This window comes from Mixophyes fleayi, chromosome 11 (genome assembly GCF_038048845.1).
Source record: "Mixophyes fleayi isolate aMixFle1 chromosome 11, aMixFle1.hap1, whole genome shotgun sequence".
Taxonomy (NCBI): domain Eukaryota; kingdom Metazoa; phylum Chordata; class Amphibia; order Anura; family Limnodynastidae; genus Mixophyes; species Mixophyes fleayi.
The window spans coordinates 22,050,845-22,195,023 of NC_134412.1; the positions used below are offsets into that span (position 1 = coordinate 22,050,845).

The 144,179-nt window shown below is 42.8% G+C and overlaps 1 protein-coding gene across 3 annotated transcripts; it reads left to right on the plus strand.

The window, feature by feature from the left end:
* The first annotated feature begins 14,428 nt into the window (after positions 1-14,428).
* FUZ (fuzzy planar cell polarity protein) lies at positions 14,429-87,870 on the plus strand. Of its 3 annotated transcripts, none has more exons than XM_075189558.1 (11): positions 14,429-14,586; positions 48,268-48,389; positions 49,367-49,451; positions 56,189-56,257; positions 56,388-56,492; positions 57,873-58,070; positions 60,762-60,857; positions 65,055-65,161; positions 75,476-75,555; positions 77,707-77,808; positions 87,332-87,870. In XM_075189558.1, the coding sequence occupies exons 1-11, from the start codon at positions 14,500-14,502 to the stop codon at positions 87,532-87,534; spliced, it is 1,254 nt and encodes a 417-aa protein (XP_075045659.1). In that variant the 5' UTR covers positions 14,429-14,499; the 3' UTR covers positions 87,535-87,870. The 3 variants fall into 3 exon arrangements, with proteins under 3 accessions (XP_075045659.1, XP_075045660.1, XP_075045661.1); XM_075189559.1 differs by having other exon boundaries at positions 87,337-87,424; XM_075189560.1 differs by lacking the exons at positions 57,873-58,070; positions 60,762-60,857.
* Positions 87,871-144,179: the final 56,309 nt, after the last annotated feature.

The window sequence follows — 144,179 nt, forward strand, 5'->3', positions numbered from 1 at the left end:
AGCTTTTGACATAGTTGTTTACCTGTATGTGCTACACTCATAGGGCATTTGGATTGGAATTCAATTGCTCTGAGGTCCTGATTCAGAGTGAGACACACTTCCATTTGCGTAGAGTAGCTTTGCGTTTTTTCTGCCTTGCGCAAAAAGTGATCGTACCACAACTGTGGGTATACAGACTTTTTGGTACTTACAACTCATTACACCTGAAGAGACATGACGGGGGAGCGATGGGCTGTTCTAATGTACAGTAAGGGCATGTTCGAGAAATTGCACAAAGACTCAGACTTAGACATAGTCCCAGAGATGGCTGAAAATGCAGTTTTATTTGAGGGTGGTCATGGGGCAGGTGTAAGCAGAGGATGATGAAAATGGAAAACACCCGAAACAGCCAACTGCTTCAAATTAGAGGTTTGCGAATTCTTCGCAGACGCTTATTGAAACTTTAGTAGACGCTCGGCCATAGATTAGAATTTGTCGAGCGCATTTTAGCAAAGATAAAGAATTTTTTTTTTCATGTCTTGAAGTTGTTCCTGCTGTATTATCATCAGTTAAGTATATAGCGCCACTAATTCACGGCGCTGTACAGAGAACTCACTCACATCAGTCTCTGCCCCATTGGAGCTTACAGTCTAAATTCCCTAACATACACACAGACAGAGAGAGAGACTAAGGGCAATTTTGATAGCAGTCAATTAACCTATTAGCATCTGTTACTCATTCAGACCTGGACTTGCTTTCAACACTGAATATGGCGTACATATGCAAAAGGAAAATCTCTGTGACAAGGTCTAGTAACAAGTGTACTAAGGCATTTAGGTTTTCTGGGAGAGGTTATGTGTATGACCCACTGAGGAGGCAGGCTCTTATTCTCTCCAGCCAATCACAGATAAGACTGCTCCTGATTGGCTGTCCAGCTATTAAGTAAAGCAGTGTAGATTAACTCTTTGCTCATTGGGTGCTCCTTGGGAGTCTGTTCCGTCCATAGGGGTTTTTGTTATTTCCCATATGGATTATCCATCTTCTCTTTGAATTACTTTGGAATAAGAAATATAAGAAGATTTTAAGCGAGTATTTAACAGGGATGGAAAATGTAATAACAAATTATGGGGGTCATATTTATTTCTCCAGTACATTGGTACTAGTCATTTTAAAGGGAGCACTCTGAGTTATTATAATTCTACTGGGGACACTATGAATTATTTAATATCTACATAGGCACTATGCATTATTTATTCACCTCTGGGGGCAATATTCTATATTTATTTATGTTCAGGGACAACACTTGTAGTGCAATCTTGTGGCTCTTCAAGCACCAGAGTATAAGAACAGTGATGTTCTGTGAGTGCTCGCTGGCACTCACAGTGTCCCAAGTGCATGCACTTCATTTTTTTACAGTGCTGTTCAACATTGGGCCAGTCACCTTTAGGTGTGTGGGGGCCCACTCCTTAGATTTCCAATGTACTATGTAAGACCACCTCACATCTGCATTTCCATTATTAAATGTGTTTGACATTATGTATCTTAGTCATTAAGGAGAACAAAGCAAAAAATGGAGTAAGTTTGTTCCTGGACAAACCATGTTACAATGCAAAGGGGTGCAAGTTAGTTTATTATTTTGCACATAAGATAAATACTGGCTGTTTTTTCATGTACCACACAAATACTTGATAGCTTTATTTTTACACTGAAATTTAAAGTTGATCTAGGACATGCCCTACCCCAACTATAAATCTGTCCCCAATTTTTAAATTTACCTCCCCTCCAATGCAACATGGTTTTGCCCAGGTGCAAAGTTACTCCTTTTATATGCTTTGCTGTCCTTAATGAATCAGGTTGATTGAGAAGGTAAAGAGTGAAATTACATCCATAGATTGTCTCAATGAAAATTGGATCGATGGTGGCAAGCACAAAAGGGTGCCCGTCAAGGGGACCACGTTTTCTATAGTGGATAAAGATTGAGCAGCATAGTTCAACAGGATTAATTTATACCCACGATTGGTACCACGCTATTATTATTTTGTGTTTTTTTGTTTTGTTTCCTTTTGCACGAGGCGTGAAGGGAAACCCCAAAAAGTGCTTTTAAGGAATTTATGGAGAGAGAAACAATATGTGAGACAATTTTATTGTTTGAATGATATAATTGTTTAATTTGTATTTAAAGTAGCTGTGTAATTAGTTTTAATAGGTAGGAAGGAGCGCCAAGACGTGTTTTCGATTTAAGTAAATAAAACTGAATGTTTGATAAATCCTGCGGTTTGGATTTGAAAACTCCATCGATGTTCTGTGGTTTGCAAACTGCAGAATAACCCGCCGCTTAGTAAATTGCCCCCATGGTCTGTGGACAGGTGCAATACAGCAGAACATCGGATGATGATGTAATGCACATGTCCAGCTAGCTGTATGTTAGGTTTTGGTTCTATTTAGAAGTATTTAAATCAGTGTTTTTATTGTATCCAACTACAAAGCTCTTAACATTTTGTTTTTTTTACCCAAATCATTAAGGCTTTCTCCTCCGTTCATCCACAATATATGACTGCACACTTTGGTATATTGATCTCTATGTTATGACATGTATATATTTGTGTCCATTACGCTTTTATTGTTTGCCTGAATGTATTAGTAATAGGCGCAAATTATTTATGGTCATTGTAATTATTGCGTGAGCGATTTGCTGCAAGTGTGCGGTCGTGCTATAACTTTATAATTACTGTGCTAGGTTACAATGTACTTTACAATGAGCACCTCTGTTCTATAAAGTTATTGAAAGATGTGGTTTGGAGATCCTTCTTAACCTTTATTTTTGCAATTGTGACTCTTGATTTAATACTGAGGATTACAGGCCATAACTTTGAGAGAGGTTCTGCGAAACAGCTCAAATTTGATATTCGGATAGGCAGAGGAGACTTCAATCTTTCAAACAAGGGTATGTCCATGCTGAAAAATAGGGAAACTAAGTATTTCATCATCATCATCTATTTATTTATATAGCGCCACTAATTCCGCAGCGCTGTACAGAGAACTCACTCACCTCAGTCCCTGCCCCATTCGAGCTTACAGTCTAAATCCCCCTAACATACACACAGACCGAGAGAGACAAAGGGCAATTTAATAGCAGCCAAGTGACCTACCAGTATGTTTTTGAGTGTGTGGGAGGACACCGGAGCACCCGGAGGAAACCCACGCAAACACGGGCTATGGTCGGGAATCAAACTCATGACCCCAGTGCTGTGAGGCAGAAGTCCTAACCACTGAGCCACTGTGCTGAAATTTTTTAAGAGTATTTAAGAAGCTCCCCCATCCCTGGTCTCCTTCAAATTTTCCTTAGTGTAGTGATCAAGTAATCAATAGCTATAATATGGTAAGAGGATTCTCCTTATAAAGAGGGGTCTCCCTTGTTTTAAAACAGGGTGCCCTCATGCCTGTGGGAGCCAGAAAGGGGGATATCAAGTCTCTTTTAGAGCTTCACCCCAACTCTATGCACTTTTCCCTATCATTGGGGCCCACCAGAAACTCTGTCACATGCACGCAATGATATCACTGGCTTCTCTTTCTTCATCCCACAGTGCAGGCAGGAAATACTCCACGGAATCCTGTGTTCCTCCACGGAATCCCGTGCACTGCTGAGAAAGATTGGGGTCATGGGGGTATATCTGTAGGGCAAGTTCCACTTCTCCTTAGCAGAGAAAGGGCTATCGATAAGAGTCATACCACACACATACAGGTATGAAATCTATTAACTGAAATGCTTGCGACTTTGGGGTATATTTACTAAACTGCGGTTTGAAAAAGTGGAGATGTTGCCTATAGCAACCAATCAGATTCTAGCTGTCAATTTTTAGAATGTAGTAAATAGATGATAACTAGAATCTGATTGGTTGCTATAGGCAACATCTCCACTTTTTCAAACCTGCAGTTTAGTAAATATACCCCTTAGTGTTTTCCAGATAGGTGAATGTTGCCATAATTTGGAGCTCCATGCCTAAAATATACTAAATTACAAGAGAACCCCTGTCCCTGGCATCCATTTTTTTATTACATGGTTTCGCAGCGCTCCTCACAGTGACTGAAGAAGTCTACACGTATGTCATGGTTACCAAAATGCATCAAATATTTATTGATTTTTTTTCTGAATAAGTGTTTCCAGATAACAGATCACATACATCTATCCTCGAAATATACCGCTGATGATGAAACTATCAGCTCAGAAAATTACTTACGCAGAAGTAGGTCCAACCTGGATGCTTCTTAGTTTTCTATAAATCCTTATCTAGATAAAAACTCCAATGTCCAATTTCCCATCTCTGGATACAAACATCACTTGTATTGTGGATCCAGAACACAAATAAAAGATTCATGTGGGCAGCACAGTGGCCAAATGGTTAGCACTTCTGCCTCACAGCACTGGGGTCATGAGTTCGATTCCCGACCATGGCCTTATCTGTGTGGAGTTTGTATGTTCTCCCTGTGTTTGCGTGGGTTTCCTCCGGGTGCTCCGGTTTCCTCCCATTCTCCAAAAACATACTAGTAGGTTAATTGGCTGCTATCAAGATTGACCCTTGTCTCTCCCTCTCTGTCTGTATGAGTGTGTGTCTATATTAGGGAATTTAGACTGTAAGCTCCAATGGGGCAGGGACTGATGTGAATGAGTTCTCTGTACAGTCAGGGCCGGATTAAGGGAATGGAGGCCCCTGGGCTAAGGGGCCCTCCATTCCCCGCGAGGCCCCCAATGTGAGCCGTCCGCCGCCCCCCACCCCCCGCGAGGACCCCCCCAAGCACTTACCTGTCAGTGCAGTCCTCCGTCCCGGCGCGCTGTAAGCTCCTTACTGAGGAGATCTCGCGAGAGTTCATGAACTCTCGCGAGATATCCTCAGTAAGCAGACTACAGCGCGCCGGGACGGAGGACTGCACTGACAGTGCTCAGCAGCATCGATCGGGCCGGGGGCGCCCCCGCCCCCGACCGATCAATAATGCTGCTGAGGAGTTTGAAGGGCCCCCTGGATGCCCGAGGCCCCTGGGCTATAGCCCAGTTAGACCTTGGGTTAATCCGGCCCTGTGTACAGTGCTGCGGAATTAGTGGCGCTATATAAATAAATGATGATGATGATGATGATGATGTAGCACGCATTTTAATGTCATGAATACATGACTATAACGATTTCTGGCAACCAACATAGCAGCGGCTGTGCAGATTACGACACGCTAGAGGATGTATGAGAAGAGGTGAAGGCCACACGTGAATGATGAGCACATGTAAACATTATATTATTGTATTTATTGTCATTTAAGTATATAGCTTTGTAGTGTACAAAGTTTCCTATAGAACCAATGCAGACTTTCGGTGTGTCATCGTAAGAACATATAACACGCCACCAAATTCCCTTTTGCTCAGTATTTAATCATCATATCCAAATGACATTACTGTCATGGGGATTGAAACAATCTCCAACCATGCAATCTTTTGGAAGTCTCTTGAATGCTTAACTGCACAATACAACCCAATGTCCTAAATTTAGACGGAGATGTTGGAGCTGTCATTTTATTACAGATTATATCATGTAGCCAATCTATGATGTGTGTGTTTTCTCTTAAGATTCTTATATTGTATACCAGTACTAATACATAATTTAATGACAATGGTTGTAGATTTTGTGGAGTTACTCATTTTTTTGCTTTCCTTTCCTTAATGAATCAGGCCCAAGATTTTACAGGGGAATTTCCTTATATGTGCTTCCAAAGAAAACATAATATTAAACACTATGGGCCTGATTCATTAAGGAAAGAAGAAATGAATAAGTTTTATCCTTGATAAAACCATGTTACAATGAAAGGGGTGCAAATTAGTTTATTATTTTGCACATAAGATAAATACTGGCTGTTTTTTTCATGTAGCACACAAATACTTGATATTTTTATTTATACACTGAAATTTAAAGTTGATCTAGGACATACTCTACCCCAGCTACAAATCTGTCTCCACATTTTAAATTGACCTCCCCCTCCAATGCAACATGGTTTTGCCAAGGTGCAAAGTTACTCAATTTTTTTTTTTTTGCTTTACTTTCCTTAATGAATCAGGCCCTATATGTTCTTTCATATAGAATACCACCTCTCTAGCTAATATCAGCCTATGTGTCACTGTTATTGCTACAATCTCTACATATCCTATGGAACCGAGTTCTCCCTATTCCCTTATATTTTACAACCGTAAATTTCATGCATTTTCCTGTGGAATCAGTGTTCCTAAAATGAAATTAAAATGCATTCCCTTTAATATGGTCAGTATATGTGGGAATGTTCTCTCATGCCTGTCACTGCCCAACCCCAAATCCATTACCTAAAACTGTGCCGGTTACGCTGTGTGTCCTCCTATACTGCTAAGAAAGGAAGTCCACAAATGCTCTCTAGGCATTTTTGATTGACGCACCAGAATTTGCTCAAAACACCTTTCAACTCAGGTTTTCTTTATCCTGTCCTAACTTCTCGCCAGAATGGCCTACAAAGATGATTTTACCTCCACACAACAGTTCATAAGTTTCCCTTCATCTGCATAGCAAACATGGCTCCTGTAATTATGATATTTGAGAAAATATGGTAATGACATTTTCCTGTGTCTTTATTTCACTAGTTTGTCTTTAACACTTAACCCAGCTGCCTGGTTCAGCAGTCGAGGGACCTGAGATATCCCAGGTGTTTGTGTCCTTACAGGCATACAAAGCCTTCAACTTTTGTGACCCATTCCATAAACTGATACAGGACAATGAGTCTGGGCTCTCTTAGCTACAAATCGTACGCTGAGAACAGAGGGGTTTGACATAATCAAAGGGACACATTTTGATGTTTTAAGGTTTTAACCCCTTGCTGTACACAGAGCTCCTCTGAGCCATATCAAACTATTACTATAAATTAATTCACAAACCCATATTTGCTGTTTTATGACTAGTAATTAGCTTGCATATGACAGTCTCCTTGTGCCCAGTGAGTGGTGGACAATTACATTGGAAAATACTCTTTAAGGCCATGTCCAGAAGTTGTGTTTTGCCACTCCATAGACATTTTTCACACTTATACCATATGTCCATTAAACAGAAATAACTTATTTTTGCACACCCATGTGAATTTTATTGTAGTTTTGGGAAGATATAGCTACTTTTGGTAGCATGTTGAAATAAATAATCTGCCCCAATGTTGGGTCCAGGAAAGAAATTGCACTAAACCATAGTTCTACTCTTTCTTATTTTCATGTAGTATGTACAGTATAACAAGGAAACATGATGCCTGCTATGGTGGAATCCCTGCCTTCAGTACCAAAGTGTGCCAGTGGAGAGGGCGTGGCCAGTATGCAGAGGAGATTTGGAGTCTGTGTTGAACAGGAGGGTCTTGAATGACTGTCAAAGTGCTGGGGCAGTGGTGGGTTAAGATGTTCTGGGCCCTGGGCTGTATGTACGCCATTGCCCCCCACATGAGTCTCCCTACATGCCAAAGGTACATTATGCAGCCCACCAAAGACCATATTTGCCTACGTTTTAAATCTGTACTCCGGGAGATCCTGGAGTACAGGTCATGTGACAGAGGGTTGGAGGGGGCGTGACAACGTTGTTGTATCACTACAGCCCCCACTGACGTGATTAAGCCCCACCCCCACTATTCAATCCTGTGAATTCCGTCATTTTATAGGATCCGGAGGCTTGCCTACACTTCTGGGATTCCGGGAGGACTTCCCGAAGTTCAGGAGCCTCCTGGAAATGCCTGGAGAGTAGACAAGTATGCCAAAGACTGCAGGTGTGTGGTGATCCATATAATGTAAGGTTGACACAGTGGCGAAACTACCATTGGTGCGGCAGGTGCCGTGCACTGGGGTCCATGGCGATATTAGGGCCCGCTGCATGGCAGATGCAGAGGGTTGAGGGCTCCGGCTGGCTCCTCCCCACCTCCCTGCACCAGGGCCCACAGGTCGCTAGTTCCGCCTCTGCATTGACATGTAGTTTAGAGTAATGTGACCCTGCCGTACCTCTCTCCTGGATCAGATAATGCCCCTCCCACTTCCCCTTGTGAGTCATTAAGTCCCAAACCCACCATCCTGTTACATATTGCCCTCAATCCTCCTTTCCCTTATCACATATGCCCCAATCCTCCATACCCTAGCCACAACCCTCCATACCTTAATCACATATGCCCCTCACCCTCTTAACACATGATATTCAGCTTCCTTCTCAAATTGCCTAGTGGGTGAGTCAGCTTTGCCCAGGACCCAGGGTAATGGTGAAAGATTCAGTACCCAAGATACAAATAACTATACTATAATACTTGCACTGTTCCTTCTTTAAAGAAAAAGCTATTAGCGGCAATTACAAGAAACTTTCTGTGTGCTCTGACTTGCGGGTCAGTCTGTTTTAATTTTTTTTATTAACATTCCATTTTCAGTCTGTTTTGGAAATGAATTGTTTAGTTCAGTCTTTTGTTCTTTCTATTCGCTTGATCAGACAACCAATTAATATTTGAGCTGATAGTTTCAACGGAGAAGCTAAAGCAGCGATCTCATTGCACGAGCTGCAATTTCAAATAGCTAATCTGCCTTTTTAGTTTCATTACAATGTAAAGGACAAGGGAGATGGAGATCAGACACTGTTTAAGTTTCTGGAAGTGTACCCGTCGCCTGCAGATGATGGAAGCAGACATTTTTGTTCACTGAACCAATTTTTGCAAGAAGACAGCCTGTCAATTCACTGGGAACTAATGACATCACATCTCATGGCTCAGTGATGTCATTAGCTTTGTTTTACTGCTCATGTGGAGTAAAATAAATTTAAATTTTAAGTTAAACATAGACTGCACTTGCAGCCCCCGACGCCTGGAGAGCAGATTGGAGGTTGGCAAGTGTCAAAGTCGAATAATTGGATGAAAGAATATTGATTAATATTGTTTTACTGTGCGATTGCGATCAGTACGCCACGTGTCATGGCGCAATCGCACGATAAAACACGCACGCATACACTCGCACTTACACATTCACTTGTATATAGTTCATATTTATAGTAGCTCCAATCCACAGTCGTTTATGTACAGATGTTATTTGGTTTATAGTTAAATATTATAAGGTTATATGTGCACGTTAGTGAACTCTAAGGTCACGGGAAACATGTCATGTCTGGTATCATTCTAATCCCCTATTTATTCGCAGACGTCCGGTTCATTCGCTGAAAGGATCGCTCCTTGCGTATGCTAGATATGGATGATAGGGGATAAATGATTAGAATTATTTTGTCTGTGCAATGCTAATAGACCAGTTTAAATTAGTTCTTGGCTGGAACATTAGTATTCATCTTCTGGAGAGCTGACCCCCACCCTTGGAAAGTTGAACCCCACCCTCGGAGGGTGTTGTTTGAACTGACCTATGGACTGCATTACACTGGACCTTCCTGAAGCCTGGACCTATGGAAACTTGCCAAGTCACCTGTATTATATTTACTGTAACACCAAATGTATACATATATTGTTCCCTGGAATCAGCTGGCATAGACAATGGTTATTGGAAAATGATGAAATTACTTTAATACAAGTTATTTACAGTAGGGGCATGCAAACACAAGTGTAAGAAGTAGGCTCTAGATCAGTGATGGGCAACACAATACACTTCGGAGGCCACTGGGGAGCCCTCTAAACTTCAAAAGAGACGCACATTACCTTTAATCTCAGCGATGAGCAAAAACAAAACATTTAATCAAAGAAAGAGACACCTATCTGTAATCACATATCATCAGGCATTTTAGACAAGTGTTACAAGCTATAACAAAGACATTTGGTAATAAAGTGAAGACTCGGAGAGCCGCATGCAGACCTAGGGCCGCCTGTTGCCTATCACTGCTCTACATACATGTCTTAGGAGGTATATCTTTGCTGTCCTTGAAGCCCTGGTGTAAAGATACATGCCAGGGATGAACAAGTCCCTGCTAACCTGTCACTCAGCAAGTCCCTACAGTTTGGTGGGGCTTGCCTTGGTCACGCAATACTAGTAGATCAGTACTAGAGATGCTCACTGACCCCCGTGAACTGGTTTTGGTTTTGGATCTGGATTAGCTTCGTGTTTTGGTTTTGGCAAAACCGCCCTCGTGTGTTTTGGTTTTGGATCTGGATTAGCTTTGTGTTTTGGTTTTGGATCTGGATTAGCTTCGTGTTTTGGTTTTGGCAAAACCGCCCTCGTGTGTTTTGGTTCTGGTTTTGGATTTTTTTTTAAAAATCCTAAAATATGCTAAAATCACATCATTTTGATCTTTTTTTGTTCCTACATTATTATTAACCTCAATAACCTAATTTCATTTTGACCACCTCACAGGTCACAATATTATTATCATATGCTTTCGGACAAATACTGCAGCGACCTGACTGGAAGGTAAGTGACAGAGCAATGACACAAACACACGGCAGTTCCTAGCACATCTAGGACACATTGGCACACAGCAGTGGCAGAAAAGAAAAGTGGTGCAAGATGGAATTGTCCTTTGGCCCGCCCTCCCTCCCAAGATGGAATTGTCCTTTGGCCCGCCCTCCCTCCCAAGATGGAATTGTCCTTGGCACCACCCTCCCTCCCACCCACCGTTATGTTGGATCTTTAAAAGGAATCCAAAACTCGCAAGATCCGACGACGTAACGATGATGTTTTGCCTCGTTTTAAATTCCGAAAAGCGTAAAAGTACCAAGCCGGCTCGGCTCGGTACTCGGATCTGCTAAGTTCGGGTGTGTGTTCGGTTCTCGGGGAACCGATCCTGAGCATCTCTAGTTAGTACTGCTGCTAGATGCATTGCAGAAGCAAGTTCAGCGAGAAGCATTCCCCAACTATAATACCCATAGAAGGAAGTTACACAGTGCCATGTTTTGGCGATGTTACAAGCCCGCTTTCCATCGAGAGCCAATGAGAGAAGCATGGAAATTGGGAGGAAAAAAAAGAGACAGAGGGGGAAGGAGGATGAGTGGGAGACAAAGGGGAGAAAGAGGAGAGAGTGTTCAGGGGAGATCATCATCATCATCACCATTTATTTATATAGCGCCACTGATTCCGCAGCGCTGTACAGAGAACTCACTCACATCAGTCCCTGCCCCATTGGACCTTACAATTTAAATTGTAATGTTGGAGTATAAAAGAGAGCTTGGAGAGAAGCGAAATCTGGGGGTCGGTAACTGGGGAGAAAAGAGCTGAGGGAATAGAGATAACTGAGGGAGAGTAGAAAATGGGATGGGGAGGGATGCCGGCGCTTTTGGTGGCAGTGAGCTATCAAGCATGCTGGTAGAGAAGAATAGACAAGAGAAGTCTGAATTAAAGGAGGAAGGACTCAAACTGAGGAAGCTTTTTCCCCTTACTGATCAGCCTTACTGAATCGTACTGTGACAGATAGGCTGGTTAGTGCAGGGCATAATGTGTTGGTCACTGTATGGACAGACTTGCTGGGCATTGCGGGATAGAATATGTAGGCCATTATTAGTAGATGTATTGGCCATTGCTGGGTAGAATATGAGTATTCCAATGGGCTTATCATCAATGAGACAGGTTTTCGTGCACTAGAGTCTATTCACAGGAGAAAACTATGTCTCCTCATCTAGCCCAAGAGAGGGAGTCTAAGAAGGGAGCTCAGTATGTTTCCATTGGGCAGCGCTCAGTCCCTCAAATACTGACCTCCTGCTCCATGTCAGTGCGCCTCAATGGCCAAGAGTAGTGATGTAAAGGCTTATTGTGATTAGAATAGTACATGCTTAAGATGCTAATTGCCCAACCTACATGTGCTCGCGTTAGGACTAGAATGGCTGAATAAACAATCTTAGACCCATCTCAAAGGTGACAGGTCTTCTGTATGGTAGTAGAGTTGCTCAGTAGACTACACAATTTAGATCTAACTTAGGCCCAATATTTTGTCAAGCCAATTCTGGTCTTTTCCGAAGTCATTAGCAACCTAATATTGAATTAAAATAACTGACAAATAGGATATATGTACATTAACAACTGGAGTCGGAATTTCTTAATCTGTCTTTATACATGGTCGCCCACTGATCTAGGTTTTCATTTTTTACAATTTTGCCCCCTTAAATTTTTTTTTCTCATATTTTCTGGTTGTTAATTTTGATTAATTGTCCAGTACAACTTGTTTTTCTTTGTTTTTTGCTGTTGTGGAATGCAGTTCTGTCAAGGGGCAGCACGATGGCCTAGTGGTTAGCGCTTCTAGCTCACAGCACTGGGGTCATGAGTTCAATTCCCGACCATGGCCTTATCTGTGTGGAGTTTGTATGTTCTCCCTGTGTTTGCATGGGTTCCCTCTGGGTGCTTCGGTTTCCTCCCACACGCCAAAAATATACTGGTAGGTTATTTGGCTGCTAACAAATTGACCCTAGTCTAGTCTGTGTGTATGTTAGGGGATTTATACTGCAAGCCCCAATGGGGCAGGGACTGATGTTAGCGAGTTCTCTGTACAGCGCTGCGGAATTAGTGTTGCTATAATAATAATACCCAGCAACAGTCACAATTTTCCCAGGGCAGTCCTGATCCCTGGTACCCAAAGATGGCAAGGTGTATCCATTTCGGAGCATAGCCTTGAGAGATGAAGGGGTAGCTGAGAGGTTCAGGCTGTGGCCTGTGTTGATGGGGGAACAATTTTGTTTTGTTTTCAATGTTGGGAGATATGCTCTGTATCCGTGCTTATCCTGCATAAGCTAAAAATGTGCTAGAATGTTATATCCGCCAATTAGTAGAATGTTACATTAATGTGTATTAGGCAAGTGTAATTTTCAATGTCATTAAATAGCATTAAACAAACAGTGAGGACATTTGTGAAAACTGGCGTACACACAGCTGTGCACAAAAAGTGCTGTAATCCCCCTAACCAACCAGATGTTTGCTTTCATTTTTCTAAACTGTACTGGAGAAATCACAGAAATGGTTGATTGGTTGTTATAGGTAAAAGCATCTTTTGCAGTAACCTACATACATAGTAACATAGTAACATAGTTGATGAGGTTGAAAAAAGACACCAGTCCATCAAGTTCAACCTATTTTGGATCTCCTGCGATCCTACACTTATATTTGAAATTAATCCAGAGTAACGGCCGCCAATCTGTTTCAATTGTGAAAATCCCCCCAGACTCAATATTGCAGTCCTATTTTTACCCTATATCCACTACTATCCTTCATTTTAAATTAACGGTCGTATCCCTGGATACACCTTTCCGCTAAAAATTTGTCTAACCCTTTCTTAACCTGTACAGTCATTTTCATAAATGGCTATCAATGTATGCCAATTTATCTGTCCAACAACAAGATATCTCTGGAAACAGTTTTTAAATGATGACAAACACAATAAATTGTCCTATGCTGGTATAGCACCAAGAACCTTGCAGCATATCCAATGGGAAGTAAAAAAGATTCTGCCTGGTGATATAAATACATGGCTGAAAACACAAAAAATAGCTTATTTAGTGAGTGTTACAATAGGATATACATGTGAAAAATTAAAGTTGTCAATAAAGATGTAGTAATTGAAGGCTAAGTGTTTCACTTGCAAAATTCTTTTTCCATTTCAAAGCATCTGATAAGAGATAGATATAGACAGATAGATAGATCCAGAGCTGTAACTTAAAATTTTAGCGCTTGCAACGAGAAAGAAAAATGCTTTCGCCATAGCCCTCAATTTTAATCAAATGAACCTAAAATATTCATAAACTGCGCCCACCTTCTGCGCAGTTGCGGATCCAAGGGGGGGAGGAGGGGGGGGGGGGCGATCGTGGCATTCGCCCCCCTAGCAGCAGATAGCCTATCTATAAAATAGGTCCCAGCCTCCGATCAAAACGGGAGGGGGTTGGGCCAATCGCGAGCAGAGGGGTGGGCTAAACGCAGGCCAGGATAAAAAGCCCCCCCTAAACATAAAATCTAGGTCCGCCCCTGCTTCTGCGTTGCGTCCTGGGTGGTCGCCCCTATCACACAGCCATAGGGCTGTGCAAAAAGGACACACATAAGCCTACATGCACAGCCCCATGTTTCAAAGCTTTGACCTAGAAAATGTATTTTAGTATTAAGCAGCTGCACAGAAAAAAACTTCCTCTTTTTCATGTTAGCTGTGTCAATTCTTACTCTGTAAGCTTTATAAGTCAATATTTGTTGAGTAGGTCAAATACAAGAAGCAGACTAGTATCTAATTCTGTGAACATGACATAATGCGTCTATCTCCTAGTATAAATGACAACTGCTATTTATACAGAGCTGCGCTGGAACATACCACTATGGAACGTACCACTAACTGTACTAGAGCGGGTGGAGCTAGCTCCCTGGCGACCTCTAGTGGCCGTTTACCGCAAGCTCCGCCTGACACAGTCTTACGTCACTCGATGGCCACGCCACGTTCCGTAACCAAGCAACGGCTTCTTGTTGCAGGCTTCCTTTCCCGGCATGCTCTCGGCGGGCAAGATGGCTGCCGCCAGCTGTGCGGTTTTACACCAGAGAGGTGATGAGGATGCTTGAAAGAAATGGAGGAGACCTCTGCATTTCTCCTGTGCCTGACGGCTACTAGTGGAGTGCCCCTGTACTGCAGGAGCAAGGGCAGCAGTAGGCAGGTAATATACAGTGAGCTGCCTGTGTATATGACCTAACTGTCTGCCTGTAAATGTATACTATCCATAATAAAACACCAATCAATGTTATGACACCTGCAACTGGTTTGGGCAATCTATAGTTTGGTATCTGTTGTGCAACTACAAGTACCAGCATGCTGTGGTAGGGCCAATGCTTTGATGATGCAGAAGTGTAAAATGAACCATCATAGGGTTTGGCTAATTTTTAAATTAAGGTTTCAGTAACTTTCCTGTGTGCTGTGCAAGTCAGGAGCCATTTACTAAACTGCAGTAATTTGAATATGAAAAACAGTGCAAACACATGCTGTCATTGTGATGTTAAATGTTTTTTTGATGTATAAAGATGAACTCTGTTTTTTAAAAAGTTTTGCAATATATTTACTTTGTTCAGATTTTGGCTGTGGAATCTGGCATTAAGTATTCCCAATCTTACCCCAACACCACCAAATAACAGATTACATTGACTGTCATTGTCCCAGCTCTATTCAAAGACTAAGTTCTGTGAAATGTAAATGTTCAAATGCAGTGTGGAATGGCATGGCTGCAGAAATGGAAATTGAAGACTTAATTGCTGGAACTTAGCACTTCTGTAACAAAACATGATTTGGACTGTTGTTATGGGGTGGGAAGGGGTGTTCCTGCAGTATTTTTGTTATCAGACCCCTTTGTTATTGCATTCAAGATGTCTTGGCTTTGATGACCACCTCTAGATAAGAGCCTTGGTTGCTTGCTTGAAGGAGTTGTACAGTCCCTATGTTAAATGCTAATTGTTGCTTTTGACAGTGATTGTGTGTTTAGATGGAAGAGGGATGTTCTGTTCTGTAGAGATTGCTATTTGATTGGATATGAGCAGCTCCAGGCAGTGATGCATTACTATCCACAGCACATAATGCCTCCTCCCTATTTCAAAATTTTCCCAGTTGATTAATCTGAAAATTGGCTCTGCGGTGTATCTGTGCCTCCCTAGAATGGGTTCTGCGGTGTATCTGCGCCTCCCTAGAATGGGTTCTGCTGTGTATCTGTGCCTCCCTAGAATGGGTTCTGCTGTGTATCTGTGCCTCCCTAGAATGGGCCCTGCAGTGTATCTGTGCCTCCCTAGAATGGGTTCTGCGGTGTATCTGTGCCTCCCTAGAATGGGTTCTGCTGTGTATCTGTGCCTCCCTAGAATGGGTTCTGCTGTGTATCTGTGCCTCCCTAGAATGGGTTCTGCTGTGTATCTGTGCCTCCCTAGAATGGGCCCTGCAGTGTATCTGTGCCTCCCTAGAATGGGTTCTGCGGTGTATCTGTGCCTCCCTAGAATGGGTTCTGCTGTGTATCTGTGCCTCCCTAGAATGGGTTCTGCTGTGTATCTGTGCCTCCCTAGAATGGGTTCTGCTGTGTATCTGTGCCTCCCTAGAATGGGTTCTGCAGTGTATCTGTGCTTCCCTAGAATGGGTTCTGCTGTGTATCTGTGCCTCCCTAGAATGGGTTCTGCTGTGTATCTGTGCCTCCCTAGAATGGGTTCTGCGGTGTATCTGTGCCTCCCTAGAATGGGTTCTGCGGTGTATCTGTGCCTTCCTAGAATGGGTTCTGCTGTGTATCTGTGCTTCCCTAGAATGGGTTCTGCAGTGTATCTGTGCCTCCCTAGAATGGGTTCTGCTGTGTATCTGTGCCTCCCTAGAATGGGTTCTGCTGTGTATCTGTGCCTCCCTAGAATGGGTTCTGCTGTGTATCTGCGCCTCCCTAGAATGGGTTCTGCGGTGTATCTGTGCCTCCCTAGAATGGGTTCTGCTGTGTATCTGTGCCTCCCTAGAATGGGTTCTGCTGTGTATCTGCGCCTCCCTAGAATGGGTTCTGCTGTGTATCTGTGCCTCCCTAGAATGGGTTCTGCTGTGTATCTGTGCCTCCCTAGAATGGGTTCTGCTGTGTATCTGCGCCTCCCTAGAATGGGTTCTGCTGTGTATCTGCGCCTCCCTAGAATGGGTTCTGCAGTGTATCTGTGCTTCCCTAGAATGGGTTCTGCGGTGTATCTGTGCCTCCCTAGAATGGGTTCTGCGGTGTATCTGTGCCTTCCTAGAATGGGTTCTGCGGTGTATCTGTGCCTTCCTAGAATGGGTTCTGCGGTGTATCTGCGCCTCCCTAGAATGGGTTCTGCGGTGTATCTGCGCCTCCCTAGAATGGGTTCTGCTGTGTATCTGTGCCTCCCTAGAATGGGTTCTGCGGTGTATCTGTGCCTTCCTAGAATGGGTTCTGCGGTGTATCTGTGCCTCCCTAGAATGGGTTCTGCGGTGTATCTGTGCCTCCCTAGAATGGGTTCTGCTGTGTATCTGTGCCTCCCTAGAATGGGTTCTGCGGTGTATCTGTGCCTCCCTAGAATGGGTTCTGCGGTGTATCTGTGCCTCCCTAGAATGGGTTCTGCGGTGTATCTGCGCCTCCCTAGAATGGGTTCTGCTGTGTATCTGTGCCTCCCTAGAATGGGTTCTGCTGTGTATCTGTGCCTCCCTAGAATGGGCCCTGCAGTGTATCTGTGCCTCCCTAGAATGGGTTCTGCGGTGTATCTGTGCCTCCCTCGAATGGGCCCTGCGGTGTATCTGTGCCTCCCTAGAATGGGCCCTGCGGTGTATCTCTGCCTCCCTAGAATTGGCTCTGCTGTGCCTCCCTAGAATGGGTTCTGCTGTGTATCTGTGCCTCCCTAGAATGGGTTCTGCGGTGTATCTGTGCCTTCCTAGAATGGGTTCTGCGGTGTATCTGTGCCTCCCTAGAATGGGTTCTGCGGTGTATCTGTGCCTCCCTAGAATGGGCCCTGCGGTGTATCTGTGCCTCCCTAGAATTGGCTCTGCTGTGTATCTGTGCCTCCCTAGAATGGGTTCTGCGGTGTATCTGTGCCTCCCTCGAATGGGCCCTGCGGTGTATCTGTGCCTCCCTAGAATGGGCCCTGCGGTGTATCTCTGCCTCCCTCGAATTGGTTCTGCGGTGTATCTGTGCCTCTCTAGAATGGGTTCTGCGGTGTATCTGTGCCTTCCTAGAATGGGTTCTGCGGTGTATCTGTGCCTCCCTAGAATGGGTTCTGCGGTGTATCTGCGCCTCCCTAGAATGGGTTCTGCTGTGTATCTGTGCCTCCCTAGAATGGGTTCTGCGGTGTATCTGTGCCTCCCTAGAATGGGTTCTGCGGTGTATCTGTGCCTCCCTAGAATGGGTTCTGCGGTGTATCTGTGCCTCCCTCGAATGGGCCCTGCGGTGTATCTGTGCCTCCCTAGAATGGGCCCTGCGGTGTATCTCTGCCTCCCTAGAATTGGCTCTGCTGTGCCTCCCTAGAATGGGTTCTGCTGTGTATCTGTGCCTCCCTAGAATGGGTTCTGCGGTGTATCTGTGCCTTCCTAGAATGGGTTCTGCGGTGTATCTGTGCCTCCCTAGAATGGGTTCTGCGGTGTATCTGTGCCTCCCTAGAATGGGCCCTGCGGTGTATCTGTGCCTCCCTAGAATTGGCTCTGCTGTGTATCTGTGCCTCCCTAGAATGGGTTCTGCGGTGTATCTGTGCCTCCCTCGAATGGGCCCTGCGGTGTATCTGTGCCTCCCTAGAATGGGCCCTGCGGTGTATCTCTGCCTCCCTCGAATTGGTTCTGCGGTGTATCTGTGCCTCTCTAGAATGGGTTCTGCGTTGTATCTGTGCCTCCCTAGAATGGGTTCTGCGTTGTATCTGTGCCTCCCTAGAATGGGTTCTGCGTTGTATCTGTGCCTCCCTAGAATGGGCCCTGCGATGTATCTGTGCCTCCCTAGAATGCCCCTGCGGTGTATCTGTGCCTCCCTAGAATGCCCCTGCGGTGTATCTGTGCCTCCCTAGAATGGGTTCTGCGGTGTATCTGTGCCTCCCTAGAATGGGTTCTGCGTTGTATCTGTGCCTCCCTAGAATGGGCCCTGCGATGTATCTGTGCCTCCCTAGAATGCCCCTGCGGTGTATCTGTGCCTCCCTAGAATGCCCCTGCGGTGTATCTGTGCCTCCCTAGAATGCCCCTGCGGTGTATCTGTGCCTCCCTAGAATGGGTTCTGCTGTGTATCTGTGCCTCCCTAGAATTGGCTCTGCGGTGTATCTGTGCCTCCCTAGAATGGGTTCTGCGGTGTATCTGTGCCTCCCTAGAATGGGTTCTGCGGTGTATCTGTGCCTCCCTAGAATGGGTTCTGCGGTGTATCTGTGCCTCCCTAGAATGGGTTCTGCGGTGTATCTGTGCCTCTCTAGAATGGGTTCTGCGGTGTATCTGTGCCTCCCTAGAATGGGTTCTGCTGTGTATCTGTGCCTCTCTAGAATGGGTTCTGCGGTGTATCTGTGCCTCCCTAGAATGGGTTCTGCTGTGTATCTGTGCCTCTCTAGAATGGGTTCTGCGGTGTATCTGTGCCTCCCTATAATGGGTTCTGCTGTGTATCTGTGCCTCTCTAGAATGGGTTCTGCGATGTATCTGTGCCTCCCTAGAATGGGTTCTGCGGTGTATCTGTGCCTCCCTAGAATGGGTTCTGCGGTGTATCTGTGCCTCCCTAGAATGGGTTCTGCGATGTATCTGTGCCTCCCTAGAATGGGTTCTGCTGTGTATCTGTGCCTCTCTAGAATGGGTTCTGCGGTGTATCTGTGCCTCCCTAGAATGGGTTCTGCGATGTATCTGTGCCTCCCTAGAATGGGTTCTGCTGTGTATCTGTGCCTCCCTAGAATGGGTTCTGCGGTGTATCTGTGCCTCCCTAGAATGGGTTCTGCGGTGTATCTGTGCCTCTCTAGAATGGGTTCTGCGGTGTATCTGTGCCTCCCTAGAATGGGCCCTGCTGTGTATCTGTGCCTCCCTAGAATGGGTTCTGCGGTGTATCTGTGCCTCCCTAGAATGGGTTCTGCGGTGTATCTGCGCCTCCCTAGAATGGGTTCTGCGGTGTATCTGCGCCTCTCTAGAATGGGTTCTGCGGTGTATCTGTGCCTCCCTAGAATGGGTTCTGCTGTGTATCTGTGCCTCCCTAGAATGGGTTCTGCTGTGTATCTGTGCCTCCCTAGAATGGGTTCTGCGGTGTATCTGCGCCTCTCTAGAATGGGTTCTGCGGTGTATCTGTGCCTCCCTAGAATGGGTTCTGCGGTGTATCTGTGCCTCCCTAGAATGGGTTCTGCGTTGTATCTGTGCCTCCCTAGAATTGGCTCTGCGATGTATCTGTGCCTCCCTAGAATGCCCCTGCGGTGTATCTGTGCCTCCCTAGAATGGGTTCTGCGGTGTATCTGTGCCTCCCTAGAATGGGTTCTGCGGTGTATCTGTGCCTCCCTAGAATGGGTTCTGCGGTGTATCTGTGCCTCCCTAGAATGGGCCCTGCGGTGTATCTGTGCCTCCCTAGAATGGGTTCTGCTGTGTATCTGTGCCTCCCTAGAATGGGTTCTGCGGTGTATCTGTGCCTCCCTAGAATGGGTTCTGCGGTGTATCTGTGCCTCCCTAGAATGGGTTCTGCGGTGTATCTGTGCCTCCCTAGAATGGGCCCTGCGGTGTATCTGTGCCTCCCTAGAATGGGTTCTGCTGTGTATCTGTGCCTCCCTAGAATGGGTTCTGCGGTGTATCTGTGCTTCCCTAGAATGGGTTCTGCTGTGTATCTGTGCCTCCCTAGAATGGGTTCTGCGGTGTATCTGTGCCTCCCTAGAATGGGTTCTGCGGTGTATCTGTGCCTCTCTAGAATGGGTTCTGCGGTGTATCTGTGCCTCCCTAGAATGGGTTCTGCGGTGTATCTGTGCCTCCCTAGAATGGGTTCTGCGGTGTATCTGTGTCTCCCTAGAATGGGTTCTGCGGTGTATCTGTGCCTCCCTAGAATGGGTTCTGCTGTGTATCTGCGCCTCCCTAGAATGGGTTCTGCGGTGTATCTGTGCCTCCCTAGAATGGGCCCTGCGGTGTATCTGTGCCTCCCTAGAATGGGTTCTGCGGTGTATCTGTGCCTCCCTAGAATGGGCCCTGCGGTGTATCTGTGCTTCCCTAGAATGGGTTCTGCTGTGTATCTGTGCTTCCCTAGAATGGGTTCTGCTGTGTATCTGTGCCTCCCTAGAATGGGTTCTGCTGTGTATCTGTGCCTCCCTAGAATGGGCCCTGCGGTGTATCTGTGCCTCTCTAGAATGGGCCCTGCTGTGTATCTGTGCCTCCCTAGAATGGGTTCTGCGGTGTATCTGTGCCTCCCTAGAATGGGTTCTGCTGTGTATCTGTGCCTCCCTAGAATGGGCCCTGCGGTGTATCTGTGCCTCCCTAGAATGGGTTCTGCTGTGTATCTGTGCCTCCCTAGAATGGGTTCTGCGGTGTATCTGTGCCTCCCTAGAATGGGTTCTGCGGTGTATCTGTGCCTCCCTAGAATGGGTTCTGCGGTGTATCTGTGCCTCCCTAGAATGGGTTCTGCGGTGTATCTGTGCCTCCCTAGAATGGGTTCTGCTGTGTATCTGTGCCTCCCTAGAATGGGCCCTGCGGTGTATCTGTGCCTCCCTAGAATGGGTTCTGCTGTGTATCTGTGCTTCCCTAGAATGGGTTCTGCGGTGTATCTGTGCCTCCCTAGAATGGGTTCTGCGGTGTATCTGTGCCTCCCTAGAATGGGCCCTGCGGTGTATCTGTGCCTCCCTAGAATGGGTTCTGCTGTGTATCTGTGCCTCCCTAGAATGGGTTCTGCGGTGTATCTGTGCTTCCCTAGAATGGGTTCTGCTGTGTATCTGTGCCTCCCTAGAATGGGTTCTGCGGTGTATCTGTGCCTCCCTAGAATGGGTTCTGCGGTGTATCTGTGCCTCCCTAGAATGGGCCCTGCGGTGTATCTGTGCCTCTCTAGAATGGGTTCTGCGGTGTATCTGTGCCTCTCTAGAATGCGTTCTGCGGTGTATCTGTGCCTCCCTAGAATGGGTTCTGCTGTGTATCTGTGCCTCCCTAGAATGGGTTCTGCGGTGTATCTGTGCCTCCCTAGAATGGGTTCTGCGGTGTATCTGCGCCTCTCTAGAATGGGTTCTGCGGTGTATCTGTGCCTCCCTAGAATGGGTTCTGCTGTGTATCTGTGCCTCCCTAGAATGGGTTCTGCGGTGTATCTGTGCCTCCCTAGAATGGGTTCTGCGGTGTATCTGTGCCTCCCTAGAATGGGTTCTGCGATGTATCTGTGCCTCCCTAGAATGGGCCCTGCGGTGTATCTGTGCCTCCCTAGAATGGGTTCTGCGTTGTATCTGTGCCTCCCTAGAATGGGTTCTGCGGTGTATCTGTGCCTCCCTAGAATGGGTTCTGCGTTGTATCTGTGCCTCCCTAGAATTGGCTCTGCGATGTATCTGTGCCTCCCTAGAATGCCCCTGCGGTGTATCTGTGCCTCCCTAGAATGGGTTCTGCGGTGTATCTGTGCCTCCCTAGAATGGGTTCTGCGGTGTATCTGTGCCTCCCTAGAATGGGTTCTGCGGTGTATCTGTGCCTCCCTAGAATGGGCCCTGCGGTGTATCTGTGCCTCCCTAGAATGGGTTCTGCTGTGTATCTGTGCCTCCCTAGAATGGGTTCTGCTGTGTATCTGTGCCTCCCTAGAATGGGTTCTGCGGTGTATCTGTGCCTCCCTAGAATGGGTTCTGCGGTGTATCTGTGCCTCCCTAGAATGGGTTCTGCGGTGTATCTGTGCCTCCCTAGAATGGGCCCTGCGGTGTATCTGTGCCTCCCTAGAATGGGTTCTGCTGTGTATCTGTGCCTCCCTAGAATGGGTTCTGCGGTGTATCTGTGCTTCCCTAGAATGGGTTCTGCTGTGTATCTGTGCCTCCCTAGAATGGGTTCTGCGGTGTATCTGTGCCTCCCTAGAATGGGTTCTGCGGTGTATCTGTGCCTCTCTAGAATGGGTTCTGCGGTGTATCTGTGCCTCCCTAGAATGGGTTCTGCGGTGTATCTGTGCCTCCCTAGAATGGGTTCTGCGGTGTATCTGTGTCTCCCTAGAATGGGTTCTGCGGTGTATCTGTGCCTCCCTAGAATGGGTTCTGCTGTGTATCTGCGCCTCCCTAGAATGGGTTCTGCGGTGTATCTGTGCCTCCCTAGAATGGGCCCTGCGGTGTATCTGTGCCTCCCTAGAATGGGTTCTGCGGTGTATCTGTGCCTCCCTAGAATGGGCCCTGCGGTGTATCTGTGCTTCCCTAGAATGGGTTCTGCTGTGTATCTGTGCTTCCCTAGAATGGGTTCTGCTGTGTATCTGTGCCTCCCTAGAATGGGTTCTGCTGTGTATCTGTGCCTCCCTAGAATGGGCCCTGCGGTGTATCTGTGCCTCTCTAGAATGGGCCCTGCTGTGTATCTGTGCCTCCCTAGAATGGGTTCTGCGGTGTATCTGTGCCTCCCTAGAATGGGTTCTGCTGTGTATCTGTGCCTCCCTAGAATGGGCCCTGCGGTGTATCTGTGCCTCCCTAGAATGGGTTCTGCTGTGTATCTGTGCCTCCCTAGAATGGGTTCTGCGGTGTATCTGTGCCTCCCTAGAATGGGTTCTGCGGTGTATCTGTGCCTCCCTAGAATGGGTTCTGCGGTGTATCTGTGCCTCCCTAGAATGGGTTCTGCGGTGTATCTGTGCCTCCCTAGAATGGGTTCTGCTGTGTATCTGTGCTTCCCTAGAATGGGTTCTGCAGTGTATCTGTGCCTCCCTAGAATGGGTTCTGCGGTGTATCTGTGCCTCCCTAGAATGGGTTCTGCGGTGTATCTGTGCCTCCCTAGAATGGGTTCTGCTGTGTATCTGTGCCTCCATAGAATGGGTTCTGCGGTGTATCTGTGCTTCCCTAGAATGGGTTCTGCTGTGTATCTGTGCCTCCCTAGAATGGGTTCTGCGGTGTATCTGTGCCTCCCTAGAATGGGTTCTGCGGTGTATCTGTGCCTCTCTAGAATGGGTTCTGCGGTGTATCTGTGCCTCCCTAGAATGGGTTCTGCGGTGTATCTGTGCCTCCCTAGAATGGGTTCTGCGGTGTATCTGTGCCTCCCTAGAATGGGTTCTGCGGTGTATCTGTGCCTCCCTAGAATGGGTTCTGCTGTGTATCTGCGCCTCCCTAGAATGGGTTCTGCTGTGTATCTGTGCCTCCCTAGAATGGGTTCTGCGGTGTATCTGCGCCTCCCTAGAATGGGCCCTGCGGTGTATCTGTGCCTCCCTAGAATGGGTTCTGCGGTGTATCTGTGCCTCCCTAGAATGGGCCCTGCGGTGTATCTGTGCTTCCCTAGAATGGGTTCTGCTGTGTATCTGTGCCTCCCTAGAATGGGTTCTGCTGTGTATCTGTGCCTCCCTAGAATGGGCCCTGCGGTGTATCTGTGCCTCTCTAGAATGGGCCCTGCTGTGTATCTGTGCCTCCCTAGAATGGGTTCTGCGGTGTATCTGTGCCTCCCTAGAATTGGCTCTGCGGTGTATCTGTGCCTCCCTAGAATGGGTTCTGCGGTGTATCTGTGCCTCCCTAGAATGGGTTCTGCGGTGTATCTGTGCCTCCCTAGAATGGGTTCTGCTGTGTATCTGTGCCTCCCTAGAATGGGTTCTGCGGTGTATCTGTGCCTCCCTAGAATGGGTTCTGCGGTGTATCTGTGCCTCCCTAGAATGGGTTCTGCGGTGTATCTGTGCCTCCCTAGAATGTGTTCTGCGGTGTATCTGTGCCTCCCTAGAATGGGTTCTGCGGTGTATCTGTGCCTCCCTAGAATGGGTTCTGCGGTGTATCTGTGCCTCCCTAGAATGGGCCCTGCGGTGTATCTGTGCCTCCCTAGAATGGGCCCTGCGGTGTATCTGTGCCTCCCTAGAATGGGTTCTGCTGTGTATCTGTGCCTCCCTAGAATGGGTTCTGCTGTGTATCTGTGCCTCCCTAGAATGGGTTCTGCTGTGTATCTGTGCCTCCCTAGAATGGGTTCTGCGGTGTATCTGTGCCTCCCTAGAATGGGTTCTGCGGTGTATCTGTGCCTCCCTAGAATGGGTTCTGCGTTGTATCTGTGCCTCCCTAGAATGGGTTCTGCGGTGTATCTGTGCCTCCCTAGAATGGGTTCTGCGGTGTATCTGTGCCTCCCTAGAATGGGTTCTGCGATGTATCTGTGCCTCCCTAGAATGGGTTCTGCTGTGTATCTGTGCCTCTCTAGAATGGGTTCTGCGGTGTATCTGTGCCTCCCTAGAATGGGTTCTGCGATGTATCTGTGCCTCCCTAGAATGGGTTCTGCTTTGTATCTGTGCCTCCCTAGAATGGGTTCTGCGGTGTATCTGTGCCTCCCTAGAATGGGTTCTGCGGTGTATCTGTGCCTCCCTAGAATGGGTTCTGCGGTGTATCTGCGCCTCTCTAGAATGGGTTCTGCGGTGTATCTGTGCCTCCCTAGAATGGGTTCTGCTGTGTATCTGTGCCTCCCTAGAATGGGTTCTGCGGTGTATCTGTGCCTCCCTAGAATGGGTTCTGCGGTGTATCTGCGCCTCTCTAGAATGGGTTCTGCGGTGTATCTGCGCCTCCCTAGAATGGGTTCTGCTGTGTATCTGCGCCTCCCTAGAATGGGTTCTGCGGTGTATCTGTGCCTCCCTAGAATGGGTTCTGCGGTGTATCTGTGCCTCCCTAGAATGGGTTCTGCGATGTATCTGTGCCTCCCTAGAATGGGCCCTGCGGTGTATCTGTGCCTCCCTAGAATGGGTTCTGCGTTGTATCTGTGCCTCCCTAGAATGGGTTCTGCGGTGTATCTGTGCCTGCCTAGAATGGGTTCTGCGTTGTATCTGTGCCTCCCTAGAATTGGCTCTGCGATGTATCTGTGCCTCCCTAGAATGCCCCTGCGGTGTATCTGTGCCTCCCTAGAATGGGTTCTGCGGTGTATCTGTGCCTCCCTAGAATGGGTTCTGCGGTGTATCTGTGCCTCCCTAGAATGGGTTCTGCGGTGTATCTGTGCCTCCCTAGAATGGGCCCTGCGGTGTATCTGTGCCTCCCTAGAATGGGTTCTGCGGTGTATCTGTGCCTCCCTAGAATGGGTTCTGCGGTGTATCTGTGCCTCCCTAGAATGGGTTCTGCGGTGTATCTGTGCCTCCCTAGAATGGGTTCTGCGGTGTATCTGTGCCTCCCTAGAATGGGCCCTGCGGTGTATCTGTGCCTCCCTAGAATGGGTTCTGCTGTGTATCTGTGCCTCCCTAGAATGGGTTCTGCGGTGTATCTGTGCTTCCCTAGAATGGGTTCTGCTGTGTATCTGTGCCTCCCTAGAATGGGTTCTGCGGTGTATCTGTGCCTCCCTAGAATGGGTTCTGCGGTGTATCTGTGCCTCTCTAGAATGGGTTCTGCGGTGTATCTGTGCCTCCCTAGAATGGGTTCTGCGGTGTATCTGTGCCTCCCTAGAATGGGTTCTGCGGTGTATCTGTGCCTCCCTAGAATGGGTTCTGCGGTGTATCTGTGCCTCCCTAGAATGGGTTCTGCTGTGTATCTGCGCCTCCCTAGAATGGGTTCTGCGGTGTATCTGCGCCTCCCTAGAATGGGCCCTGCGGTGTATCTGTGCCTCCCTAGAATGGGTTCTGCGGTGTATCTGTGCCTCCCTAGAATGGGCCCTGCGATGTATCTGTGCCTCCCTAGAATGGGTTCTGCGGTGTATCTGTGCCTCCCTAGAATGGGTTCTGCGGTGTATCTGTGCCTTCCTAGAATGGGTTCTGCGGTGTATCTGTGCCTCCCTAGAATGGGTTCTGCGGTGTATCTGTGCCTCCCTAGAATGGGTTCTGCGGTGTATCTGTGCCTCCCTAGAATGGGTTCTGCTGTGTATCTGCGCCTCCCTAGAATGGGTTCTGCGGTGTATCTGCGCCTCCCTAGAATGGGCCCTGCGGTGTATCTGTGCCTCCCTAGAATGGGTTCTGCGGTGTATCTGTGCCTCCCTAGAATGGGTTCTGCTGTGTATCTGCGCCTCCCTAGAATGGGTTCTGCGGTGTATCTGTGCCTCCCTAGAATGGGCCCTGCGGTGTATCTGTGCCTCCCTAGAATGGGTTCTGCGGTGTATCTGTGCCTCCCTAGAATGGGTTCTGCGGTGTATCTGTGCCTCCCTAGAATGGGCCCTGCGGTGTATCTGTGCTTCCCTAGAATGGGTTCTGCTGTGTATCTGTGCCTCCCTAGAATTGGCCCTGCGGTGTATCTGTGCCTCCCTAGAATGGGCCCTGCGGTGTATCTGTGCCTCCCTAGAATGGGTTCTGCGGTGTATCTGTGCCTCCCTAGAATTGGCCCTGCGGTGTATCTGTGCCTCCCTAGAATTGGCCCTGCGGTGTATCTGTGCCTCCCTAGAATGGGCCCTGCGATGTATCTGGGCCTCCCTAGAATGGGTTCTGCTGTGTATCTGCGCCTTCCTAGAATGGGTTCTGCGGTGTATCTGCGCCTCCCTAGAATGGGTTCTGCTGTGTATCTGTGCTTCCCTAGAATGGGTTCTGCTGTGTATCTGCGCCTTCCTAGAATGGGTTCTGCGGTGTATCTGCGCCTCCCTAGAATGGGTTCTGCTGTGTATCTGTGCCTCCCTAGAATGGGTTCTGCGGTGTATCTGTGCCTCCCTAGAATGGGTTCTGCGGTGTATCTGTGCCTCCCTAGAATGGGCCCTGTGGTGTATCTGTGCCCCCTAGAGTGGGCACAGAACTTTGCAACTGTCACACTCTTCCCTGCAAAAACATTCAAGATCCATCAAATTGCATAACTGTCTCCTGTGCACAGATCTCTGTAGGTCATTCCACAGGTTTTCAATGGGATTGAGGTCTGGGCATTTTCAAGACTTAGATATTCATTCTTTGAAGCCATTCCTTGGTTGGCTTGTTGGACGTGTGCTTTGGATCATTATCATGTTGGAATTTCACTAATTCCACATCATCTTCGACTTTCTGAGACCAGCATGGTTTGTGGAAAAATATCTTTGTTTGCTACTATTCAATATGTCATTTATCCTGACTAATAACCCCTGTCCCAGCTCAAGAGAAGCAGCCTGGCACATGATGCTGCCACCACCATGTGTCAGAGTAGGTATAGTGGGCCTGATTCATTAAGGATCTTAACTGAAGAAACTTCTTATTTCAGTCTCCTGGACAAAACCATGTTACAATGCAAGGGGTGCAAATTAGTATTCTGTTTTGCACATAAGTAAAATACTGGATGTTTTTTCATGTAGCAAACTAATATCAACTTTAAATTTCAGTGTGCAAATAAGCTATCAAGTATTTGTGGGCTACATGAAAAAAACATCCAGTATTTAACTTATGTGCAAAACAGTATGCTAATTTGCACCCCTTGCATTGTAACATGGTTTTGTCCAGGAGACTGAAATAAGAAGTTTCTTCAGTTAAGATCCTTAATGAATCAGGCCCAGTGTTCCTTAGGTAATGTGCTGTGTTGTTGGCAAAAAAGTTCAACATTGTTCTCATCAGATCACAAGACATTTTCCCCCATGTTTTGGGGTGAATGTATTTTTTTTAGCAAAAATTAGGTGAGCTTGGATGTTCTTTTTTGCGAGAAATGGCTTCCATTTTGCCACCCTATCCTGTAGCCCATTTGTATATTTATAAATATTAAAGGCTCATCATTCATTGTACACTGGTTATTAGAGTGGGCTTGGCATTGTATGCTGGTAAGCAGTAAATCATGCATGTTTAATAATGTACAATACATACATTATGTTGGTGCAGCATTTGGTAACCACTAGCACTTTTTCAGCGAGTGGTGAGCGAGGGAGCGCAGATGACACCTTGCAGGGTCCAGATCTCAATTATTCCAGAGGGCATACAGGCGGATTACTTTGTACAAACCACAGTATGTAGTGTTCTTGCAACTTGTCCGCTGACGGAAAGATCAGATCGCCCATGGACATGTAAAAGTCTAGCCACGCAAACTATTCCTTAATGGATGGTGGCGTTGGGGACCTACAGTGGATCGGCATCACAGCCTTTGTGGCGCAATTGAGGTATTTCAGGGTGGATTTCTTATATAGAGTAATAGGCAGCTTAGTGGTGTTGAGCAGCCAAAAGTTTGAACAGTTGGGCACTTTGTTTCTGGTGATTGCCATGGAAATGAGCAACACAGCCTCCTAGAAGGGACAAAGGGCCATGCATGCCCACCATATGTGCAGTGGGGTACCAGGCGCCAGTTGGCATCTCCAACAGAGATCAGGGAGACCAGGATGCATTTTGGCCACAGACTGGGACACCAGTACCGCAGAGTCAGGACTTTGTATTGGCTTTCGATCACTCGAACACTAATTGAACTGATGTGCGTGAATTGTAAAATGACATTCCAGTCTTGGTCAGGGATGACAGTTCCAAAATCTCATTCCCAGTCTCTGGTAAGTTTCGGTAAAGCTCCAAAAAATGTGTTCAATCTAAATCTTAAATATGGAAGACATATGCCGTGCATAAAGACTCAAACAGTATGAGCATTAGAAGTTTTATAACTGCAAGTATGTCCACACCTCAGAGTTGGGTAAGACCCATTGTGACTGGATGTCTGCAAATGTCTTGACACCTGACACTCCCACCAGCTGGCCGACACGAGAGACTCCCATCCTCGTCCTGCGAGCAAAGGCTGTTCTCGATTGTCCGGAGGGGAAGTCTGGGTTGTCAAGTAACAAAGTCAGGGGAAAGGTCTGGGGGGATATTTGTGGGATGGCTTGAAGCCTGGACCATCTGCTCAGAGTCGGGGTGATTGTTGAGTGACGAACAGAGAGAAGCGCTGGTTGCCAGAGTATATGTTTAATAGGAGCGTTCAGCGTGTATCTCTCTATCCAGACCCACTGCTTCGAACCCGCCCTTCGTCTAGTCCAAGATCCAGTTCAGTATAACGTTATTGTAGTATTTATTTATTTATATAGTGCCACCAATTCCACAGCGCTGTATAGAGAATGCACTCACATCAGTCCCTGCCCCAATAGAGCTTACAGTCTAAATTCCCTAACACACACACACAGACCGACTAGGGTCAATTTGATAGCAGCCAATTAACCTACTAGTATGTTTTTTGATTGTGGGAGGAAACTGGAGCGCCCAGAGGAAACCCACGCAAACACGGGGTGAACATACAAACTCCACACAGATAAGGCCATGGTCGGGAATCTAACTCATGACCCTAGTTCTGTGAGGCAGAAGTGTTAACCAATATGCCACTAATATGTAGTAGAATGTTGAAGTTGTAGGCCCCATAGTGTTTGCACTTATAAAGGATCTTTTGTTTAAAATGAGGTCTCCTGCACCTCCAAACAAAGGCTTATATGGCACAATATAAATTGCTAAACCAGAGGTCAGGTATATGTATTGGAAGTATGTGCAGGATGAATAGGACTCTTGGGAGTAGGTTCACTTTGACTATGTTGACTCTCCCTATCAAGGAAAAGCCCATGGGAAGTCATTCAGGTTTTTATAGATTGTTATGGAGAAGTTGTCCGCATATGTCTTGGACATGTCTCTGTTCAAAATGACTCCCAGATATTTAACTGGATGAGGTTGTCAGAGATGACCTAAACGGGTCCTTTCTCCTGAACTCCGGCTGCTATACCTTGTGGGTATCGATCGATAGAGAGACAGACAACTTCAGATGTTGGGCTGAAAATGTATCTGGTTCTGACCAGCCCTAAGTCAGAGTAGCTTTATTTATACATAGTTTCACAGAAAAAGAGAGATAAGGAATGCAAGGTTTCTCAAGGCAACTTGTCCATGTCAGCAGTTTGTGGGCATGATGTCTTATCACAGTCACGTAGGCCTCAAGTGGGGGTCGGTGGCTCCTGGTACCAAAGCTGCTGGATGTGCACATTCTTGAGAAGAGACATGTTGGCGAAAAAGAAATGAATGTGAGGCAAAGTTCATGGAGAATATTCTGCAAGCTGCAGACTATTCTTCTTTCAACAGTAATTATACAAAATGCAGGAACTCATGCTTCTGTCCTTCAACGCCTCCTGGGGGGCTGAGGTGTTGATGGCAACAGATTTTGGATTATTGATTTTAATGTTCGAGAGTTCTCCAAATACTCGAAATTCTGATATCAGGTTTGGAATCAAGGCAACTGGATTTGTGAGGATAGCTTAGAGATCGTCTGAATAAAGAGTAGGTTTCACTTCTTTATCTCCCATCCACAATCTCGAGATATCTGGGTTAGCCCGAATCGACTGCGTTTCCATGTATAGTATGAATATCATTGGGGACAGGGGGCAACCCTGTCTCGTTCCACTGGTGATCCCGGCAGAATCAGAGAAGTCCCCTTCCTTGCTCTTAATCTTGGCTCTCGAGCGGAGCTTCCCCACGTCAGGTTCTAAAATGTGGAATGTACAACTGGGCTATCTGTTTGCCTAGTTTAGTCCCCCACTGATAATACCTATTGCGGTATTTACGGAGATTTAGCTTCACTTTGTCTGATACTAATTTGTTCAGTGCCGCTCTTGTCTCTGCCAGTTCAGTAAGGGTGGCTGGCTCTAGGGAGGCTTTATCTCTCGTTTCGAGGGATTTCATTTTCAGGTGGAGGGTGTCACTCTGGGCAACTTTCTGTTGTTCCATAAATGTGCCCGGTTGTATAAATTTTCACCGGATAATGCATTTATGGGCTTCCCACACTGAGATTTTAGAAAAGTCAGGAGAATCGTTGAACTGAATGTATTCGTCCAGTGCTGTCTCGATTTGTGAATGATCTGTGGCCCGGCCTTGGTAAAGAAAGGGACATGAATACTGAAACGTGATCGGACCAGGTGACGTCTGTGATCATGTGTAGATGTCTTTGTGACAGGAAAAAATAGTCTGGTTGGATGTAAATGCCGTGCAGGTGGGAAAAGAAGGTGTAGTCACGATCTGTGGGATGTTTTCAGTCTCCAGACGTTGAGCAGCTGGTGGTCATGCAGGTTACGTCTCACCTTGCAGTCTAGATTGCCTGATTATCTAGCCTCTCTGGAGGATGCATCTACGACGGGTTGGAGGGACCAGTTGAGGTCGCGGTTGATTACTAGGATCCCTTTTCGTAGTGAGTCCACTTGGTCCATGAGGGTTTCTAGAAAAGCAGGATGATTATGGTTAGGAGTATATACATTCACAAAGGTAAAGGATTGATGGAAGATCTTTTCACCAATAAGCCTCTGCCCGTTTAGAGTTTGTGACTTGAGTTCTTAGACAAACGTTTAGAGACAAGTATGGTTACTTCTAGTGTCTTCTATCTGTGTTGTTGCACAAGGGGATAAGGGCATCTGCTCAAGGAGGGTGCTGACCCTTGTTTAAAGTAGGTCTCCTGCAGGAAGGACACATATTTCTTAGCTACTTGAAGGTCTCTCAGTAGCCTAGACCTCTTTTCTGGGATATTTAGGCCACTAACATTAAGGGTGACAAACTTAAGCTTATTAGGAATTGTTAGTATGTTTCAAGTGGTGGTCGGAGCATGCCCAGAGGTGAGTCAGGTATGAGCACAGTGCAGCCCGCCTAGGGATGCAAAGGGGATGGTAACCAGGGGGAAGGAAGGAGGTTTAAGATACAAAAACAAGCAAATGGTGATGGTGTCTGGTGTAGATGACTATTTGTAGTAAAAAGAAAAAATAAACCACTTAGGAGGGTCATGGGAGGCCGTAACCTGGCCATGATCCGTAAGAAACTTGTGCAGTTTGGGGGTCCCTGAGGGTCTGTGACAGAGACAACTATGTAGCGAAAAATCTTATGAACATCAATGTGTGAAACAACATATGGAGTTGTTCTTTGTGATGAATAAATTGGGAAAAAGAAGTTAAACAGAAATTAGAAACTTTGCAAAGAGAAGGAATACATTATGGGGGTCATGGTGTCAACCTGGGGGCCTCAATGCGGTTGTGTCCCCAAGCAGACTCTCCCTTCCCTTGCAATAAGAGGAGGATCAGGAGAGGATGAGGCCTCAAAGTTGTTTTTTGAGGATGAGAAGTGAAAGACTCATCTATAGAAGCATGGAGTGAGGTCCTGAAATGGTTGTCTCAAGATCAGTCCATGACTTGCAATGCCCGAACACCTATAAAGAAAGGGGAAGAATAACAGACTGTGCGCTAGAAAATCAACATGTAGGTAAGCTGGGAAAGTGCAGGTTGGTAATGAATGGCATTGAACAGGAACATGGGGAAGACCTAAAGTGTCCTCTTGACTTGGTGGACGTTGATGTCTTTTAGGATTTGACTTGGGTCTACCGATTTGCTGAAACCTGTCCTCACCACATGGTGCGACCGTTGGGGTTAGACGAGAGTCTGACTCCTGCCATTCTGGGAGCGGGGTCATTCGAATGTCCAGGGCGGAGCAAAAGTGGGAAATATCTGATGGCTCTCGGAGAATAGCTTATTTCCCGTTGTGGGGCACCTGCAGTTGAAATGGAAAGCCCCATCTATATTTTATGTCATTCTTTATTAACTCATGTGCGAGGGGTCTCAACTTCCGCTGCCGTTGAAGAGTGTGACACGAGAGATCTTGGAACACCTAGACCTCATACCCGTTGAATTCGAGGCCCTCAAGGCGTCTGTTTCCACAGAATCTCGTCTTTCTGTGAGAAATAGTCTAGATGGCATATGACATCCTTGAGGCGGTCTGAGGATGGCTGTCGAGGCTGGAGGGCCCGATGTCCTCTGTTAAAAGTTATTAAGTTGTTCTGGTATCTGATTAAACAGCTTTGTAAACATGTCAACCAGGCCTTGGGTGGGCATATCTTCCGGGATGCCTCTGATTCTCAGGTTGTTCCTGCAGCCCCTATTATCCAAATCATCTATTTTGTAGTGTACCTTTGCCTGATTGAAGACTCTGGCTTATAGTGTGGAAAAACGTTCATCCTCTGCCTTCCTACTCTCCTCCAGGGCAACCAGCAGGTGTCCCAGGTGGATGACATTAGTCTGTAGTGTGGCAACTTCCTCTCTCGCCACTTCCTAGAGTTTGGCTTCCAATGCCTCAAAGTCCTATTTGGAGTGCAGCTCCTGCTTAGTTGGCAGTGACCTGGCATCTGCAGGATTTGCGGGAGATCTGGTTGGTCCGTTGCCGCAGATGGTGTAGCTGGCTTGCCCTTCACGTTTTGGGAGTCAGGTGTGGGCGGCTGAGAGGAATGGTTTGACGAGGCTATGTCACTCATATGGGAGGGTGTCGAGGATTAAAGGGACGTAGGTCAGGGCGTTGGGGTGTCGTTATTGATTTTATGGAGTCTATCTTGGTAAAACTTTTCCTGTCCCTGCCCATTTGGGCCTCGGAGTATACACCAAGTAAGTGTCATCTGTTAGGACCAGTACACTCGAGGCTATAAAAGTTATCACTGGTCATTTCCCCCCATCTGTGGATTAGGCAGCCATGGCAGTAGCCTAGTAGTAGGGACTACATTGGTGTGAAGTGTGTGAATTGGTGTGAAGGCTAGCAAGGGACCAGTGAGAGCAAGTGTGGGGACCACCACAGCAGTGGGCCCTGTCTGGTATCAGTGTGAAACAATCTGAGAGGCAAGGGTCGAATGTCTGGTCATATTTATGAGACCTAGGGGTAAATGTATCAAGGTCCGATTTTGCGAAATCAGCGATTTTCTCGGGAGAGTTGAAACTCGCAGATGTATGAAGCTGAGATTTCATGCAAAAAAAGTTGTGCTTCTGTAAAAATCACTATTTTCAAAATCGCCAGAGATCAAACTCCAGACTGTTTGCCACTGCAGCTATACAAGTCTCAAATGTATGAAGCTGCGAGTAAGCAAACTCAGGAGAGTTTGCTTTCTAACACGCCAGATACAACACGCTGCTTGCTAGCAGTGTGTTGTATAAACACATCACTGTTACACTGCCCTGGCAGTGTAAAAATGGTAAAGAATAGAATCCGCTGCTCAGAGCAACGCTCATTGAGCAGCGGAGGTCATAGCTAGTAGGAACTCCGCTACGCAATGAACGTAGTTAGGTCTATTAACAGTATTGGGTGATTTCTCCACTAGCGTGGGAAAATTACCTAATACTGTAAATAGACATTGCGCATGAGCAACACTCATTGCGTAACGGAGCTCCTAGCTTGCTAGGGGCTGTTTGCGGCGGCTCCTGTCTTTTTTTATTTTTCTGCAATCAAGAACACAGATTTCGGGGATATACAAATATGGGGCCCTCCTGGCCGAAGAAATGAAGACTACTATCAACAATGGGCCCCTCCTGGTTTGCCTAGTGCTGGTTAAGTGAAAATCGGGGGGACCCCACGGAAATTTTTTCCCCGATTTTCACGGACCCAGCAGTAGTCAGGCAGCACTAGGGTTAAGCATGAATAGAGGGGGGGACCCCCACGTTTTTTTTTTACTTGAATCAATTCTTTACAGTTTTTACAGCTGCAGGAGATCACCTGCGATTTGCCGTGATTTAAACACGCTGTCAAAATCGGACCTTGATAGATTTACCCTCTAGATGTTTAAGAAGTCGATGTAATTTATAAATCGGTCACAAGATGGCAGTTTTGCTTCAGAAACAGTTTATGGATACTTTGGAAAATGAACAGCAGGCAAGGAGAAGTATACCTTTTTGTGGCTGATCTGCTGGTAAAGATGTATACCTAGCACAGGTCAAGTAGTCAGCACTAAAGGTGTGTCCACTCAGGTGTGGGACATAACTTTGTGTCCGGGTGGGCTACTTTACTGGGACTGAGTGCAAGGTTTGCCGTGCGTTGGTAACAGCAGGCACGTGGCTGACTTGATGCAATGGACACTCTCCTGTGCCAGCTCTACCCTGGCTTTCTCCGGTGACGTTGCCTGCGGTCAGTTTGCTGGTGGGTATTCGGCATGCGGAGATTGCTGATAGGGAATGCTCGAGTCAGGCTGACGTGACGGGAAAGCCACTGCCTCTGTCTGTCTCTGAGCTGTAATGGGAGGTGGACGGTCACTGCTGATGCTGCGGACTGCGTCGATGATCCCAGGGGGACCTCCGTGTGTAATGGGTCCCCCGTAGGGATACTCCAAGGTGCCGCTTGCCTGTTCTGCTGACGTGGGTGCCGTGAGTCTTGGTGAGCCCGGCCGACGCAGCTGTCGGCAGCAGAGTGTCTGTGAGGCTGTGGGGAGTCCAAGGAGACGGCTGTGTCACGGTAAGATGGGACATACTACGGCTTCAGACACAAGTCTATAATCTCATGCAGGAGCTCTGTTCATCTGCGGCCATTCAGCTCAGCCACCAAGCTACTCCATATGCAAACCGAGAGGGTTTCCTAGTGCCTGGAAACCCCCCCTCCCAATCTGGGGTACTGTATGCTTGAGGTGGCTGGGCCCTGCCCCAGGACCAGCCACTTTGCAGCTTGTGTGCAGATTGTTTCTGTCTGCACTGTTCACAGCCATCTCTCCCCAACAAGTATTGAAAGCAGCAAGAACAGGTAGGAGAGAGCACACAAATATCAACTTTTAAATTCCAGTGTACAAATAAGCTATCAAGTATTTGTGTGCTACATGAAAAAAAAGTCAGTATTTAACTTATGTGCAAAACAGAATACTAATTTGCACCCCTTGCATTGTAACATGGTTTTGTCCAGGAGACTGAAATAAGAAACTTCTTAATTTAAGTACCTTAATGAATCAGGCCCCCTTTGTTTAATTTAGTCTCGAAAGGTCATTACATGGAAAATATAACTTGCTGTTGGTCTTGTTCACATAGCCCAGTGTTGGCTAACCTGTGACACTCCAGGTGTTGTGAAACTACAAGCCCCAGCATGCTTTGTCAGCTATCGGCTATTTATCTACTGGCAAAGCATGCTGGGGCTTGTAGTTTCACAACACCTGGAGTGTCACAGGTTAGCCAACACTGACATAGCCGGACACTGGGTTCACTTAACAGGTGAACTTTGTTTTGATGTAAAAGAGTGGCAAGACTTTATTTTTTATTTTTGCTATTTATTATTTTACTAGGTAGCCCCTGATTAGTTTGATGGGTCTCCCCTTTGTCCAGCACTAATAAATTCAGTATGAACTGATTTAAATATGAACCAATTATAAAACTAATAGAGCTGGTTATAGTATACGTTTACATGGCTTTTGTTGTGTTTGCCGGGGGTGGAGGGTGGTGTACAGAATACAGGTTGCCCTGGCAAAACCCAGAATTTCTCCTTTTTCAATATTATTTGTTTACCGAGCGCAGACATCTTGTGGCACAGCATTGGATGAAAGTCAATTTCTTACAATGTCTTCTGCCATATCTGCAGGTCATTCCTTAGTAAATCCTTTGTCTTGACACAATGAATTTACCTATAAATAATGTCACATATTGTCGCCACTGCACCTGCTTGAGCTGTAACCAAAATGTCTAATATTTCAGTGTTATTTATTAACCAAGTGCAGACGTTTTGGGAGTCATAACGCAGCGCCAGATCAAAGTCAGCTGCTTACAATGTCTCATGGCATATTTGCAGGTCATTTCTTAATAAACAGTTTTTCCTGATGAGTAATAATAATGTCACATATTGTCGCCATTGCACCTGCTTGAGCTGTAAAGAGTTTTTCTTATTTTACTCATAATGCAGCACTAGATCAAAGTAAATTGCTTACAATATGGGCAGCACGGTGGCTCAGTGGTTAGCACTTCTGCCTCACAGCACTGTGGTCATGAGTTCAATTCCCGACCATGGCCTTATCTGTGTGGAGTTTGTATGTTCTCCCTGTGTTTGCATGGGTTTCCTACGGGTGCTCCGGTTTCCCCCACACTCCAAAAACATACTAGTAGGTTAATTGGCTGCTATCAAAAATTGACCCTAGTCTGTGTCTGTCTGTCTGTCTGTCTGTCTGTCTGTCTGTCTGTTAGGGAATTTAGAGTGTAAGCTCCAATGGGACAGGTACTGATGCGAGTGAGTTCTCTGCGCTGCGGAATCAGTGGTGCTATATAAATAAATGGTGGTGGTGATGATGATGAATATGTTAAGCTGGTTACACATAATTGCAATTTACTTACAATGCAATTTCTGCAATGATTTTACAAACGTCTGACAGTCCCTATGACAATGCCGATTCATGTGTACACACCTACATGATTTACCGTCTGATCTGTTTGTATCTCTCATAACCGTCTGCTGAAAAGATCATGACTCTGTACACTCTACAGATATCTGCCTACGATGCAGCAATATGTAAAAGCTCATTTAAATAATGGGCTTAGACTCGGCGCACACAAATACACACACTGACATCCAGGAGGTGGAAATAGCGTCATCGTCATTCTAGTGTACGTTCGTTTAACTCACTTCAGAACTGTGCACAATGTAGACTTTATTGCTATATATTAAGCCTGTGCTTGTTTGCTTGTCACCATGATGACAACACTGTAAACAATAAACAGGAGAGAGAGCAGAAGAAAAAAATTGGAGTTGTTGGATCAAGGACTGGTTGCTGAGGAGAGAGTCCCTTTGACACATGCTCCTGCTTACAGGAGATACGGGAGAATAATCCTGTTGACATCAGGAATTTCCTGCGGATGAAGGATCCTACATTCCAGGAGCTGCACCAGCTTGTCACCCCACTCATCCAGAAGGACACCCATTTAAAGAGAACCATATCTAACTGGTTGCTACCCTGAGATTTTTGTCTACTTGAAGGACACTGGCTGATCTCACGTACATCACAGCTATTTCACCTCAAGCTCTGGGTCTGATCATACTTGAGACCTTTGAAGCCATCATACAAGTTCTCCAGGGACAATATATGAAGGTTGGTGAAAGAAAACATAAAATATATTTCCTATAAAAAAAACAGCTCAAACTGTAAAAAAAAACAAATATAAAAATAAGTCACAGGTTCTCACAGTGATACTGGAACGTCTTTCCAGGAGCTGATGTTTCCTGTGGGGAGGAAGCAGAAAATGAGGGGATTGAGCAGACCTGTAAAACTCTTGGGCATGGCTTGGGGGGGAACTCTGTAAACCCCATGCACTGGGTGAGTTCTCTCTGTTGGCCCTATAGAGCACATCCATAATTAAACAAGTCGGCCTTTGCCTTGTTGTCACCATCTAAACATTTTCATTTTTTTAGCTATTGCCGTACGCTTCCGGTCCCACTCCTCGTCGTCTTTTTCCATAAGCCCGTTTGCTGAGTTGAGTATTCGACCAGTCGTGACCTCAGTATGTGCCGTTTCCCTTTGACTTGGTGCCCCCCTCCTGCCAGGTTCTAGACCTTGTTGCATGGTGGGTTTCTGGGTGGCTTCAGAATTCTACTGGAAGGGAGCAGACATCTCCACTACATCACACAACCCTTCCTCAATGGAGGCCAATGGTGTGTAAAATAAATAAATTTAAAGTAGTATGTTAACGGCAGATGTATGTATTTGTTTAAAATTACAACAGTCTTTCTTCACTTCCCATCAAAGATGAGGAACGGCAAGTTATCGCTGAAGAATTGTGGAAGTTCTGTGGCAGGTCCATAGATGGGAAACATGTCAGAATTATCCTACCCTCTAAAACTGGTTCCTATTTCCATGATTCTGAGGGATTATTCAGTATTATCCTGATGGCCATAGAGAATGCCAAATATAAATCTTATGTTCCTGGACATTGGAAATAACAGGAAAGTGTCTGATGGTGGGGCATTGGAACAGACGCCCTTCCATGACCAGCTTAAAAGCAATGCACTGAATTTGCCAACACGTACCCAAGCTAAATTAGGCCTTAATTTTGTATTTGTGACTGATGAAGCGTTTGCACTACAAACTAATAATTTATCCCTTTATCCTTTATCCCTAAAAAGGGCTCATGCCAGACAGGAGGATATCCAGATATTCAGAATGCCTTTGGCATATTAAATAACAGATTCAGGATTTTCCATACCACCATTAATCTTCACCTTGACAAAATAGACAAGGTGGTGATGGCGCATTGTGTCCTACACAAGTATTTTAGGCAGAAAAGCCCCAGTGTGCGCAACACAGTTTCTACTGTGGAGCATAGTATAGATTATGTTGAGGAAGTGGTGGGGCTGAAGTCTTCTCAAATGGGAAATGCCGGTGGAAATGGTGAAGGTCCGTGTCATGGCAGGATGGCATGTTCTAATGTATGTGCATTGACATTCTATGTTCTATTGAAGGACTCATTTGACCAATATGTTAATAAATATTGTAAGCATTCGTGATTGTGTGTTTACTTACTATGCCACTTGTTGGTATCTCTTATGTTTCTTGAGGGACAAATGATGATCTGGACGCTTCTGGATCAGCTTGCCAGTGGATGATCTGGTAATCTCAGGAGCTCAAAGTACCACAGCTTTGGTACATAGACTTCTTCAGCCCCTGCACCAGACCTTTTTTTTTTTTTTTAAATATTGACACTTTTGTTCACTGCCTGTCTTAATATAAAATAGTGGAAATAAGTTGGAAAAGGGAAATAAGAAAATAGTTAACAGTAGATATATATATGTCCCAGGCTTTGTCTTATTGTTTGGTTTTGCTTTAGGCTGTAGATAAATCTGGTATAAGGGTCCCTGGGGTTATGAATGGAGAGAGGACGGGCTCCATACATCATGCCTATTCCAGGGCTTCCAACCTACCAGATACTCTGCTGGTAATCAGGAGTTGCTTTTGTGTGATGCTGGTTAAAAGCTGCTAGTCGGTTCCCTCAGTATTTCACCGCCTGGGGAACAGGTCAGATGCCGGGTGAGAGACAATGCAATTTGTTACCAGTAAGTGCTGCTATTTTGTGTGTGTGGGACACTAGGTCCTTCACTTTAGAGAGGGTGTTCCTGTTGTGTTAGTGAGTAGCCAGACAAGCAAGGACTTTGGTTTGCGAAATTTTCACATAGCACATCAATAAATAAATGAGACTTGATTGAGAATATGTACTTGTACATGTCTACAATTCATGTGTACACTTGGATACAGGAACACATAGATGACCTATAGAGCATGTAAAGTATATTATTGCTTTGCCATGTAAGTATCACTGTATTTCCACGTGCTTATGTTGTAGTTTTACACAACAGAGCGCGCTATTGGAGGAACTATTGGCAGAATTGTTGGACCGACGGTTGCGAGTACGTACCCACTTCTAAATTTGCACAACATCGTTCCATCATTGATCGTGATTTTTAGGAAGTTTAGAAAAACAAATCAAATGAAAAAATGTGCTTTGGTACGACAAAACATGATTATGGGAGCGAACACATCCTTGCAATATTTTACAGGCATTAATCATGTGATCTGCACGATAATTGCATCAGTGTGTATCGAGCTTTACTGACCATTTCCTGGTCATTCCTTAATAATCCCTTTGTCTTAAGAAGAATTTATCTATCAGTAATTTCTCATATTGTCCAGCAGATGCCGCCCTTGCACCCGTTTAAATTGTGACACTATCTGCACACATATTTCTGTTTGATGCTGCAGTTACATTAGAAATGTCCTTAATTTGTATCTAATTGTTTCAGATTTCTTTGTCCTATTTACAACTCCATGTTTCCTTTTTTATAGAAATGTATGCTTGAGAGTAAAATGAGCTATTATTTTTGTTTATCAATATTTTTGTTTATCAATTAATATTGTCTGCAGCCGCCTCACCAGACACCTCTCAGACAACTCCCTCCTTGACCCTCTCCAATCCGGCTACCGCCCCCTCCACTCCACCGAAACAGCCCTGGCTAAAGTTACTAATGATCTCCTATCAGCCAAATCCAAGGGTCACTACTCCATACTCATCCTCCTCGACCTCTCCGCGGCCTTCGACACCGTGGACCACCCCTTCCTGCTGCATACTCTTCTCTTTCTCGGCCTCTCTGGCTCTGTTCATGCCTGGTTCACCTCATACCTTGCTAACTGCTCCTTCTCTGTATCCACGTCTGGTTCTTCCTCCACCCTCTCCCCTCTCCCTGTTGGAGTCCCTCAGGGCTCTGTTCTTGGCCCTTTACTCTTTTCGCTCTATACTTCCTCCCTTGGAGCTCTCATCTCTTCGTTCGTTCTTCAGTATCACCTATATGCTGACGATATTCAACTCTACTTCTCTTCTCCTGATCTTTCCTCCTCCCTCCTCTCTCGTGTAACTGACTGCCTCTCAGCCATCTCCTCCTGGATGTCTTCACGCTTTCTTAAAATTAACATCTCCAAAACTGAACTCATTGTCTTTCCCCCACCCAGACGCCCTTCCCACCATGACCTCTCTATAACTGTTAACAACTCTACTATCTCCTCTGTCACCCAACTCCGCTGCCTAGGAGTCACTCTTGACTCCTCTCTCTCTTTTGCCCCCCACATTCAATCCCTTGCCCAAGCCTGTCGCTTTCAACTCCGTAACATTGCCCGCATCCATCCTTTCCTCTCTCAAGATGCCACCAAAACTGTCATCCATGCTCTCATCATCTCCCGCCTCGACTACTGCAATCTCCTCCTTATTGGCCTCCCCTGCTCCCACCTCGCCCCCCTCCGCTCTATACTTAATGCAGCTGCGAGACTCATCTTCCTCACACGCCGCTCCTCCTCTGCCTCCCCTCTCTGTCTTGCCTTACACTGGCTCCCCTTCCCCTACAGAATCCTTTTCAAACTCCTCACCACCACCTACAAGGCTCTCTCCCAGTCTACTGCCCCTTATATCTCTAACCTCCTCTCCATCCACACTCCCGCCCGTTCCCTGCGCTCAGGCAATGATCGCCGCCTCTCCTCCACTCTGATTACTTCTTCCCACTCTAGAATACAAGACTTCTCCCGAGCTGCCCCCCTTCACTGGAACGACCTCCCTCGCTCCATCCGTCTATCACCCAATCTGTGCTCCTTCAAGCGGGCTCTTAAAAACTCACCTGTTCCTTAAGGCCTACCTACCATCCACCTAACCTTTCACCTCTTCTGTTTCTCACTGGCTCCTTTTTCTCTCCCCCTTGCTTCACTGGCTCCCTCTTGTGCCTGATTTTGTCTACCCTCCCTTAGGATGTAAGCTCGTATGAGCAGGGCCCCTCTCGCCTCCTGTCTCCAGACCTGTTCTTCCGCTCCGTCTTTACAGTATTTGCCTGCCTGGAGTTTCTGAAGTTCTGGTACTTTGTGTTTACTGTTCTGTATTGTTTTACCCTGTATAGTCTGTTTGTACCATGTACGGCGCTGCGGATACCTTGTGGCGCCTAACAAATAAACGATAATAATAATAATATCAATAGAATAATGACATAGTAATTATTAAAAATGAACAGAATATGTAGATATTGTAGAGGTACAGTATTCACTATGAAAGCAAAAAGAAAATCTCCAGACCAATTAATATTTCAACCAATATTTTTTGTACTAAAAAAACCAATGCAGGTCTCAGTCAGCGTTATATAACTAAGCTACGTACAGCATTATGAAGAGGTATAGTGGCTTTATAAATCCTCAGCTTGGTTAGATGAATTGACAGTTATAAATACACAGGAATTACTTGGTATATAGGATAACATCTGTGATAATTCACATGGGAGCACATCAGTGATATACATCTTAAAGTCTATATATGGAGCAAGAGGTATGGACAGCATGGTGGCTTAGTGGTTAGCACTTCTGCCTCTCAGCACTGGTGTCATGAGTTCAATTCCCGACCATGGCCTTATTTGTGTGGTTTGTATGTTCTCCCAGTGTTTGCGTGGGTTTCCTCCGGGTGCGCCGGTTTCCTTCCACGCTCCAAAAACATACTAGTAGGTTAATTGGCTGTTATTAAATTAACCTTAGTCTCTCTCGTTCTGTGTGTGTGTGTGTGTATGTTAGGGAATTTAGATTGTAAGTTCCTAAGAGGCAGGAACTGATGTGAATGAGTTCTTTGTACAGCGCTGCGGAGTTAGTGGTGCTATGATGATGATGAAGGGGACAGTTTTTTTTAGGGGGAATACAGTGAGCATTGTAATCATTTAACAAGTGAGGGTTTTGTTGAACATTTTTCAATCTTAAGGCAATGACTTTTTTTTTGCATCAAAAAAATCAATAAGACAAAAAAATGGGATGATATACAACAGGATTCATAGGGACATCTCTGATTAAAACAAGTTGAAATTTATGTGTAATCTGCTGATATACACTTATAGATTTTTTTTTTTTGTGTGGTTACATAAAACTTTACTGGAGTTATTTTATTGCATATGTTTATGGAAACTCACTTAGAGACTTCTAAAATAACTTATCAATCCTCATTGTCTATGGGCCCAAACTCATTATGCCATTTTGTTGAATTTCTGGGAAGGTTGTATTTAGGGGCTTAAAACAGCCGTAGGCTAATGATTGACTCGTTCCCTTAACCTGAACCAGTTCTCTAATTGTGAAAGTTATATATTGGGGGAGAGGGGTCTTGAATAGATCTAGTTGCATAAAGAAGAACGGCACTGACCCTAGAATCCCGTAATAGTCTTAAAAGTGTTCAAATGATTCTACGACGACTCCTTAATAACACCCCAGAGGGCATTTATTTGATATGTGGCAGCACGGTGGCTAACTGATTACCACTTCTGCCTCACAGCACTGGGGTCATGAGTTCAATTCCTGACCATGGCTTATCTGTGAGGAGTTTGTATGTTTTACCCGTGTTTGCATGGGTTTCCTCTGGGTGCTCCAGTTTCCTCCCACACTCCAAAAACATAATGGTAGGTTAATTGGCTGCTATCAAATTGACCCTAGTCTGTCTGTCTGTGTATGTTAGGGGATTTAGACTGTAAGCCCCAATAGGGCAGGGACTGATGTGAGCGAGTTCTTTGTACAGCGCTGCGGAATTAGTGGCGCTATATAAATAAATGGTGATGATGATGATATCTTTTCCAAACATCGCTGATTGGGAGCGAAGCTCAAATCGTGGTGGTCAATGTTGTCTTATAGCGGAGTTACAGGGGATTAGTGATTAGGACTTTATATGCAGTTTTCAGCAATGTTGCTTTGTACAAAAGATTATCACAAGAACCTACAATTTGTGCTTCTAGACTGCAGTATAATCTCTCATCCTAGGATACATTACCTGTAGTTACAAGGCAAGGTAGAGGATATAGGTAGGGATTGAGTACAGCCTGGCCACTTAAGGATTGTACCTCTCTGTTCCAAATAAATGTGGTTATTAGATGTCTAAGATGCTTGAAGTGGTTTTTAAGAATGAAAGTCGGATAAGACTAGAATACATGTAATAATCTTGGAAGTACAATCATTTTGAAGCGGTGTACCAGGAAAGTAATGGTTAATGGTGATTTCTTCAATAACGTCATTTGTCGCTCAATATGTTTGGACAATGATAATACCTAAAGAGAGATAATTTTTTGTGGTTTATATGGAGTTATCCAAGCCAAGATTTTTAAAACACTCCACCCATATTAACCAACGATCCCAATTTACATGTCATTGACTTCCTTATCCAATGCAAACAGCTGTGATTCCCAGTTAATAAGCAACGCAGGGTATTGGTCAGACCTGGCAGCACATTCTGTAAAGATAAGTGATCGATCGTTCGCTAAATATAGCAGCATATAACAGTGTTTTCTTACTGCCTCTACTAATAAGGCTTGTATGTCTGTATTGTCTGTTTATTGTCAGATGTCTCGCTGCCAATGTGAACAAGGCAGGAGAAAGAGGGGATCTTTATCACTTGAATAAAATCTCTCTTTAAATCAGCTGCCATAGTTTGCACAGCGGCTGCCTAACCTGGGTAGGGAGTTGGGATGTTTAATTAAAAAGCTGGGCAGGGAGGTTGCTTTAAAAACCGCCACCCGGCATAAAAGACCAGGTTCAGATTTAATCGGTCATGCCAACTCTCTCGGAATGTCCAGGAGACTCCCGAATTCCGGGTAGGTCTCCCGGAATCCTGGGAGAGCTGGCGATTCTCCCGCATCTGCCCACTTCACTAAATTAGAGCCTGCATGAACGGGCGAAGGGGGTGGGGCTTCGTGAATTGTGTCATTTTGGCCCCACTCCCAGTGATTACACTGGTAAAAAGACCCCAAACAGACATTATGTCACTGGTGGCGTGATTCGTGAAACCCTGCCCCCTCTGTCCATCCATACACCCCTCGTGCCGTCCAGGAACTCCCGGACCCGGCCAACATAAGGTTGGCAAGTATGGGTTTAATATTACATCCTGATACCAGTGGTCCACCTGAATTCTAGCGCTCTATCCAGCTGACGTAAGCTGGCGAATGGTAGTGCAGGCCTTGACCCAGAGGTATGCTTCAATATCAGCTAAGGAGCATGTGAGAAGGACTATGGGCCTGATTCATTAAGGATCTTAACTTAAGAATCTTCCTATTTAAGTCTCCTGGGCAAAACCATGTTACAATGCAAGGGGTGCAAATCAGTATTCTGTTTTGCACATAAGTTAAATACTGACTGTTTTTTCATGTAGCACACAAATAGCAACTTTAATTTCAGTGTACAAATAAGCTATCAAGTATTTGTGTGCTACATGAAAAAACAGTCAGTATTTAACTTATGTGCAAAATAATAAACTAATTTACACCCCTTGCATTGTAACATGGTTTTGTCCAGGAGAAAACTTACTTAAATTTTTTACTTTCCTTAATGAATCAGGCCCAATAATCTTATGTGAAAATCCCTGGCGGAGTCATTTATCTACCTGGGGTTCATCACCAGCTGCCCTTTGCTGCCACCCCCTCCATGTGGTTATCTTGTTGGATCCGTGCTCGGAAACCAATTGAATATAAATAAGTATGTTTAGCATCCTCTATAATCTTTAATTTCCTTATGTATATAAGGTGTTGAGAAATTCTCTGCCTTTCCAACTTCCTGATACCAAGCGCTGCCTGGATTCTGTTCTTCATTTTTAATTTTTTTTTTTTTTTATTATAAATTGCTGTTTGTTCAGTCTTAATACCGCTATTAGTAGATTTTAGGTTGCATCTATATTGTCTTGGACAAAATGTACTGCGCTCTTATTTACCATGCCAGGACTCTTTGGCGAGCCCTGGCGAAATCCCCCTTTCCTAAACTTACAAAGAACACTTTCACCGGCACATTAACGCTGGCGGCGAAAGGAGGAAGTGACCCTCTGTGGCTATTGCACGTGCCCAGCGGGACCCGACCATGGTTCCCGAGCGGTTTCTCTGGCGGAGATGGATGGCGTTGGAACCCATTGAAAAGGTCTTGAGGGGGGCGCTAGTATTTTAAGTCTGGCGGCAAAATTGGGTCAGATCGCAGTCCATGGGCTGTGCCATGCCTCCATTACCCTCCATTTAACTGTTTTCGGTGTCTTTACTCAGTGGCAGAAATAAAGTTTGCAGATCGCAAAGTGCTGTTTTCATTTCCTGACGTTCCAGGTGGGAGATCTTTAGGTCATGTCCCTGATCTACCCAGACTATAGCCAGTCACCCCAGACCACGGACCCTGCAAACAGACCATACCTTGTTTGCCATCTGACTATGGGATTGTGCCATGAAAATCGGGACAGTCAGGAGATATAGATGTTGGGCGTTGTTTACTCACAAACTGCCAATGTACTTTTTAATTGTCTAACAAGCGCTTAATCAATCAAAGCCAATTGCTGATTGGTTACTGCCCCTATGTACTGTGTTTAGTAAATAGCTCCCAAGACACCACATGGAGACTTGTGAAAACCAGTGCTTAGGAAAAAGCCTATTGCCCTGGATTACTGCTTTACAGGTACATAAAGTGAACGTAAATTGTAGATTAGGTTCATCTGAATGTAACAGATTCAAATTGATTTGACCTAGTTCCAACAACAAGTTTCCTTGTTTATAGCAGTTGATTGAAACTGGGAGCAGGGCTGGTTTGTTTATCACACAATATTAGTAGTTGGATAATATATTTACTGTGAAAGAAAAAAATAAATACAGGTTTTGTGGGGAAAAAAAAAACTCCCTATGTGAGCTGTTAATTTTACTTTCATCAGCCAGAAATATTATTGTCGTTATTAATCTCTTGCTTAGCAACATTATGAATCCATTCCCACGTATTGGTCTACTTCAGGCATGTCAGACTCCTATGACAAGTGGGGCTTTAATGAGTGGATTAATGGCATTAGAAACCGCAGTTACTCTGCTGAAAGAAGAGCTGTACTTCTGTATAGATGGATAAACTTCTTCTTACTAATGTGATGGAGATTTGACACAGCTCACAATACACTGTTTTATCTGGGAAAGGGAACTGAAACGATCGTTGAGCAGGAAATGTTTTGTATTGTATCACTTTCTTTTCCTGGACTTTATTGTATTTTCTATTTCCCTATTTTAAATTATGTTGTATTTGTGTACTCTGGCTTGTTGGTGCTGTTCTGTTCATTTTGTTTGAACAATTGAGGATATATATTAACAAATGAAAACCCCTGTTGAATAACTTTGTGTTTGTGTGATGGTTTCCGTTGATATGAGCCAATGTTGCATGATTAAGAATGTGGCATGGTTTATTTTCTATGTGGGATATATATATATATATTTACTATATATTCAGATTTATACCTTCAGTTGCCTTTAATTCATTAGTTTGTATGTGCCCTTCTTCAACTTTTCCTACAGATGTTGCGCTTTCTCTCTAGCTTCCACCTGTGCCTTTTAGCAATATTTTCATATCATTAGACAGCCGTTTGCTTCAATTTCCCTGGGATGATATACAAAACTGCCCTCTTAATACATTTGTAACTAGTGCAAAGAGCAGAGTAAAAATCATATGCCAAGGCACATGGATAACTTTGACGGATAGTAGAAATACATGACTGAAAAGCACAGACGAAAGCTGGCAAATTGACGTTCTCTACGGCGTTGGAAAGCGTTCAGTACTGTACAAGGCACGATGTGTATGAAGTAAAGGTTGCGGAGGAAACATTTCAGCAGTTAAACAGTGCCTCGTCTTGTTTCATATGTAGTACACAACATCACGATCTGACTCTTCATTCTGTGTGTTTCCAGCTGCCGTTTTCTGTTATTGGATCACTGAATGGGGTGCATATGTTTGCCAATAACCAGGATGTTCTTCTGACATCTACACGCACTACGAACAGCACAGTGGTGTGGAGAACGTTCCATGAGAGGTGAGTGAAGGGATTGACACAACCATTTCCTCAGTCTTTCTGCAAACCGTTTACACCTCCTGTCCATTAATATATATATATATATATATATCTATAATATAAATGTCTAGTGGCGTGTGTTAGTCTGTCTGTGTGTGTAAAAAATAAAACCAAGCTGCAGCGCCACCTGCTGGGCGGAGTTATACACTGACCTACTAAATTCTTAGTGTGTGTGTGTGTGTGGGAAAAAAAATTTCAGAAAGGGCTGAAATTTGGTATACTAAGATGTTTTTAATTTGTTAATTTAATTTGTTAATTGTTAAAAGTGTTTATAAAGATTTAAAAAAAATATATATATATTTCTTGAAGGAGAAGTGACAGTTGGGAGTGGTTGGTGGTTGCCGGGGGTGACGGTGGGGAGTGGTTGGTGGTTGCCGGGGGTGACGGTGGGGAGTGGTTGGTGGTTGCCGGGGGTGACAGTGGGGAGTGGTTGGTGGTTGAGGCCTGGGCTAGCCCCAAATGCATGACAAGAACCTTTTTAAGACCTTAAGTAGCTTGATTTGACTAGAATGCATGAGTATCATGCACGGGTTAACTTGTGTGTGTGTGTGTGTGTGTGTGTGTGTATGTGTATATATATATATATATATATATATATATATATATATATATATATATATATATATATATATATATATATATATATATATATATATTACACACTAAACTGATGGCTTGAAAAAGTGGAGATGTTGCCTATAGCAACCAATCAGATTCTAGCTGTCATTTTGTAGAACGTAATAAATAAATGATAACTAGAATCTGATTGGTTGCTATAGGCAATATCTCCACTTTTTCAAACCATCAGTTACTGTTTAGTTGCCAGCATTATATTACCTGATCAAAATTATTCTTTTACCTGTGCTATCGATTGTCTATTTTTCAGGAGCACAGCTGTTTGTTAGTCATCATTGATGGCATTTATTTCTATTTTACAGCATTAATCTAATAATGATGTCATGTGAAAGCACAGCCAGCGAATTCTCGTTAAACAAGCTTCTGGAGAATGTTTTCAGCGCCATGGTAAGTGGCCCATCGCTAATTATTCTGTCACAGTTCTCATTCAATCTAGTGACTTTTTTATTTTTAATTATTGTTATGATTATTATTATTATAATTATTAACATTTGTTTATGCAGCAATAGCATACTCCACAATGCTTAACAATTCAATGTTTTATTGAATGTGTCTTGTAACATTTACAACATTTGTTTTTATTGCTGTCTGTAAATGATATTTAGGGCTAGATTTACTAAACTGCGGGTTTGAAAAAGTGGAGATGTTGCCTATAGCAACCAATCAGATTCTAGCTGTCATTCATTTAGTACATTCTACAAAATGACAGCTAGAATCTGATTGGTTGCTATAGGCAACATCTCCACTTTTTCAAACCCGCGGTTTAGTAAATATACCCCTTAATGTTTAACTGGATAGGTCTATAGGGAAAAAAAATGGCTGCAAAAATGAAAAATGGTCCCTGTCTACTCCCAAACTCCCACCTCCAACCAACAGATGGGAGAGTCCTATCAGTCCCTGATTACTGGACATATGTTTGTTATAACTGTGTGTAACAGATTCAGTTCTGAGGTAACTAAGTGGTTTGGCGCTAACTGCGAGAAAACGGTTATGAGGAAAATCATGAAAGAGTTTGTACTTCCTTACTTTGCCCAGTTACCACTATATAACGCTTAGAAAATAAAAAATATATTCAGTGTGGTGCGAAAAGCCAGGGCAGGAAATAAATAAATTCCTGTTTTATGTGTTGTGATGACAAAACGCGAGTATTAATCTGGTCAGGGCACAAAAATACCTCCTGTCTCCTTATAAACTCGTAAAAGGAGACCCTGGGTGGAGAGTCGGCAACATATTTAACGAGACGCTGTACTCGGTGCCTGGAGACGTATCGCCCCCTCCCAGCATGCTTTGCAACTTTCTCCCAGGCCAAGCATGGTCTGCCTGTGCGTATATGTGTGGCTGGTTCACAGTGGCTAATACTGCCAAGGAGACTGGGTCTGTCCCTTCACTCGTACAGACAGTCAGATGCTGTGCACACCTTTAACTGCAATTAACGCTTGTAACTTGGAGCCAGCCAGTGAAACGATCACCGACACGTGTCCTTCGGTAGCATATTTGTAATGTATATCACAAGCCGCAGAGAGAGGCCTGTGGTATAACCTCCTGCAGGAGTGTGTTTACTCCAGTATGGTTTGAGGCCTCCTCCCTCTTTCTGGAATAAACCTGCCCCGTAGAATGGGGATTTTTAATACAAACATGTCCGAGACAGACACACACAGTTGCCAACACAAAGGAAAATTAAGAGTCTTGGGCAGTAATTTGGTAAAGGCGTAGGACATCTTAGTTACTGGGGAGAGACCCACAGAACATATTCTGTGAGGGAGGCCAGTGGCAGGTTTGAGAACAGTCATTGAAGAGAAATTTGCAGTTGGTTCTGTTTGCAATTTGATGATGAAGACACCACTGAAACTCTGTCTGACTAATATTTCTGACTCATTACTAGTTAGGGCAGCACGGTGGCTTAGTGGTTAGCACTCCTGCCTCACAGTGCTGGGGTGGTGAGTTTGATTCCCAACCATGGCCGTATCTGTGTGGAGTTTGTATGTTCCGCCCTGTGTTTGCATGGGTTTCCTCCGGGTGCTCCGGATCCCTCCAACACTCCAAAAAACATACTGGTAGGTTAATTGGCTGCTAACAAATTGACCTTAGTGTCTTTCTCTGTCTGTGTGTGTGTTAGGGAATTTAGACTGTAAGTCCCAATGGGGAAGGGACTGATGTGAGTTCTCTGTACAGCGCTGCGGAATTAGTGGCGCTATATAAATAACTGATGATGATCTATGAGGTTGAAGGTTCATAGTAAATTGATTAGCTTCATGCTCTTCAAAGTTCATGCCAAAAAAAAGTCTGTGTCTACTATCTGTAGGTGACAGGGCCACAATAAAGGTGGACAAAACCACACAGATGCTAACATACATTCTAGCTATGATTAGCTTCTAAATTCTGTTACCTTTACTTAAGTTAGGGAGTGCATATTTTTCCAGTGACATACTTACGTTCCACAATACGGTTTATGAATAAGGTTCTTAGGGTGTTGATAGAGTTGAATTGAAGCAGCTGTGTGAGTAATGTTGCAGAAAGGTCATCAACTACGTTGTCATTATCCAGCAAAAAATCACAGTTTAAGAAAAATGTTACACGTCTCCGGAACTGAAATATTTACCCCAAAGGACAGTATTAAGGGAAAAATAATGTTTTATGTTGTATGCTCTTTACTAAAGGGCACTGTCCTACTAGTGTACAAAGCATGACGTTAACATTGTCATTCCCTTGTATTGATTGGAATCGCTGTGTGTGCTGATCCTAGTGCACAGCAGCGCTAGGTCTCCTTATGGGCAGCACGGTGACCTAGTGGTTAGCACTTCTGCCTTACAGCACTGGGGTTATGAGTTCAATTCCCGACCATGGCCTTATCTGTGTGGAGTTTGTATGTTCTCCCCGTGTTCGCGTGGGTTTCCTCCGGGTGCTCCGGTTTCCTCCCACACTCCAAAAACATACTGGTAGGTTAATTGGCTGGTAACAAATGGACCTTAGTGTCTCTCTCTGTCTGTGTGTGTTAGGGAATTTAGACTGTAAGCTCCAGTGGGACAGGGACTGATGTGAGTGAGTTCTCTGTACAGCGCTGCGGAATTAGCGGCGCTATATAAATAAATGGTGATGATGATATCCTATAACTTGCTCCATTAACGTTGCCTAAAAGATCCTATATGAAACCAATGTCAATTAACAGCAACATATGTAGAAGTGTTTTGTGTATAAAGTTTCTATACCCAGATAGAACGTGAGATGTTTGTCAATATACTATTCTGCTGTATGTAAGCTATTTGCCATTATGAGCCATTTCATGCTTAGAGGTCTATTTACTAAGACCCCTCTCAAATAAGTAAATTTGTTAAGAAAACAATACCGGGGCTTAGAGGAGGCTTACCGCTATACCAAGCCTGACCGGGGACCCTCTGCGCAAAATAGTTGAAAAAAATAAAATAAAAAAAATAGAACCCCCCCCCCCCCTCTCCTCCAAAAAGTACAGTAAAAAGGCTTTATTTTAACAATAAGAAATAAGTGAAAAAGAAGGTGCTCTTCTTTAAGTGAATAAAATCGTTTGAAAAGTGCAGCCAGGACAGTTAAGACCACGGTGTATGTGAGAACAAAAGAACATGTTGTCAATTGCTCCAAAGCAGGGTTGTCCAACCCGCGGGCCGCATGCCTGTAAATGTGGCCCAGCAGGAGTTTTGGTTGTGGCAAGGGGGCAGCGCTGAAAAAAAAAAAATACTTACCCTGCGGTCACATCAGCTGGCGCTCCGGCTCCCTCCCTGGTCTCCTCCTCCGTGTGGTGCTCGCAGTGAATGTCGGGGATGACGTCATCACTCCCGACATCCATTGCGTAGCGCAGCACAGAGGAGTCACCCGCGCGAACTATCAGCAGCAGTGAAAGATTATCCAGTATCTTATTGTTGTTACTCTGAATTTGGACTTTCTGCACCATGCAATTATGAACTAGCTGTGTTCTCTGTATGTATCTAATATAAATATTAAGAGATAATTGTATTTTTAATATTTTAAAGCATTTTAAATGTGCAGTGCTGAGTAGGGTGAAAATATCACCCACTGTTACCCTTATCGGAGGCTGCTCCATGAGCCATTTTTCCCGCCACCCTATCTTTAAATCTCTGTACATTTCTATTAATCCTCTGATGCTACCTATATCAGTGACCATTTCAAACTGGTCAATAAAAAAAAATGATTCATGGGTGCAGAAAGAGAGAAAAAAAGTTTTTGGCATTTAATTCCCCAAACCCCACTAAGGGGCAGATGCAGGTAAGTTAAATTGCAGCTGGTAATGGGACTACTGCTTTAATCATGATTCTGCAATAGGTTTCCTAACTCTTACTAACTTCATTTCCAAGTAAGTTTAATATGTGAACTATGTTTTCTATGGTTTTTTCGATGATCGGCTATCGTTAGTGTTAGTGTATTTTATGTGCGGCCCAAACCAACTCGTCATCTTCCAATGTGGCCCAAGGAAGCTAAAAGGTTGGACACCCCTGGTCTAAAGCAAACAATATATAAATCACTATGTGTCAGCTTATACATAAATATTATGCCCAAAATTCTCCTATTTATGTACATGCTGACACATAGTGATTGATATATTACTTGCTTTAGAGCGCCAGACAACATTCTTCTTTTATATTAACAATAAAACATTTTTTTTTCCCCTGTGGTCATCCAGCGACTCTATCCTGGGATGGTGTTCACAATCAGAGGACAGTGGCGGTACTTGCACCACTGCTGTCCTTCATAAATAGGCTGTACAGGAGGCCCCTCTGTGACAGCTGCCCATGTACGATAGCCTTTGCCAGCCAGGGATTTAAGTAATTAGGAGAAGTCCTAAATCCTGTGATCGCAGGATTTAGGGCTTATATCTCTATAATAAATAGAGAGTCTGAAGATAATGTTCTTTGGTTAGCTTAAAGACAAGAAGTCTGCTGTGCATAGAAAAATTATACCTCCAATGCCACTGCTTTAGCTCAAATATCTGCCTTTTTAATAAGCCTCTGAAACTGTTATCTTATATGTGAAAGTAACTAGTTACCCTCTTTTATTTGAAGGGTAAGGGGCGAACGCAGGATTTGCAGAGGGGAGTTTCCACACCATGCCGCCAGTGGGCGTGACCAGCATGCATGGGGGCGGGGCTATAATTTTAGACAGTGCTTGGCTGCTCCTCAACTCTTCCTATCCCCATAATATACATGGGCAATGCTGCGTGCACTACTGTTAGGTGCATTCAACTCTCTCTTTTCGAGCAGAGCAGTGTGAAGCGGGGGGCAGGGTCCAGCCACCTCAATTATACAGTGTCCCAGGCTTGGAGGGGGGTTTCTAGGCACTAGGAACCCCCCCTCCCCCTCGGTTTGCCTATGAGGGGTAATTGTATTTCCGGGTTTAGTTGACCTTTTGTATGTGCTATTTCTGTTTTTGGAGTGTATGGGTGTAGGGTGTTATGATTACATAACTGCTGTCACCATGATAAAGGTAGAGTCTCCTGAAGTATCCGATTCTTCGAGTATTAGTTGCTGGATATCTTCACGTGACGGAGGCTCCTGTTAAAGTACAGTGTGCACATTTGAGTCTGTAGAATGTTGACACATATTTCTTCCTCTTGGACATTTCCCCATACACTGAAGCTGGGGGAATACCGTAGGCTGTATTTTAGTGTTTTGGAAACATTGTCAGTGAATAAGAAAAAAATATATAATCAAAAATAATATCAAACACGTTTGACTTAATAAAATGTGATTCCACGGTGAAATGCTATACACCAGGCCTGGCTCTCCAGGTGCTGCGAAACTACAAGTCCCAGCATGCCCCGCCAGCTATTGACTGGCTGTCGGCTGGCAAGGCTTGCTGGGACTTGTAGTTTCACAGCACCTGGAGAGGCACAGGTTGGCCAGGCTTGCTATACACAATCATGAAAACTATGAGTATTATTGATAGTTATTTAAAAGCTTTAGAGCTACATATTTATAAAGAGCAGTAAAGAAAGCTGCCTCATGTAGCAACATACATCTGCATAAATAGTCACGGAATAACCGCGTGAGTCATCAATCAAAATACAAAGGCAAGTCTGTGTTTTACTCATTACGATAATCATGCAACACCAGCTACGATTGTACATAAGTGAGGCCAGTTGAACCACATCAGTTGCTGTAACAAGTGTGCAGAGAGAACCCTATTGTGTGCTTCCTTCTACCACAAATATCCTTCCCCACCACATCCCTAATCCAAAAATAAATATGTATATTTCCCCAAGCACTCCTGCGGGATACTGCCTTGTTTGCATAAAAACATTGCATAACTATTACTTCCTCATACAGGAATAAAATACAGAAATATATGAAAACAATAGCAGTTCACAGAATAAGTGTCGTATAGTGATGATAGCTGGTGGAATTTTACTATTTTGTCAATCTTTTTCTCCTGTTTAGAGGCCATTTGGAACTTTCCTTAACCAGTTTGAGAATATTCAGTGTGAATCAGATTGGAGTGACTCTTTCATATCCCATTCATGATTTCCTGTGATATCTCTTTCACATATTTACAGGGTTTACATGTGGAAAAAGGAATGCATACAGTATAATTCGGTAAAAGCTCACAAGCCAGCTGCATCTGCATTCAGTAATATGATGGTCAATACGCTAAGAGGTAGATAAATCAAACCTAAAAAGGAGAACTGGAGGTGTTGCCCATAGCAGCCAATCAGATTCTAGCTATCATTTATGTAGTACATTCTAGAATGTGATCGCTAGAATCTGGTTGGTTGCTATGGGCAACATCTCCAATCCCATTTTTAGAATCTACACCTGAGAGTATATTGTAGCTACTATATACTGCGTATACATGACTTTTTATGTTTTTTGTTTGGATCTTAATCCAACATATGGTTACAGGAGAGATGTTGGTAAAGATGAAGAGGTATGGCAAATCTTTTGGCATGAGGGCGATATTGAGAAAGTCCTGAAAATAAACCATATGTCTAATGAGATGAGTATTTCAGAGTTCCAAAAGTTGAGTAAGAGTCTGAGGTCAGGTAGAGTTCTATAAATGTGGCACAGCTCTGAAAAGGTGGTCATTGCATTTGCCATTGCCAAATAACTTTGTAACAACACGTGTCTGTATGACTTTTCTAGGTTCTTGTTATCGGGTTGGACGATCTTGTGAATATTAAAAATGTGGAGCGTTTGAAGAAGGACCTGAGGGTAAGTGTACCAATATGACAATATTATGATGCAATCATTTTCCTCGGTGCTCTCTGCTTCCCTCTGGCATGCCCCCTGTGTCCAGCCACAGTATTTTTCTTACACATGTTTGCTTTGCTGTTCTCTACAGGCATGCTACAAGTTGATCGACAGCTTTTTAACAGAGTCCGAGAGGATGGGAGACCTAACACAATGTGTAGACTGCATCATTGCTCATGATGTGGCCATTCTCCAGGTTAGTATCTGATAACTTTTAAAATAGTTACAGGAATAGTTTGCCCTCAATGTATAAAAATATGGGGCAGCATGGTGGCTCAGTGGTTAGCACTTCTGCCTCACTGCACTGGGGTCATGAGTTTAATTCCTTGGTCTTATCTGTGAGGAGTTTGTATGTTCTCCCCGTGTTTGCGTTCGGTTATAGTGTAGGGTATCCAGACTTGCCGGCACTTTAAGAACTTGACATTTGACTCTAGCTCCTCCACCTCTTATCCCCTTTCCAGTTTGGCCTCCGTTTATGTTTATTCAAGCCCCATAAAAAAAGGAGACACATAGAGAGAGAAATGAACAGAAAAGAGGAAAACAACAACATTGCAACTTGCAAACAAAAAACACAACATTTCGCACAAAAGGAGAAACCTGAGCATCAAAGGTTGTCATCTAGTGTCTCCCAATGGACTAAGAGAATTGGAGCTTACGTAAGTAGAAAAATACTATTTTCTACTGCATCCATTGGGGGACATCGGGAACATCCCAAAACTGCCATAATGAGTGGGAACGTTTAGAAGAAACCATGCAAAGCATATGTCTCCCAAACCTGCCGTCCCTGGAGGCATAGACAGGGAACCTGTAGAAACGGGTAAAAGTGTAAACCGAGGACCAGGTAGGCACTTGACACAGCTGCTGAGTAGAGGCGCCACAGTAGAGGCGCCACAACCATGCCCCCCAAGAAGCACTCGCTGGCCTTGTGGAGTGAGCCTGAATGAAGATTCTCCAGAATAGTCTGCCCTGCCCCACCATAAGGTTTTGCCCCACCATAAGGTTTTGCCCCACCATAACCCTGACGAATTACAGCCATAATCCACTGAACAATAATCACCTTAAAGGCTGGCCTTCCCCTCTTGTGGGGATCACAGATGACCAAACAAATCCTCAATTTTTGCGCACATGGTGGGATCTGCGCATGGTTCGTGACTTAGCAAGTCATTGTAAAATCATTACAGGGTCATTTAGTCGGCTGACGATCAAAACAAGTGTATGAGCAAAGTCAATAATAAAATCATCCTGTTATATAGATAATTGGGAACAGATAAAGGACTGCTGATGTCCAAATGGTCATTTATGAAGCTGAAATGCATTGTTCAGGGTTGGAGATAGAAAACATGAACCAGTCACTGTAGAAAAGTCGGGACAGTAACCTGCTGACAGTCATGTCCGTCACCGTGTATCTAATAATTAATCTGCAGATTACTACAAAAATGTTTGTTCATTTCATGTTCAATACTTAACTCTGCAGCATGTTTACTGAAAAAAAACCGTCATGTGCATTAAATTTAATTGACACTGTAGTTTGGGATCTAGAAGTAGTTTGAGTTCATCTCTATTTGTAATTTTTCAGGAGTGTCTTGATGGTTTCACCCAAGCTGCAGAAAGTGAATTTGGCTGTCTTATGGCTGGAGGGAAGCTTGTAGCGGCCACGGAGAAATGGTGGAGACTGGCCTCTCAAGACGTGATGTTACTGTGCTGGCTGCTGGCCTCCTTGTCTCCGCATTCATCCCGGGATTACCCAGTGTATCTGCCTCAAGGGAGCCCTACAGTGAGCTATTCTGCTGCCTCACACACATGCACCTCTGTCCTATATCACAAGTCATTGTCCAGTGACGTGCTAACAGTACTGCTGATGGACCATTTCTTTGAAGATTGGGTACAGTATCCCGATGCTTGGGATACTGACACCTAGGGGTATATTTACTAAACTACAGGTTTGAAAAAGTGTAGATGTTGCCTATAGCAACCAATCAGATAATAGCTATCATTTATTTAGTACATTCTACAAAATGAAAACTAGAATCCGATTGGTCGCTATAGGCAACATCTCCACTTTTTCCAACCCACAGTTTAGTAAATCTAGCCCCTAGTATACCTACAAATAAACCACGAACACTTCAATAACGACATAATAAAATGTACACTTACCTTTACAGCAACGGCAGAGATTAGCCAAAGTACTGGTACGCGACTGCTGGTAATTCAGAAGATGCAGGATGCCGGCTCTTGATTTTGACATGACATAAGTTCCCGACGTTTGGCGCACCCTAACCTTAACATACCTCTTTAAATAGATGTCACTGTCTTCGGTGACGTAAAAATGAAGCGCCGGCATCCAACATGTTTGGATTTAGCAGCGGTCACACACCAGTACTTTCGCTAATCTCCCCCATCGCTGTAAAGGTAAGTGTACATTTTAATTATGTCGTCTTTGAAGTGTTCTTGTTTTTTTTTGTAGGTATTCTGGGTGTCGGTATCCTAAGCATCGGGATACCGATTACCAGCGTTCTTTGAAGATGTTGAAATTAAACATTGGCAATCTTTAGAGTTACAGAGAATGCTCTGATGGCCAGTACCCAAAATAACCACAACTGGGGACACAAGTCTGGTGGCAATTATATATTAGTAGTACATATATTCACCTCTGTTTAAAGATCCCTTTTTCCCAGGCACCCAAATACTTTTGCCTTCAGAAGATCTTTTTTTTTTTTTTTTTTTTTTTTTTAAATATCCTTTTCTCTTTTTATAATGTAAAAATTATATTTAGTTCTGAGTTTTGTACATCATCTCGGCCCTGGCTCCAGGATACCTCTTAGAAAACACCTGAACTCCTCCCTTTACAGTGATCTGCGGGATATGTAACGTGGGAACAGGGTTATTATCGTCTCTTTTAACACTTATTGACCTTTTTTTATGGAGGAACATAAAACGTTCGTAGCCTGGGGCTTCTAATACACGTAACTTTTGTGGAACTGGAACACACCAGAATGTTTTTTATAATAGACAATTGGAGGTTGTACGTAGTACTAAGGTTATAAAGAGTCACCACAACAAAGAGTGCTTAACTAAAAATATATTTTAGAAGCACAATGTTCTTAATCCTTCTACGAAATAAGTCAGTAGTTGTTGGAACGTGTTTATTGGCGAGCATCTAATTTATTGGCATGTCATTTTCTGATGCTTCCTGGAGCTAGAAACTACTACAATGCTTGTAATTACCAACTTCTCAGAACTAGGAAGTATCTCTACCAATAACTACAATTGTCATTCTTTTGCCTTACACACCAAGGGCCTGATTCACCTCCGGACATAAGTCCCTCGGCGTGCCGTTTCTTGCGTGAACCTGCTCTGTGCATGCTTCGAACCAGACTTCACGCCAATGCACGCAATTCATGTATGAACACACGTCACCTACTGCTGCCTAGAGCACGAAGGAAGGGTCGGGTGAACATAGGCAATGTACAGTGAGGGTGTGCCAAGGTCTGGGCATCTTGTAGCCATGTCACTTGCACTAGTTATAGCAGATGTAGGTGCCAACTGATAGTGATGACTACACGTATGTAGGATGGAGTGTATGTACAGTACGATTTATGCATTTAATGTGAAAAATATATATATATTTATTTTTTTTTAACATATTTATTAATGATTCTATTATTATGAGTTGGTAATTTCTTTTATACATTTTTACTTTATTTTTTTTTAACACATGTTCTGATGGGATTTTATGTTGCAGCACATGCATATGCGTGTCCTGCAGTCTGTTCTGTACGATCTACAGCGTACTTATACCCAGATTCAAATGAAAATTGTATCTTGAGATCGGCATGTATTATGGACGTACAAGTTACGCGCATTTTTTATTTTTTTTAAAAGGCAAGTTGCTTTCACATTGCGTTCGAAGATGAATCGGGCCCTAAGTATTTCCCCTGACTGTTAGACTGGTGATGAGCAACCCGATACACTACAGGGGCCACATGGTGACCCTCTAACCTTCAAAGTGGCCGCACAGTACCCTTTAATAAGATAAAACCATACATTTAAGCAAAGGGGTGGGGTACAGTTTTTCGGTTGTGAAAAATCCGACACCCACCGGACCTACAAAAAAAACCCCTAAAGTATTAAAAAGTGATGTCAATACTAATAGACTTACCTGAATTAACTTTAATAGAAGTCGCGATGACAGTAAACTGTAGTGCCGGACAGGTCTTCACTCGAAATCACTTGCGGTCAGCATTCTGCATCATCGGTGATGTACACAGTAGCTTTTCAGGTAAGTCTATTAATATTGACATCACTTTTTAATACTTTTGGGGGTTTTTTGTAGGTCAGGTGGGTGTGATAATCGAGGTACCACTGAATCAAAGAAAGAGACGTCTATCTGTAATAACTGCATAAACTGTTAACAGTAGAATCTCTAGTCTATATTGGGATACAATCTATGTATTGTATTTTTCAGGTTCCACACAGACTGCTTACCTTCCAGTTGGTTCCTGGTGTAGATGTATGTGTACTCTGTGGGCCCAGCCCTTCTCTGCAGAAGGTGGAGTCAGAGGTAAGTGAACCAATTCTATGTAGGATTTTTTTTGTCTGTAATAGGTGATTTCTTTTTGTGCTTTCATAATAGATCTTACCCCTGTCTCTGTTGTTGGCTTTGAGTTAAACAGTTTCATCAAATGTTTTCTTTAAAAGCAATCTTGTTGTACGTAGCGTTTTATTCCATGCCTGGCCACACACATACGGCGCTGCAGATTCTGTGGCATCTTATAAATAAACTGTGTTGATAAGGATGCAGCGCCCTGGTTCATTATATACAGCGGGTGAGCTGTGAGTTGAAACAGTGCTCATAGGATTGGAGCAGGTGACGTTCCTGAGGTAGGTGAGCACTTCCTCTGTTCTACCTCGTTCATGTATGGCCTGGGAGACGCCTCCACAAACAGAAAATGCCCCTAGGTTCGCAGAGAAGTAGAAAGATCTCGAGAGGTGTGCAGCATTCTTAAAGGAATCGCAGGCGCAGCAATGGCGCCAAAGAGAAATAAGGGAGGGTGGTCGCTAGGCAGACCAAGGCAAGTGGCATGAAGAAAGGGGTGCAGTTAACAAGTCTGTCCAATTTTGTTACACCTGAGCAGTGCAGGGAGCCACTCAGGGAAAGGAGGGGGCAGGGGGCAAGATAGGAAGCAGGACAAGGTGAGGGTAGTTAAAGGAGAGGGGGAAGGAAGTTTATTATACATAGTTTTTTAGTCTCCCACCCACCCATCCCCTACAGTACATGCAGGTATTTCTTTAACAATAAATAAAAATAAAATGTAAAATATAAAAATATATATTAAGAACTTTATATGTGTAATCTTTGTTTGACAAGTAATGTTGTTGTCATTGTATGCTTTTTAAATATAATTTATCGCTCAGATTGCTTTGTCACAGTTGGATGGGCGGGAAAGCGGCGAGCAAGGCATAGAAAGGGGGAGGAGCCAGCAGGGCCGGGCAGTATCACCCAGGGAAGACGGACGCACGCCTGGTTCCAGCTTCAACGGTTAGACCAATACGGGCGATGTGCCAGGTTTCAGCAATTGGAGGGTGATTTATGCCAAGGGCTTGGTCTCAGGAGGATGTTGTGGTGGTGCCTACATGGTAGTAGGCAGAACACAGCCTATTTTTCCAGATGGAACTAGAAAAATGTGTTACATTTTATTAGCCTTGCACGGCCGCTTGTCTGCGGAATACAAGTTTGGAAGTATTTAATAAAGCTGTGTCACGGAGTCTTTCTTTCTTAGCTCACTGCGTGGGACGCCGGTTGGTCGGCCTATGTCCCTTATGTTTAAACATCACATCAAAATCCAACCTCCCCCCCATATTTTTTCTTTGTTAAACATTTCCATTTTTCTCCCAAAATACTGCATGGTTGAGCCTCATCTTGGCTGAAATTAGTGAGTTGTACGCAGTAGACTGGTATGCTCTGTGAGTGAGGTCAGTTGTACGCAGTAGACTGGTATGCTCTGTGGGTGAGGTCAGTTGTACGCAGTAGACTGGTATGCTCTGTGGGTGAGGTCAGTTGTACGCAGTAGACTGGTATGCTCTGTGAGTGGGGTCAGTTGTACGCAGTAGACTGGTATGCTCTGTGAGTGGGGTCAGTTGTACGCAGTAGACTGGTATGCTCTGTGAGTGAGGTCGGTTGTACGCAGTAGACTGGTATGCTCTGTGAGTGGGGTCAGTTGTACGCAGTAGACTTGTATGATATGTGAGTGAGGTCAGTTGTACGCAGTAGACTGGTATGATATGTGAGTGGGGTCAGTTGTACGCAGTAGACTGGTATGCTCTGTGAGTGAGGTCAGTTGTACGCAGTAGACTTGTATGATATGTGAGTGGGGTCAGTTGTACGCAGTAGACTGGTATGCTCTGTGAGTGGGGTCAGTTGTACGCAGTAGACTGGTATGCTCTGTGAGTGAGGTCAGTTGTATGCAGTAGACTGGTATGCTCTGTGGGTGAGGTCAGTTGTACGCAGTAGACTGGTATGCTCTGTGAGTGAGGTCGGTTGTACGCAGTAGACTGCTATGCTCTGTGAGTGGGGTCAGTTGTACGCAGTAGACTGGTATGCTCTGTGAGTGAGGTCGGTTGTACGCAGTAGACTGGTATGATATGTGAGTGGGGTCAGTTGTACGCAGTAGACTTGTATGATATGTGAGTGAGGTCAGTTGTACGCAGTAGACTGGTATGCTCTGTGGGTGAGGTCAGTTGTACGCAGTAGACTGGTATGCTCTGTGAGTGAGGTCAGTTGTACGCAGTAGACTGGTATGCTCTGTGAGTGGGGTCAGTTGTACGCAGTAGACTGGTATGCTCTGTGAGTGAGGTCAGTTGTACGCAGTAGACTTGTATGATATGTGAGTGGGGTCAGTTGTACGCAGTAGACTGGTATGCTCTGTGAGTGAGGTCAGTTGTACGCAGTAGACTTGTATGCTATGTGAGTGAGGTCAGTTGTACGCAGTAGACTGGTATGCTCTGTGAGTGAGGTCAGTTGTACGCAGTAGACTGGTATGCTCTGTGAGTGAGGTCAGTTGTACGCAGTAGACTTGTATGATATGTGAGTGGGGTCAGTTGTACGCAGTAGACTGGTATGCTCTGTGAGTGAGGTCAGTTGTACGCAGTAGACTTGTATGATATGTGAGTGAGGTCAGTTGTACGCAGTAGACTGGTATGCTCTGTGAGTGAGGTCGGTTGTACGCAGTAGACTGGTATGCTCTGTGAGTGGGGTCAGTTGTACGCAGTAGACTGGTATGCTCTGTGAGTGAGGTCAGTTGTACGCAGTAGACTTGTATGATATGTGAGTGGGGTCAGTTGTACGCAGTAGACTGGTATGCTCTGTGAGTGAGGTCAGTTGTACGCAGTAGACTTGTATGATATGTGAGTGGGGTCAGTTGTACGCAGTAGACTGGTATGCTCTGTGAGTGAGGTCAGTTGTACGCAGTAGACTTGTATGATATGTGAGTGGGGTCAGTTGTACGCAGTAGACTGGTATGCTCTGTGAGTGAGGTCAGTTGTACGCAGTAGACTTGTATGCTATGTGAGTGAGGTCAGTTGTACGCAGTAGACTGGTATGCTCTGTGAGTGAGGTCAGTTGTACGCAGTAGACTGGTATGATATGTGAGTGGGGTCAGTTGTACGCAGTAGACTGGTATGCTCTGTGAGTGAGGTCAGTTGTACGCAGTAGACTGGTATGCTCTGTGAGTGAGGTCAGTTGTACGCAGTAGACTGGTATGATATGTGAGTGGGGTCAGTTGTACGCAGTAGACTGGTATGCTATGTGAGTGAGGTCAGTTGTACGCAGTAGACTGGTATGATATGTGAGTGGGGTCAGTTGTACGCAGTAGACTGGTATGCTCTGTGAGTGAGGTCAGTTGTACGCAGTAGACTGGTATGATATGTGAGTGGGGTCAGTTGTACGCAGTAGACTGGTATGCTCTGTGAGTGAGGTCAGTTGTACGCAGTAGACTGGTATGCTCTGTGAGTGAGGTCAGTTGTACGCAGTAGACTGGTATGCTATGTGAGTGAGGTCAGTTGTACGCAGTAGACTGGTATGATATTTTTGTTATCATAGAATTTTCTTCATGCAGCTCCCAGTTTATAATTAATTTATTGCATTCACATATATTAATCAGTGCTTCTTTCAAGAGTGTTTCCATTTCTTGTGTTTCTGATATTTTTATTAAACAAGAACCACGAATGAGCTGATGTTCAAAACCCTCCTAATAGGAACTAAAAATGAGCAAAATTATTTACCAAATTATATGTAGCGTAGTTTATTTCTAAACACTTTTTTTCTGTTTTCTGTTTTGTAAGGACACAACAGACGTAATGCGGAGGTGATAAAACTTTCTTCATCACCATTTATTTATATAGCGTCACTAATTCCGCAGCGCTGTACAGAGAACTCACTCACATCAGTCCCTGCCCCATTGGAGCTTACAGTCTAAATTCACTAACACAGACTAGGGTCAAATTGTTATCAGCCAATTAACATACCAGTATTTTATTTGGAATGTGTGGGAGGAAACCGGAGCACCCGGAGGAAACCAATGCAAACATGGGGAGAACATACAAACTCCTCACAGATAAGGCCATGGTCGGGAATTGAACTCATGACATGTGAGGCAGAAGTGCTAACCACTGAGCCACCGTGCGGTTCTGTTAAAACTCAAATAGCCAATGATTATCCCTGTAACTGTTTCTGACATTGAGAACTCATTTTTATTTTTAGCTGGTCGAAAGGTTTTGGAAACCTGTTGTAGATCCAATCAAATCCTGCCTAAGAGTGCAGCTAAGATCCTTCCCAGCCTCCGTCCCGCTTCACCGTGGAATTTTGGGGTAAGAACCAGTCGCCGTATTTACAAACCCAAGAATAGCAGTTTGTTTAAATATGATTTGCATTGATTGTTCTGAGTTATGTAGCTTTGTTATGGGATAAAAGTACAGTATTTTTAAATGTGCATTCTCTCCCCTGTTTGACAGTAACTTACCCAATATTATCTCCTAATATTGCATTCCTACAATATAAACACTCGGGCAAGGTGAGCGATAAACCTGTGATCCTCCCATAGATGCGATCTGTGATGTCTACTGTGTGCAGGGGAGGCTTCTGTTGGGTCCTAGCTCCCACCACATGTGCTGTAGATTCCAGCGGTGTAAAATGCAGGTAAAAGTTGAGAATGGGAAGGCCCAGGGGCTGGATGGACTAGGTAAAAAGGGGGCATCTATCCCACCTCGCCTGGTCACTTGGCTACCTGCATTTTTTTTCCTTTTAAAAATGTTCCTAATAGGCTGATGGACTGACCCCCCCCCCCACCCCCTAGTTTAAAATTTGCCAGCCAGCCTCTGGGAAGGCCTATGGAAACATAGACTTAGAATTTGACAGATGAGAATCACTTGGCCCATCTAGTCTGCCCATTTTTTAGCCTATGGTAACCTCAAACCCTATTTGATCCTTCGTTCTTTTGTAAGGATATCCTTATGTCTATCCTAAGCATGTTTAAATTGATCTACTGTATTAGCCCCTACCACCTCTGATGGGAGGCTATTCCTCTGATCCACTACCCTTTCTGTGAAGTAGTTTTTCCTCACATTGCCTCTGAACCTTCTTCCCCCCCCGAGTGTCAGTACATGTCCTCGTGTTCTAATACTTCTCTTCCCCCCAGTGTCAGTGCATGTCCTCGTGTTCTAATACTTCTCTTCCCCCCAGTGTCAGTGCATGTCCTCATGTTCTAATACTTCTCTTCCTCCCAGTGTCAGTGCATGTCCTCGTGTTCTAATACTTCTCTTCCCCCCAGTGTCAGTACATGTCCTCGTGTTCTAATACTTCTCTTCCCCCCAGTGTCAGTGCATGTCCTCGTGTTCTAATACTTCTCTTCCCCCCCAGTGTCGGTGCATGTCCTCGTGTTCTAGTACTTCTCTTCCCCCCAGTGTCAGTACATGTCCTCGTGTTCTAATACTTCTCTTCCCCCCAGTGTCAGTGCATGTCCTCGTGTTCTAATACTTCTCTTCCTTTGTAGAATGTTTCCCTCCTGCACCTTGTTCAAACCCTTGATATATTTGTAAGTTTCTATCATGGTCCCCCCTTTCCCTTCTCTGCTCCAAACTTTACATATTAAGATCTTTTAGTCTTTCCGGGTAAGGTTTGTGCTGTAGGCCACGCGCCAATTTAGTTGCCCTTCTTTGTACAGTCTCTAATGTATTTATATACTTCTGGAGATATGGCCTCCAGAACTGAACACAGTATTCTAGATGAGGCCGTACCAGTGACCTATACAGTGGCATTATGACTTCTTTCTTTCTACTACTGATTCCTCTCCCTATGCAACCAAGCATCTGACTTGCCTTTCTCATTGCTATGTCTATTATACTGACACATTCCAGGGAAGGTAAGAATAATACACCTAAAGATTAAATTTAAAGTAATATAATAGGTATAGACATATGTAGTGCATGGGTGATGACACCCAGCGGGGCCACGTACAGGCTGGAGAGAGTGGCTGTTTCTATAGAAGTGATCCCTAAGTGCACGGATCATGTAGGTGCATCCAATATGGCTCCCTCCATCTAAAATCATAGTTAGGGCTGCTAAAAGCAGCTGTTTTTATTTATTTTAAATCATCATATACCATTTATGTATATGGTTTGAGGAATGCAAGCTATAGCAAGACACAGTACATATTATTGTACAGTAACTATCTATCTAATATATAAATGTCTAGTGGCGTGTGTTAGTCTGTCTGTGTGTGTGTGTGTGTGTGTGTGTGTGTGTGTGTGTGTGTAAAAAATAAAACCAAGCTGCAGCGCCACCTGCTGGGCGGAGTTATACACTGACCTACTAAATTCTTAGTGTGTGTGGGAAAAAAAATTCAGAAAGGGCTAAAATTTGGTATACTAAGATGTTTTTAATTTGTTAATTTAATTTCTTAATTGTTAAAAGTGTTTATAAAGATTTCAAAAAAATATATATATATTTCTTGAAGGAGAAGTGACAGTTGGGAGTTGTTGGTGGTTGCCGGGGGCGACAGTGGGGAGTTTTTAACACCTTAAGTAGCTTGATTTGACTAGAATGCATGAGTATCATGCACGGGTTAACTTGTATATATATATATATGTAATATATATATATGTAATATATATATATATATATATATATATATATATATATATATTTTATATTACACACAACTATATATTAATAATAATATATGTGACGTTGCTCAGTAAAATGTGGGTCCATCTATACTTACAAATCTGTTTAAAAGTCACTGCTTAAAAGTATTTCCAAGTACTTTACCAACTTTTTCTCACAATTTAATATAATTACGCTGTGCAGAATGCCAAATGTATTATTGTTATTAGAATATAGTAAAAAAAAAAAATTTATAGCATGCAGTCATTAAAACATTCATTTAAAACTGATTTCCACTTAACTGAAGTTCAACAAATTCTGTATTGAATTCCTATGACTGGGGCAGCACCTTTCTCCAGGAAACTTGTTTTGTTGACTGGGTGTTGACTCACAGACTTATAATCAGTTCTCTGGTTTTAAATGGTGAACACCCAAACTTCCCTTTTGTTTCTGCAGTCCTGTCAGGGAGACACAATTGGTAATTTGACTATGAATGCGTGCGACTCCAACTACAAGGGTCCCCAGAGCTAGCAATCACTCCACTAAAATGAAACGTTTTGTACAGTGTATCGAGGAGTAATTGTATCAAGCTGAGAGTTTTTCGGCGGGTTTGAAAAACCAATCAGATTCTAGCTATCATTTATGTAGTACAATCTACAAAATGATTGCTAGAATCTGATTGGTTGCTATAGGCAACATCTCCACTTTTCAAACCCGTCAGAAAACTCTCAGCTTGATACATTTAGCCCCCTGGTCTCATTTATGGTTGTTAAATGTACAACACCAGAGCAGAAAGTTAATATGGATCTCTACTATAATGTGCACAAGTCTGCTGTTACCAATAGCAACCAATGAAATAATACTTGTCATTTTTCTAGCATGGTTTTGAAAATGAAAGCGAGCATCTGATTGGTTGGTATGTTTTACGGTCTCATAGGGTTAATTTGGCTTATCTCCGTTACGGGGCAGTTTAGAGGTTTTGGTTCCCATACCGGCCAGCATTCCCAATTGCGAAATCAAGACGTATTAACTTATGTTCCCATCAACCTGTGTTAACAGCTCCCTGATGCTGAAAAATACAATTTTAAGGGCGGAATGGGGGAGGGAGTGTGTGTATTCACGTAGTCAATGTACAGTAAGGGTGTGCCTAGGTTGAGCGCACACACATCCATCCGATCACAGCTCTGGGCATCTCTGAGGTACGTAATTTTTAGCTGCAACACTTGCACCAGCTACATGGCAGATGTAAGTGCCGCATGCTGGCGATGACGGTCACGTTTGCATGCTAGAACATGTGTTTGCTAACAAGAGCAACTGTAAAAATGCATTTTCTTTCTGTGGGAGTTTATATCTACATATGCATCGTTCGTATCCTGCAGTGTGTTTTGTCTGTCTGCATACGGTCAGTGCTGTACAGGCTGGTGGTAATCACTATAACGATGCTAGAAATGACGACGGGACTTACCGCGACATAACACCGAGGACCTCATCGCCGACTGACTGCTAACACAGACTGCTTGAAACGGAGACTTCGAGAAATTGCGGCAGCTGAACATCCCGTCACAGTCCGATGACGTCACATTGCGGCAGCTGAACATCCCGGCACAGTCCGATGACGTCACATCGCGGCAGCTGAACATCCCGGCACAGTCCGATGACGTCACATCGCGGCAGCTGAACATCCCGGCACAGTCCGATGACGTCACATTGCGGCAGCTGAACATCCCGGCACAGTCCGATGACGTCACATTGAAGGGACACACTGTCATCCGAGCTGTTAAGGTAATAATTTAAGGAGGCGCCCCCTGTACAAGGTTCCTTACTAAGCCATGTACATTGTACAGTCGGTGCCTCCTTAAATTACTACCTTAACAGCTTGGATAACAGTGTGTCCCTTCAGTGTGATGTCATCGGATTGTGCCGGGATGTTAAATTGGCGCAATTTCTTGAAGTCTCCATTTCAAGCAGTCTGTGTTACCAGTCAGTCGGGAATGAGTTCTTCGGTGCAATCATCTTGGGCTAAGTACTGTCAGCATTTCCAGCTTTGGTGTGTAGTCCCCAACCTGTACAGGCAGAGGGTACTTACATCTGTATTCAACTAGAAACCTTTTTTGAGAGCCTCTTCTTGTCGAATACGGGCGTACCTGCTTGCATTTTCCGTTCATTTAAAAAAAAAAAAAAAAACCATAAATTGCATTCACTTTGTGTTTCTTAATGAATCAGGAACCAAACCAGTGGACATATAGTTATGGTCATGTGTGAAAAATACACTATTGCCCTGCTTGCCTATAAATCTGACTAGGGTGACTGCATGTGGAGACCTGGAAAGAGGGTGGTGTTAGGGCATGTTCAACATGAATTCCAGTGACAAAGCTTAACTTGCTGATATTTCGTGAGCAACAGTGTCTGAGGTGATGTCAGCCTTGAACTCCGAGGGAAGATATCATGAACAAAGGATTAACATGGGTGGGAGCACATTGCACAATGTAAGATAACTTTATCTGAACCATGACAGGTCCTCTCATCACCACCAGAGGACTAATACTGAAGTCCAACTTTCTGATAGCTGTTTAACTACATATCCCAGCATGCCCTTTGGCTGACACCGTATGATGGGACTTGTAGTTCTACAGCACTGGAGCGCCATAGGCAGGAGAAGTGGTACTTTGTATTTGTCCATTCAGACAAAGTAAGAACATATATCTACACCAAGCATGCAGAGCAGGATTATGGCTAATGTGCAGATGGTATTAAAAAGAAATTACTGTCCGGGGCAATAAACTTAAAAGGGACAAATGAAAAATTAACTGGGCTCGTAAGTTCAATTCCCTATCTGTGGGGCGTTTGCCGAGCTTCATTTCCAAAATTTGACGTGTAGTAATATAGATATGTTTGTAAGAGATTTAAAAGTTTAGTCTTAGCTCACTTCCTCTACTGAAATAATAATACCTGTGTAAATAATGGCTTGTTTGATCATAGGCATATGCGTATTTGGATGTGCTTGTTTAAGCAAAGTTCTTTTGTTTCTTATAGCACATAAAGCTTCCTCGTTGAGAGCTTGGATCTTTAAACATGGTTATGGTGCCACGAGCTACTTGCACAGCCATTGTCAGATCACTTCACTGCTGTTTTTTATTATACCAGTTAAAATAAGGAATTCTCGTTAGAGGCCTATTTTTGAAGCATATCTTTACCCAAAATCATAGACCCCTCCGTTGTTTATTAAGCTGGTGCTTAGTACCTCAGTCACCCTAGATCTCTATAGGGACAGATTTTTACCAAGCTGCAAAACATGTAGCACTCGGCAAAATGCTAACACCAGATTGCGTTAAACATATCTTAACTATCTTAAATTTGTTCTATGGCATACTTGCCAACTCACCCTGAATGTCAGGGAGAGTCCCTGAAATAGGGGTGATCTCCCTCACTCCCTGAAGAGTCTGGCATTCTACCTGATGCTGAGCCAGTACAAGATGTGGTTGGCTTTGCCATTTGTGGCATGATGACACAGTTCAAAAATTGTGTCCTATGTCCATGTATTGATGCCTATGGAGGTGGCCATTTTCATGGAGACCAAGATTTAATCAAAGAGTGACAGGTAAGACAACATGACTTCAGTAATGGAGACAGAAATGTAAAAGACACATCAATCTCTAGAGATTTATTAGCTGCTTTTCTTTAACGCATAGTTGCCTACTCTCCCGGAATGTCCAGGAGATTCCCGCATTTCTGAGAGACCTCCCGGTGAGAGCAGGGCAACTTTCCGGTTCTCGTCCCCGCAATAGATAAGTGGCGGGGCTTAATGACGCAAATATCGCGTCATCTTAGCCCCATCCCCTGCTGTAATTGACCAAAATTGTGACAATCGTTTATAAGGGCGGTGCCAAAATGATGTAAATTATCCAGTCCCGCCCCCACACGCCCACCTCCCCCGGGATCTCTCTGAAGCCAGTGAGGAAAAGTTGGCAAGTATGGTCTATGGCCGCCAAGACCACAGCCTTCCCGTAATTTGAATCTGCGCACATGCGATCTTTCCGGCCAAATTTGGATGTGATGTCTTTTGCCACTTCGCCGAGACAGCCATTTTAGGAAGTGCTGTCCCTGCTAAAAAATAATAATAAATGGAGAAAAAAGGTGTGATCAAGAATAAAAATTATCAGGGGGGGAGGAAAAAAAAAAACGATGATTAGTAAATAGGCTCCTTAATCTATTGGGTTATTTTCACTTTATCTGTAAACTTTCTGCAACAACACAATATATGGTAGAGTTCAACTATGACTGCAGTTCCTCCAGCAGGCAGTGTCGGATGTAGGGTATATTTTATCAATTTATCAGGGGTGTAGTGCAATCTATAGTACACTTTATATGCCTTTCCTTAATCAAAGTTGATATCGAGGGGTAGGATATCCCTATATAAAAACAGTGTAGGAATATTACTTTAGACCTAATAATTTGCAAATTGAAGCATGTATGGGTCCAAAAAGAATGCCAATCCAAATCAGCAGTAGATGCCCATAGGACGAGATGGTAAAACCATTGGGATGGGGATCATATATGTGATCATATTTCGGGGCAGCGCGGTGGCTAAGTGGTTAGCACTTCTGCCTTACAGCACTGGGGTCATGAGTTCAATTCCCGACCATGTGTAGAGTTGTATGTTCGTGCCGTATCTCAGTAGGTTTCCTCTGGGTGCTCCGGTTTCCTCCCACACTCTAAAAAAAAAAAAAAAAACCATACTAGTAGGTTAATTGGCTGTTATCAAAATTGACCCTAGTCTCTTTGTGTGTCTGTGTGTGTGTATGTTAGGGAATTTAGACTGTAAGCTCCAATGGGGCAGGGACTGATGTGAATGAATTCTCTGTGCAGCGGTGCGGAATCAGTGGTGCTTTATAAATGAATGGCGATGATGATTGTTCTACCATACTAATGGTGTCGTCATCATCTATTCCCTAACACACAGAAAGACTAGGGTCAAATTAATAGCAGCCAATTAACCTACTAGAATGTTTTTGGAGTGTGGGAGGAAACCCAGGCAAACACAAGGAAAACATACAAACGCCACACAGATAAGGTCATGGTCAGGAATCGAACTCATGACCCCAGTGCTGTGAGGCAGAAGTGCTAACCACTAAGCCACCGTGTCCCAAGACATTCCAGACTGGACCACACACATGTGTAAATCTGACGGATGCGTCAGTCAGTGCAAGCAGCCGGATCATCCTGTGTACACTAATGTATTCGTCATCATTGCTTAGAGCATCAGATGGTGTTAATTAATGTGTGTCATGTCTTTCACTAATTGCAGCGATTTGTAGAACCTTTTGGTAGCACCCATCACATAAGCAAGTGAGATCTTTGTTTGAGGTCTTCATCCATGCATTGTAAGAAGATAATTTACTGTATCAGGGGAAAGCTTGCAGCGTAATCACTTTGAGTCTGTATCCATCAGAAAGCTGTTCATGCTTGTCAGCCTGTGTTTAGCTACGTTATGTAACTACTTGTAGACAGGCCTTCCTGCTGTAGAAGTGTGTGCATTGGGACAATAAAGATTATTTTTCTTCTGGATGAACTTGGGTTGCAGATGGTTGTTGAGGTTTTATAAGTACAACATGTTTTCATCTCATTGTTTTCATAAGTATTTAGTAAAACATGATGACGCATGTTATTTTACAAGGAGAATATTATTTATCTGCATAGTTTACTAACGTGAGTAGTCAAAGCCATATGCCTTGTTTTGCAGGTATAAAATTAAATATAAGCTTTAGACTGCATTGGGAATGTGTCATTGGTGTCCAAAATAGCATTAACATGTTCAAATACTTTCAATGCATCCAGCAAAAAGAGACATTGAGGATGTAGTTAATTTTTATAACGGATATTGTTGTATGTAACATCCATTCGGGTGTTTTCCGAGAGACGATTTATAACGTGATCAATGACTGCTGTTAATTTTAAACTTTTGTTTTGTGGAAGAGAAATGTTTTATTGTTTTTCACACGTCAATCATACTTGCCAACTCTCCCGGAATGTCTGGGAGACTCCCGCATTTTGGGTGAGTCTCCCGGACTCCCGGGAGAATATGGCTCAATCCCAATGACGTTTGCGTCATTACGTCACAGGGGGCGGGTCCAAAATGACGCGATTTTGGTGCTCCACCCCCGCACGCCCACCTCTCCCACGGCAGCTCCCGGGAGGCAATGGCAGAAAGTTGGTAAGTATGACGTCAATAGGTAAAAGACAAACATTGCATTGTATTCAAAGAACATTATTACAAAGACAAGCAAATTATTTGAAAGAAGAGTCCTATCATTATTATCCGAGATATCTACACTATAACTCGTTTATATAGAAGAGAAGGGTGGAAGAGCTAGGAATGGGGTGGCAAGTGGTTAGAGGCTTACTACTATTAGGTGTTTCAACAAGAGCAATGAGGTTTGTGAACTAAGGTCAGGTCTGATTTGCTTAATAATGAATAGCTCTCAAGTCACCGAGGTATATAGACCTGAAATATCTGAGGGACGTCAAACAGTGATTAAAAGTGGCTCAGCTCTGTAATAACTCACCCAGGGAGTCCATGTATTTTGGAAGTTCACTAGCGTGTTATTCAGAATGGCAGTGATGCTTTCCAATCTGTAAAATTACCAAATACTATTTATAGTTGCCGAAATCGAAGTGGGAGAAACATCCTTCCAATTTGCTGCTATTAAGCTGTTTTGTACCATTTAAGATATGTTTAATTCATTTTCCTGTAGGTCGTGACGTGTCCGGAATGGGTCTGGGGAGTAGCGAGAATAATGGAGAGTCGGGGATTGTCACCTGTGGGATTCAATTGGTCATCATCATCATTTATTTATTTATATAGCGACTAATTCCGCAGCGCTGTACAGAGAACTCACATCAGTCCCTGCCCCATTGGAGCTTGCAATCTAAATCCCCTAACATACACACACAGACAGATTAGGGTCAATTTGATGGCAGCCAATTAACCTACTAGTATATTTTTGGAGTGTGGGAGGAAACCGGAGCACCCAGAGGAAACCCACGCACATACAAACTGCACACAGATAAGGCCATGGTCGGAAATCGAACTTATGACCCCAGCGCTGTGAGGCAGAAGTGCTAACCACTGAGCTACCGTGCTTAGTGAGATGAAGTGAGAGCAGGAACTTGCTGCCCATAGGGTCTTATTTTTGGGCAGGACCACCAAACATGCAACAGGGTACCCCGAGAGCCACAACCTCTCCAGCAATGATCTGCAGAGTTTGGAAATATAGTACGTAAACGTGAGGGGACTAAATATCATCTATAGAAGAGTTTCAAAGAGATTTCTTTCACTCTGACGGAAATGGATGATTTTGCATAATTAGTTTTAATTTTTGACCATTGTTTAGTCTCCCCCCGCGTCCCATTCCCAAGCTAGCTCATGAGAGTCTTTGGTCGGAAGGCCGTGATTAGTAATCAGTTGATATGTGGCAGCACGGTTGGCTCAGTGGTTAGCACTTCTGCCTTACAGCACGGGGGTCATGAGTTCAATTCCCGACCATGGCCTTATCTGTGTGGAGTTTGTATGTTCTCCCCGTGTTTGCATGGGTTTCCTCCGGGTGCTCCGGTTTCCTCCTACACTCCAAAAACATACTGGTAGGTTAATTGACTGCTAACAAATTGACCCTAGTGTCTCTGTCTCTGTCTGTGTGTGTGTGTGTGTGTGTGTGTGTGTGTGTGTGTGTTAGCAAATTTAGACTGTAAGCTCCAATGGGGCAGGGACTGATGTGAGTGAGTTCTCTGTAAAGCGCTGCAGAATTAGTGGCGCTATATAAATAAATGGTGATGATGATGTTGTTTCCTTTTATTGAAGGGGAATCGCAACACAGAGATTTCAGAGTGGTGCGTTTATCTTAGGGGGTCGGCTTTAAATCTATTTTAATGTGTTACCATTGCTGTGAAGAATTAGAAGCTATGTGTACTGTGCTTTATTCTTGTATTACTGCTAGCTTATGTGCTATATGTCTGTCCTATTGTAGTCTCTTGCTAGTCAACCGGGACCTGAATAAAAGCTTGTACACAGTGCAGGCTCATCCGGTGGAAGATATGCAAAGAACAGGTGAGCAAACAGACTTTTTTTTTTTTTTACCTCATTTTTGAACCTTGTCACAGCTTATGCACAGATAGAAACAGTAAATGAAAAATATGCATGATCACATGGGGTGTAAAGCTGGGTACACACTACAGATTTTTCACCCAGTTACCGTGTCAATCACACGATGAACGACTGTTAGGTCTGATATCGCATTAGTTCACTCTCAACGATGTTGGGTAAATGTGGAAGTGTGCACGCACTCGCGGCCAGCAGTGCAGGCAGATCTCCATAGAGTGTGCAGAGTCAAGATCTTTTCAGCAGATGGTTATGACAGATGAGGAGCACAGATCTGACGGTGAATCGTCTAGATGTGTACCCATGAATCAGCCTGCTCTTCCAGACTTTCAATTGTTGGTAAAATCATTACAGATATCTCATCTGGAGCAATTTTCTGTAGTGTGTCCCCAGATTTACTCTCCAGGGGATTGGCTGCAATGGGGTCCTGCAATTTCAAATCTCTCACTTTAATCATTGACGGGTCAACCCATAGGATGTGGTTTTCCGTAGGGGCGGTAACAAAATGTATGTCATGTTAAAATAGATTATTGACATAAGGCATTCATATCTCTCTATAGTATGTTTTAGCACACAAGCTCCTTTCAATGTGTCTAGTAGGATGTGGGTAGAAATATCCCTTTCCCAGAATATTAGTGCAGTGGCTTCTTCTCTTATAACAAAGTGCATGTAATTGAGTACCTCTGATTAGGTTACTGTATAGATGTAACCTACCACTGTCTTAGCTATGTGCAATCTACACTCTGACTGATTAGGTTACTGTATACATGTAACCTGCCACTGTTCCCAATTAAAGCTGTGACTGATTAGGTTACTGTACAGGTGTAACCAGCCATTGTTGTAGCCATACAGACTTTAAACTCTGCTGACTGAGATGGTGCACAAAACAGCTGACTCATGTAGAACTCCTAGAGATTACATATTACAATACAAATAAGGGTTTAGTGTTGTCTGCTGGAATACTAGAAGCCAAATCGGAATTTGGTGACCTGTCAGTGAGGAGTGTGTACGTAACACTCATAGGCTACAGCCGAGTTCTCTCCTGCCCTACAGGTTTACCTAGTCTTATATGTAAGGCTTATATGTTTTTACAAGTTAACCCGTGCATGATACTCATGCATTCTAGTCAAATCAAGCTACTTAAGGTGTTAAAAAGGTTCTTGTCATGCATTTGGGCCATAGCCCAGGCCTCCTCAGGGGAAGAGCGTTACTTCCCGACGCAAGCGCCCTTTTTTAACGTGGTTTTGTCCACATGTCACCACCTCATCATTTTTCTCCATCACCTCATCCTTCATCTTTATCGCCACATCTATCCAGATGTCTATCCAGACACAGGGATCTCTCTCAGCGGTCCTGAGTATCACACTCCTCTCACTCTGTCACCCCCGGCAACCACCAACCACTCCCAACTGTCACCCCCCGGCAACCACCAACCACTCCCCACTGTCACCCCCCGGCAACCACCAACCACTCCCCACTGTCACCCCCCGGCAACCACCAACCACTCCCAACTGTCACCCCCGGCAACCACCAACCACTCCCAACTGTCACTTCTCCTTCAAGAAATATATATATATTTTTTTAAGTTTTTTTTTTTTCCCACACACACTAAGAATTTAGTAGGTCAGTGTATAACTCCGCCCAGCAGGTGGCGCTGCAGCTTGGTTTCGCTGCAGCTTGGTTTTTGTTTTTTTCACACACACACAGACTAACACACGCCACTAGGCTTATATATATTAGATATTGTCTAACTTGTATTGGATCAAAGATAGTTGTTTATTGACTGGATTACTCCACATTTGGGCCTTCATTAGTAATAATCCTCATTATTTTGTTACAAAAAAAGGCTGCAATGGCTAAATTTCAGATACAGTTTGTCCCCTAAGGGCACGCCCCATTTCACGGCTAGAATCCGAAAACTGTTTCAATTAGGGGGGATTTGTATTTTAAAATATATACAGTGTATGTCAAGCCTACAGGGGTGCCAGCCAGAAACTAAACATCAAGAAAATTTACCTATTTCTTTCTTTGCTTCTTACAAAATATTTAATTTTTATGCGTAATTTTAGTCTGTGCTTTTTTTTGTCGCTGTCTTCCCAGAGATGAAATTTACTCTGGAGCAACGCAGGGCAGCTCTTCGATCCTTTTATACACTCGTTATCTCTCGCTACTTCCAAGCAGAGCACCATGATGAGAAGAACAGTAAGTTCACATTCTACTATCTTTACTATATTCATAACAAAATGAATCTTATCAGAACAGGACAGTCAACTTCAGTCTCACGTGACCTCCTGTGCACAGGTCATACGGCATTCCCGGAGGTGTAGGTAGTGCACTCTACTCTCCCTCTTTCCTCTGTGTTTGGCCCTTAGAATGCAGAATGGCCACACATGTGGCCCTATGCATCATTTAAGTTACCCATCACTGCTTTAGGTAATGTTTCCAGCAGCTGTAATAAGTAAGTTTTTAGGAGAAGACTAGGCTTATTATGTGTCTTCTCAGCCCATGCCATGAGTTCCCCATTGAAAGTGACAGGAGGTAAAGGAAATCCTATCCTAATGTCTGTAAACATCCCTTCTTAATAAGAATGAGAAGTAAGGAACCAGAGGATGAAAGTCATCTGAAGACTAGGGGCTTGATTCATTAAGGATCTTAACTGAAGAAACTTCTTATTTAAGTCTCCGGGACAAAACCATGTTACAATCAAGGGGTGCAAATTAGTATTCTGTTTTGCACATAAGTTAAATACTGACTGTTTGTTCATGTAGCACACAAATATCAACTTTACATTTCAGTGTACAAATAAGCTATCAAGTATTTGTGTGCTACATGAAAAAACAGTCAGTATTTAACTTATGTGCAAAACAGAATACTAATTTGCACCCCTTGAATTGTAACATGGTTTTGTCCAGGAGACTGAAATAAGAAGTTTCTTCAGTTAAAATCCTTAATGAATAAGGCCCCAGAACATTACTGGTTTGGCAGTGCCCTTGCCTATGTAGAACTACGTGCTAGGCCTAAGTACTAATCTGTAACTCATGTTGTCATGTGCTACAGTCTTGTAGAAGTGACATCTAAACTGTATAAAAACTTAAATTAGCAAGTCTCTAGCAGTTGTCCTAGAAGAGATAAAGGATATTTGTTTAAATATAACTAAACCCCCCCCCCTCCCCCCAAACTCAGTTTTTTAGTGGAGTTCCATAGGTTAAACATTAATGTAGAATATTAGACACCTGGGTTTTGGCAACTGCACACTAAACTAAATTTATACAGGACAGCTATAGAAAGCTAAATACTTCTCTGAAGATAAACATTACTATGTAACAGACTGATAAAAGTATTAGCTATATCCATTAAAGTGTACTAACTGCACACAGTAGAACCAATAGGACCACAGTCCAAAAGAATACAGCCTATCATTTCACTAAGGACTAGTGACATCATTGAGGCACTGGAAAAATTAACTCCGTACCTAGTGAACGGGTAAACTGCATTCTTGTGCATAGTGGTTTAACCCACAAAATGCCTGCCACCACTGTCTGTAGATGGCAAGTACGCTTTAAGCACTACCAGCTATGTATTTATTGATTTACTTTTATTAATGTGCTCCTCCCAGTAGCTGGAACTAATACAGAACTGGCAAATCGGATAAGCTAACCAATCTTAAATGGCGGCTGAGGGGGGGTGACCAATTACAAGCTGGGATATCTTGATTTCAGCTGATTGGTCTTCTCACTCACATGACCTAGGATGACACACAGAGCAGCTGCCCGGTCCCAGCTTTAAGTATAAAATATTACCAGGTGATGGTGCAGGTTTACAATGGCCATGGTAAAGTGATGTAGCTAAATTCTCGCTATATTAAGGGGCATGTAACTGCAGTACAGGCCAAGACTCAGAAGGAGATTAATATGGAAAATATACATTTCACGGCAAATAAAAAATGCAGGTGATGATCTGTTAGGCTGGGTACACACTAGATACAAAATTTCCTCCAATGCGATAACCTTAACTGATTCATGAGTACACACTGTACACATTTCACATGATTTACCTTCAGATCTGTGCTCTTCAGATGTCGTAACCATCGGCTGAAAAGATGGTGACTCTGCACACTCCATAGAGATCTGTGGACACTGCCTGTCCTGAGTGCATCCACACTGCAGGATTGGAACAACATTGTTCCATCGTTGAACGAGTTTATTAGTTTCATTTAAGAATCAAATGATTCAATACAATGTGCTTTATCCTTGGAGGGTACACACTAATGTGATAACGGGCTGAACGGTCGTTTATAGTGTGATTGGCTGATAATCAGGTGAGAAACTTGCAGTGTGTTCCCATTCGCATTGTAGGGCTATGGACCATTACTGAGAGGATCATTCTAACACCCTGGAGTGAATAAAAGTAACTCATTCAGTGCAAATAGCTCCATATCTGCAGCGTTCTAGGAAGCTGCAAAGCCTGGATTCTTTCAGTAAACATTACATGGGCAATAAAAGTATTTGCTTTCTTCACTTGTGTTTGTTCTTCAAGCATTTCCACATCTGGCAAGCATAATGCACAGATTATAAAAATATCCTTGTTGAAAGCAGAATATAAAGCTTGTAGTCTCCTGGTTAGCAGAATTGTGAAAGTCAAATCCCCGGAACAACCACTTTTCTGCTGTACAAGAGTCACAATTGAAATGTTATATCTCTATCATTCAGTAAATACAATCTAACAATAATAAGCAATGAATAAAGGAATGACTTCATATCTTGCTGATTTGTAACGCCTTTCACTCCAGTGACATTTGATTTTTGACTACTCCCAGTCTTTCGAGGGTGTCAGGTCTCTAATCTCCAGTGGGTTTCCATTGTAAAGTAACCGGTTCTGTAAGAAGAGCCTATACATTGTTCTCTGATGTTTTTATTATCGCACTGTTGTATACACCCTTTCCTGTAGAACTTCCAGACATTGCATCATCTTACAGGGACTATTATAATCAGTGAATGTTGTTAAACCACTAATCAACTTTCCATTCACAGTTTAGTGTTAAATAGACACCTATATAAGGAGAAGAGACGTACTAATATAAAGGTGGTCACACCTACTGTGATATAGCACCAAAATGACTGCAATGCTAGAGATTAATTCAATGTAAATGGATACTAGTATTAGTGGACATGGAGGAAGATGCGGTCAGAAGAAGACAAAAGTGATTTGCCAACTACATTGGGAGGTTCCTCATGTCTGTGATACCACCGGGTCCTAGTTAACTGATAGGCTGCTTACATCTGCTGCACCACTTTTCATATCCCTATACTGGCTTCTCGTGTCCTCCAGAATCCAATTGTAATTACTCACCCTCACCTACAAAACCCTCAACAACACCACCTCTTTATACATCTCAAATCAGCAGGGTGGCTCGGTGGTTAGCACTTCTGCCTCACAGCACTGGGGTCATGAGTTCGATTCCCAGCCATGTACTTATCTGTGTGGAGTTCGTATGTTCTCCCCGTGTTTGCGTGGGTTTCCTCTGGGTGCTCTGGTTTCCTCCCACACTCCAAAAACATACTGATTGGCTGGTATTAAATTATCCTTAGTCTCTCTGTCTGTGTGTGTGTTAGGGGATTTAGACTGTAAGCTTCAATGGGGCAGGGACTGATGTGAGTGAGTTCTCTGTACAGCGCTGCGGAATTAGTGGCGCTATATAAATAAATTATGATGATGATGATGATGAAATCTCCACCTCCACACGAAGGGTCTGTGCATATTGTACTCACGTGCTGACGGAAGGTGAAAAAGTAAACCCATTTTCAACTAAAACACTTCTACCTGGACCCTATGAAGGTGTCAAACTGTGTATATTGCTCACTTATTTTGTATACTCAGAAGAACTAGCAGATTACACTTCAGGGTGAATATCTTTGGTCACTCTATTTATATAAAAGTTAATTTGCATAGAATCGAGGAAAGGGAATTACTTTCCTCTCTTTGCCTAAATTATGCCCTTGATGTATAAGATACTTATTCAACTAGACTATCAACAGGAACCCAAAAATAAATCTGATTTGTGTCGACTAAGGGGTATATTTAGTAAACTGCGGGCGGGTTTGAAAAAGTGGAGCTGTTGCCTATAGCAACCAATCAGATTCTAGGTGTCATCTTGTAGAATGTACTAAATAAATGAAAACTAGAATCTGATTGGTTGCTATAGGCAACAGCTCCACTTTTTCAAACCCGCAGTTTAGTAAATCTAGCCCTAAGTGTGGCACATTGTTGGGGAAGTGGTGATGACTGCGTTCCTTCTTCTAGAGAGGACGTCCCCAAACCCAAGGGGGAGAGTTCCCAGACCAAGACTAGACCCATCAATAATTGACACTTTATTTATTACAGAGGGTTAAGAAAAAAAATGAGAAGTACGTGGGTAAAGTTCACATCACTTATCGCTTATAAAAACATCTAAATATTAACGATTACTCACACTTAACCTAGATAATAGCCGCTACAGTTTAGCAATTTATTTTTAATCACCTTCACTGAAGTTTATGGCTACTAATTTGTCTTAAACTTTTATTATGTGGATTCACAATATAATAGATGTTAGATTCATAAAATTGAAATGGCTCAGTCTGATTATTGTCCATTAAGAGTCCGTGTTCTTCCCTATCAGCAAAGCGTTGTGTTTATGTGTAAAGACCCTACCGATATGATGAGTGAGATGCTGGCCTGTACGTTTTATCGCTTATCTGACCCCGTTGCGGGTGGGGTGTGAACATGGTCCTTACAAGTGCAAACCATGAAGCATGGTCTCTCTAACTTTATAGTCTGTATGTAATCTATTCTAACTAATTTCCATATTTTTAATATTTATCAGCGCTTACTCTTTTTCGTTCAGGCTTTACTCATATTAGTAACTCCTTTTCTGTCAAACCTGACCTCAGGGCTTACTACACAATGACCCTAATCCTCCTCTCTGTGCCCTCTGATACTTTGAAATCTTTTATCTTTTCAAGAAATGATCCTTTTTATTCTCCTCTGAACCAGTGATCTTTTCACTCTGTCCCCTCTTGTCTCTGTCCCCCACCCTCTTCTTCTTTTACTATTAACCCTTTGTTGTCTCCCTTGCTGTATTTCCCTTTGCTCCAATTGTTCTCCTGTCCCACCTACACTTCTGCTCAGTCCCTGAGTGTAAGCAATATTAGAGCAAACTAGATTTAAGCTGTCCCTGTAAGTTGGCTAGGCCAGCCAGCCAGCTCTTTGTAATATTGTCAGTTTTTTCCGCTCCAACACAGTTATAGCCATCCTGAATGTCACACCCATCCCTTGTAACCCAAGATACTTTACTATAAGAGAATTGCACCTCAATTAGATTACTAGGAGTGCTCTGGGAGGCAGGGTTCAGAATCTGTGGGGCCCAGTACTAATTACTTTAGCACAAGCTCTCTTGCCTTAATAAATGTTCCGCACACCCCTATCATAGTAAATATTTCCCCCCCCTCCCCTATCATAATAAATGCCCCCCCCCCCCCCATAGTAAATGTTCTGCCCCTGCCAAATTAACTTACCTTGTTCTTGAAGCGATGCTGTGGCAACTGGTCACTGATAGACTGGGAGCAGTGATGACATCACCGAGCGGTGCACACCCAGCCTATCAGTGCCTGGGAGGCGCACCATTGTGAAGGACGGGAAGGCGGTCATTCAGCGGGAGGTGTCTGACGTGGCCCCTTACAGCTGTACTGGCCGTACCCCCTGATGGCAACCTTGCTGGGAGGGGATAAAGGGATATGGGGGTGAAGTCAAACAATGGCAAATGTACTGAATGTGACCTTTGCTGGGATACTTGCTAGCACCATCATGGAAACTAGTCTGAGAAGTAGAATATTTACATACTTATTTTTCATATTTACATTAGATAGCTACAAAGGGACAACAACATATAGGCTTACAGTCCCATTAATGAATACTGTACACAGATATCCGTTCATTGGGATGTGTGTTGCTGCAGTTGTTGCCATGTAAGCATGCGTTAATATACTTTGTAACCAATTGCAATGCAGAAAGATGGTAAATGTATTTGATATGTATCCTGTTTTAAACAACTAATCCGATGAGCTGTGTGTTGTTGTTCTATGGAGGTGTCAGGGACAGATCTCAAAGTTCTGGTTAGATCTGTTTCTCAGTCACATACTCCCTTATGATGGCATACCTCTTAAAGTATATACATATATTCCAAGTATCAGCAAATGTGCATAATTAGATACCAAATAACATTTGCCTTTGAACATACAAAAATATTTTGTTAGTGTTTTAATAATTCTTAGTAATTCTAGTACATGTACTGTAATTTAATTTAACAGGTGACTGTACCCCTTCTAGTCTTCTCTGTGGCTGATTGTGCCACAGATTGCGACACCGTGACCTAGATAAGTTCAAGGAAACATGTACAGAGTTTTATTGAATACTTTACAAAATGAGTCATTTAACTTAAACATTACCAAGAAACATGTTCCAAGAAAAGTACGTTCCCAATCAAATCAATCCCCAAGAAAATGTTTTTTTTTTATTGTGGGTGCATAGCTTGTAACTTATTAATGATTAGAAAATAATAAATTGAAATCAATATAAATATAAATATATATATATATATATATATATATAAATAAAAATCTTGGGGAGGTATTCAATTGTTAGCGTTAACAGGAAAAAACGAGCGCTCAAAAAATCTTAGCGTTAATACGGTAATTACTCGCGAAATTTCAGCTCGCAGCCCCTTGGGCGGCGAGTTGAAATTCCGCGAGTAGACCCAGCATGCTTTGCCAATACATAGCAGCTTATTGCTAGAAGGGTATGCTGGGACTTGTAGTTTCTCAACACCTGGAGTGTCACACGTTAGCCAACACTGATCTAGAACATGGCTACTGACTGTAGTGGGACTGCACTCTGGAGCAACCAGGGCAGATGTTCCTTGTTGTTCTTGTGTGGCTGCAACTGTGTCCTACTCTTCCTTCTCCTTACTTCTGTTCCTGCCCCATACTCCTCCCTCTGATGTTTTCCTTACTTATAATGTAGCAATCTGTTTCTGAATCATAATTGGAAAAGAAGAGGTGTCTGAGTCTCTACAGCAAAATATCCCAGGAAGAATGTTTTGTTCATTAAGGGCATAGTGGAGCACTTAATACTCACTGGAGTGTAACACCTTAAGAACCACTAAACCTAAACTCATTGTTGCTTCCTGCGTTATTTAGGTACAACTAGTAGCGCCACAGAGGTCCCAAGCCATGGGTCCCCCTACCGTTTGGTTGACATACCAATGCCTGCATGTGATATGCTTATAAGCTAGGAGAAGTTTCAAAGTGCCTATGTAGTTGATTGGATAAGTCACGGCAGCCACCCAGGTCCGGTCAACACCATTGACAACTTTACTTTCGATCTTCTCCTGGTCGTTATCCTAGAGATCCATTATATGCAGGTGCTATGGGTTTAAGTGTCTTCTGAACCGCAGAAATCTAGAGAATGGGACCATCGAGATGTTATATTTTTGGAAGATATATTTCATTCCGTATCAGCTTCCACCCCCCTTCCCTTCCTCCTCTCCTGTCAAAAACACAAGTTGGCAGCACCCACAGAACTTCTGCTAGGTTTATTCACTTTATGTATTGTCTACCCTGAAGACTCTTTCTGTATTCATTGCCAGAATGTTTTGGCCCTGACGAAAAAAGAACCACGAAGCCCCAAATTTGACATCTTAAGATATAATCCATAAAGGTAAAGTACGTTGTTCAGTGTTACTCTACCATTCCACAGTAGTTACCGTCTCACTCCATTACAGACAGGTGAAGCTCCTTCCACATCATAAGGAGTGTGTCCTGATTGGATCTGAGACTGCGTTGTCATGACATCACTGCCTGTGGATGATTTAACCAATTTAAACTATGCATTTCTGCAATGCAAATCTGCCAACCTGTCAGCCATTGGCTGCATGTTTAGTTAGAGAAGCCCCTTCCTCCTAACATGACTGCCTGTTGCAGAGGAGTAAATAAGAGCAAAGTGGATATATTTATTTAGGTAAATATAATACATTTTATATATCTCTTTACTTGGATCCTTAACATTAAAATTTCTAAAAGCTGTGAATGTCTTTAGGAACACTACAGTCCCATCCACTTTTTAAAAGTTTGATTTCCTTAGAGGCTTATAAATTAGCCCCAATCAGTTATATATCCGTGCTGCAATTGGCTCCAGAGCGGTCATCAGAATTTGTGGGGCCCAGTACAAATGAAACAGGCAGGGGCACCCTTCTACTCCTTGACCCCCATCTAGGGCCGTAACAAGGGCTGTGCGAGAGGGGCGACCGCCCACAACGCAATGCAGAATGGAGGATGCAGTTTATGAATATTTTAAGTTCAATTGGTTAAAATTGAGGGCTAGGGTGGCAGTAGTCCTTCTCGCCCCAGGTGCTAAAATTTTAACTTACAGCTCTGCCCCCATCTCCCCGGACAAGGTGGATGCAGAGGTGACAGACAGTACTACTTACTCCTACCTGTTCTTGCAACTTCCACTACTGCTGGTGTCTCAAGCTCAGTGTCTGCTTTTCTATATCCTGGAATGTTGGGGCCCTATTTGGAAAATAGACAGGTGCATGAAATATAGAAAGTGACAGCCAGCCATGGAGTTAAATTAGTAGCACCCACGTTTGATAACATTTAACAAACAACCCCAACATTAAATTAATAGTATTGCCATTTAATAAATAAACCCATTTCCCTTCCCCAAATAACCCTAGAAATACATTTAATAAATACTTCTATTCCCACAATCATCCTCAACATTAAGTCATTTGGATTCACATTTAATAAACAGCCCTCCTCCCAAAATCAGCTCCACTATAACTTAATAGCCCCCAAACCACCCCAGCAATAAATTAAGGTCCCATCACCCCATTTTAAATAAATAGGCCCCATTATTAAATTAAATAGCTCCATCATCACTCCACAAATACATTAATAGCACCTACCGTTAAATATTTAGCCCACCTACCACCCTCATTACATTAGGACCCCCCCCTTCCATGCATGCTATCTTGGAAATGAAAAGCTCTTCTGTCTACTTCTATTGCAGCCTGCACACATGGGATGTCTTCACAGAACAATCATGTCTCTCCTCTTCTGACCTCCAGTATCCTACGGGGTCTTGTCACTTATTATCTGTAAAGCGCTATCAATTCACTTTTTCTGTGCAGTCCTGGTATTGGGTAAAAAGGAGCCAAAAACTTGTAAGACCAAAGTGGTTGGGATCACTAACCAGCAGTCGCAACACGCTTAGATTTTAATAGCTGTAACTCTCGTTTGACGCATTTCTTCCTCAGCCGGAACATTTAATCAGAAGCATGGATTCAAATCAAAAGTGCCGGCAATTTATGTCCATGTTATCCAATCAGTTGACACAGGTAATTAGAGATGGTTATGCAGAGCCTGCAAGCCTTTACGGTCTCATTTTATACACCCCGCACCAAACAATGAATGAAATATAACACTAATTTTAACTAAATACACAGACGACACCTAAAAGGTATATACATGTGAACGATATTGGGTTTGTGTCAAGGTTCAGCAATACGTAGCCTATAAAGTAATTTAATGTGAAGTAATGGTTTTACTTGTTCTATATGTTTAGTTGGCTTTTCAGTTCCTTTTTTTTCCCCCTGCACTTTTTAACGTCTCGTATTTGTGTTTCCCAGTGCAGTATGAGGAGACATTCTCGACAGGCTTCAGTCACAGTGCTCGTCAGTGCTACACTGTATCCACCTCACACAAGTGTTACGCAATGAAGACGGAGCTGCACCTGCTGTTCCTCCTATTCAAGCAAGAAGTGCCTACGTTTAGCATGCACGCTATAGCTAATAAAACCATGCAGGTGTTTACCAAGGACTTTCTTTTCTGAGACACGTTATGGTCACCGTACAGGATCTGTATCCTAGTGTTTGCAAAACCCACTTCAATCTGTCACCTTTGTATTTAATTAGGGGCTGTATGGGCCACTTCTATTTCCTAGTGAGGTAGCTGTTTCCATCATACTCATTGTTCAAAGGCTCATATTATTTAGCTTCCAATATTGTCCTTATTTGAAATATCTATTGAACACCCAGACAATACGTCAGATGTCGCAACACTAGGACGTAATACAGATCAGGTGTTCCAGTCATACTAAAGTGCAGACTTTGGCCTAGATTTACTAAGCTGCGGGTTTGAAAAAGTGGGGATGTTGCCTATAGCAACCAATCAGATTCTAGCTTTCATTTATTTAGTACTTTCTACAAAATGACAGCTAGAATCTGATTGGTTGCTATAGGCAACATCCTCACTTTTTCAAACCCGCAGCTTAGTGAATCTAGCCCTTTGTTTTTTTTTCCCCACGGTGGCACATCTATGGCACACAGACATTTTGGGGAGAAAAAGGCACAAAAGAAGTACAGTGTTTATTAACTGGCATTAATGCAACAAAATACTAAAATGGTCAGATTGTAATTATCTTTTTAACTTTGATTTTTTTCTATACTGTTGTATTTTCTGTCTTGAGAGAAATTCTTACTGAACCAAAGTGGTTTGTTTGGTTTGATTTTTTATTTTTTGAGCATTGACTACTATTTAAATAGTATTTGTGGTGTTATATTTTACATTCGCTATCCAAACCTTCCCAATAATCTGAGGCTAGTGTCAATTGACATTGTGGAATGCTGGACACATGGCAGTGAGTCAGAAAACGTTATGTCACAGTCACTTCTGCTGTGTGAACGCACGGCAAAGAGCCACACCGTGTTGTGACACCAGCCTAAGGCTGACACAAGTAGAGGACCAAATTGCATGTGTCCGTACAAATGTGTTACTCTGGGGTATCTCCAAGGGCCCTATGTAGTGCGATTACCTGGTCAACGTACACCAATGCCTATGCAATCATCCACTAACCAGGTTTTTTATCGGGTTGGCTCTTGATATTAAGGTGTGTCAGCCTTATAATATGAGATTTCCATGGCTTCATCTGGATTCATAGATGTTGCAAACAGAAATATTAATGTTTCCAGTCCTAATTCTTTCCCAAGCCTTTTTTTTCTCCAGCTTTTTCTATTTTAAATGAAGTATCCCTCAGTATTTTTGAAAGATGGGATTGTCAAAGCATTTTCCATAATAGTGAGCAGCACATTCTGTCATTACAATAGGACGATGCACCAAGAGACCACTTGCGCCAGGTACATGTACTATTTTCTGTAGTTTATATTATAAACAATGTAAATAGTATATATTTGTAATGGATTTTAATAAAGGCAAACTTCTTTTTCTGTTCTGATAAATGTATGAGAATTTTGTAATAAAATATCTGTTATTTATGTGTGTATGTGTAGTAAGCTGGACAAAATTATAGCATTATATATATGAAAACTGTATCCGTTTTTGCATTACACAGGTCCTCTATAAAATTTCTCTGGCCTCATCCATTTTCTTCAAAATGTCCTGAGTTCTTATATTGAAGGCCTGTGTTGCATTGCTTATATTACGGTCAGAAAAACTTGACATTCAGAAGCTGCCTCAACCTTGTTTCAGGATGCACAGCTTTTAATGGGAAACACTGTTTCCCTGTCACACATGAACATTTTAGAGCACAAATGCTTGAGACAGAGAAGCAATGTTTCACTACAGAGCTTTTGATCATAGTGGTTTTGTTACTAGAAAAACATGCATTCAGAAACTCTAGTGTTCCACTTGTCTCTCTCATAAACATTTAGGACCATATTCTCAAATCAAAGGTTTCAATAATTCATGCTGTGAAAATATTATATTTTACACAAGCAGCAGCCGAGTTGGTATCTCCCTCAACCCTTTCCTAACCAGCCGTGTGCTTAATAATGTTGTGTCTTGATCTTAGTAATCCAGTGGTGTAAAACAAGACTAAGAACTAGAGATGTTCACTGACACCCGTGTTCTGGTTTTGGTTTTGGATCTGGATTAACCTTGTGTTTTGGTTTTGGATCATGATTTCTTTTCTAAAATCCCATTTTTTTATTTTTTTTTCCCCCTACATTATTATTAACCTCAATAACATTAATTTCAAGTCATTTGCAGTCAATTTTGACCACCTCACAGATCACAATATTATTTACATACACTTTCAAACAAAGACAGCAGCAGTTCTTGCCAGTGATAAGAAGAAGGCCATTGTCATGCCTGGGCATAAGACGAAAAAAATCCACCTCTTATGTGTGAATTATTTTTTACCCAAATCCTGGCCATTTGTAGCATTGTAAAGCCACAGTCAGTAGAGGTTGGGACCTTAACCATCTAGGACCCTCATCCATGTTGCGCCATTTGAAGCGAGTTCATGGAAGGCTTTTGTGAAAATCAGAAACTTACGCTGAAAAATACCAAACAAGCAGTCCAGCATCAGCTACCTCTCTTCTCTCAGCTAGATCTCAGCACCTGCAATCTACACCCCCAACACATTCAGCATCAATATCCTCACAATGTGACTGCAGATTTAGAAGACCAAGCCAACCAGACCTATTATTTCTATTTCAGCAATGACAATTAGCGATGGAGCTCTCCTGAATTCCACTGTAGACTTTGAAGAACACTGCTACCCCCTCCTCTTTCTTTTCTACCTATGACGCTGCCCAACTGCACTAGAGACTGCCAAGAACTGTGCTACCGCTTCTGTGTCCCTCTGTGAAATGGTGTTGGATCGCCGTGGAGGGCGCTACTTATAGAATCCAAAGTTCCCGAGATTCGATGACGTAAAGACATTTTGCCTCATTTTCAATTCCGATGGAACGCGAGCCGGCTCGGTACTCGGATCTGATAAGTTCGGGTGTGTTCGGTTTTCAGGGTATCGAGCCTGAGCATTTCCACTGAGAACATGGTTCTTCAGGAGAAGACGAGATTACTATGCTACAGTTATACTTACACAGATACTGTGCTGTTTTTTTGCAGCAGCAAAGCCAGTTTCTCTAGTGTATGGGATCCATTTAAAGGAACACTAAATACAAAAATACAAGTTTGTACAGTGTAAACTATAAAGTTGGTCACTGCCATCCAGTAGCTGTGATCCTATAGCTGGGCTGGTGTAGAAAAAATAAGAGAATGTTGGAGATTAAAATTAAATTTATGTAAATAGCAGAAGTATCAACGTACGGGCAAAGGGCATCAAGTGCTGCTTGCCAGGAGCTCCGTTTCCCAAAATAGTTAATTTGTTTTAAGGAACGGAGTTCCCAATAAGCAGCCCTTTATATTCTTTATCTGTCAGTGGATACTTATGATGTTTATTCAAATACATTAATTTATAATCTCAAGTGCTATCCTTTTGTTTTTGAGATATTCAATATGAAAATGTATATTGTTGTAGTTATATCTATAAAAGTTCCAATATTTTGACAGGCATGAATACCGTTTAAATGGTATGTAGCCTTGTTATCTACCTGACTGATGATTATTGTCCTCTTATCCATTATTTTATGTTCACTGCCGCTCTATTCAACAGGGCTACTGACAGAAAGTCTTATCTGCATTGGGAAATAATTACAATGGTCAAAGTCTTATTCAAAGTTTAAAAGTTCAATATCCTCACCACGGTTTATTTGCAGTGGTCTGGTGAGAGAATATTATATATGGTTATATATAGGGTATATGTGTGTCTGACTGTTATTTACTTTAGATTGCATTGTAATGATTGTTGAGTTCTCATAGTTATGTTCTCATTTATAAACAAAGGTCAACAACTACGACGTGATAAACTCTGCTTTATTCTGAGGTTTGAGAGTGACATAAATATTAGAGATGAGCAGTTTGGATTCTATGAAATCTGACAGATCTGAGTTCTGGGTCCGCCAAGTCGAACCAAAACACAACTAGGTTTCTTGCACCGAATTCAGATCTGAAAACGAGGCAAAATGTCGCATCTCGTGAGTGTTTGATCAATATCTTCTAAATATTGCCCTTCCTCCTGTCCTCATCTGCCGATTTAGAAGAGAGAGCATTTGGGGAAGAGAGGGACTGCAATGCTCTCCGGAAATTGCTTTGAGAGGCAATTTATATAACAAGCAATAGCTAGTTTATGTAGACATCAGTCTGCAAGAATTGTGTGCTGCCTCAAAAGATTGTAGATAATGAGGGTGATGATTGTGTTGAACTAAGGCAGCCACCAGTGGTACCACCTCATGCCCATGATAAGTGCATTATCATGCTAGGGCAGAAGACCAAAAAAAGCACCTCTTGTGGTTGGAAATATTTTTATCCCAACCCAGACGACATTTGTCAAGGCATCTGTAGTCTTTGCCATGACAAAATAAGTAGATATAGGGACGTTGATCATCTAGGCACCTCCTCCCTGTTTCGCCATTTTCAGCGATTTCACTCAAGCAGTTTTTCAACAGGTTTAAAATTGTGTATAGTATAGTTGTTCACCATTTTTGCCTCTGGGTGCAGCCCACCTTCGTCTATCTAAATAGGTATTGTAGCATGCCTTGCACACAAAACTTGGATGTTCAGAGGTTATAAACAACTAATTTGCATTTACACAGACTTTCTAGTTCTGATATCACAGTGGAAGGGGAATTGTTGGTACCTGCAGCATGTTTAAAATGTCCTATAAATCTAACAGATTTGTTCACTTTTGGGAGTCAATCTCATGTTGAGTTGTGTCCTTTTAAACAGAACACCGATCATTTGTGAGTTTACCATTCCTTTTTATTTTACAAGAAACTATTGCATTATATCCTTGTATGTTCATTTGTTAATTGTTTTCCATCTTAAGCATTATGGATTTACTTTCCATATTTAATTACACTTAGTAAGTTAATGTCCCTGTGTTCTTGCAAATTGCAGAATTAGCTTGGTGTTAGCATAGTTGAAACAGAGGAGATCGCTTGATTTATGATAACTCTGGAGCAGGGGAGATCAGTTGGTTTATGATAACTCTGATGAAAGTAAATTAGTTCAGAGGGTGAACCGAAGGCTTCCTGAGTAAGAGTGTCAGTTCTTCGCAAAAAAAACCTTGGTGGTGGCATAATTAGCAAATTAGTGTGTGGGATATACAGGGAGAGTTTGAATCATTTTTAAACAGACCTGGTGGTTTTTGATTAACCCTTTGTCACACACATCTATCACGCAGGTTCAGGTGAGTGCTGGATCGTGACTATTACAACTGATTAATGTAACTCCAATGTGAAGACAGGACTAAGTGTACCCTATTATACCCATTCACCGAATTGAGTAAATCTAGGATGTTGATTCATATTTTCACTTGCGCAGGACAGGTGCACTGTCTTTCAAACATTGTTGGTCATACACCAGAAAGCATATAAGATTGGGTCTGAATAATCTATGCGCAAAGGTAATAGTGGCGTATCAATCGGAGAGAACATTCACTACCAGGATAGTCCCGTACGTGACTGCCAGACACCCATTTTATCTGTACGCAGCTACCCAGTGACATTCTGCATGTAGTATTCCATACACAACTGTCAGGTTGCATTGCAATGCACACAGCATGGACTATCCACTTGGCACTTGATATGTACTATATGGACACTTTGAACGCACAGGACATTTCCATATGCAAGTGCAGTGCTATTCTACATACATTAGGAGCTATTTTATGAAACGTGAATTGCTCCTTTAAAATGGAAAGGAATAATGAAGATAAAAGTGGGAGATATTTGATTTTAGTAGGCACATTTGAGACTTTGGGATATATTTACTAAACAGGTTTGAAAAAGTGGAGATGTTGCCTATAGCAACCAAGAAGATTCTAGCTTTCATTTATCTAGTGCATTCTACAAAATCACAGCTAGAATCTGATTGGTTGCTATAGGAACCATCTCCACTTTTTCAAACCCGCAGTGAGGTTTTGGGCTTTTGGGATTTCCAGACCAAATAAATATAATATTAAAATGAGATTAAATTTGAGTAACCTTTACATTTTATTAGTAGGGGAAATTGAAGCAATAGTTATAAGATTTTTGGAATAATATAACATTTCAGCAATGCTGTTCTCCCATTTAAATATATAGGTATAGTCCTTCAAACTTTAGTTTTGTGACTATATCCTTTAAAATAGTAGAAATATTATATTTCTAAAATTGAAATAGAACAGGTGCAATATGCAACTCTAAATATCTTATAGGCTTCGTAATTAATGTAACGTAATTAGTGTCTTTTTTTTTTTGCTGCAAATATTATTGCACACTAACAAACCACATGTGTTTTCTTGTAAAACTTAATATACATAATTGGGGATTATAAATCATCACAGTTAATATTGATGCAGATATTGTATACCTCTTGCAAATGATTTGCAAATGACTGTCGCCTGTTCTTACAACCCTGCAGCTCTTATGTTTGATTTTATTGCCTGGATTTGCATTTTCAGGCTCTACACTTATTTCCTGGTATTTAATCAGAAGGTAGCGTTCTCCAGCTGAAAAATTGCTGTCTCATTTTGCAAATCTGCCTTTCTTATTTGAATTAATGAATGTGATTGGATGTCATGCGTGGGTGTGTGTCATTACTTCATCGTACAATAGTGCATCTATACCACACATAGTTGTACAAGTGCCAGCATGCCCAAACATTTTAGGGCTTGATAGGACTAATGGGTGCTGCACAGAAATGGCATACTTGCCAACTCTGCCGGAATGTCTGGGAGACTCCCGCATTTCGCATTTCCTAGTGAAGTGGGCAGAATTCGGTTCAACGCGTCATTTTAGCCAAACGCCGCGATTCCCGGTGAATGTCATTACATCACGGGGTGGGGCTAAAATTACGATATTTTTGGGGCCCCGCCCCCTACACGCCCACCTCTCCCTGGCAGCTCCCGGAAGAACAATTTTAAATGTTGGCAAGTATGAGAAATGGATGTTGCTCAATCAATTTATAGGTTCACAGCAGGTGATTGAAAGGGTGGGGTTATCCTGAAAGGAGCAAATAGAGAAGAAAAAAAATCCCCCAGCACACTGCTGTAAACAAGTAAAAGAGCTGCAATTCTTCTTCCATGCAAAATGCAGAAATATGGGGACTAAATGTGCACCAGCAAAACAATTGTTAAAATCTTTTCTTTTTTTTTTTTTTATCCCAGCACCCACCTCACTGGTGTTGGGGGGAGTCCTATGTTTTCACTAGTTTGAACTGCATGATGATACACTTAATAGCGCAGGGGCACAGTCATTGCAGAATGGTTGAATGCTATGAGGAGAGCTGCCAATGTAACAGAGAGAGCTACCAGTCTGACAGAGAGAGGTGCCAGATTTATTGTCGGCGAATAAGCTGCCAGTGTCAGAGAGCACACTACCAGTGCCAGAGAGGGAGCTGTCATTGCCAGGCTCAGGTGCCCAGAAATAGTCCAGATCTGACCCAGGTGTCCAGAGGAAGTTGACAACTGGTCCAAGTGTCCAGGGGGAGTACGGAACTGTTCCAATTATCTACAGGAAGTCCTGAATTCCACCTGTACAAAGTGTCTGCCTTTGCTACTAATTCTATTCTTTGGCCTACTCTTAGGGGACCATCAAAGTCTTTGACCTCTACTTCAGGTGCCCCCCAGGATTACAAACACTGGTCTATATGCACAGCAAGTGTGAACAATCCGTTTAATCCTGTAGTGCACTATATACAGGGCTGAGCTCCATTATAGCAGCCTGTCTGAACTAGGGGTCTGGCCTTGAACTGCTTATTACAGCATGGACTATCCCCCCCTTTATCTTCACATATTTGTAGACATTATTATTGTTGGGACTACTCCACTCATTTTCACATATTTGTAAGGTAATCCATATGGGAAAGGAAAATAAAAACTTTATTGAAACCACACACTGCTGCCGAGGAGCACCCAATACTAAATGCCCTTGTGGTTAATAGCCAGGGAGCCAATCAGCAGTGATCTCTGACACCGCTCAGCCAATTACGGAGAGCTGTTAGGAACAGCAGGTAATTTCTGTTTTTTTTTGGGTGCTACAGTATTGCATACATTAGGATGTCGGCCTGGGTGTGATCACATGATCTCCACCCACCTGCAGCTTAATCTGACAGCTGCACTGATTTTCTACTGCTGCTTGAAATAGTTGTTAGGTTAACTGAACCATTGGCAGTTACAGCGTTCACAAGTTTGCTGCTCCATACTCCTGTGCATATTCTGCTTTTGTCTGGTAATTTGTTTTGACCTCTGCCTGTGACCTGACCACTCCTGATCGCTGCCTGGATTGACTTTACTGCTTGTGACCCGACTACGTATATTGCTGCCTGGACTGACCCTTTTGCCTGATGTTTGACTCTGACTCTTGTCTGAGATACCACTTGCCAGCCACAAGATCATGGTGCCTGCTATGTGCTCCATTGGACTTTTGTCAGCTGTGATACTCATTCCAGATTTACTCCAAAAACACACTAATAGGTTAATAGCCTCCTATCAACATTGACCCTAGTCTGTCTCTGTCTGTGTGTGTGTATGTTAGGGAATTTAGACTGTAAGCTCCAATGGGGCAGGGACTGATGTGAGCGAGTTCTCTGTACAGCGCTACGCAATCAGTGGCGCTATAGAAATAGCTGCTGCTGATGATGATCGTGCAACCTTGCTACTACACTTTACTTCGTACTGTGTGTTCTTGCCATTTCTAAACAGGCCACAACTGGCATTACATCCATCCTCTACTCTACACTGCCAAGCTGATATACTGGTGGAAGTTGGTATTACTTCACATTGCAATTCAGTATATCTGCAAAACTTGTTCCAGGTGCATCCTGCATCCCAGTTGCCATAGAGATCTCTGCTCTGCATCCCACTACCAAGAGTCTATAAGATAATTATTGGCACGCAACTGCTCATCCTCATGTTAAACTTTTGTAGCAAATTCTTCTTATTGTCATTTTGGAGCTCCTTTAGAGTTGGACGCGGAGGTGTATCTCCTGTGGGTGCTGGAGGTTTGGTGCAATGATACATAATGATGATGATGATAACAATCGGTAGTATTAGCTTCTAGCTGCTTCTGATTGGCTGTTGCGTCATGACCCCTCCTACTGATAGCACTTTAGTGTGGCTGCTTTATTGTATGAAGTCGCTGCTCGGTGGCTAAGTGGTTAACACTTCTGCCTCACAGCGCTGGGGTCATGAGTTCAATTCCCGACCATGGCCTTATCTGTGTGGAGTTTGTATGTTATCCTTGTGTTTCCTCCGGGTGCTCTGGTTTTCTTCCACACTCCAAAAACATACTAATAGGTTAATTGTCTGCTATCAAAATTGACCCTAGTCTCTCTCTCTCTGTCTCTGTCTCGGTCTGTGTGTGTGTGTTAGGGAATTTAGACTGTAAGTTTCAATGGGGCAGGGACTGATGTGAATGAGTTCTCTGTACAGCGCTGCGGAATCAGTGGCGCTATATAAATAAATGGTGATGATGATGCTGTTTATTCACATTACTTAATTGATATTTGGACTATGGCAGGTCAGACGAATTTGATTTGATTTTTAAGGAAGAAAACATCAGATGGTCTAGTTAAATATACCTTATATGGTAAATTTGCCTTTCGTATTTATTAATGACACTGTTCAGACATTATTCTCTCTTGTGTATATGACACTTGATTACATTATGAAGTCAAGCCACATATCTACACTTTGTCTGTGCTATCTCTATGCTTTCATGGTGTGTAAGCATTCCTACTTGTTACTCCTGACGTAAACCTGGCACATATGCTACTGATGTTCACCAGGATTCCTGTTTAGTTGCATCTGACTGAACATATATATGTAATGACACCTTGTCATGCGAATGTCTTTTCTTGCGTACTAAATTTAGTGCAAGGTGTCTCCTGAACATCTGTGGAGACCCCTGGTGCCAATTTTATGGATGGACTCTACGCTCATTTTTCCTCGCACCGAAAAATGAACGGAGATTCATACCATAATTGCCGGCGATCTGTGCATCCGGACATCTCGTGATGTCCGAGCGCTACATCGCCGGAAATTGAATCTCACAAGACTTACTGTAATGCACTTACATGTGAATACCCTCAATATGTCTCTCCAGGGGCAAACAGCTGCAAGGGCAAGATATTTGTATAACACTAAATACTGGAGCAAGTTGTGCTCATTTGAAGTGAGACAAATAATGCAAAGCTACAAAAAGTGCAAAAGCACTTGTCTAATTTTAAATGAGCTCCTAATTTATTAGCCAATGCCACACCACCATCAATAAGGTGCTTTTGTGGTCAGGGTGGTGCCCATAGGTTTTACTGTAATAGCTCTTCTTAAGGCCGCTAACCAAGGTGATCCCATTATCAGCTACAGTTCTTGAAGGACATATGTAGAAATAATAATGGCTATTGAATTACCTTTTATGAGAGTATTACACTTAGTTGAATACATTTAAATAATGGCACCTCTTCATCTGAGGTATGTTCTGTAGGTCCTTGACACTGATGTAGTTTCAAGAACCGGCTGTCAATCAAGTGGAATATCCTAGAAAGATGGGACACTCAAAGAGGCAATCACCATGTGGTATCACTAGCTGCAGTTGTCTGCTGTCAGCTAGTAGCTTTGCCTAGAAATATCAGGATTGCATGTTCCCCTGCCATCTTCACACGTCTTAAGTTGGGTCAGAAGAGAGAAATGGCCACTCCTTTGGGGCTTTTTTTAAAATATATTTTATTCAATTTTTGTCAAATATAAACGGTACAGCATATGCTATGATAATACAACTCATAACAGTATTAACATCGAGAGTTTATATTGCCGGGAGGGTGTAAAACTCGGAACCACTACCAGGGGAGTGATCCACAAGGGTAAATAACATATAGACAGACGTGAATCAAAAGTATAATAGTTATGAGGTATCCGGAGTACCATAAAGGGAAGACTAAGAGGAAATATCAGAATTTGAAAACAGAGGAGGAGGAGGAGAGTGGGGGGGGGGTAGGGTGTGTTAGTAGAGGGAAGAATAGTGAAGAAGGAAGGGAAAACAGGTCCTAGCGAGACTCGGCTCAAAGAGTTACTGAAATATCTATGTTTTCATTTTTTAAGAAGAGGAATGTGTAGCGGTGAAGTAATCTTGCCATCTATGCCAAGTGGAGAGAAATTTGTAAGGGCGATCGTTAACTACACTAGTCATGTTCTCTAGGTTATATAAATACCAAACACTCTGAATTAGTTCCGAAATAGAAGGGCTCTCTGATTGTTTCCATTTCCTGCCTATTAAGCATCTGGCTGCGGTCAGAATATGACCACATTATTTTGTGGGTGTCAGGAGGTACTCGAGGGAGGAGAAAGTAAGATAGATGGACTGGGGATCTTAGATTAGTTATTTTATGAATAAGGTCAGCTACCGCCTTCCAGAAGGGGATGATTTTTGGGCAGCTCCACCAGATATGGGACAGAGAGCCACGCTGGCCACAGTTGCGCCAGCAGAGGTCATAGGTTGTCGGATAGATTGTTTTCAATTTGGATTGGACTAAATACCAGCGGAATAAGTGTTTGTAAGAATTTTCTTTTATCTGCGTACAGATAGAGGATTTGGCTGGGGCTTTTTATTTTTTATCTCCCAGAGGCCCTTGCAATCCCAGTGTTGATGGAATATGTAATCTTTCCTCAGCAACCAATCAAGGTATTTTGTGTCAGGTCCACAGGAGCTGACCAAGGATCTGTCTGTCTAATAAGTCCCAGTTAAGCAGCTTGAAATTACTGAGAAACTTGTGACTCTTGGGGAATCTGTAGATAAGAAAGGCATTATTTGACAGTAAATGCCAACAAAACATCCCCCTAGAAATTTTTATTGATTTACTACATTTGACACCTGAATGTAACTTTCAATCTGAAAGCCAATATTTCTTACAAATATTGGGCACAGCAATGGGCTCAAATATGGCCTAGAGTTATGCAACATTTACATGCACTATTTTGAAAGTGAACATATTCTACAAAACTTTGAACAACATATTGTATATTATAAGTGCTATATTGATGATCTTTTCCTTCTACTGTATATTCTGGTACCAAAATCCAAATTTTTGCTATGTTTGAGAATGTTATTCCACTAGATACTCCAGTGGGGTTTACCATGGAATATAGTGCTATTTGTGACCCTTGATTAAGTTTATTATAGCTCAATGTAGCCCATTTTTTCTCTCTTTAATGTGTTTTATTTATGAGTACTTGCCTGCTTATCCATGTTTTAACTAATACCTTGTTTTCTTTTGTAGAATATGATTTTATGTTTTCATTTTGTGTGTGTGTTAAGCTATTCTTACTTTATAGTTTTCAGCTTTTGATGTATATTTTTGTGTTTATTTATTTCTGCCATGGTTTATCTACTTGTCTTAAAAGTTTGGTTATTTTACATTAGGGGTCCTTTGTTTCTGTTGATATTTTCTTAATTGTGCTTTGGGTTCTTTGATTATTTTTTTATTATTATTATTTATTTTGTACCTCTCCAGGTGCAAGTGCAAGTTACTTTAATCTAAAAATATGTCTGCATCTTTTTTTGCTTGCGCTGTGAAGCAAACATCATTTTTTCAAATTCCCACGTGGATTTCCAACTCTGAATCAGGCTTCAAAGGTCTGGCGCGCATAATTTTACCACCTTACTTAAGTTGTGTTGATGATGTCCCAACTTTTACATGTTTCAAACTTGCACATCGAAGAACCTATTCACCGAGTTAATACCCACACAACCCTGGATGCCGAGAGTTTCAGGTCCTCAATGGTACCCCAAGGATGTAGTGGTAATGGTACAAACTGGTGTCCTCCGGGAACTCGATGGCACAACTTATAGAGCCCAGCTGTGTACACCATTACACTACTACACTGATACCACCCCCAACAAGGTAAAGGGGTTACTCATTGGTGGGAACAGCAATGCCAGACAGCAGAGACCTGTGTGGGAGGAGCTTATATGTGGAGGACCACTAGAATTTGGTCCTCCTCTTCTTAGCTGCAGACTACAGTAGATAGTTCTGGAGAACATCGGAGGAGTTCTGGAGAACATTGGCCACCAATGCCAGACAGCAGAGACGTGTGGGAGGAGCTTATCTCTGGAGGACCCCTAGAATTTGGTCCTCCTCTTCTCAGCTGCTGACTACAGTAGATAGTTCTGGAGAACAACGGGGAAGTTCTAGAGAACATTGGCCACCAATGCCAGACAGCAGAGACATGTGTGGGAGGAGCTTATCTCTGGAGGACCACTAGAATTTGGTCCTCCTCTTCTCAGCTGCTGACTACAGTAGCTAGTTCTGGAGAACGGGGAAGTTCTGGAGAACATTGGAGAGCAGCTGGGGGAGACATTATTACTGGATAACTGTCCCTACTCTGCTGACTCCAGACATTGGCCACAAACACTCAGTTTAAGAGGAGTGAAAGTGGATCAGGTGACAAAGGTCAAATCAAGTAATCAAGTAAAGCAGATGCCACTGGTCAAAAGGAATTGATCACTCACTGATGTCTCAAGTACTAACACTGAAATTTACAGAATAAGAACCAATGAACTTTTGTTAACTGGAATACACCTTCACTAGAACCATTAGATAATTCTAAGCTATGATCTCTGGGAAAATATGCAAATAATCCTGTCCAAAAGGAGAAGGGACTTTGGACAGCCTTGTTTGCACTCATGTGAAGAGCCATGCAAACGGTTTTACTTAGAAGTTTCTTTTCCGTTTGGTAAAGGTTTATTGCAATACAAATAAAACTGTATGATAATTATCTGTAGTTATAACTTTATGGTAACAATTTACTAGCAAAGTTCAATAGTGCAAATGTGCAGCAGCCAATAAAATACTTGCTTTTGTTATCTAGCATTAGATTAAATGAAGATAGTCACCAATTGCACTTTGTTAGCAAATATTGATCTTGTTATTAATATTTCTGTAAAATCTATGCATTCAGCTGGTAACTTAAACTTCCCAGATTCATGGGGCTGCTATTAACCCCTCCAACTCTCCCCCAAAAGCCAAACCATAATATTCCCAAAGGTCCAGTAGCCGTCCCAAATAAATTATATTCCAAATGTCCATGAAAACAATCCTCTTATCTTCGGTCCAAAGACCCCATTTTGTATTCCAAAAGTCCATGAAAATCTTCTGGTCTTCAGTCCAAAGGACCCCCAAATAAATCCACAAGAACAGGCTTGGCCCCCCCAAAAAAAGAGCACACGACCGCACTATGGTCTGCTATGGCAGACCCTCCTACCACAGAATAAAAAATTAACAGACGTGACGTCTATTTATATTGTACGGGGGTTTCCCCAAAAAACAGGTGAGCAATTTTCAATTGAATCATAAAAGATATTAAATTATCCCATGGAAAACTGTTTTTTTATTATTATTTCTTATATCAATCATTGGAGGAACAAATCACTTACTGAAGGAACCACATCAACTTTTGAAGAAAGCAGTTTATAATTGAAACAACTTAGAGGCACCACCATTAGTTGAGTCCCTTGCCTGCGTCATTTGTACTGGGCCCCATGATTTCTGATGGTGGTCCTGCTTGCCTGTCCTGTTCCACCTCTCCAGGTATAAAGGGTTGCAAGTTTAGGATACTCTAAATAAGAGGTGGGCAACAGTGAGCCTTCAACTACATCCCCCCAGCCAGCTGCTTCCGATCTTATCAGAACGGGGGCACCCAAGTTCTGTGTAAGTGACCACCTCTGCACAGAGCAGCGGGACATGTGTAAACGCAGAGGGGAAGGCAGACCACAGTGCGGTGCCTTTGAAGGCTGGAAAATGTAAGCGAATGCAATTTGATAGCTTCAACTACTATGTTTATTATATACATAATAGTATATATATATAGAAACAGACAAAGCATTGTATAATTACTGCTTACCACTAACTGGTATAACTTGTTTTTTATTTTCATGAAAGATATGTTTGTTTTGTATAATGTAATGTAGGTATTAGACACCATCAGTTTATCCTGTAATTGAAGATGATCTCTATTCAATTTATGGCTCAAGTGAGATTATCATTGTTTTCTGTTAACCTATTTAATAAAAATATATCAGACAGTGGAAAACAAAAGGCATTGGAAACGGGAGGATTTGCTTACATTACCAGACTAAGTACAGCTGTAGTAATAGTTGGGATGTGACTGACTTCCATTCTCCTAATCCTTAACTGTCATTCCCCTAACCACTGACTGACTACCAGTCTCCTAACCATTGTCTGACCTCCATTCTCCTAACCATTGTCTGACTTTCATTGCTCTAACCATTGTCTGACTTCCGTTGCTCTAACCATTGTCTGACTTCCGTTGCTCTAACCATTGTCTGACTTCCGTTGCTCTAACCATTGTCTGACCTCCATTCTCCAAACCATTGTCTGACCTCCATTCTCCTAACCATTGTCTGACTTCCGTTGCTCTAACCATTGTCTGACTTCCGTTGCTCTGACCATTGTCTGACTTCCGTTGCTCTAACCATTGTCTGACTTCCGTTGCTCTAACCATTGTCTGACCTCCATTCTCCTAACCATTGTCTGACTTCCGTTGCTCTAACCATTGTCTGACTTCCGTTGCTCTGACCATTGTCTGACTTCCGTTGCTCTAACCATTGTCTGACTTCCGTTGCTCTAACCATTGTCTGACCTCCATTCTCCTAACCATTGTCTGACTTCCGTTGCTCTAACCCAGGGGTGGGCAAACCAGTCCTCAAGGGCCATAAACAGTTCATGTTTTTAGGATTTCTGTCTGTAGAAACAGCTGGGATAATTACTGACCCAGCCAAATAGATTAACTCAGCTGTGCATGATTAAAGAAATCCTAAAAACACGAACTGTTTATGGCCCTTGAGGACTGGTTTGCCCACCCCTGCTCTAACCATTGTCTGACCTCCATTCACCTAACCATTGTCTGACCTCCATTCACCTAACCATTGTCTGACCTCCATTCACCTAACCATTGTCTGACCTCCATTCACCTAACCATTGTCTGACCTCCATTCACCTAACCATTGTCTGACCCCCCATTCTCCTAATCATTAACTTTCATTCCCCTAACCATTGACTGACTACCAATTTCCTAACCATTGTCTGGCTTTCATTCCCCTAACCATTGACTGACTTCCTTTCTCCCAACCATTGACTGACTACCAATCTGCTAACCATTGTCTGACTTTCATTGCCCTAATCAGTGACTGACAACCAATCTGCTAACCATTGACTGACTTCCATCCTCCGAATCAGCCATATGATGGGAAGCCATGTCTAAAATACAACTTCATCCAGTATGAGAAGTTGATGCTTTTGGAAACATTCAGTACGAGTTAAAGAAATGTTTTATTTAAACATATATTTATTAAAAAAAAAATAATTATATATATATATATGTACACAAATCTATTGCTACTACATAAATTATCATCCTATGCCTGAAAGATCATCATTTGTGTAAAAGTTACTGCTTGTCAATCGTGTATATAGATAGTATTTAAAGTGCAATGAGCCCTGGATGACCCTTGCCTGTTGATTTTATCCCAGGGTAGAATGTGAACTGATCACGTGATCTAATCCTGGGACGACCTCTTCCGCTAGGTACATCTCCTTTCAGTCTCCAGCCCTCAGCGCCATAAAGAGAAATTTACAATTGGAGATGCCACCTCGCTTAACTTGGTAGAAGTGTGGGGTATCCTGTTTGGACTCGAGAATCCTTTTTATGCCTAAAGCGTATATAATACAAGCAACGCATGTAATAGTGATTTTATTACTATCTGGTACCATACCATCATTAGACATATAAGTCCCTATTGTAGAGCATTGTGCATTTATTATTTAAAATAAATGTGCTGCTTAAAATGTATTTATTTTTGTCTATATGTAGGACACTAATAACTAGATTTCTATATTAATAAGTGTAAAAACGGTAGCCCCACCCAGAGCCGTAACTAGGGTGGTGCGGGCGGTGCCGTCGCCCAGGGCGCAAGCCCAAAGAGGGCGCAGCAGCCGCCCGCTACCTAGCTCTGTTGCCAGTGATAAGAACGGCAGACGTGGAGGAGAGTTCAGACACGACGCAGTGGTGCACGGCAGCGGAGCCTTTCATTCAAGATGTGCCTTTGACTTCCGCAGTGGAACGCATGTGCGTTCCACAGGCAGGAAGTTAGGTATTTGGAACGCAAATGCCGAACTTCCTGTCTGTGGAAGTCAAAGGCACATCTTGAATGAAAGGCTCCGCTGCCGTGCACCGCTGCGTCGTGTCTGCACTCTCCTCCAGGTCTGCCGTTTGTCCCCTCCCGTGTCTGCAGGTCCTCACATGTAGGAGTATTTACAGTGTGTGAATCCAGCTTCCCTGGTGTAAAAATGCCTTTCTCTACCACACACCAAGGGGAAGAGGTTTACTCTGCTTTCGATAAAGATTTAATGTGATGCTAATTATTCATGACAGAAGTAGACATAGTGTCTCTCTTGCTATTGAACTGATTTGCAAATATAGAATAATAATACATGCTGGGATTTGTAGTTCCATAATAGCATGAGAGCCACAGTGGCCTGCCTCTGTTCTGCAGACTTGCCATTGTGTGTGATAACACCATTAAAATGTTCTTTAGCTACCATAGTACTTGGTTAATTATTAGCCTTAGTATTTAATATTTATTTCCATGTATAATGTTGTTGCAGTAAAATACTTTTCTTGGTGTTCAATTCCCATTGATTAGGTTTTCAAAATTACTTGAAGAAGTGGTGACAATTTACATATAAATTCATAAGCTCTTATATACAAGACAATTTTGTAAAATTTTTTACACACACAATACCACTGCATGATACCTATCACTATATATTTTTAGCATGCTTTAAATAGTCATAAGGGCAGAGAACCGGTTGTTAATTTATTGGAATCCCACCACTGTGTGTGTATATATATATATATATATATATATATATATATATATATATATATATATATATATATATATATATATATATACATACACAAATTCTTTCAGTAAAGTGCTGGACACACCCACATTAGGTTGGCCACACCCACTTGTCAAATGCCATTCCCACTTAGATGGGCAGATGGGGGGCACCGGTGCCCTGTCTCGCCCAGGGCACCAAAATGTCTAGTTACGGCACTGGCCCCACCATCATGTTTCTTGTGAAGCATGTAAAGTGGCTGTGTTACATTATCATGTGTATAATTAGCCTTATATTGGTGTGCTGTATAAGTAGCTTTAGACTGTTAAGAAGATTATACTCCGTCCCATAACTACACTGACAAGTACGTGCTTAACGACCACCCCATTAGCAAAAGCGACCGTGGAGTGGCGGATGGCTTTCTATACACTTGCAAATGTGCACAACTGAGACTTCTGCATTTTTATGTACAAGTAGAAATGGCAGCTCCTTTGCTGTTAATAGCAGTGTGATGGGGGATTTTCTCTGTGTTTGTTCCTTTTAGGATAACCCCACCTTTTCATGCATCTTCTATGAACCTATAAACTGATTGAGCAACTTCCACTTCTGTAAAGTATGTGCTTAAGTCAATTTGTGAAGCAGGTGTCAATTTATTATGGTGTTATACGTGTAATTTCATTTGGTAACTCCTTCCATATGCATCATGCATGTTTTTAAAAAATGGGTTGATCAGTATGGAGGGATTATTACTGTCTTAAAAGTAATTAGAGAGGAAAGCAGTTTGGCACTGATTAGATTCTGTAATTTGCTTTAGACATGTTTTGTCATCTTTATTTAGAGCAGTTTTGTTAGTTTAACTGAGTTGAATGGCGGTAGGCGGTGCTTATCTTTCACCCACACCCATAATTAGTCAAAAGTACACATTTCTACCTGAGTCACCCACTACATCCAGCCGAAAGTGCCATAATACACCCATTCATATTATACACCATAAACACAAACACCCAGGGTCGGACTGGCCTGCCGGGGTATTCCCCGGGGGGCCCCAATGGCTCATGGCTCCACCCTCTTTGTTGGTGTGGCAGAGCAGTGTACTAAAAAATAAATAAAAAATACTTAACTCATTGCGGTGTCAGCGCCCCTTCTCCCTGCTCTGTTCGCACTCAGTGTCGGGCGTGACGTCATCACGTACGACTTATTCAGTGAGGAGCGGCGCAGAGAGAAGCCAGCAAGCAAGAAGTCAGAAGAGAAGAGGAGATGAAAAGAGATGAAGCCAATAGAAAGGTAAGTAAAAGAGTGGAGACAAGAGGGGTGGGAGCAATCATCATGGCACAGTGTGGTGAAGGGGGGCCAAGAGATGGGGGGCAAAAGCAGCATGGAGGGCACAGTGTGATCATAAGGGGGCACAGCATGGCGATGATGATGGGGCACAGTTATGTGTGTATGATGGCACAAGGGGCTTGTGACAATGTAATGTGTGTGCGATGGCACAAGGGGTTTGTGTGCAATATAACATGGGTGATGGTATAGGAGGCTTGTGGCAATATAGTGTGTGTGTGATGGCACAGAGGGCTTGTGGCAATAAGGTGTGGTGGCGGCTAATTAATGGGTGCTCTTTTGTTTGTCGGGTGATGGGGCAATTTACTTTAATAATGGGGACTATTAATTTAAGATGGGTTGGTTTGGGGGCTATTAAATGTGGGGGTGAGTTTGGCGAGAATGAGGTCTATTTATTAAATGTGAATATGAATTATTTAATGGCAAGCGATGGTTGCGGGAAATAGGTTTATTTATTAAATGGGAATACTATTACTGTAATGTTGGGTTTGGTTGGAGAGATATAGATCTACTTATTAAATGAGAATACTATTATTTTAATGTTGGGGCTGGAAGAAGGACTAATTATTAATTATGGGTGCTTTTGATTTAACGCTGGGGCTGGTAAAATTTTTCTAAATGTACCCATTTTTTTTTTTTTAAAATGGGGTCCCCAACATTACAGGATCCAGACAAGCCGCAACTAAGAAACCAGCAGCCACAGGTGGTGAAAGTGACAAAAACAGGTAGGACAGTCTGTCAAATGTTCTGATTCTAGTGGGACAATCCTGATTTTTGGTGACTGTTCTGTCCAATCTAAGCTGCAGGCCAAGACTGTGCACGCTTTATATACACACTGCATTCTTTATATACTACACTATGGTGCTAGCTGTCCTTCGTGGGCTTATCACACCCCCTCTAGTGGTTTAGTTACGCCTCTCTAGTGGCTGGCCACACCCTCTCTGGTGGGCCTCTACCATTGTATTCTCCCTGTGAGCCCTTCATGCCCCAGTCCGACACTGCAAACACCTACCTACAAAGCAACATCAGATACAGATACATACTCAAGGAGCTTTAAACATCCTTTTCTTATTTTTTATTACTTATTGTTAATTCAATATAAATATATTTCTTATCTTATTTTATTCTAATTTATCTTTAATTTATTTTTAACTTAATTTTGTTTTTATTCTGATTTTTTTACTTTAAATTTATTTTATAAATCTATTTTTTATGTTTTTATTTTTATTTATTTTTATTTATTATTGTTATTATTATTATTTATTTTTATTTTTTTTTCTTGGTTTTGTTTTTTTCTAGAGTCTATTATTCTGCAAATTGCAGTATTATGTACCGTCATCAGGGCCTAGCTGTAAAAACCACACATGTCGTGAGCAGGTAATATTCAAAAGCTATTTACACAGAAAGAGTTGTTTTTCTTCACCTAAGAATTGCGGGCATTCCGTGCTGTATACATTGAAGCTCAGGACTATTGACACACTGAGAGCTATTGATGCAAATATCTGATTTTCCTCCAACTAAGCAACACAGGCATTCTAAGCTATATACATTGACTCCTGCTCACCCGAGCTATTAACAGCAAAATACCCAGCACAAAAGAGCTATAACACATGCAAAAAAAAGAGCTAAAGAGCAGAGTAACCGGGTATTTTGCAAACCACTGCAGACTACAGAAAGGGAGCCTCTCTCCACTCTCCATCCCCCCTCTCTTCGAAAGACTCTACTAACACCAGGAGCTGAATTAAAGGAATAATTTAAAAATTTTATTATTATAAAGGCATCACTCAAATATCATAGTTACATAATTAAATCTAAGAAAAAATCAACGATTCTCAAAATTAAAATGCAAACAATCATCTCGGGACAGCCAGATCTCCAAATGAAATGTAACAGCAGATAAGATAAGTATGTAGTTTAGAATGTCATGTGACCCTGCATTTATTTGTGGGGTGATGGTGGAGCAATTTAATTTATTGGTGAGGCTATTTAATTCAATGCTGCAGTGGTTTGTGGCTATTAATTGAATGTGGGGCAGAGTTTGGGGAGGAGGGCTATTTATTAAATGTGAATATTAATTATTTAATACCGGGGGTGGTGTGAGAAATGGTTATATTAAACACAAATGCTATTAAATTATTGCTGGTGCTGTTTGGAGGGAAGGATATAGGTTTATTTATTAAATGGGAATACTATAATTGGTTGGAGGGAAATAAGTCTATTAAATGTGTATACTATTATTTTAATGTTGGGACTGGAGGGAGGCCTAATTATTAATCGTTGGTCTTATTGATTTAATGCCGGAGCTGGTTGGAATTTTCTAAATGTACCCTCTTTTTCCAAATAGGGTCTCCAACATTCCAGGATCTGGACAAGCACCAACTAAAGAAACCAGCGGCCACAGGTGGTGAAAGTGACAAGAACAGGTAGCAGAGAGCAGTACAGTCTGTCAACTGTCCTGAATCTGATGGGACAGCCCGAATTTGGGTGACTATCTAGCTTAGCCAGGATTTGGTCCGACTGCAAGGACAGTTGGGAGGTATGTCCTACTTCACACTGTACTGCTTGTGAAGGCAGAGCTGCATGCAACTAACAGTAGTGCACACAGTTTTGCCTGTGTAGTTGTCTAAAATGATCACCCCCCTGTCTTAAGCGCCCTGCCCCCCCCCCAGAACCTTATTCCAGCTCTGGTGATACTTTAGTGGTTTTTCTACCGATTCCATTGTCTGCCTTCTACCTTGCACTGGTTCCATTCTCAGATCTCTGTGTTGAACATTATTATGAACTAAGGCAGACCCGCACGGAGACGCGGATATACTTGTCAGTAACTAAATACATTGTGGATGCCTGAGGGCTGGTGCAGATACACCCTGATGGTGGTGATGACAGTCGCCAGCACTAGCCGCTTCTGATTGGCTGATTGTAATTCACCTCTGCAGCTTTCTTCATGGCGCGTGCCTGTATTATATGTGTGGCTGTATTGAATCTGTTTCTAATTTCATTTGTACACAAGAAAATTATTCCTGGTGTATTATAGTTTTTTTTAAAAAAATTTAAATCAAACCTAATAGTGAATGTATTTGTCATTATCAAAACAAATGTAAACAAACTTTTCTTGTGCTTATGACCTGGTTGGGTATAAGTGCGTCTAACGTAAACCTGGCACATATGTAACTGGTGCAGCGCTGGATGTATCTTCAGATGCCTCTGACTCAGTATATGGGTGTAAATGCGCTATTATTACCTCCAGCTTGTTAGAGCTTACTATTATGATGTAATTTGTCCAACTCAGCATGATCCCCTATATCTACAGGTTACATGGTCAAAAATATAATTTTAAAAGTATAAACAAAAAACAAAAAGCAAGATATAAAAACAACAAAAGTAAAATATTTGATCCCTAAATGGACTGTTGTTGTCTTTAGTTTTATTGTCAGATATTATATTTCTGTGTAAAGGCAGCAACATGTGTCAGGATCCTCTGTGTAGTTTTCCACTCACTCCAAGTCTCACAGTCGGGTCTGTCTCCATCTTCCAGGTACAATGTGACGCGGTGGTGCCTAAATACGCTCTCTGGGCTCCTCCACTTTCCAATCATGTATCTAATAATAATCGTTCTATCCGGCAACACACCTCATATCTAATATATAAGCCTAGCGGCGTGTGTTAGTGTGTGTGTGGAAAAAACTATTTTCTCAGAAAGGGCTCATCCAATTGACCTTGGTATACTGTCATTATTTGACAAAAAAATTATAATAGTGACGTCCGTTAACGTCCGTCATCCCCCCTTCCCCCCGTGGGAGGGGTAGTAAAGGCTAAATTTACGAGTTGAGGGCTCAAACTCTTGACCGTGTGGGTATTTATTTACCAGAGCCCGTATTTGGTCATGGACAATTGTATGTCGCATTTTCACGAGTACGGAGAAGCAATGATGTGAAAGTGCAGGTTATGAATACTGCCCTTCAAGGAAGACTGATTGAGCACAGCGATAAGGTGTTTAGCAGAAACGACGTGTATCGAGAGGTTTTAGAACAGTAAGACGATGGAGATTAAGGATGTGGCGATGAAGATAAAGGATGAGGTGGTGACGTGGACAAAACCACGTTAAAAAAGGGCGCTTACGTCGGGAAGTAACGCTCTTCCCCTGAGGAGGCCTGGCCTAGCCTCAAATGCATGACAAGAACCTTTTTAACACCTTAAGTAGCTTGATTTGACTAGAATGCATGAGTATCATGCACGGGTTAACTTGTATGGCATATGTTTCAAACGCTGATCAGAGCTGGTTTATTGTGATACAGGTGGGTGTCATGACACACAACGTTTTAGGGGTGGAGGGCTGCACCCCCCCTTCTTCAGGTGAAGTCACTCCAAGCAGACAGGAAACAGGTGGATAAAAGCAGCAGCTGTATATGACATTGATGTATCTTTCACTTGCACACAGATCTGTTTACCTCTTTTTGACCACATATCTCTAAAATGTATTATTAATACTTATGAATAAATGTCATTTAAATCATTTGATAACCTTTATCTTCTCTATACCTGTGGTTTACCTCTAATAAGCTGAGATTTCATTCTTTCAGCAAGTCCTGTACTGGCCCCCATTACCATCTCTGCCCCCAGTCATTATCTCACACACCACTTCTCTTCCCATTTCAGGAGCACTTATTAAGAAAGCAAATGAAGATCAAGCAAAATATATTTTAAAATATATTTATTAAGCTTTTATTGAAAATGAAATTGTACATTCGTTACTCTGCATAATAAAATAATAAAATATGGTTAAATATTGGCCTATGGCTCTTACAAACTTGTTCTATAAGAGAACCAAGATAGCGGATACCCCTGGACTCACGAGGAGTCATCCTTCAGCGCTCAGGAGAGGAAAAACCCCCTGTGGAGGAAACCTCTGGGGAACCATGGCTGCAAGGACTGCCCTTCCCTCTGGGCATTAAGGGGCCATGCAGAGACAAATTACTGAGCCTTGTACATGTTAAGGTAAAATGACTGTTGCTCCTCTGAAGGTAAAATGACTGTTGCTCCTCTGAAGGTGAAATGCTTGTTGCTCCTGTAAAGGTGAATTGCTTGTTGCTCCTCTGAAGGTAAAATGCTTGTTGCTCCTCTGAAGGTAAAATGCTTGTTGCTCCTCTGAAGGTAAAATGCTTGTTGTTCGTGTGATGGTGAAATGCGTGTTGATCATGTGATGGTGAAATGCGTGTTGATCGTGTGATGGTGAAATGCGTGTTGTTCGTGTGATGGTGAAATGCGTGTTCGTGTGATGGTGAAATGCGTGTTGATCATGTGAAAGTGAAATGTGTGTTGATCATGTGAAAGTGAAATGTGTGTTGATCATGTGAAGATGAAAGATCAACACATTTCGCCTTCACGTGATCAACACACATTTCACCTTCACGTGATCAACACACATTTCACCTTCACGTGATCAACACACATTTCACCTTCACGTGATCAACACACATTTCACCTTCACGTGATCAACACACATTTCACCTTCACGTGATCAACACACATTTCACCTTCACGTGATCAACACACATTTCACCTTCACGTGATCAACACAAATTTTACTTCACATGATCACGTGAAGGTGAAATTTTCGGATAATCAAGCTCCGAGTCTGCAGGCACATCCACAGGTTTATGACGATATACTTACCTAGTGCTGGCCTCTTTTGGCGAGATGGCTACAAGTGTCTGTAGTAAATATCAGATGATGGCGAGGTGCAGAGGATGTCGTCAGTCTGTGCAGAGGATGTCGTCAGTCTGTGCAGGAGAGCTGGTGATGTCTGCTGGTGCTGGGTCAGTGTCCTGGCTGTGTGTGACAGAGGGAGGAGTCTTGAAGCAGTTATATCAGCAGTTACCATTATGATGTCACATCATGACCTCACTTAGCTCAACATTCCATAAAGAGGCAGAGTCCACAGACTATCACACATCTGTCCATATAGTCCTCTGCCTCCAAGGATTTATTTTCTTCTCCTTTACTTTCACTTAACTCTTATCACATACTGTCATTTAATATATCTGATTTATCTGACACTCTTTTAAATTTATTTCTAGACATCTAAATGTACTGCTAATTAGGCCCATAATTATCAGAAGATTGCTTTGTTAAAAGGAAAATGTTTCATAGTTTTCTATCTTACAAAAACACAATGACCAGGCCTATAGTATTTATCCCTATTATTGACATTAGTAAAATATAATAAAAATAATGATGTCCAAATAAAACACTGATCCCCATCACACAATACAACGTTATTAACATTACAAGAATATTAATATTATTTAGTACTTTAATAAATCTCCTCCTTTCCCAATAATACTCCTTTGGTGATGGTCCCTCCTCTCTCCATAGCAGGGGAGATATGACATAGAGGGTCTGAGGCTTTTAGTTAATGACATTGGGGAATATATTTCCTGCTGTGGGGAGACAAGTAGCTGGAGGTGATCAGTAAAGGTGCCAGTTATATGTGACACTGGGACCCTGCTACATAGAGTACATGATGGGTGACTAATAAGAGGGGCCCACCAGGTACCATTACTGGGAAGGGAGGGGATGTGGGAAATGTAAATAAAGTTTAAAAAACCTTCAACAAAAATGAGCAAACAGTTCAAATTTGCTCCTAATCAAATCAGTTCTACATGAAACTCACCTACATGAGTGATCAGTAAATGTCAGTATCTGCTCTGAAAAATTACTGGATAGTAGTAAGAGATGTTTCTGAGCATTGTGCAGTAAAATATGTTTATAATCCCTGAATTACAGTCATGGTGCAATACAAATATCTGTCAACAATGAGAGCAATACCGTTCTCCTTTTATGTGTCATATTTCTTATTTATAGGGAATATATTCATCATCATCATTTATTTATATAGCGCCACTAATTCCGCAGCGCTGTACAGAGAACTCACTCACATCAGTCCCTGCCCCATTGGAGCTTACAGTCTAAATACCCTAATATAGACACACACAGACAGAGAGAGACTAGGGTCAATTTTGATAGCAGCCAATTAACCTACCAGTATGTTTTTGGAGTGTGGGAGGAAACCGGAGCACCTGGAGGAAACCCACGCAAACACAGGGAGAACATACAAACTCCACACAGATAAGGCCATGGTTGGGAATTGAACTCATGACCTCAGTGCTGTGAGGCAGAAGTGCTAACCACTAGGCCACTGTGCTGCCCACATATTCAGCACCTTTGAACTGTAAAGTAAACAGGTTTATCTTTTAGATCTATAATAACTTCGATCATTATTCCTGCAAGCAGCAAACTTTTAAGTTTTTGGTTCTAACATGTCTCTAATAATCTGATTAATTTATACATAACCCTACTTGCCGCTACTGGACCTCTCCTCTGGGCAGCAGCGGGATGGCAAATTTAAGCTGGGTACCAAGCACACAGCACTGGCCCATGTGCAAATTAGAAAGTTACTTCTTACATATATTGTAGCTGTGGTAGCTCCCCAGTGCCGCTTCTTTTTATATTTTAAAACAGCTGGTCCCCTGGGTTTGGACTGTGGGGTCTATGGCAGATTGCGGCAGACTGGCTGAAGTATCTCCTCACCATACAGTCTAGTGCAGTGGTCAGGGAACAGGGGTAAATTACCTCAAATGGGCTAAAAATGAAATTCCTGGGGGTAATGCTGCCGATTCACATGCTGTCAGTTGGATTGTAGACCCCTTTAAATGTGAAATTGCTGTTGTACCAGAAGAGCCTCAGGGGTTGGCAGAGGCACTTCTTGAGCTTCGATGCAATAATGAAGCACATATTGCATTTGAAGACAAAGCAGATCTGTCATATTTTTGGATGTCAACAGCTGCAAAGGCATCAAAATTGCACATGAGGAGTCAGTCAAAAAGTTGCTGCCTTTTGCAACAACCTACCTTTGCGAACAAGGATTTTCCACTCTAACGAACATAAAAACAAAGCAGAGAAATCGATTGGATGCTGAAGACTGTATCCAAATTGCTCTGACATCAAAATACCCCAATATTGATGCTCTCGTATCAAAAATGAAGCAACATCATTTCTCCAAAACCTGAAATTTTGAAGTTGAATCTTTCAAAGAAATTTTGAATAGATTCAATAAAATTTTGAATTCCAATAGTTAATAATATATGATTTCCTTCCTTTCAAATCAAGGGGGTAACGTCGGCGTATCTAAATATATTTTGGGGTAAAAGGTAAAAAAATTCCCTGACCCCTGGTCTAGTGAATGCCCAGTGGCCTCACGTCCGCAAGAAATATTCTGCCTCCCAGTAAATGCTCTCTGCAACCAAGAGTATAAGTGTTGAAGCCTGTTTCTCTGCATAAAGGACTAACATAGGTTTCACCTGCAGCTTTCTCCATCTATTTAAAAAATATTATTTTTTTTATTTTTTTAAACTCACTTAAATATTATTTTAAAAAAAATTGTATTAGGTGGAGTTAGTGATTTTGTCCCATTTCTAAACCAGCATGGACACCCTTTAAGTTATTAAAGTGGATGTAGATTAAAATATGATATTGGCTTAAATATAATGAGAATGCTGCAGGGGAAGAATGACTCAATTACTATTATGAATATGTGCGGTAGGAACAATCTATTTTAATTCGGCATATGAAAACTTTGAATGCAGTTTAAAACTGTGGAGCACTCAAATCTATGGACTCCTAGTGGATGGAAATTAGGATTTTATTAAGATTGTAGGTCTCCACCATATGAGCAAACCTTTGTAAACCAACTTCCAATTGAGTTTAGTAGTTTTGGCGGTGGTCACTGTATTTTTTAGGTATCGATTGGATTCACTGGTAGTTCAGTTTTGAGGATTCAGTATTTCAGATCAGGCTGCAGAGTATTATAATGTTTCATTATATGAATGAAACATAGCAAATGTAGTTTTATTTTTGTTAGTTATAGAACGTTATTGATTTTAATGAGATTGTTCAATGGGAATGTGGATAGGATTGTATATAAAGACTTTGAACTGTCAGTCAGCACTTTTGCAAGGAAGTGGGCGGAGCCCCAAAAAACGCGTGATTTTATGATTTTAGTTGGTACGGGGGTGCAGGACGATCGCTGTGAACAAGATGGAGGACTTTGATCTGGCATTGCAGACTGGGGAGAGTCCAGGAATATACCACTGACTTTATTGACGTTGAAGCCAGTGAGTGCAAGTATTATTATTATTTATTATTATTATTATTATTACTGTAGATTTGTAAGGCGCCACAGTGCTCCGCAGCGCTGTACAGTAGGAAAAAAAGTACATACATAAAACAGGGACATACAAGGTAGACAAAATAAATGCAGACATGAAAGCAAAGGGTATGAAGGATTCTGCTCATTTGAGAGCTTACATTCTAAAGCTGAAACGAGGAGTAAGTGTGGTTCAGAGTGGAGATTGGGACCACTGTGAGGGTGCATTAGTGTGAATAGTGTTATTGGGGATAAGGTCACCTCTAAAAAAAAAAGGATGGGTTTTTAAAGAGTGTCTAATGATTTGAAGGCTGTAGGAAAGTCTGATTGAGCATGGTAGTTTTTTTGAGTTGTTAAATGATTTTACACTATGTAAATTTATTTTTATCAGAATATAGCAGTGCCTTTTGAAATACATTGATGGTTCTGATTGCCGATGAGAGTTAGAAGTAGAGATGTTCACTGACCCCCGTGTTCTGGTTTTGGATCTGGATTAACTTCGTGTTTTGGTTTTGGCAAAACCACCCTTTGCGTGTTTTGGCTTTGGATCCCGATTTATTTTTTCTTTTCTTTCTAAAATCCCTATTTTTTTTTTTATTTTTTTTATAAAATCACAAATTTTTGCTTTTTTCCCCCCTACATTATTATTAACCTCAATAACACTGATTTAAAGTCATTTGCAGTCAATTTTGACCACCTCACAGGTCACAATATTATTTTCATACACTTTCAAAGAAAGACTGCAGATTTAGAAGACCAAGCTTGCCAGACCTATTATTTGTATTTCAGTAATGACAATTAGTAATGGAGCAATGTAGCTCTCCTGAATGTCACTGTAGACTGTGAAGAACACTTCTACCCCTCCTCTTTCTTTTCTACCTATGACGCTGCCCAACTGCACTAGAGACTGCCAAGAACTGTGCTACCTCTTCTGTGTCCCTCTGTGAAATGGCGCTGGATCGCCGTGGAGGGCACTACTTTTAGAATCCAAAGCTTCCGAGATCCCACGACGTAACAATGACATTTTGCCTCGGTTCGGTTCCCCGGATCTGCTAAATTTGGGTGTTTTCTGTTCTTGGGGAACCGAGCCCGAGCATCTTTCGTTAGAAGTACACATTTGGGGCTAGATTTACCAAAGAGCAGTTTGATGAATTTGGTGGGTTTCTTGCGGACTGAAAGCCAAAATCACACACAAAATGACGCGATTTGCGGTGAATCGGGTCATTTAGGCACTGCCCCGTGAAAAAAATGACATTTCCATGATGGGGCGGAGCCAAAATGATGCTTTTGACAGCGCCCTGCCCCCTCCCACCAAGCCCCTCTCCCAGAAAGAACTTGCCCAAAGTAGGCAAGTATGGCCTAACATGTGTTATGCTGTAGATGTGCATTTAATGTAAAGTAACATATGTGTCTAATTACAGGTGATTCAGGATATGACTGACTGACTGATGACTCCTCTGCTGCATCCGCAGACTTCTGCCCAGCACAAATATAATACAAATTGTTTCTATAGGTGTTATAGAACGTACCTTTGGACTATTGAAAATCAGGTTAAAGTGCCTTGATAAATCTGGTGGTATGCTACTCTATTCACCTGCAAAGGTGTCGGATATTGTGCTGGTTTGCTGTCTACTGCATAATATTGCTTTACACCAACTTAACCCATAGTTGCCTACTCTCCCGAAATGTCCGGGAGACTCCCGAATTTCTGTGAGTTCTCCCGGACTCCCGAGAGAGCAGGCAAAAATCCCGGATCCAGCTGTCTCCGTTGTTGAAGATGGGTGGGGTCGGGGCTAAATGTGGCATCGTGACCCCACCCCCTGCTGCGATTGACCAAAATTGCATAAGATTGACAGGGGTGGAGCCTAACGGCGCATCACTCGTGGCCATGCCCCTTCGACGGACCCCCTCCCCGACAACTGCCTTCAAAAGTGAGTAAGTATGACTTAGCCCACAGACTATTGCAGTAGACAGTGAACAAGCAGATGTCTGTCTACCTTCTGCTGATGTGCAGACTACAGAGGGGGGAAGACAGATTAGAGACCGTTTAATTACAAACTACTTTACATGTAAGTTGTTAATAAGAATACTAAACATCATTGCTCATTTGTGATAGCAAAGCAATCTAATATGTTATTTTAGTTTATTTTTTAGAGTAAGCAGAGGGTAGCATGTGCACCCTTGTATATTGTTTCACTCCCCCCCCACTCCAATGCAACATGGTTTTGCCCAGGTGCAAACTTACTCCTTTTTTTGCTTTGCTTTCCTTAATGACTCCAGGCCTCTATTGGTGGCATAAAGGTTAGCCTAACATAAAGAAATGGCTGCTGCTGTGACTCTACAGCTGGGTCAGTGGGTTCTTCCTGGAGGCTTGAAGATTGTATGTTTAGTGTCACTAACGTGGAACTTCTTCCTCTCCAGCAGGTGACATCTATGTTGGTTCAAGGTGAACATATTCTTGGTGTTGTGATGTTTCTGTAGAGAAATAAAAAACTTAAATATTTTGTAAGTTACATATTAACTGCTCTCCTCTTTGACACTGCAAATGCCTAACTATTTTTACTATGGACATAGAACATTAACAAATGTCTTAAATCGTTACTAGTGAGCATATAGTACAGTAAGGTTTTTTGCCTCTCAGAAGAAGAGTGAAAATGTTAACAGTAACACAAGAAAAGAATGTCACACATTGCAAACAACAACCAGAGATTTAATTATGTTGGGCAACCAAAATCATATTGCGTGAGATTCTGTGGAGCCCTGGCGTCTACAATACGACACAATATTACAAATTGGCATTTATTTGCTATGTGGACATGCAGATTAAAATAAAAATGGCCTACTTGAAGACATCCTAACCATTATATTTGCTATCACCAGGTTACGCTCGCCAGCCTGCTCTTCCTGGTCGGCAGGCCTGATTGAAGGAGGAGGACTTATCCTTTGTGGTGACTCTGGTAAAAGAAAAATGTTTTTAAAAAAGAAGACGTTTGGAAACATGCAAATTGCTTGCTGTATATTGCAACTTTTGCACAGGTTGGTGTAAAATACAAAACAAAACAAAACAAAACAAAAAAACATGGTACACTGCATTTACATTTTTTAATAAAATGCCTATATTTAAATAATAACACTCACCAGATTGCTGTTGTACTAGATGGGCATCAGTATCCTGCACATTCATTTGCTCATTTATTTGAGGTTGAAGGATTTGATGCAACTCCTTGTCACATGATGTGAGCTCTACACGAACAGGCGGACCACCGCCTGTACCTGCTGCAGCCCTCCTCTCCACAGACATTTTTTCCTTCAGTCTCCTCTTTATATCTGGGAAGCGCTTCCTACAGTGAGGCACAGACCTCTTTAAGGGCCCTAATGCATTTACAGCATCACAGACTTGTTCCCATAATTGCCCTATAAAACCTGGGCTGCCTGACTACCTAAAATGAGTTCATAGCAGGGGACTATGTGATGTATTAAAACACCATTTTCATCATGAGAGAAACAAATTTTTCTCCTTGCCTTGGCCTTCCTCCCTTCTCCTGCCTCCTCTAAGGCTGGGTACACACTGGATTTTTTTCAGCTGATTATCGGGCCAATCACCCGATAAACGACCGCTCGGCCACATATCGCTTTAGTGTGTATAATTGTGACAGTTGTTCCAAAGTGACGATTGTCGTTTCATTTGTTTGGTTGTAATGTTTAATAATCTCATTCCAATAATCTTCTGATCATATAGTGTGTATGCCCTGACAATCACGATCTCCATAGGGTTTACAGAATCATGGTATTTTCAGCCGATGACGGCAATGAACATGTCCCGGTGACTAAATGTATAGAGTGCTGTAGATGGAATAATTCGTTCTAAGACACAGAAGCTAACGAAATTCGTAAGGGCATGTGGAGAGCTATAATAAGGCGATTAATTAGTGTGACAGGAATGAATGAATGGATGCATATTGTGCTGTCATTCTTTAGACGACTAGAGTACCTGATGAAGAGCACAGATCTCTCTCTGTCCGTGTGTGTATGTTAGGGAATTTAGACAGTGTGATGAAGTAGGAACAGTGTATTGAAGGGGAACAGTGTGATTGAGGGGGAAGAGTGTGATGAAGGGGAACAGTGTGGGGAAGGGGAAACAGTGTGGTGAAAAGGGAGCAGTGTGATGATGGAGGAACAGCGTGGTAAAGGGGGAACAGCGTGGTGAAGGGGATCAGTGTAATGAAAGAGATCATTGTGATGGAGGGGGCAGTGTGGTGAAGGGGAAAAAGTGTGATTGAGGGGGAACAGTGTGATGAAGGGGGAACAGTGTGATTGAGGGGGAACAGTGTGATTGAGGGGGAACAGTGTGATTGAGGGGGAACAGTGTGATGAAGGGGAAAGAGTGTGATTGAGGGGAAACAGTGTGATGAAGTGGGAACAGTATGGTTGAGGGGGAACGGTGTGATCAAGGGGAAACAGTGTGATGAAGTGGGAACAGTATGGTTGAGGGGGAACGGTGTGATCAAGGGGAAACAGTGTGATTGAGGGGAAACAGTGTGATGAAGTGGGAACTGTATGGTTGAGGGGGAACAGTGTGATGAAGTGGGAACAGTATAGTTGAGGGGGAACGGTGTGATCAAGGGGAAACAGTGTGATTGAGGGGAAACAGTGTGATGAAGTGGGAACTGTATGGTTGAGGGGGAACAGTGTGATGAAGGGGAAACGGTGTGATTGAGGGGGAACAGTGTGATGAAGTGGGAACAGTATGGTTGAAGGGGAACAGTGTGATGAAGGGGAACAGTGTGATGAAGGGGAAACAGTGTGATTGAGGGGGAACAGTGTGAGGAAGGGGATCATTATGATGAAGGGGAACAGTGTGATAAATGGAATTAATATCATAGTGACTTCTGTGACTCTTCAGACCATGTTAGCTGCAAAACATGATTTTGGAATACAAAATGTGGTGTTGCCAGTTAGGATATATTGCACAGTGTGATGAAGGGGAACATTGAGGTGAAGGGGGCACAGTGTGATGAAGGGAGCACAGTCAGGGGTGTCGAGAGGGTATGGGGGGTTTACAAATTACCGGGGCCCAGCCTGCCTGGGGGATCTGGATCCCGCAGCCTGGTAATTAATTGTTTTCATCTTTTTTCTTGTACAGTGGGTGGTGCACACGTACACCCATGAATTGAGGGTGTTGAGGATGTTAAGGGGGAGGGGGGGAGCTGACAGTTGTCAGCAGCTCCCAGTCGCCAGACTGTATTGTTAACCATGTTCATATGCATTGTCATGATTGGGATTGTAGTCCAGCAAGTTAAGCTTATACTGCACTGTGTGTAAAGAACTTAACTGTAACTACATAACAGCAAAGTAAATTATTTTAAAACATTGTCAACTATGGGCTCATGCTAAGTGGTGCATACACCCTTTTGCTAAGCATAAAATACACAAATACACAATAAAGCACAAGGTAAAATATTGTATGGAGGGGGGGGGGGGTTAACATAACTGCGAACTAAGGCAGACCAGCATGAAGACGCACATATACTTGTCAGTAACTTAATAAATTGTGGATTGCTGGTGGAAACACATGTTACTGGTGATGACAGTCGCCAGCACTAGCCGCCTTTGATTGGCTGATTGTGATTCATCTCTGGAGCTTTAATCATTGCTCGTACCTGTATTATATGAGTTTGTGGGTGTTTTGAATGTTTACTACTTTCACTTTTACCCAAGAAGATTAATCCTGGTGCATTGTAGAAGGTTTTATATTTAAATTACCCTCAATAGCGAATAAGTTTTTAATATCAAAACAAATATAACTAAACTTTTCTTGTTGTTATGGATGTAAGTCATTTGGGTGTAAGCAATGCCTGTTGTAAATCTGGTGCGTGTGTTGCTGGTGTGGAGCTGGATACATTTTTATGGAATTGCACACATGCAATGGAACACGTAAAACGTTTTTATTGATTTCTGTTTCTCGTTACTTGAGCTCTAGACTGTTTTATCCGCCTCAATTCTGAAGTGTTTTACATAGCACTTCAGAAGATTCACATTGAAGCGTTTCCTATATGGGGAGATTTTAAGGCTCTAATAGCAAATAACATTGAGCTCTACACACAACCTCTCCTAAGGCAGATACTCCTATTAGTTCTCTTATGAGGAGATCCTGCTTCTGCAACCGTAATCAACTTTCATTGAAGCCAAAATCCGCACTTCAGCTCCGTGACAATACTACAGGCCAGTGGCAGATCCGGGGGGCGGGGGCGATCGGGACGATCGCCCCCCCTACCAGGGGCTTGCTGCCGACAGCTGCACACTGTGCAGGTCCGTTCAGCAGTGACAGTATGCTGCCCGGCTGTTCTGATTGTGTTTTAAACACAATCAGAGCAGCGGGACAGCACACGGTCACTGCTGAATGGACCTGCACATACTGTGCAGCCGCCGGCAGCCTTAGAACACAGAAAGGGGGCGGGGCCTAAATCACCCCCTCTAAAATCGCCCGGGGTAGGATAAATGTCTGGGTCCGCCCCTGCTACGGGCATTTGATTCCGCTCACAAACAGGGACCAGTTGGATTATTGGAGCGATGACTGATCCCACGTCAGCCATAAACCTACATTGACCTCGCAAAACAACAATGAATGACAAGCGAGAGTCCCATACAGACGAAAGCATTTAAACGCATACATGTGTGCTTGTAGCTTTAAACGTCACCTGCAAGGAGTTAATGCTTCTTCATCCTAGGCTGGCCAATTAGAAGGGATAGGGGAGTGCCTGAAGGTTCTCTATATAGGTCCCTGTGGGTCACATGTCCGGCCTCACTCTCTTCACGAGATCCCTCCCATCCGAACCTGTTGATGGATCAGCCTGCTTCTGTGCCTAAATTATTTTCCCATCGCCACAGAGCAGGCACAGTTGGTAGGAAGTCACTGCGATCAGCGGCTGGGTCATATGACGCTATCGCAGATTGCTCGCAGGTCACTGCCCCTTTTGAGAAACGTGACTCGTGATCCTTTATGTGGACGATCCCTTGGCCTGCCTATAGGGGCTCGCCATTGTGAGTTGAGAGGGGGTGTAGGCCAAGCAGTTTAGGATTTGTACCTTTTTAGGTGGATTCAGGCCGTTAGCCACCCACGCTTTGTTCAGATACCAGTTGTGTTAGCTTTTCCCCAGTGCACTTTCTCCACCACTAATATAATATTAATAAACTGTGACCTTCTTTTATTTATTTTACTTATATAAGTCTCTGTGTCTTTTTTTATTAGATAGGTTAAGTGTGGTGATGACAGTAGAAGGTTATGGTAAAGAGCAAGTAACGATCCAGGTTATGCAGTTTATACATTTTCAATCCTTGCTAAAGGGTGTTATATTTCATATTGTGTCATCTGCAAGTTCTTACCAGCTAAGTAGTGATATTATTTTATATCCTAAGAATTAGGAGAGCATTCCTCCGATTCTTACAACATATACCATCACGGTTAACCTCAGGGCTGACAGTACTATCAGTAATCAGGTTTTTTTAACCTATTCATCCCAACTACTAACGCTGGGATACAAGGTCTTATTCCCATAGTTATCCCTAAGGAACACTTGAAATTCACTTCTAACATTATTATGTTATAAATATCATTTATTGAAAGTAGTGGCTTGTGTATTTTTGATTCCAGAGACTCATTTACAGGTTTTTTTTTATTAATACAATCATTGCTGGATAATTTATTGCTGGAGTACATTTTTTGACTAGTAATATGTGAGATCAATTGAATTACCGTTGTCTTAAATCTATTTTTTAAATGTATCCATGAATTTTTATAGTTCTTTGTGCTTCTAACGATAGCTCCTGTGCGCTGTTCATTACGATATTTTTACATGCATGTAAGGCTGACTCTGGCACTGATCCCCTTCTAGGTCCTGTTCCTGGTTCCTGTTTGATTCTGCACCCTAAAAAACTCTTACTTGGACTCTTTGGTGCCAACTAGCTTGTTCCTGACTCTTTTTCAGCTTAGCGATTCTGGCTCTGTTGGATTCTTGGTTTGACCTCGGATTCCCTGACTATTCTTCTGCTCCTCGATTCCTGTCCTGTTTGGATACCTGGCTTGACCTCAGCTATCTAGACCATTCTTCATGTTTCTGGCTTCGCTTGGATCTCCTGGTACTGACCCAGCTAGTCCACTACACTTTGCTATAGGGATGTGCACCGGCGACTTTTGAGGTCTCGTGTTTTGTGTTTTGGATCCGGATTTTCGTTATTTTTGAGGTTCGGATTTGTCTCGCAAAACACTTGACGAAAGGTCTCGGTTCGGATTTAAGGTATTGGATTCGGATTTTTTTTGAAAAAAACATAAAAAGTTTAAAAATCAAGTTTTTGGGCTTATTTTCACTCCTAGGCTATTATTAACCTCAATAACATTCAATAACAAGCATTTCCACTAATTTACAGTGTATTCTGAACACCTCACAATATAGTTATTAGTCCAAAACGTTGCAACAAGGTATCTTTCTGGACTGCGTAGAGGAGTGGGTCACCACAATATATATTAAAAACCCTGAACTTTTATGATTCGCACCAATAAATGTACCTGGACTGCGTAGAGGAGTGGGTCACCACAATATATATTAAAAACCCTGAACTTTTATGAATCGCACCAATAAATGTACCTGGACTGCGTAGAGGAGTGGGTCACCACAATATATATTAAAAACCCTGAACTTTTATGATTCGCACCAATAATTGTACCTGGACTGCGTAGAGGAGTGGGTCACCACAATATATATTAAAAACCCTGAACTTTTATGAATCGCACCAATAAATGTACCTGGACTGCGTAGAGGAGTGGGTCACCACAATATATTAAAAACCCTGAACTTTTATGATTCGCACCAATAATTGTACCTGGACTGCGTAGAGGAGTGGGTCACCACAATATATTAAAAACCCTGAACTTTTATGATTCGCACCAATAATTGTACCTGGACTGCGTAGAGGAGTGGGTCACCACAATATATTAAAAACCCTGAACTTTTATGATTCGCACCAATAATTGTACCTGGACTGCGTAGAGGAGTGGGTCACCACAATATATATTAAAAACCCTGAACTTTTATGATTCGCACCAATAAATGTACCTGGACTGCGTAGAGGAGTGGGTCACCACAATATATTAAAAACCCTGAACTTTTATGATTCGCACCAATAATTGTACCTGGACTGCGTAGAGGAGTGGGCACTGGGCACCACAATAAAATATATAAAAAACCTTCAACAGATCTGCATTACACTACACATACGGCTGCTCCTCCATCCTCTCCATCATATACATGTTGGAGTTTTAGCGTGTGACAACCTCTTGTTTTTGATAATGTCAGTGCATTTTGAATATTTTTCAATTTGCCCCACACCACTGAATGTACTTTATCTATGATACGCAATACGCATCTATCTATCTTGACTGCGTAGTGTGGTGGCCCCGGTACACAATTTGGTACCGAGGCCACAATATAATTAAAAAACCCTCCACGTGTCTGAATTCCACCAAACAAGTATCTGGACTGCATAGTGGGGTGGCCCCGGTACCCAATTTGATACCGGGGCCACAATACCTCCTCCAAACATGGTACAGACAATTCGTCATTGAGATCCCAGACAGACAGGGTCAAAGTGTTATTGTTTGACTTTGTAAACCCAAAAAACTGTCCCTGTTGCACATAGTCGTGCAATGAAGACTGACTTTTTCATTTAAAGGCACGATCTTTCAAGTGTAGTGTTTGTAAGTCTAAGTCATATTATACTTTTGGTAAAATTGGTTTATTTTGTTCCTCTTTATGGTAATTAATTAGTAATAGAATTAAAGTAGGAAATAGAATTAAAGTATGAAATAGAATTAAAGTATGAAATAGAGTGGTATAGAGTTGTAGTGTGGTATAGATAGAGTGGTCCACACAATATAATAATAAAACCCTCAACTGGTCTGAATTCCACCAAACAAGTATCTGGACTGCGTAGTGGGGTGGCCCCGGTACACAATTTGGTACCGAGGCCACAATATAATTAAAAAACCCTCCACGTGTCTGAATTCCACCAAACAAGTATCTGGACTGCATAGTGGGGTGGCCCCGGTACCCAATTTGATACCGGGGCCACAATACCTCCATCAACCCTCTAAATCCCACTCCACTGATGGCGGACACCGGGCGCACGTCTAACACCAACATTGCAGTTACAGCCGCAGTTATACGCTTTGCAATAGGGTGACTACTATCGTATTTGGTGGTCATGGCGAACGACTGTTGGACGGTCAATTGTTTTGTGAAAGACTTAGCGGTCTTACGACTTCCCCTCTGGGAAGATGACCGACTAACAGCAGCAACAGCAGCAGTGGCAGTAGTAGGCGTACCGCTGCAGGATTCCTCGGATGAATCCCGTATTGAGGAGGACTCAGTCTGGCTGCTGACTTGGGCTGCAGGACTGAATCTGATGGAGATTGTGGAGGAAGTTGACGAGGAGGGTGTTGCTGGTGTGTATCCAACTGGACCACGGGATTTAGGTGTCCCTGTACCGATGAGGGTCCTAGCCCCAGTTCCTGAACTAACCACTGAACTATGAAGGTTATTCAGGTGACGTATAAGGGAGGATGTTCCTAGGTGGGCAAGATCCTTACCCCTGCTTATTTGAGCTTTACATAAGCTACATATGGCCATACATTGGTTGTCTGGATTTGGATAAAAATAACTCCAGACCGAAGAGGTGCATTTTTTGGTCTTCTGACCAGGCATGACGATGGGCTTTTTCATCCCATGGACATCAGCTGTTTCCCCCCCTCGTGCCTCATTTACAATAACCACATCACCATCCTCATCATCAAGTTCCTCCACAGCACCAGCTACATCATCAATAGCCTCCTCCCGGGCCACCTCTTCCCGTACAGTGATGGGAAGGTCAGGCTTGACAACCACCAACACCCTTGGACTCGCCTTGGGGATTTGTGATAATTTCTCTTTAGAAGGCAGAGTTGTTTGCTGTTTTGTTGCTGACAGCATAACTCTCTTCAATTTTTTGTAGGGGGGGGGGGAGGAGGAGGAGGGCTAAGATCCGTGGGTGAAGCTGAACCACTAGTCATGAACACGGGCCAGGGCCTAAGCCGTTCCTTGCCACTCCGTGTCGTAAATGGCATATTGGCAACTTTACGTTTCTCCTCAGATGATTTTAAGTTTCTCTTTTTGCTACTTTTTCTTAACTTGGGCTTTTTGGATTTTACATGCCCGGTACTACGAGATTGGGCATCGGGCTTGGAAGACGACGTTGATGGCATTTCATCGTCTATGTCATGAATAGTGGCAGCAGCTTCAGCATTAGGAGGAAGTGGGTCTTGATCTTTCCCTACTTTATCCTCCAAATTTTTGGTCTCCATTATATGTAGCACAAGATACTGCAGAATGTGTGAACTTGGTAATATTGCAGTACCAATGGACTTATACTGCTGGATTGGTTTTGCAAATTTGGTTATAATTATTATATATTTTTTTTTTTTTTAATTTTTTATTTTTTTTTACTTTTTTTTTATTTTTAAAAAACTTGGGAATAGTGGGGAAATAACTATGCCCTTAGAAGCACAGAGCACAGGACACAGCACCACTGGACTGAACAGGACACGGCACAGGACCCAGCAGCACTACGGAACTCAGCAGGACAGAGCACAGGACACAGCACCACTGGACTGATACTGCAGAATGTGTGAACTTGGTAATATTGCAGTACCAATGGACTTATAATGCTGGATTGGTTTTGCAAATTTGTTTATAATTATTATATATTTTTTTTTTTTTAATTTTTTATTTTTTTTTACTTTTTTTTTATTTTTTAAAAACTTGGGAATAATGGGGAAATAACTATGCCCTTAGAAGCACAGAGCACAGGACACAGCACCACTGGACTGAACAGGACACGGCACAGGACCCAGCAGCACTACGGAACTCAGCAGGACAGAGCACAGGACACAGCACCACTGGACTGATACTGCAGAATGTGTAAACTTTGTAATATTGCAGTACCACTGGACTTTTACTGCTGAATGTGTGAACTTGGTAATATTGCAGTACCAATGGGCTTATACTGCAGGATTGGTTGTGCAAATTTTGTGGTAATTTAAAAAAATTAAAGTAGTTTTTGGTATTTTTTAAAAAAACTTTTTTTTATTTTTTTAAACACAGGGGAATATTGGGGAAATAACTATGCCCTTAGAAGCACAGAGCACAGGACACAGCACCACTGGACTGAACAGGACACAGCACAGGACCCAGCAGCACCACTGACCTCAGAAGGACAGAGCACAGCACACAGCACCACTGGACTGATACTGCAGAACACAGCACAGCACAGCACTAAACAGCACTAAACAGCACTAAACAGCACTAAACAGCACAGAACTAAACAGCACAGAACTAAACAGCACAGAGGACCACCTAACACACCCTCCCTCTACCCTGATCAATGCCCGAGTGAAGATGGCGGCGACTAGCAGGGAATTTATAGGATCCGAGTATCGCGAGATCCGACAACGGGATTATGAGTCAGAGCCTCAGTTTCACTTTTGAATTTGGCGCCAATACCCGGATCTGTCTCGGATCCGACTCGGATCCGCAACGTTCGGGTGGGCTCGGATTTCATAAATCCGAGTGCGCTCATCCCTACTTTGCTAGCGAGGTAGCCGGTGTCATGAACAAACAACTCCAAGTACCTCGACCTGCACGTCCCACACAGCTAAGACCAATCCCCCTTTCAGGGTTCCCTGGTGAACACTAGGGGTGTGTTAAACTCTGCGCCTCTGTGCTCCATAGTGTCAACTGCTAACAGAAGTACATCCACTTTCCCAGTATAATTGTGACAATTAAGCGAATAGATACTATACATATCTCAAGTTAATGTCTCCCCGTCCAAGTTGCTGAAGAAGTGCCTCATTTGCAGGGGGGAACTGCATGGATTGGGAGCCTAAAATGTCCCTGTAGAAAGTTCAGAATGTGGCTTCATTTAGGTGGGACTAAAACAACTATAGGCTGGACCGACACAAAAGTGGGCATGATTAGCACACTGATAGCCCTACCGATATTGGTGGTTGATGGAGCCAATGCAACAATGATAAGCAGAGTGTGTCACAGTAGGTGAACCATTGAGTCTGAGAAGTCCTTGCGTGATGTCTGGCCACCTGGCCACATAGGATAGGACAGTCTTACTAGGGTCTCATCCACTGTCAATCTCCCACTTGTTTTAAAGTTTCCCTAGCACTATAAATCACATTTCCATTGTCTACCTATAACTTTAGGGTGTCCCAGACTTGGTAGTGGGCATACACTTGCTCCCAAGAAGAGGTTACACCCAATAATGCCCACTGGGCCTTATCTTGGGGATAGAGGTGGCTTTTAAAGATAAAAATCACATACTGAACTGTGAATAACTATCTGTAACATCAACAATTCTACAAATGCTAACTTACATATTTTAACATAAAATGTAGCATGACAACTTTATACACTAAAGTGATATATTTATTTTTCTCTGCTGGCGGCCATCCTCGTACTTACAGCTGCCAGAAGCGTCTCCATCTGAGTCTGCCCAGACATTAGGAACTCTTTGCTGCTGTGTGAAGCTCTGCCACTTGGATACTTGTTTAAAACACATTGACATTGTCTGTCTCCTACAGCCAATGTTTTAGGGTTTCCCAGCCATGGTGGTAGGGCCACCTCTAACTCCTAGAAGAGATCTTCTAGCCCCCACTCGCCCGTGCTCTCTGTACCTCTTCTTAGGGGCAGGGGTGTCTTTCACAAATAGAAAATTCCTACTTTAAAATATGTTATAGTACTTAGCTTCCTGTAGACTGTGCCATCAACAATTCAACAAATGTTATTTGTTGTTCGAATTTAAACAAATATTTTCCCATGGAACAGATATGGTCAAACAAAGAAGGTGTTCTATTGGTTTGCATGATAATTTGGCCATGTGGATAATTTATAATAAGATCAGGAAGTAACACCTAATGTATACTTTGTAAGAAGAGTAGATGCACTGACGCAGTTATCAACCTTTTGTGTGTTCAATTAGTTGCATCATAATTATATTTGCTGCATATAACAAATCTATCACACTACAGGGCTTATTTAACATTGTGCAATGTGCACACATGATGTAGCAATCTAGCAGTCCAGTTTAAAAAAAATAATCAAGCATTCGACACACTTGTGCGTAAAGCAGTATGTTCTAGTAATCGGAACACCTTATATGTACACAGTAGATAGTGTATCACACTTATCACACCCTGTATGAATTACAACACATATAAATCCATTATAGACAGTACATAACGCACAACAAGCAGTATATTATACACACATTTTAATATAGCATATATTTATCAGGCACATTGGGGCTGCTGCAGTGGGACTTGCGACAATTTGTGTAAGGTGCCTTGCAAGAACTCCCTCTGCGAATGCCCAGAAAATGGGAGCACGCCTAGGTGCCCATGCAGACGTGAGCGATTCTGGCACTTACGCCGCTTGTGCCCGGAGAGGGGTGACTGTGAAGGGAACAGGCATACTTATATTTGCAATGTACAGTAGCGGCGTCTTAATGTAAATGCGGATTGTGCAGACTTGCAGACACGCCTGTTTGGAGGCACGTCTTGTGTACCTGTTATAGGGCAGGTGCAAATACTCACTGAGGGTTATGACCTGGCCTAAAACAGGCGCCTATGCTGCTGATTTGGAGGTGGACGCATCCTGAGATGTCTACGGCTTTGCATATAGACAGAAATGTAATGTACTCCCATGGTTTGCCTAATGTGGGTGTAGTTTTATATAGTCAATAAATATATAAAATAATAATCAAATACAACACATATCAGCTCTAGGTGACTAGTATTCAATCATGATCATTACGGTTTATTTGTAATGCACCCACACAAAATTTCCCTACCAACAGAGAGCAAACAAATCAAGGGAAATGAATAAACATATTAACCATAAACACACAAAAACACAATGGGAGTGCAAGTGAAAACAAAAGTTGCACAAGTACAAACAGGAACATATGAGGTAGACAAATAGGTTACAATCTAGAGAGGCGAAATCAGGTATAGTAGGAATGAGTGGGACTTGAGTGGACATGGCAGGAGAAGCAAGGAAAGGTGGGTTTTGAGACAGAGAGTGCTTGAAAGATTTGAGGTTAGAGGAATGTCTGGTAGGACGAGGCAAGGAGTTCCATAGGTAAGGAGCACCATGGGAGAAGGTTTGTAGGATTTGTAGGTGGGAGTGGGAGGAGAGGAAAAGCGCAGGTCAGAGGAGAACAGTAAAGGTCAAGCTGGTGTGTATCATGGGACAAGGTCAAAGATGTATGGAAGGTAAGAGCTGTGAGGGCTTTGAAGGTGAAGATGAGCAACTTGAATTGAAGTGCAATGAAGGGATTTGCATAGTGGTGCAGAGGCAGGAGAAAAAGATTATCCTTGCAGCTGCATTCAGGATAGATTGAAGTGGGCAAAGGTGGGTGAGTGGAAGGCCAGCTAGGAGGAGGTTACAATAGGCAAGGTAGGAGATGATGAGAGAGTAGACCAGTTTTTTCATTATTTCCTGAGTAAGGGGCATATTATGGCTATGTTATGAAGGAGGAGGCGACAGAACTGAGAGGTGGATATGTGGAGTGAAGGTGAGGACGGAGTCGATGATGACACCAAGGCAGCAGGCGTGAGGAACAGGGAATAGTGTGATGTTGTCAATACCCAGGGGAGTGGTGAGAAGGGTACTGACATTAGTAGGGAGAAAGTTGATCATCTTAGTTTTAGACATATTAAGTTTGAGGAATCATTGGGACATCCAGATTGAGATTGCAGAAAATCAGTTGGACACTTGGGAATGGAGAGAAGGTTAGAGACTGTAGGAAGAGAGGTAGAGATTGGGCATCATCAGCATAGAGGTGGTAGTTATGGAAGTGTATGAGTAAACCCAAAAAGAAGTGTAAGGTGAGAAGAGTAGATTGCCAAGAACAGAGCATTGAGGGGTACCGACAGATAGAGGCAGATGCAGGAGTTAGAAGCAGAGATGCTGAAGGAGCACCAGAAATCTAGGAGGCAAACCAGAATAAGACAGTACTCCGGATGCCAAGTAAGTGGAGGGTGTCATCTCGTTTATATATCTAATATATATAAGCCTAGCGGCGTGTGTTAGTGTGTGGAAAAAACTATTTTCTCAGAAAGGGCTCATCCAATTGACCTGAAATTTGGTATACTGACATTATTTGACAAAAAAATTATAATAGTGAAGTCAGTTAACTTCCATCATCCCCCTTGCCCCCGTGGGAGGTGTAGTAAAGGCTAAATTTACCAATTGAGGGCTCAAACTCTTGACCGTGTGGGTATTTATTTACCAGAGCCTGTGTTTGGTCATGGACAATTGTATGTCGCATTTTCACGAGTACGGAGAAGCAGTGATGTGAAAGTGTAGGTTATGAATACTTCCCATCAAGGAAGACTGATTGAGCACAGCGATAAGGTGTTTAGCAGAAACGTTGTGTATCGAGAGGTTTTAGAACAGTAAGACGATGGAGATTAAGGATGTGGGGATGAAGATGAAGGATGAGGTGATGGAGAAGAATGATGAGGTGGTGACATGTGGACAAAACCACGTTAAAAAAGGGCGCTTTTGTCGGGAGGTAACGCTCTTCCCCTGAGGAGGCCTGGCCTAGCCCCAAATGCATGACAAGAACCTTAAGTAGCTTGATTTGACTAGAATGCATGAGTATCATGGACGGGCTAACTTGTGTGTGTGTATGTATATGTATGTATATATATATATATATATCTATATATAATATATATAGTGATATGATAGAAACACTTCGAAGTTTATAGATGGTCTGTGTGCGTGTCCCGAGCCAATACAGCGGGACATATTCGTGTTACCTGTAAGTCAAAAAAATCTTGCTTACAATTGTTGAGTCTGTGGGTTGGACTCTGGGTGCCCCACACTTAGAGACGGACAATATTGTTAGCTAGAGTCTGACAAGCTAGGATTTATTATGTTGATATGTCATTATTTTCTTGTCAGCTGAGGCTAATTACACAATATTTTGGAGGTTTGGTGTTATTTTCTGCCTGCTGCTGAGTTAAGTGCCATTGTCTACCCCAGGAGACGACATCTGCTACCTATTCTGTGAATATGTATGTGTGTTATCTTATTTATTAACCGGCGGTGAACTTTGGTCTGTTACCATCACAATCATGAAATCATGTGACTTAGCATGGGATACAACTGAAGCTAATATTTTTCCAAGTATCTGAAGTATAGTTTGCAGGGTTTTTGGGGTTTTTTTGGGGGGAAGGGAGGTTATTGTTTTTTTCTGGCTTTTTTTTATTATTATTATTGATAAAATGTATAATTTTCTAGTAGTTTGGGTACAGTGCAAAGTCCTCTCTCTTTTGGCTAGAGTACAATACAGATCCACTTCCTGGAAGCTACAGCTTCTGTTTTCTGATGGTTAGTGTACAGAAAATATGCAATCTCTGGCGATTATTGTTCAATAAAGATTCACATTCAGTTTCATAAATTTCTGAAGGAAGTTCATACTTGCCTACTTTTTTTTTTTTTTTTTAACTCCGGGAGATCCCGGAAGGGTAGCGTGGCTGGAGGGTGGAAGTGATGGGCCGCAGACAACCCTGTCACTTTGGCCACTCCCCACGTTACAAAATGATGCAATTCCCTGAAAATTGCGCCATTAATGCTCACATCCTGTCCACTTCACTAGGAAGTGGGCAGAATGCCGGAGAATTGCCTGCTCTCCCAGGAGTCTGGGAGACCTACCCGAAATTTGGGAGTCTCCCGGACATTCCGGGGGAGTTGGCAAGTATGGGGTAGTTTGCTGCTTATCAGGAGCATTTGATCATGGCATGTGTGGCACTGCCTAGGTGGTCCTTGGTGCTTTTCAATTCCCTTCAAGACATGTTCAAAAACCCTCTGACTCCTCACTAGATCTCATAGGCCCACTAAGCACTTTTTCACATTGCAATCTGGCTGCACCAATATGCAATAAGTGGCACTGTATCAAACACCTCTTTCTCTATAGATCAGGCCTGGCCAACCCGTGGCTCTCCAGGAGTTGTGAAACTACAATTCCCAGCATACCATGGCAACTTTCGGCTGGCTATCTGCTGGCAGAGCCTGCTGGGGTTTGTAGTGTCACAACACCTGGAGAGACACAGGTTGGCCAGGCCTGCTATTGATTGTAAGCTTGTGAACAGGGCCCTCTTACTGTTTTGTCTGTTAATTACCAGTCTTGTTTTAATACTATGTTTGTTGGCAATTGTAAAGTGCTACGGAGAATGCAGGCACTATATAAATAAATGTCAATAATAATAATGGTCACTGAATTTGATTGCAATATTGTCTTGATAAGAATTGAAAAGTGCCAACGTCTGCCTAGGCAACGCTACACATGCTGTGCTCAAATGTACCTGCTGAAAAAAAGGAACAATAAATTAGTTTTTTTAAAAAAAATAATAATTCACAATATTCTATGGATATATGCATGGCAGCACGGTGGCACTTCTGCCTCACAGCGCTGGGGTCTTGAGTTCAATTCCCAACCATGGCCTTATCTGTGTGGAGTTTGTATGTTCTCCCCGTATTTGCATGGATTTCCTCTGGGTGCTCCGGTTTCCTCCCACACTCCAAAAACATACTAGTAGGTTAATTGGCTTACTTATTTGGAAGCTTTGAGAACCTTTATCAAACGAGTTCTGGAGGAAATCCATAGTTGGTCACATCTTCCCTTGTCGTACCTGGGCCGCATCAGCTTATTGAAAATTTTACCTATAAATTTGACCTCAGTGACAGCTGAGACACTTCTTAATGTATTCCGCAAATTTTTCTGGAATAATAAATATCCCTGTATCAGCCTTGTTAGGCTCCACCAAAGCCCATCTAAGGGTGGTGTTAATCTCCCTAGCCTAAAATTATATAACTACGCTAGTTTTCTACGAACTATTCGGGACTGGTTACACTCTATGACCTCCTATATGATTGTTCACCTTATCTTCTTTCTTCTCACACATGAAACTGAACTATCTTCAGAAACTTTAGATAATCCCCTACTAATGTCTACATGGGCAACATGGAAAGTTGTCTGTAAAAAAGTTAACCTTATTAACCTGTATGGTGGCAAGGCTTCATTCTCCGTGCGGTTAGGATTAGGGGGTTCGGGTAGTTTGGGTGTGAAATCTCTCCGTTCTCTGATGGATCTCAGTGACTTTAAACCTCTGGCGATAGCCCAATTTTTGGAAAAGTATGAGCTACCGGGGACACGTAGATTCGACTCTCGAGGCCAAACATTACACTACTACAGTTTGTAATATGCTATACCCACACAATTGATCTAATGACCTTGACCCTATGCTATCTACTCCCTTGCGTACCTGGGGAGACATATCCCTTCATTACCAACTCCTTCGTACCCCATTTGACCATACCAAGCTTCCAGCGGGCTTATCTCGATGGCTCACGATTTTCTCTGATGTCTCCATTGACCGTCTTCTTAAAACCTTATCTTATTCATGCTCAGTAATTTCGGCTAGTTCCTAAGAGACGTTTCTCAATATTAATCATGGAGATTATTTGTCCCCTCAACATCGTCATACACATTGTATGTGGGAATGTCCTCGAATTAAACCCTTCTGGTGACAAATTCAGATTTATGCTTCCACCCGTCTCCTGAACTAAGTCTCACTTTCTCCTGAATGGTCTATTCTATGAGTGACTGACTCTTCTTTAAAAATGTCTAAGGGGGGTGGGAAGTTGTTGCTCATTATTTCTGTAGTGGCTTTAATAATGTATATTGCATCAATGGATATATGACCAACCTCTTACTTTATCTTTATTTAAATCCAAACTATTTTTTGTGTTCCGGATGGACTGGCTGGAGGCATTCTTACACACAGAATCTCACACTGAAAACTCTTTATAACATGAGAAAGAATTATCGCTAGTTCACCAGACTCCACACAACGCCTTATTCCTTTCTAGGGCTGCAATACTTATCACTGTCTTGATTACCTGGAATAATAGACGACCATGTATGTTTTGCATTGTAATCAGTGTCTCTTAGCTTATATTGCTCTGTTACTCCAATAACAAAAATAATCTAAAAAAAAAAGTCTTATTGATTGCTACCTTTTTACTATTCTACCGGTTTTAGGTAAGGGTGAAAGCCCTTGCACTTCGACTTTGGCAATTGTCATGGTTTGTCCAATGTATGTTTTTAAGAAATATTTGGCAATGGCTGAGATTGCTAAATCTGTCCTCCGTAGTAGAAATTATACTGAGAGATTGGCAACCATATAATCTAGTGAACAATAAACATAGGATTTGCTTTGGTAGATTTTAATAGTTCATTGTTTATTTGTAAGCACCACAAAGGTCAGCAGCTCCGGACAGTGGGTATAACAGAAATACCAAATACAAATCAAACATAAACACAGAATAAGTACATATGAGGTTGATCAAGGAGGTACAGACAGAGGACCCTGTTTGTGAGAGCTTTTGTATATCCCCGGTCACAGGATATACACCTGTCAGGTATAGCTGCCAGAAATTTCTGTGGTAATCATGAAAACGATTACCACGACCCGGACAATGCCGATACATACAAAGAAACACAGATTTTAAAAAAAAAAGTACATCAATATAAGCAGACTTACCTACAAAGCGACGCTGCAAATTTCCGATAGGTGGATGATGTTGACCGCAACTAATTCCGACGACAGATGTGTCCGGCACTTGACTTCCGCGTCACTCAACAGTGCAACCTAGGTAACTGTTCATTGAAAGCGGCAATGTCGGGACCCCAGGTCTGTCATCGGAATTAGTTGCGGTCACCATCATCCACCCACCGGAAATCTGCACCATCGCTTTGTAGGTAAGTCTGTTTATATTGATGTGTCTTTTTTAAAAAAAATCGGTGTTTCTTTGCAGTTATCATCGTTGTCGGTGTTGTGGTACTCGGAAAAACGCACCCAACCCAGAAATTTGCCCATGCGCAGTAAGGACCATTTGGTCCGATGCCAATGTAAGCAATAATAATTATTTACCAATCTACTTTACACCTTTTGTGTTTGTCTGTGACATTGTATACCCACTGAGCATACTATAATGTTAAGTATGTCCGACCGACATGCATTTATAAAGCAGCTTGCATTACCTCTTGGCAAAGAATGAAATAGTTTAAGCTGACGTTTAGTTGTTCAGTATAGTTATACTTGAGACTTGGCACCAAGGCAACCTAGATTCCAGAGAAGTTGGCATTTTTCCAGTTGGAATTAATAAAAGACTAATCACGCTTATATCATTCACTAAAGTAGAGTAGCTTTCAACACTACTGTACCAAGAGTTTGCTATATAACAGGGGCTGCCCGAGCTGATCTTTAGACTTTATAGCCTTGTCCTTATTCTTCATTATCTGAACCAGAACAGTGTAAAAGTAAAATATACTTCAATTTAGTAGTATAGTACCTAAAGTGTCCGCTTTAACCCTATGTTGATTCTGCTGCATTTTATTAGTTACGTTTGTGGAACTAAATGTTCTAGCGGACCCTGGTTGCCTGTGCATGCTGGCACTGGAATTCTATAGGATTCAGCTTGTTTTGGCAGCCATGGGCATGCTGGTGCTTGCAGTTCTATTAGCTCCAGCATCCCAAGCATTTACTGGCTGCCAGGGCTTGCTGTTACATATTGCCCTGGTACCCACCATAAACGGGACCAGCTTGACTTAGGTAGACCTGCAAATTTTTTACTGTCTAATTTTCCTAGGGAGTTCGGATGCTTGCTGACAAGGCCGAGGCTGGTAAACTCATTATGATAGAGGGACGCACTCTGCTGATCTTCCTGATACAGTGTGACCAGCGCAGGCTTATTGCCAAGCAGCTGGTACCATATATAATGTGGGATATACCGAGCGCGGGCTTATTTTTCTCTGGTTTAGTGTGACCAGCCTAGCCTGGCATATCCTGATTCTGTCACTTTTGCAAGGGGAAGCACGCTTTCTGTCTCACTGCATTAGCGGAACCCACTCAGTTCATATCACTGGTGCTGGTTATTTAGTTTAGAAGAAGGAAGGGGTGCAAATGTTTTTATTTCATTTTTCTTTTTTACAACAGTAAAGAATACATGTTGATGGTCAGCATCAGACCAGGCCTAAGGGAGCCAGAAAAGACACACCTCATAAGTTTTGAGATACTGCAACAGACCCAGATATATATGTATATTTACTAAAATGCGGGTTTGAAAAAGTGGAGATGTTGCCTATAGCAACCAATCAGATTCTAGCTGTTATTGTGTAGAATGTACTAATGACTAGAGAGTCCCTAAAGACGAAAGCACTTTAACAACGGGCATGTGTCCATTTCTTTAACTTTACACTTACCATTAAGGGTTAAATTATTCCCTGTGCCAGGCTGACTAATAGGTGGGAAGTGGGAGTGCCATGGCAGCTTATAGAAGTCCCCAGGGAATTATTCTGTTCCAGTCAGCTTCAAAGGATCCTGTGCAGAGGAAGACATAGACAGCAGTTGTATCTGATCCACTTAGAGTATTTTGTCTCTTGTCTCTGTTTGCTTTTGTTCTACAGTCCCCCTGAACTCGTTTCTTCCAAACTAGTTTAGCTTTGCCTGCCCTTTATCCACCCTCACCTTAGTGTTATTATTTACATAGTAAAATAGTAACATAGTAACATAGTTGATGAGGTTGAAAAAAGACACCAGTCCATCAAGTTCAACCTATTTTGGATCTCCTGCGATCCTGCACTTATATTTGAAATTGATCCAGAGTAAGCAACCGCCAATCTGTTTCAATTTTGAAAATCCCCCCAGACTCAATATTGCAATCCAATTTTTACCCTATATCCACTACTATCCTTCCTTTTAAATTAACGGTCGTATTCCTGGATACACCTTTCCGCTAAAAATTTGTCTAACCCTTTCTTAAACATATCTATTGAATCTGCCATCACAACCTTCCCTGGCAATGAATTCCATATCTTGACTGCCCTTACTGTAAAGAACCCCTTCCTTTGCTGGTTGTGAAATTTCCTCTCCTCTATCCTTAGGAAGTGACCACGTGTCCTGTGTATAGTCCTTGGGGTAAAAAGTTCCCATGAAAGTTCTCTGTATTGACCCTTAATGTATTTGTACATAGTAATCATATTTCCCCTTAGACGCCTCTTTTCTAAAGTAAACATGCCTAAACTGTCTAACCTTTCCTGTAACTTAATGACTCCATACCCTTTATCAATTTTGTCGCCCTTTTCTGAACCCTTTCTAGTTCCAAATTATCTTTTTTATAGAGTGGTGCCCAGAACTGTACTGCATATTCAAGATGAGGTCTTACCAATAATTTATACAGTGGCAAAATTACACTGTCTTCCTTTGCATCTATGCCCCTTTTTATGCATGCCAATACTTTGTTTGCCCTTGCAGCTGCTGCTTAACATTGAGCACTATTGCTAAGTCTACTGTCTACGAGCACTCCCAAATCCTTTTCCATTATAGATTCTCCTAAATTAATTCCATTTAATTTATAGATTGCGTTTTTGTTTTTGATCCCTAAATGCATTTATCGATGTTAAACCTCATATTCCATTTGGCCGCCCAATCCTCCAGTTTATTTAAGTCCCTCTGTAGAGAAGCTACATCTTGCTCTGATTTTATTACCTTACAGAGTTTAGTGTCATTTGCAAAAATAGAAACTTTACTCTCTAAACCATCACCAAGGTCATTAATAAATATATTAAAAAGGAGTGGGCCCCAGCACGGAACCTTGAGGTACTCCACTTAAGACTTTTGACCAATTAGAAAATGTTCCATTTATCACAACTCTCTGTTCCCTATTCTCTAACCAGTTTTCGATCCAAGTACAAATGTTGATTCCTAGACCCAGTTTCCTTATTTTGTAAACCAACCTTTTGTGTGGCACTGTATCAAAGGCCTTTGCAAAATCTAAGTAGACCACATCTACTGTGCTGCCCTGGCCTAAGTTCCCACTAACTTCCCCCTGGTCTAAGTTCCCACTTACTTCCTCGTAGAAACTAATTAGATTAATTTGACATGACCTATCCTTCACAAATCCATGTTGATTCCCACTAATACTTTTATGGCGCACCAAGTAATCCTGAATACTATCCCTCAAAATACCTTCCAGTAGTTTCCCCACTATTGATGTCAGGCTTACAGGTCTATAATTCCCTGGTTGTGATCTCGTCCCCTTTTTAAACAACGGCACCACATCTGCTATTCGCCAATCCCTTGGTACTGAGCCTGATGAGATTGAATCTCTGAAAATTAAGAATAGCAGTCTAGCTATTTCCGAGTTTAACTCCATAAGGACCCTTGGGTGTATGCCATCTGGACCATTTCTCCCAACTTTTTTCAAACCCCCTCCCCTTCTCTCCTCCTCCTCCTCCAGATTTGTGCCCTGATTTTGGCCTTCTCTTCCCCCCCACCACATATTTCTCCAGGGTCACGTGTCCCGCGCCATGCCCCATCCCAAAAGAAATGTCTCACGTCCCCTTAGACTCCGGCGCTCCCCCTCCCAAGCACTTATCACCAGCCTTCCCTCCCTATCAGCACCACCTCGAATACCCCTGACCCGTTAGCTCCCCTGGTATCTTCACAGCAACCAATGGGCCAGACACTGAGTTTTACTACCAAGGATTCTAACGTGCCTTTTGTCTCAGTGCCACAGAGTCAGCCCATAATGACGGAGGAAAGTCTTCACACGCAAGCAAGAGACGAGCACACCATGTCGGTCAGCAACACCGAGCAGCCAACAACAGCACAAGCCACCCCGGGAACCACGATCGAATCATCGTGAATCAGCGCTTTGGGTGAGATCCCTTTAAATGTTTCAAGCACAACACATCACTACAGTCCACCCATTGATACCACTAGTGATGAGTCCTCAGATGCAGAGGAAGGCCCACACAAGCTCATAAAATTGTTACAGATACAGTTGCTAGGCAAACTGACATCAAAAACTAGTTTTTAGGACCTCAAGTGGGAGACCGGGTGGGTGATATGGGGCAGTGTGAGAGTCAGGCTATTACATTCGGGGTGAGACCCAGAGTGAGAGATAAAATAAAGAGACAAACTTTCATAGATATGTTTACGATTACAGAAACAGCCAAAAGGAGCCTAGATGAGGCATGCGGAAAGAATGGCCTAGGCGAACACAAGTACCGGTCCTTCCCCAACTGGTTGAAGGGGTACTGTATTTTTGTGGTATTTGTACATGATAAATGACATGATCGTAAAAGATGAGGGTTACATATGGCGAGCTTACGAAGACATATTTAGGCGTAAAATGAGTGGCCGTTCCAGCATTCCTCTTGGCCATAAAGACATAGACACATGGATGGAATTCATGCGACCCAGCAGTCAGGCCAACCTACTACCAGGGCAAAAACTATTTCACTCAGAGGGGAGGGCGACAGCACCCCCTCTCAAAGAAATAGATGCTACGACCTTGTTGCAGGCCTCCGCAAGATAAAGTCAACAAAATGATAGAAGCAGTATCCGAGTTACAGCTCAGTCACGTTACAAATGCAGTCCCTATTTGGCCTTTTTAATTTTGCTAGTAGGATCATTCCCATGGGTCGAGTTTTCTTCAGAAAACTTCAAAAGGCCACAAGTGAAATCCGCACGCAAACATTAGATTATCGCAAGAGATAAAAGAGGACATGCTGATATGGGTGAGGTTTCTGCGTGATTTCAACAGTAAAAGAATATGGCCCTCTGCCACACTGACTAACAAGCAGTTACACGGGTTTGGGGCTTACCTCAATGGGGATTGGTGTGCCACACACTGGCCAGAATCCTGGCGCCAATCGGGTTTAGTTCACAACTTGTTAGTTTTAGAGCTCTCTCCCATTATTGTGTCCCTTGAGCTTTGGGCATTAAGCCTTTATGTGGGATGGATACAGCAAAGGTTCACCAAAGACAGCTATGGCGTCCACTCTGGCAGGTATATCATTCATGTCTCGCCTACAAGGCCTCACCGATGTCACAAAGAGCTTTATCATATCCAAAGCTTTAAAATGTTGGGCTAGAGACAGAACTATACCATCGGACACTAGGAGACCAGTAGATATTCCTATACTACATAGCTTAATTAGGGTACTAGCATCGGTTACACATGATAATTATGAACTATTGCTATTTTGCACAGCATTTGCTCTGGCATATTTTATAGAATTTCAGAATTAGTCGCTCAATCCAGAAGGCATAATCTATCTGGCCTACTGGCTCAATACACTATAATTTAAGGGAATCAGCTGTCCAGCAAAATCAGTATGTCCAAAACCGATCAGACAGGAAAGGGTTGCTGGATACAATTACAGTCGCAATCGAACTTGAAAATTTGTCCCCTTACACTAGCAGCACAATTTGCCTTTTGTTCCTAGTTCATCAAGGTGGGTCCCCTTTAACCAAGTATCAATTTCAGGCCATATTTAAGAAATAATATAGAAATAGAAGTGGCTCAATCAATTTATAGGCTCATAGCAGGTGCTTGAAAGGGCGGGGTTATCCTGAAAGGAACAAACACAGAGAAAAATCCCCCAGCACACTACTATAGCCAGCAAAGGAGCTGCCATTTCTACTGTAGATAAAAATGCAAAAGTCTTAGTTGCACACATTTGCAAATGTATGTTTAAGCCACCCGCCACTTCACAGCGCTTTTGCTAATAGGGTGGTCCTAACTCTAAACAGTGAGAGTCCCTTATGTTTGGACCATACATATATGTGTTTTTAAATTGAAAGCTAACTTACCAAGAGATACCCCAGAAGCCTCCAAATGGCAATACAGCGCCACGGATGGATATCCGTAGTGCAAGTCCAGTTATATCATAAGGACGGAGTTCACCTCCCCTCAGAGGGTTTAGATAGATTTATAAAGACCATTTATAGCTCATTTGGATTCTTTTCTTAGGTATGAGGGTGGCGGGCTGTTGGTCCCTTAGACGCCAGCGGTGGTAGGAAGGACACTGCGATCAGTGGCTGATGAATACGGCGCTATCGCTGATTGGCCTCAGGTCACCACCCCCCTCGAGGTACAAAAAGTAAAGTTCTTTTTGTGTGAGGGATCCCTTATCCTGCTTAGAAGCCGGTTATTGTGAGTCGAGAGGGGGTGTTGTCACCTGTCGCCAGATTTAGCGCCGGGCAAGCAGTTATGGAGTAGCCCCGGTTTGTATAGTGGATTTAGGGCTGGTTTGCCATCTGCACTTTGTTCCGGTTATCAGATCGTTAGCTGTCCCGCAGTACACTTTCTCTGCCACCAGGTTCTTTATACATAATAAACTTTGTTCTACACTTACATGTGCCCCTGCTGTAAGGACCTAAATTGGTTTTATAAACAAAATTATTTACTGATTTTAAGACTACCTGGGTAATGCATAAATTACCTCATAACATCATACTTGCCACCTCTCCCTGAATGTCAGGGAGACTCCCTGAAATAGGGGTGATCTCCCTCACTCCCTGAAGAGTCTGGCATTCTCCCTGATGCTGAGCCAGTACAAGACGTGGTTGGCTTCGCCATCTGTGGCATGATGACACAGTTCAGAAATTGTGTTCTATGTCCATGTATTGATGCCTATGGAGGTGGCCATTTTCATGGAGACCAAGATTTAATCAAAGACTGACAGGTAAGACAACATGACTTCAGTAATGGAGACAGAAATGTAAAAGACACTTCAGTCTCTAGAGATTCAATAGCTGCTTTTCTTCAACACATAGTTGCCTACTCCCGCATTTCTGGTAGACCTCCTGGGAGATCAGGGCAACCTCCCGGTTCTCGCCCCCGCAACAGATGTGGTGGGGGCAGGGTTTAATGACGCAGATATCACATCATTTTAGCCCAGCCCCTTGCTGTAATTGGCCAAAATTGTGACAATTGTTTATGGGGCGGCGCCAAAATGATTCGATTCGCCAAGTCCCGCCCCTGAACGCCCACCTCCCTCGGGATCTCCCTGAATCCAACGAGGAAAAGTTGGCAAGTATGCATAACACTCACCCACTTTTAAAACCTCCGGGATCTCTTGAAGGGGAGGTCAGGTGACCAGCGCAGGAGGGGGCATGGTGATGCCACTGTGTCACTATGGCCCCGCCC

Bases quoted from the DNA above. Each gene is read 5' to 3' on its own strand.
- FUZ (XM_075189558.1), top strand. From the start codon at position 14,500: ATGGAGGAGACCTCTGCATTTCTCCTGTGCCTGACGGCTACTAGTGGA. The intron at 56,258-56,387 runs GTAAGTGTACCA...TGTTCTCTACAG, and splicing joins GTTTGAAGAAGGACCTGAGG to GCATGCTACAAGTTGATCGA. The intron at 65,162-75,475 runs GTAAGAACCAGT...GTCCTATTGTAG, and splicing joins CTTCACCGTGGAATTTTGGG to TCTCTTGCTAGTCAACCGGG.